At 42.6% G+C, this 128,447-nt stretch overlaps 7 protein-coding genes and 1 long non-coding RNA gene across 10 annotated transcripts; 2 read left to right on the plus strand and 6 right to left on the minus strand.

Annotated features, from left to right (window-relative positions):
* Nucleotides 1-5,497: 5,497 nt before the first annotated feature.
* Nucleotides 5,498-21,003, minus strand: LOC311125184 (DNA replication licensing factor mcm2). Its single transcript, XM_084199237.1, has 16 exons — nt 20,936-21,003; nt 19,768-19,961; nt 19,424-19,587; nt 19,132-19,256; nt 18,824-18,962; nt 16,941-17,160; nt 16,475-16,682; nt 15,939-16,073; nt 15,475-15,666; nt 12,155-12,248; nt 11,700-11,950; nt 11,077-11,316; nt 10,696-10,938; nt 10,306-10,488; nt 9,814-9,969; nt 5,498-6,974 (listed from the first exon to the last, which is right to left on the minus strand). Exons 1-16 carry the CDS (start codon nt 20,939-20,941, stop codon nt 6,864-6,866), a joined length of 2,661 nt encoding a protein of 886 aa, XP_084055363.1. The 5' UTR covers nt 20,942-21,003; the 3' UTR covers nt 5,498-6,863.
* LOC311125185 (mitochondrial potassium channel-like) lies at nt 20,762-24,260 on the minus strand. 2 transcript variants are annotated; one of them, XM_084199239.1, is made up of 4 exons: nt 24,170-24,260; nt 23,145-23,579; nt 22,659-22,823; nt 20,762-22,432 (listed from the first exon to the last, which is right to left on the minus strand). In XM_084199239.1, the coding sequence occupies exons 2-4, from the start codon at nt 23,517-23,519 to the stop codon at nt 21,611-21,613; spliced, it is 1,362 nt and encodes a 453-aa protein (XP_084055365.1). In that variant the 5' UTR covers nt 23,520-23,579; nt 24,170-24,260; the 3' UTR covers nt 20,762-21,610. The 2 variants fall into 2 exon arrangements, with proteins under 2 accessions (XP_084055365.1, XP_084055364.1); XM_084199238.1 differs by lacking the exon at nt 24,170-24,260 and adding an exon at nt 23,761-23,829.
* Nucleotides 24,261-27,621: 3,361 nt separating this feature from the next.
* On the plus strand, nt 27,622-56,186 carry LOC311125181 (translation machinery-associated protein 7-like). 2 transcript variants are annotated; one of them, XM_084199235.1, is made up of 5 exons: nt 27,674-27,784; nt 28,250-28,305; nt 28,459-28,546; nt 28,988-29,026; nt 56,144-56,186. In XM_084199235.1, the coding sequence occupies exons 1-4, from the start codon at nt 27,769-27,771 to the stop codon at nt 29,020-29,022; spliced, it is 195 nt and encodes a 64-aa protein (XP_084055361.1). In that variant the 5' UTR covers nt 27,674-27,768; the 3' UTR covers nt 29,023-29,026; nt 56,144-56,186. The 2 variants fall into 2 exon arrangements, with proteins under 2 accessions (XP_084055360.1, XP_084055361.1); XM_084199234.1 differs by lacking the exon at nt 56,144-56,186 and having other exon boundaries at nt 27,622-27,784; nt 28,988-29,844.
* LOC311125183 (deoxyribonuclease gamma-like) lies at nt 29,817-36,355 on the minus strand (the record flags this gene model as incomplete). Its single annotated transcript, XM_084199236.1, has 8 exons — nt 29,817-29,912; nt 30,093-30,189; nt 30,361-30,518; nt 30,736-30,848; nt 33,551-33,663; nt 33,802-33,888; nt 34,207-34,295; nt 36,275-36,355. 8 exons carry the CDS (start codon nt 36,353-36,355, stop codon nt 29,817-29,819), a joined length of 834 nt encoding a protein of 277 aa, XP_084055362.1.
* Nucleotides 56,187-57,400: 1,214 nt separating the features above from the next.
* On the minus strand, nt 57,401-63,775 carry LOC311125173 (deoxyribonuclease gamma-like). The gene is made up of 10 exons (XM_084199228.1): nt 63,706-63,775; nt 60,084-60,169; nt 59,849-59,937; nt 59,517-59,603; nt 59,264-59,376; nt 58,971-59,083; nt 58,567-58,724; nt 58,264-58,360; nt 58,017-58,083; nt 57,401-57,691 (listed from the first exon to the last, which is right to left on the minus strand). Exons 2-10 carry the CDS (start codon nt 60,162-60,164, stop codon nt 57,672-57,674), a joined length of 825 nt encoding a protein of 274 aa, XP_084055354.1. The 5' UTR covers nt 60,165-60,169; nt 63,706-63,775; the 3' UTR covers nt 57,401-57,671.
* Nucleotides 63,776-91,701: 27,926 nt separating this feature from the next.
* LOC311125177 (pre-miRNA 5'-monophosphate methyltransferase-like) lies at nt 91,702-93,063 on the minus strand. Its single transcript, XM_084199232.1, has 2 exons — nt 92,856-93,063; nt 91,702-92,649 (listed from the first exon to the last, which is right to left on the minus strand). Exons 1-2 carry the CDS (start codon nt 93,060-93,062, stop codon nt 92,056-92,058), a joined length of 801 nt encoding a protein of 266 aa, XP_084055358.1. The 5' UTR covers nt 93,063; the 3' UTR covers nt 91,702-92,055.
* A 109-nt stretch (nt 93,064-93,172) lies between these two features.
* On the plus strand, nt 93,173-94,120 carry LOC311125180. Its single transcript, XR_014612848.1, has 2 exons — nt 93,173-93,281; nt 93,582-94,120. It is a non-coding gene; the product is annotated as an uncharacterized lncRNA (long non-coding RNA).
* Nucleotides 94,121-109,684: 15,564 nt separating this feature from the next.
* LOC311125174 (glycerol-3-phosphate dehydrogenase [NAD(+)], cytoplasmic-like) lies at nt 109,685-117,980 on the minus strand. Its single transcript, XM_084199229.1, has 8 exons — nt 117,917-117,980; nt 113,930-114,107; nt 113,506-113,646; nt 113,091-113,229; nt 112,727-112,839; nt 111,798-112,034; nt 110,616-110,722; nt 109,685-109,796 (listed from the first exon to the last, which is right to left on the minus strand). The coding sequence occupies exons 1-8, from the start codon at nt 117,955-117,957 to the stop codon at nt 109,700-109,702; spliced, it is 1,053 nt and encodes a 350-aa protein (XP_084055355.1). The 5' UTR covers nt 117,958-117,980; the 3' UTR covers nt 109,685-109,699.
* Between the last annotated feature and the right edge of the window lie 10,467 nt (nt 117,981-128,447).

Genomic DNA, 128,447 nt, shown 5'->3' on the forward strand with positions numbered 1-128,447 from the left:
TGCAGAGTCTGTAAGTTGATGCTGAAATCTTTTGATATAATAAACCTTTATAATCAAAGTACAGTGTCAGCGGATTTCTCATCAACACATCATCGCTGTTCGGACACCACATGCTCTTTCTACGTTTATAGGCCCCCTTTCTGTTTTTTAAGATCCATGATCTTGGCTGTCTAACCGACGACAGAGTCGGAGCAGGTCTCTTTGCTGATGCCGCGTTTTTAACTTTGAATGTGAGTTTGCGTGACCTCAGCTCAGCCTATCAGAGAACCGGGCCGACCCATCTTGGTAGGAGGGCCGGCCGTTGCCCCCTGATCAGCCAAAGGCTCATTATAGAGGAGTATAACAGAGAAATTGCACCAAAATCTTTAAGAAAAATAAAATGCTAATCATCTGTAGGCTGATAAATTGCATACTTTCTCAAGTCGTAGTGGGAGCACCACACACCATATCATCGTGTGACTCCAAGTTTACTTTGTTATGATGGTTATTATATCAATATTTGGGCATAAAGATGCTTCCACCGTCATTTATTTTGCTTAATACATTTTACCGACACAATAAAAGATCCTACCATGTCGAATAAACAAATTATCTGTCTGCATTTATAAAATTGTACCGAAAGGTCCTGTTTCCATCACAGCTGTTATGATTTTTTTTATATGGTATGACTTTACTCGCACAAAAACTGTGGATGTAAACGTGGTTACAGAATGTCAACAGTGGCACTTCAGAGGGCAACCCTCAGCTGTGATTTAAATGCAGACAGTAGCTAGGTTTCCATCCAATTGGCGACAGATGTTCATGGGAATATTCATAAAAACAATAAGCGCATTTTCCCACCAGGGATGTGTTTCCATCAAATTGACTTGTTGTGGATAAACGTCTGTGTGTGATGAAGTAGTTGACATAAAAAAGATGTTCCTACTCTGAGGTGAGTTCAGTTCGCTTGAACGTTTGCTACATTGCGGAACGGGGTTGTGCTGAACGACACGTTTACCCAAAACGTTCTTGTACATTCTTTAACAGACTTTGAGCTACGTTTGCTCCCATTTGGTGGGTGTGGCTTGAAGCAATGAGTGATGTATTTAAAGGGTAGTGGCCATACTGACAGCGTTCCCCAACCCCCAACCAAACCCCTCCCAGTATTTAATAATATAATAATATAATATGCCATTTAGCAGACGCTTTTATCCAAAGCGACTTAGTCATGCGTGCATACATTTTTGTGTATGGGTGGTCCCGGGGATCGAACCCACTACCTTGGCGTTACAAGCGCCGTGCTCTACCAGCTGAGCTACAGAGGACCACAACTATTTCAACTGGTCGTTCAGTGCAGCACCGTTTCCGTTCAATTGAACGTTCCAGAACATGAACATTTACTGAACGCAGCCCTGGTCTTGGCACGTGCCGTTGTACTCAACTGTGCTGATAGGCTAGTCTACATTAGATTATAGAGCCCCACAGTGGAGGTGTCATAATACCCATGAAACGTAGCGGTCAAACAGGAACTGGTTCCTATTTGCCATATCTTCAATTTAAGCCTACTAGAAAGTGTGTGCCCTCAGGCCTGGAGGGAAGCAAAACTCATTTCGCTACCCAAGAATAGTAAAGCCCCCTTTACTGTCTCAAATAGCAGTCAGATTGTTACCAACCCTTAGTAAACCTCTGGAAAAAATGGTGTTTGACCAGATACAAAGCTATTTTACAGTAAACAAATTGACAACAGACTTTCAGCACGCTTATAGGGAAGGACATCAAATCAAAATCAAATAAAATCAAATGTTATTTGTCACATACACGTGTTTAGCAGATGTTATTGCGGGTGTAGTGAAATGCTTGTGCTTCTAGCTCCGACAGTGCAGTAATATCTAACAAGTAATATCTAACAATTTCACAACATATACCCAATACACACAAAACTAGTAAGGAATGGAATTTAAGGATACATACATATATGGACAAGCAATGACAGAGCGGCATGGACTAAGATACAGTAGAATATTATAGAATAGAATACAGTATACACATATGAGATGAGAAGTGCAAGATATGTAAACATTATTAAAGTGACTGTGAACATTATTAAAGTGACTAGTGTTCCATTTCTTAAAGTGGCCAGTGATTTCAAAAGGAGCAGCAGCCTCTAATGTGCTAGTGATGGCTATTTAACAGTCTGAAGGCCTTTCATTCTCTCGGTCCAAGCTTTGATGCACCTTTTGTCTTGCTGCTTTTTGTTCTATGTTGCTCGGTCTGTATGCTACGTCTTGCTTGTCCTATGTTGCTATGTCTGTATGCTATGTCTTGTTCTATGTTGTTATTGTCTATATTGTAATTGTTTTTAATAACCTGCCCAGGGACTGCGGTTGAAAATTAGCCGGCTGGCTAAAACCGGCACTTTTACTGAAACGTTGATTAATGTGCACTGTCCCTGTAAAAATAAACTCAAACTCAAACTCAAACTCAACCTGTACTGACCTTGCCTTCTGGATGATAGCGGGGTGAACAGGCAGTGGCTCAGGTGGTTGATGTCCTTGATGATCTTTTTGTCCTTCCTTTGACATCGGGTGCTGTATGTGTTTTGGAGGGCGGGTAGTTTGCCCTCGATAATGAGTTCGGCAGACCGCACCACCCTCTGGAGAGCCCTGCGGTTGCGGGCGGTGCAGTTGCCGTACCAGGAGGTGATACAGCCCGACAGGATGCTCTCAGTTGTGCATCTGTAGAGGTTTGTGATGGTTTTAGGTGTCAAGATGAATTTCTTCAGCCTCCTGAGGTTGAAGAGGCTCTGTTGCGCCTTCTTCACCACACTGTCTGCGTGGGTGGACAATTTCAGTTTGTCGTTGATGTGTACGCCAAGGAACTTGAAGCTTTCCACCTTCTCCACTGAGGTCCCGTCGATGTGGATAGGGGGTGCACCCTCTGCTGTTTCCTGAAGTCCACAAGTGAGAGGTTATTTTCCTGGCACCACACTCCCAGAGCCCTCACCTCCTCCCTGTAGGCTGTCTCGTCATTGTTGGTAATCAAGCCTACTACTGTTGTGTCGTCTGCAAACTTGATGATTGAGTTGGAGGCGTGCTTGGCCACGCAGTCATGGGTGAACAAGGAGTACAGGAGGAGCCTGAGCACGCACCCTTGTGGGGCCCCAGTGTTGAGGATCAGCGAAGTGGAGATGTTGTTTCCTAACTTCACCATCTGGGGGCGGCTCGTCAGGAAGTCCAGGACCCAGTTGCACAGGGCGGGGTTCAGACCCAGGGCCTCGAGCTTAATGATGAGCTTGGAGGAGACTATGGTGTTGAATGCTGAGCTATAGTCAATGAACAGCATTCTGACATAGGTATTCCTCTTGTCCAGATGGGATAGTGCAGTGTGCAGTGTGATGGCGATTGCATCGTCTGTGGATCTACTGGGGCGGTGCAAATTGAAGTGGGTCTATGGTGACAAGTAAGGTAGAGGTGATATGATCCTTAACTAGCCTCTCAAAGCACTTCATGATGACAGAGGTGAGTGCTACGGGGCAATAGTCATTTAGTTCAGTTACCTTTGCCTTCTTGGGTACAGGAACAATGGTGGCCATCTTGAAGCATGTGGGAACAGCAGACTGGGAAAGGGAGAGATTGAATATGTCCATAAACACACCAGCCAGCTGGTCTGCGCATGCTCTGAGGACGGGGCTAGGGATGCCGTCTGGGCCGGCAGCCTTGTGAGGGTTAACATGCTTAAATGTCTTACTCACGTTGGCTACAGAGAAGGAGAGGCCACAGTCCTTGGTAGTGGGCCGCGTCGGTGGCACTGTGTTATCCTCAAAGCGGGCGAAGAGGTGTTTAGCTTGTCTGGAAGCGAGACGTCGGTGTCGGCGACGTGGCTGGTTTTCCTTTTGTAGTCCGTGATTGTCTGTAGACCCTGCCACATACGTCCCGTGTCTGAGCCGTTGAATTGCGACTCCACTTTGTCTCTATACTGATGTTTTGCCAGTTTAATTGCCTTGCAGAGTGAGTAGCTACACTGTTTGTATTCTGCCATATTCCCAGTCACCTTGACATTCAACACGCACAGCACTTACACAAATGACTGATGATTGGCTGAGAGAAATTGATGATAAAAAGATTGTATGGGCTGTTTTGTTAGACTTCAGTGCGGCTTTTGACATTATCGATCATAGTCTGCTGCTGGAAAAACTTGTGTTATGGCTTTACACCCCCTGCTATATTGTGGATGAAGAGTTACCTGTCTAACAGAACACAGAGGGTGTTCTTTAATGGAAGCCTCTCCAACATAATCCAGGTAGAATCAGGAATTCCCCAGGGCAGCTGTTTAGGCCCCTTACTTTTTTTAATCTTTACTAACGACATGCCACTGGCTTTGAGTAAAGCCAGTGTGTCTATGTATGCGGATGACTCAACACTATACACGTCAGCTACCACAGCGAGTGAAATGACTGCAACACTTAACATAGAGCTGCAGGTAGTTTCAGAATGGGGTGGCAAGGAATAAGTTAGTCCTAAATAGAGAGATTGACTTCATCACTACTTGTTTTTGTAAGAAGTGTTGAAGAGCTGAATGCAACGAGCTGTCTCATTAAACTACTGGCACACAGCTCGGACACCCATGCATACCCCACAAGACATGCCACCAGAGGTCTCTTCACAGTCCCCAAGTCCAGAACAGACTATGGGAGGCGCACAGTACTACATAGAGCCATGACTAAATGGAACTCTATTCCACATCAGGTAACTGATGCAAGCAGTAGAATCAGATTTAAAAAAAACAGGTAAAAATACACCTTATGGAACAACGGGGACTGTGAAGAGACACACACACAGGTACAGACACACGCATACGCACACAAACGCTAGAACAAGCACTCTACACACACATACATTGTAATATTGTTGTATGGTGGTATTATACATTTTGTATTGTAGATATGTAGTGGTGTAATAATTTTAATTTTAGAAACACTTAAAATATATTGATAAAAGTTTCCTTGTCCTAGAGAGATTTTCATGGTTATAAAACGTCACACCAGGGTAAGCCTACACGAAACACAGCCCTTATTTTAAGTGTTTCTAAAATCCCGCAAGGTTTTATGGGTATTATGACTCATACTGTGGTAATCTATTATGGATATTTTTATTTTGTCAAATGGCAGTCAAGCGTCAATCATCATGTCACCAGCATAAGAAGCTCGATATTTATTGGAAAGGAGCATCAAGCTGGTTATAGTGATAGCAAGGGTGCAGTGATTTTTAACCAGAAGAAACCGCCTTTATAAATTCTACCAATTGCGAGACTCTAGGCTATAACAATGTGTATTTCTATGTCGCCCACACATTTTTACTGGCTGATAGAAGAGCTGTTGAGACACGCAGCAGGCCACTACGACTACGGATGTTGATCCTTGCAGTGGCAGCAGGTGACACACCGTCCGCAAAGGACATTTGGGTCCTCCTAAGTACACTTTCTGACCATGTCTTCAGTACACATTCAGGATGACAAGCTTCAACAAAATGTCATTTATTATCAAAAAAATTCTCCCATAATTCTACAGTCACAGACCAGAACTGGAAACCATGAAGATCAGCACAAACTCATTGGTACTAATGAAGACTATATTACAAGACGACTGATAGTCCAACCTGAAATCACAACACCTTCTCTCACGGACAGACTATGTAAATATATACTGAACAAAAATATAAACGCAACAAGATTTTACTAAATTAGTTCATAGAAGGAAATCAGTCAACTGAAATAAATTCATTAGGCCCTAATCTATGGATTTCACATGACTGGGCAGTGGTGCAGCCATGGATGGGCATAGGCCCACCCAATCAGAATGAGTTGTTTCCCCACAAAGGGCTTTATTACAGACAGAAATACTCCTCAGCCTCCCCCCCACCAATGATCCCAAAGGTGAAGAAGCCAGATGTGGAGGTCCTGGGCTGGTTACACGTGGTCTGCAGTTGGACATACTACCAAATCTCAAAAACAACATTGGAAGCAGTTTATGGTAGAGACATTAACATTACATTCTCTGGCAATATCTCTGGTGGACATTCCTGCAGTCAGCATGCCAATTGCATGCTCCCTCAAAACTTGAGACATCAGTAGCATTGTGTTGTGGACAAAACGGCACATTTTAAAGTGGCCTTTTATTGTCCCCAGCACAAGGTGCACATGTGTAATTATCATGCTGTTTAATCAGCTTCTTGATAATCCATCTACCTGACAGGTGTGGTCTATCTTGGCAAAGGAGAAATGCTCACTAACAGGGATAAACAAATTTGTGCACAAAATTTGATACAAATAAGCTTTTTGTGCGTATGGAAAATATAAGGGATTTTTTTATTTCAGCTCATGAAACCTGGGACCAACACTTTACATGTTGCGTTTATATTTTTGTTCAGTGTAAATGGTACAGTCATCAATTATGCAAGACTTTAGTTCTGGGTTAACCGAGATGAATCCACAACCATTGTAGGTCAACTTTCAAAACATGAATACAGCTCAACCATAAGATTACAAAAACACTTCATTTTTTGATAACACACAAGCTATGTTCCAAGATGAAAAAGTAGAAAAGTTGGTCATGAAGAAATATATAGGTTACATTCACACACGTCGTACATGAATCCAGACAAATTGTAACATTGATAAGAAATTGGGCTATTTTAGGACTTAGAATTCTTCCTTCTTCCAACAACAGGGTGACAAACATTTACAAGTATTTACACATCCAGACAGAAACTGTCCCAAATGGCACCCTATGGGCCCTGGTCAAAAGTAGTGCACTACGTAGGGTACAGGGTGCCATTTAGAACGCAGAGGGTAGTCTTTTTACTCCAGGCAACAGCAGATAGACAGATTTAGAACTGCTGCAGGATCAATTTCTTCTTCATGTCGTGAGAGAACTTGTTGGATCGGAACGCCTCGCTGTCATAGAATGCTGACAGGTTGTGAATGCTGATCTGTCTGGCCTGGGGAAGGAGAGAACAGAACAATTCAACTATACTGAACAAAAAAAAAAAAAAAAAAAACACGCAAAATGCACCAATTTCAAAGATTTTACCGAGTTACTGTTCATATGAGGAAATCAGTCAATTGAAATAAATTCATTTGGCCCTAATCTATGGATTTCACATGACTGTGAATACAGATATGCATCTGTTGGTCACAGATAAACAACCCCCCCCAAAAAGGGCCTCAATGGGTGTCAGGATCTCGTCACGATATTTTCAACCTCTCCCTGACCGAGTCTGTAATACCTACATGTTTCAAGCAGACCACCATAGCCCCTGTGCCCAAGGAAGCGAAGGTAACCTGCCTAAATGATTACTGCCCCTAGCACTCATGTCGGTATCCATGAAGTGCTTTGAAAGGCTGGTCATGGCTCACATAAACACCATCATCCCGGAAACCCTAGACCCACTCCAATTCGCATACCGCCCCAACAGATACACAGATGACGCAATCTTAAATCGCACTCCACACTGCCCTTTCCCACCTGGACTAGAGGAACACCTATGTGAGAATGCTGTTCATTGACTACAGCTCAGCGTTCGACACCATAGTGCCCTCAAAGCTAAGAACTCTGGGACTAAACACCTCCCTCTGAAACTGGATCCTGGACTTCCTGACGGGCCGCCCCCAGGTGGTAAGTGTAGGCAACAACACATCTGCCACGCTACTTCTCAACACTGGGGCCCCTCAGGGGTGCGTGCTTAGTCCCCTCCTGTACTCCCTGTTCACCCACGACTGTGTGGTCAAACACGACTCCAACACCATCATTAAGTTCGCTGACGACACAACAGTGGTAGGCCTGATCACCGATAACGATGAGACGGCCTATAGGGAGGAGGTCAGAGACCTGGCAGTGTGGTGCCAGGACAACAACCTCTCCCTCAATGTGAGCAAGACAAAGGAGCTGATCATGGATTACAGGAAAAGGCGGGCCGAACAGGCCCCCATTAACATTGACGGGGCTGTAGTGGAGCGGGTCGAGAGTTTCAAGTTCCTTGGTGTCCACATCACCAACAAACTATCATGGTCCAAACACACCAAGACAGTCGTGAAGAGGGCACGACAACACCTTTTCCCCCCTCAGGAGACTGAAAGGATATGGCATGGGTCCTCAGATCCTCAAAACGTTCTACAGCTGCACGATTGAGAGGATTCTGACCGGTTGCATCCCCGCCTGGTATAGCACCTGCTCGGCATCTGACCGTAAGGCGCTACAGAGGGTAACGCGTACGGCCCAGTACAACACTGGGGCAAAGCTTCCTGCCATCCAGGACCTATATACTAGGCGGTGTCAGGAAGGCCCAGAAATGTTTTTGTCAAATACTCCAGGTCATCCAAGTCATAGACTGTTCTCTCTGCTACCGCACAGCAAGCGGTACCGGAGCGCCAAGTCTAGGACCAAAAGGCTCCTTAACAGCTTCTACCCCCAAGCCATAAGACTGCTGAACAATTAATCAAATGGCCACCCGGACTATTTACATTGAGCCCCCCTCCATTTGTTTTTACACTGCTGCTACTCGCTGTTTATTATCTATGCAGTCACTTTACCCCTACCTACAAATTACCTCGACTAACCTGTACCGCCGCACATTGACTCGGTACCCTGTGTATATAGCCTCGTATTTGTTATTTTATTGTGTTACTTTTTATTTACTTTAGTCTATTTAGATAATATTTTCTCTATTTCTTGAACGGCATTGTTGGTTACGGGCTTGTAAGTAAGCATTTCACAGTAAGGTCTACCTGTTGTATTTCGGCACATGTGACAAACTCAATTTGATTTAATTTGAGGCTGAAATCGCTGCCAAAGGTGCTTCAACAAAGTACTGAGTAAAGGGTATGAATACCTTAGTAAATGTGATATTTCCAGGTTTATTATACATTTGCGAAAAAAAATTTGAAAAACTGTTTTAGCCTTGTCATTCTGGGGTACATTGTGTATAGATTGATGAGGGGAAAACAATGTAATCCTTTTTAGAACAAGGCTGTAACGTAACAAAATGTGGAAAAAGTCAAGGGGTCTGAATACCTTCAGAATGCACTGTACATGGGGGAAACTATTGAACTTCACAAAAGGTCCCAAATTATTTTTAATGCACTCAAGACATAGAATGTTGCATTTATATTTTTGTTCATTGTATATTTTACATTTACATTTTTTGTCATTTAGCAGACGCTCTTATCCAGAGCGACTTACAGGAGCAATTAGGGTTAAGTGCCTTGCTCAAGGGCACATCGACAGATTTTTCACCTAGTCAGCTCGGGGATTAGAACCAGCGACCTTTCGGTTACTGGCACAACGCTCTTAACCACTAAGCTACCTGCCGAAACATGATTATTCCCCAAGGGGAAGAACAGAAATAGAAAACAACTTCACACGATTGAGATTATGCCAACAGTTAGCATCTCGCTAGAGTGCAGATGAGGGAAAATCATCTCAGATTGAGATTATGCCAACGGTTAGCATCTCGCTAGAGTGCAGATGAGGGAAAACCATCTCAGATTGAGATTATGCCAACGGTTAGCATCTCGCTAGAGTGCAGATGAGGGAAAACCATCTCAGATTGAGATTATGCCAACGGTTAGCATCTCGCTAGAGTGCAGATGAGGGAAAACCATCTCAGATTGAGATTATGCCAACGGTTAGCATCTCGCTAGAGTGCAGATGAGGGAAAACCATCTCAGATTATTGAGATTGCACCATGGTTACCAGCTTGGTATAGTACATTAGAGGAAATTAAAAGGAAGACACCATTCATTGAGACACCACCATCATGACTAGCAGCTCATCATTACCTTGTCCACCAGGTCTTTCTCTGGGATCTCGATGGTGTCCTGCTGGGCTCCATATCGGTTCCTCTGATACGCCACCTGCTCTGACACCAGCTGCTTCAGGATGAACAGCAGCAACTCATTGTTGTCTTTTCTGAACGCCAGGTAACGGGCAAACGTCTAGAGAGAAGAGGAACCGAGGGATAAATGAGTTTCAGAATAAAAAGCAGCAGCTTGTCGTCTCGTCTGAACGCCAGGTAACGTCTAGAGGACCAGGAATCAGTGTTTCAGACATACTGTATTCACCTTGTTCTGACAGACAGTCCAATCCTAATTTAGTAATAGTGTATGACCACTAAGGGGAGACAAATCTATGTTGGGCTTTTTCACTCCTGCACAATCTTACCCTTTACAGAACTGTGTTTTCATCCATGCAAATGAACTAGAACACATATGACCCCTTTCCCATTGCAAAACGTTTTGCTACAGTTTGCTCTAGCGAACATCCCCGCCCACCTTCCGCATGCTCCTCATGACGCTGAACTTCTGCGTGTCGATGAAGCTCTCCAGCATGACTCTGATGGCCATGTTGACGTCATCCTCCACCACGTAGTCTCGGAGGTGCATCCTGGCGTGGGCCTCCGCCATGCGGATCATAGACTCGATGTGACGCACCGTGATGGGGATGCTGCCTGTCGCCTACACAGACACAACACATGAAGCTATTGAATCAATATTGACAGTACACAGTTTGGATATATGATGGGTCACGACGCCCCTCAAGCATTATACACACACAAAATCGACCCATGCCAGCTATGGACTTGCATTAGCTCCCCAGGCATTAGCTCAGCTAGCTTACAGTCTTATTGGAAGAGGGTTCGAATCACCGGTTGTAACACTCACCATGGACTCTTTGCGTAGGTCGCTGTAGATGCGAGCCACCTTATCCTGGTCCATCTGGTTGAGTTTGGGCCGGACCCTTTCCTTGGAGTACATGATGTATTTCCTCAGCAGCTCCTGGGGGATAGGAGGCACGTCTGTGGTGTTGGGCAGAACCACCTCCTCCAAGCCAGCCATGCCACCCTCCTTGTTGCTGGGATGGTGCTTGATGTGGCTGCCCACCACGAAACGAGCCAGCATCTCATCCTATAATGGTGGACAAAGACAAGTGCCTATTCATTCAGCCAACTAACAAAACATCCGGTCATGTCATTACAGGGATGAGGTAACAAACGTGAACAATTTGAATAATAGAAATCTGAGAAGTTGGCCAATAGTCTTTACCTGCACTGGGTCCACAGTATCTCTGACCACACACAGGACGTCAAAACGAGACACGATGGGCTCAGTCAGATCCACGTTCTCAGAGAAGGTCAGAGACGGGTCGTAGCGACCACCAATAGGGTTGGCAGCAGCGATGATAGTGCAGCGTGCCTGGAGCGAGGTGACGATGCCAGCCTTGGAGATGGAGATGCTCTGCTGTTCCATGGCCTCGTGGATACTGGTCCTGTCTGCGTCGTTCATCTGGAGAGGAGAGACATGTTGAGCACTGCAGTCCACAGGAGTGTCATGGCCAGGAAACACTCTAGACTTCTTATTCCATGTTATTGTTAGGAGCTTTTCCTGCCATGACCTGACCAGAAAATACTCCTGGCCCTGCACGAGGCACTGACATTTTTTTTAAACAAACAAATTCTTTACTTTGAATGTTGCTGGGAATATACTATACTTAAGTCTCCCTAGTCTAACCCACATCCTCAAACCCTTTCCCCCACACCTTCACAAGCCCTTTACCCCACACCTTCAAAGTCGATGACACAGACCCCTCTGTCCGCTAACACCAGGGCTCCAGCCTCTAGAGTCCACTCCCTTAGTCTAACTAACCCAAATCCCTTTCTCCCTCTCACCTTATCAAACTCGTCGATAAGACAGACCCCTCTGTCCGCTAACACCAGAGCTCCAGCCTCCAGGGTCCACTCCCTGGTGACCGGGTGTCTCTGTACGTAGGCGGTCAGGCCCACAGCGGAAGCTCCCTGGCCTGTGGTGAACACCGCTCTGCTGGCCACCTTCTCCACGTACTTCAGGAACTGGGACTTGGCCGTACCAGGGTCACCGCACAGGAGCACGTTGAGGTCACCACGCACCTTGTGCTTCCCACCTGGAGAAGAGAGGGTAAGAGGAAGGATAGAGGATATATCATAACCGAGGATTGAGTAGCCAACCAGGGTGGCCCTCATCCAAGAGAGCTACTGGAAATGCAGGTTTTTGCTCCAGCCCTGATCAAAACAACCAACTCTGTTTGAAGGAAGGTTGTTCTCCAGAAGGAAGGCTGGCTACCGCTGATGTTGAATGGTCCACCAACCTGGGTTCTTGGGCTCTCCACCAAACAGAGCCAGAGCCAAGCCTCTCTTGATGTCTTCATGGCCGTAGATAGAGGGGCCTATACTGGCAAAGATCTGCAGAGACAGGAGACAGAGCAGGGGATGAATAGGGTATACCAGTAGGCATGATATGACGAAAGAAAACACGACCAGAAAGGAGTTACTAAAAGCCCATCCATCTACGGATATTGACAATTAACATTTGCTATATACACTGACCAGGGGAAAGCTATGATCCCTTAGTGATGTCATCTGTTAAATCCACTTCAATCAGTGTAGATGAAGGGGAGGAGACAGGTTAAAGAAGGATTTTTAAGTCTTGAGACAATTGAGACATGGATTGAGTATGTGTGCCATTCAGAGGGTGAATGGGCAAGACAAAATATTTAAGTGCCTTTGAACGGGGTATGGTAGTAGGTGCCAGGCACTCCGGTTTGTGACAAGAGCTGCAACACTGCAGGGGTTTTCACGCTCAACAGTTTCCCGTGTGTATCAAGAATGGTCCACCACCCAAAGGACATCCAGCCAACTTCACACAACTGTGGGAAGCATTGGCGTCAACATGGGCCAGCATCCCTGTGGAACGCTTTCACGCACCTTGTAGAGTCCATGCCCCGATAAACTGAGGCTGTTCAGACGGCAAAAGGAGGGGGGTGCAATTTAATATTAGGAAGGTGTTCCTAATGTTTTGTGCACTCACTGTATATTGTGCTGCAAGCCATTAATAATGGTTTCCACAGTATGTCAATGGCCTTGTATCTGTTGCTATTAAATAAACCATACATAAATAAGAGGGAAGACTTGTGACTACAGGGTCCTCCTTGTTAAGTTCATGTATCCCTATATTTCTGTTATTACGGTGTAGGGGTCTCACTGTAGATGGATCTGGCCTGAGACTAGGTACTGTGGTAATACGGTGAGGTAAACGTTGTTCAACTGGAACCTAGTCGTTGTGTCATTTTGAGTTAACACTCCTAACTCAGCCTGTCTCTGTTGGGCTCGTGGTCTGACATCGTCCCAGCAGAGTCCCTCCTAACTCAGCCTGTCTCTGTTGGGCTCGTGGTCTGACATCGTCCCAGCAGAGTCCCTCCTAACTCAGCCTGTCTCTGTTGGGCTCGTGGTCTGACATCGTCCCAGCAGAGTCCCTCCTAACTCAGCCTGTCTCTGTTGGGCTCGTGGTCTGACATCGTCCCAGCAGAGTCCCTCCTAACTCAGCCTGTCTCTGTTGGGCTCGTGGTCTGACATCGTCCCAGCAGAGTCCCTCCTAACTCAGCCTGTCTCTGTTGGGCTCGTGGTCTGACATCGTACCAGCAGAGTCCCTCCTAACTCAGCCTGTCTCTGTTGGGCTCGTGGTCTGACATCGTACCAGCAGAGTCCCTCCTAACTCAGCCTGTCTCTGTTGGGCTCGTGGTCTGACATCGTCCCAGCAGAGTCCCTGCTAACTCAGCCTGTCTCTGTTGGGCTCGTGGTCTGACATCGTCCCAGCAGAGTCCCTCCTAACTCAGCCTGTCTCTGTTGGGCTCGTGGTCTGACATCGTCCCAGCAGAGTCCCTGCTAACTCAGCCTGTCTCTGTTGGGCTCGTGGTCTGACATCGTCCCAGCAGAGTCCCTCCTAACTCAGCCTGTCTCTGTTGGGCTCGTGGTCTGACATCGTCCCAGCAGAGTCCCTCCTAACTCAGCCTGTCTCTGTTGGGCTCGTGGTCTGACATCGTCCCAGCAGAGTCCCTGCTAACTCAGCCTGTCTCTGTTGGGCTCGTGGTCTGACATCGTCCCAGCAGAGTCCCTGCTAACTCAGCCTGTCTCTGTTGGGCTCGTGGTCTGACATCGTCCCAGCAGAGTCCCTGCTAACTCAGCCTGTCTCTGTTGGGCTCGTGGTCTGACATCGTCCCAGCAGAGTCCCTGCTAACTCAGCCTGTCTCTGTTGGGCTCGTGGTCTGACATCGTACCAGCAGAGTCCCTCCTAACTCAGCCTGTCTCTGTTGGGCTCGTGGTCTGACATCGTCCCAGCAGAGTCCCTCCTAACTCAGCCTGTCTCTGTTGGGCTCGTGGTCTGACATCGTCCCAGCAGAGTCCCTCCTAACTCAGCCTGTCTCTGTTGGGCTCGTGGTCTGACATCGTCCCAGCAGAGTCCCTCCTAACTCAGCCTGTCTCTGTTGGGCTCGTGGTCTGACATCGTCCCAGCAGAGTCCCTCCTAACTCAGCCTGTCTCTGTTGGGCTCGTGGTCTGACATCGTCCCAGCAGAGTCCCTCCTAACTCAGCCTGTCTCTGTTGGGCTCGTGGTCTGACATCGTCCCAGCAGAGTCCCTCCTAACTCAGCCTGTCTCTGTTGGGCTCGTGGTCTGACATCGTCCCAGCAGAGTCCCTCCTAACTCAGCCTGTCTCTGTTGGGCTCGTGGTCTGACATCGTACCAGCAGAGTCCCTCCTAACTCAGCCTGTCTCTGTTGGGCTCGTGGTCTGACATCGTACCAGCAGAGTCCCTCCTAACTCAGCCTGTCTCTGTTGGGCTCGTGGTCTGACATCGTACCAGCAGAGTCCCTCCTAACTCAGCCTGTCTCTGTTGGGCTCGTGGTCTGACATCGTACCAGCAGAGTCCCTCCTAACTCAGCCTGTCTCTGTTGGGCTCGTGGTCTGACATCGTCCCAGCAGAGTCCCTCCTAACTCAGCCTGTCTCTGTTGGGCTCGTGGTCTGACATCGTCCCAGCAGAGTCCCTCCTAACTCAGCCTGTCTCTGTTGGGCTCGTGGTCTGACATCGTACCAGCAGAGTCCCTCCTAACTCAGCCTGTCTCTGTTGGGCTCGTGGTCTGACATCGTCCCAGCAGAGTCCCTCCTAACTCAGCCTGTCTCTGTTGGGCTCGTGGTCTGACATCGTCCCAGCAGAGTCCCTCCTAACTCAGCCTGTCTCTGTTGGGCTCGTGGTCTGACATCGTCCCAGCAGAGTCCCTCCTAACTCAGCCTGTCTCTGTTGGGCTCGTGGTCTGACATCGTCCCAGCAGAGTCCCTCCTAACTCAGCCTGTCTCTGTTGGGCTCGTGGTCTGACATCGTACCAGCAGAGTCCCTCCTAACTCAGCCTGTCTCTGTTGGGCTCGTGGTCTGACATCGTCCCAGCAGAGTCCCTCCTAACTCAGCCTCTCTCTGTTGGGCTCGTGGTCTGACATCGTACCAGCAGAGTCCCTCCTAACTCAGCCTGTCTCTGTTGGGCTTGTGGTCTGACATCGTCCCAGCAGAGTCCCTCCTAACTCAGCCTGTCTCAGATGTGCTCACGTTCTGACATTTTACCAGTAGGTGCTACCAACTTACCCTCTCTCCGATGCGCTCGTCCTTGGACAGCGCCACGATGGCCTTGATGTCCTCGTCAGTGAGCTCAGCCACGGCCACTTTGTTGTCTCTACAAGCGATATGATTGGCCATGATGACCGTAGCGAATACTGGGAAGCCGTTGGCCATGTTCAGAGAACCGTCATAGTTGTTGTTGTAGATCCCAGTCAGTTCCTGGAGGAAAATAGTTATTTATTACCTTCATTTAACCAGTCAACATTGTGACATTGTCTTTTACAATAATATGATCTAGAATGTTAACTGGGATAAGAAAACAAAACAAGTTAAAAAACACGGATGTTCAGAACGGGCTACTAAAATCATACTTGATGCAATGACATTTGTCTTTCGTCTCCCAACCCTGTACATCACACTAGCAGATAATGTTACAGTGCCCTACAGTGTTGAGAATTAGAGAGGTCAGTTCTGTTAGGAGTCAGACTCACTATTTCGTCTCCAGGTTTGCATTGGTCCACCAGGTCAGCCAACAGGATGGCATCTTTGGAGCGTGGGAGGCGGCCAGCGGCGATCTTCCCGGGGCTCTCCTGGATGGTGATTCGCTGGTAGTTCTGGTACACAGTCTGACAAAAAAAAGAAGAAAATAAAAAAATCTGTCTTATTTATTTTTTCCAATGCCTAGTCTTCATCTGTTAGCCAGCCCCTCACTCAGCCTTCACACACTGGTGAAGAATTAGCAATTAGCCCTGAGATTAGTGAGCCCAACTGTCGATCTCGGACCTTCAAAATATCCTCTTGGTCTAATGGTTAAGACGTTGAGTTGGCAAGCGTGAGACCCAGGTTTGATTCCCAACATTTAACCATTTGGTCCCTGGACTGATTGGTCCAGTGAATCACCTCCATGTTGATGACTGAGGGACTGGCTTCACTTCCTGGTTCCAACCTTATTAGATACTCTATTTTTATTGGTCTACTCATGTTTCTAACCCTTTTTAAGAGTATTTCTATTGGTCGACTGACTCACCAACTCCATATTAATGTCAAAGGGGCCGAAAGACTGGCACTCAGGGCAGGACCCTGGCTTCACTTCCTGGTTCTGGGACTGGAAGAAGGGCCCCATGATGAAGTTACACTTGTTACAGTTGTACTTGACCATGCCCAGCTGGGGTAGAACACCTGTACAGCAGGTCACCACTCCACTGGTACGGATCAACTGGTTCAGGTGGAGTTGTCTGAAGACGAGAACAGGAAAATAAAGGAACATGTATTGGAAAGAGGCAAAGCAATCATATTAGTCCTATAGAGAGTGATGCCTGTGTGCATGGGAGTTCCCTTCACTCTACTGCTCCATCCCTGTTACAACTGTAGGACATTAGCCTCTCGCCCTGCTGTTGTTGCAAAAGTTGGCCAGATCTACTAAAATGTGTATCGCCGAGTCTACTTTTAAAATCATTGAAGACATGTGATCATCATTTCCTGTCAGTATTTACCTGAGGGATCTCAGCTCCTCGACCAGGGGCAGGTTGCAGATCCTGACGTGGATCTCGTGGGCGATGCGGTCGTATTTGGGGTACATGGTCAGGACCACCTCCTTGGCTGCCTCGTCAAATATCTTCAGCATCTCAGTAGGCGCCTCAGGCAGGAAGTAGGCCAGGACATGCTCCCTGGCTGCTAGGTCCTCGTAGTTCACCACCAGACTCTCTTTGTTCTCTGGATGGGGTTGGTTCAAATACATCAGTAATGTAGTCTTCAAGACTGTGAACCTTTAGACATAGTCAAGGTCAACCCATTTCAAGATTCAGTTAAGAGTAAAGCCAGGTGCAGAATCCCTAATGTAGTAGTTATCTTATCGTTTGTTCTCCAACCTCTTTTTAAATAGTGAGCCAACGTGTTTTCAGCACTTCCCGGACTGATCAAAACTAGTTCTCATGGCTCTCTCGTCTCTCTGCAGCAGATGTATAGTGAGCAATGTTAGGAATATCAAACCGCAATATCGAGTCGCAATACATATCGTATCAGCATCTACGTATCGTGAGGTCCCTGGCAATTCCCAGCACTACTATAGATGCAAGGTGATTTGTAAATTTTCAGTGATTCTCTGCAGTCCGACTCAATCTCAATCATGTGACTTCAGAACAGACCTAACAACAAAGTGCCATATGCGTGATCTTCAAATACACTACGACCAAAAGTATGTGGACGCCTGCTCGTCGAACATCTCATTCCAAAATCATTGGCATTAATATGGAGTTGGTTCCCCCCCTTTACTGCTATAAAAGCCTCCACTCTTCTGGGAAGGCTTTCCACTAGGTGTCGGAACATTGCTTCCATTCAGCCACAAGAGCATTCGTGAGGTCGGGCACTGATGTTGAGCGATTAGGCCTGGCTCGCAGTCGGCGTTCCAATTCATCCCAAAGGTGTTCGATGGGGTTGAGGTCAGGGCTCTGTGCAGGCCGGTCAAGTTCTTTCACACCCATCTCGACAAACCATTTTTGTATGGACCTCGCTTTGTGCACAGGGGCATTGTCATGCTGAAACAGGAAAGGGCCTTCCCCAAACTGTTGCCACAAAGTTGGAAGCACAGAATCTTCTAGAATGTTATTGTATTTCCCTTCACTGGAACTAAGGGGCCTAGCCCGAACCATAAAAAACAGACCAAGACCATTATTCCTCCTCAACCAAACTTTACAGTTGGCACTATGCATTTGGGCAGGTAGCGTTCTCCTGCCATCCGCCAAACCCAGATTCGTCCGTCAGACTGCCAGATGGTGAAGCGTGATTCATCACTCCAGAGAACGCGTTTCCACTGCTCCAGAGTCTAATGGCGGTGAGCTTTACACCACTCCAGCCATTGCACATGGTGATCTTAGGCTTGTGTGCGGCTGCTTGTCCATGGAAACCCATTTCATGAAGCTCCCGACGAACCATTCTTGTGCCGACGTTGCCTCCAGAGGCAGTTTGGAACTCAGTAGTGAGTGTTGCAAGCAAGGACAGATGATTTTTACACGCTACGCGCTTCAGCACTCAACAGTTCCGTTCTGTGAGCTTGTGTGGACTACCACTTTGCGGCTGAGCCGTTGTTGCTCCTAGACGTTTCCACTTCACAATAACAGCACTTACAGATGACCGGGGGCAGCTCTAGCAGGGAAGAGATTTGACTAACTGACTTGTTGGAAAGGTGGCATCCTATGATGGTGCCACGTTGAAAGTCACTAAGCTCTTCAGTACGGCCCATTCTACTGCCATTGTTTGTCTATGGAGATTGCAGGGCTGTGTGCTCAATTTTATACACCGGTCAGCAACGGGTGTGACTGAAATAGCCCAATCCACTAATTTGAAGAGGTGTCCACATACTTTTGTATATATAGTGTACCTTTGCACATGTCGCTGATCTTCTCCTTGAAGACGTTGTGCCCGTTCTCATCTACGTGGGTGCGCAGGAAGTTCTTGAAGCGGTGGTAGATCTCCAGACGTGGCGCGGCCATGACCACCCACTCCCTGACAGAGTGGCCCTGCAAGCAATCCAGCCATCAATACATCCATCCACCAATTAATCAATCCATCAACCAACCAATGAATTCATCCATCCATTGTTTGTATAGCACATGTTGTACAAGGTAAAAATACAATGCGCTTCACAGTTGAATAAATCAATAATATGAATAAATATTTGATTATTACCTTCATGTCCTCCAGGTTCTCGATGCTCTCGATCATCTCCTCGTCTTCTGCCCCAGTGCCCTCTGCAGCCCGCTCCGCCAGGCGACGCCTCCGGGCTGGGCGCTCTTCATCCTCATCCTCACTGTCTGTTAGGAGGAAGAGGAAGGTGATGAGGAGGTGGAGAGTTGAAAGGTGATGAGGAGTTTCTTAAGTTGACCATTGAGTGTCGTTTCAATCCCCCAGTCTAAGATTAGAACAACTAATCTTATGGTCAGAAAATATATAACAGACTATGAAAAAGAGAAGTCCTCACCATACAGCAGTCCTCTCCTCAGCCTGCCTCCCTGCTCCCTGTCTCTCCTCCTCATGGCGTCCTCGGCAGCAGCCCTGGCTCCAGGAGACAGCTCTGACAGCTCCTCATCAAGATCCAGACCCTCCACCTCATACCTGTCCAGCTCAGGGATGGCTCGATAGTCTCTGCATGGGAAGAGGGAGAACGTATAAGCAAATATGATTGTATAAACCTATACAATTTGTGGTATAAGTCCTTAGTAAACATGCTATAACATAGTTATAACCTGAAAACACTACATGTAAAGCACTATAGTATAAGACTACAGGGACTGAACACCTCCTGCGCTCCTCTCCCTTGCTCACCTCTCCATTGCATCTCCAATCAGTTCCTCCCCGTCTCCCTCCTCCTCCTCCTCCCCAGGCAGAGGTCCTTCACCCAGGAGCCCCTCCGACTCATCCTCGAAGGGGGGAAGGTCTCTCCCAGGGCTGGAGGTCAGGTCCCCCCGCCTGGAGCCTCTGCTGGGGCTGGTTGCCATGTGATATGACTCAGATGAATCCTGACAATGGAAAAAAAAAACGTCAGTCAAATCAGATGTATTTTGCATGTTACATTTGCATTTGATATATTCTAGAGTCCATCTATTGTCTTAACACATATAGTTTAGTGCTAGATAGCTTGCTAGCTAAGACTAATATGCCTATTCCTTAAACATGGTTAACAAAGGCTCAAACTGTGGTAAACAGAGTTTACTAGCCGGCTAGCTAACGTTAACTACGTAAGTCATTTATTGATACATTAACATTTTAGTCATTTAGCAGACGTTTTTATCCAGAGCGATTTATAGGAGCAATTAGGGTTAAGTGCCTTGCCCAAGGGCACACGTCAGATTTTTCACCTAGTCGGCTCCGGGATTCGAACCAGCGATATTTCGGTTACTGGCCCAACGCTCTTAGCAGCCAACTTTCATAGTGACAATGGGGTGCCAATGACATGCAAATATGTGCCTAACTATGATGGCTGACAAACTGGCAATCTCTAGCTAGCTAACAATAGAACCCATGCAGATCAAATGTTTTGCGTAACTTAGTTAGCCAACTACATGGCGAGGAACACTTAGTTACCTATATAATATAAACGATTAACTACAGATTTTAGATCAGTTTGATGTCTAACTAGCTAGCGAACTAATGAACATTAATCAAATTATGGATGTAATGTTAACCAGCACATGATTTGTCTGTCCCAGATAACGTGGGTCGATTCCTGACACTTTCTTTCTCAACTTTGACTGGCGAACAAAAGACATCACGATCAACAGAAATTCTCGGCTAATTTATCAAGGAACATACACAACTATTCAATTCAATGGGCTTTATTGGCATGGGAAACATAGGTTTACATTGCCAAAGCAAGTGAAATAGATAAACGTGAAATAAACAATCAAAAACAACAATCACCTATCTGTCAAATAAGAAATATGTTGAAACATCATATGTGAATATATTGTTGATTTTGACAATAATCACTCACCGCCATTATTTCGTGCTTGCTTCTCTATTGCTTCCACGCAAATGTTTTTTTTACATTTGTTTTACCACACTTACTTTTCGCGCGAAATCGTCACGTGATATAGAAAGCGCGCGAAATGTCATGAATATGTAATATTAGAACCAAAGAGCAGCATTATGATTGGTCGGAGTACTCTGTGAAAGGCCAATCTAATGTAATGCCGGATGTACCTTTGGATACACTCGATTTGTTTCACCCAGCAAGCCGGGTAACTGATTTTCAGTTGTTTTACTGAAGACGTGAGAAATAGAATTGTGCCGTGTTCTCACATATTGACCATATTTTCTTTATGAAATACACATGACATATTACGCTAATTTTTACTGTACATGAGAAATTATTTTTGCAATAATGTATAGAACAATCTACATTAAAAACATGACTAAATATTTGACAATGTATAATAGATAGTACTCTAATTCAAATATTTTACAATGTATTACATTTGATTTTCATATAGATACAGCACTCTAATTATTTTTATTTTAAGTAATTGATTTCACATCAGTGCATGGTTCATTTTGCCTGTAGTAAAAACATGAACAGCAATCACAATATTAATTTGTAATCATTTCATTGTAAATCAAGATGGACCTTGTAAGATTAATATCACTCTCTTACAGTACATAACATTAGTTAAACACCTCTAAAGAGGATATACAGTGCAGGAACAGTGACAGCAAGCGCACCGTATGCCAGAACAGTGTTGTACATGGTAGTCTGGCCTATTGAGGCTTCAAGTCTTTTCTCCGTCTGGTCAAGACCTTGCATAACGCTCTTAGTGTCGCAAACAAACATCTGTGAATCTTGCTGACTTATAACTACTGACTGCTTTTCTTCCCTATGATAAGTCTCAATCAAATTTTGAACAGCCAGAAGTTCCAATTCCACCTTCCCAACACTCTGTTCAAGCTGTCCTAGCTGTGGCTGGATGCCTTCTAGAAGACTCTGTGCTTTCTGACTATAGAGCAATATCTCTTTCAGAACTGTCTCGGAGGCACTCGGAGAAGGCTGGGGTGGAGGTGGAACCACGATGTGTTCCGGAACCGGAACAGGAGCTGCCACTGGCTTCTTCACATCCTCCTTCTCAGCCACCACCTGAGCTGCTCTATGCTGAAGTGTCACCCTCAGGGTGTCTATAAGGCCTCTCAGCTCCTGTTGTTGTGTCTTATGCATACCGGCCTGGACTTTTATAGCCTCCTGTAGACTAACAGGTCCTTTCTGAGCCTCCAGTAGCAAGGTCTTCAGCTCCTGTAGGCGTACTCTGTTGATATAGGTTGACCCCATGACCCCTATCAAAGCTCCGAGCACTGAGCCTATCACGGACCAGTTCTTTGTGCGCTCCGCCCGAGTCCGCTCTTTTTCGTGGCTCGCACGCACACCAGCTGAGAATAAGGCAAACTTCTCTCGTTCTGCACTCTCTGCGTTCTCGTAGGCTGTCCGCAGGCGACGCTCCTCCTACAAAAATTGTAAAAATGTTTTATTTTCTTTATAAAAACGTGTACAACAAGTGCATAACTAAAGTCCCCCAGTGTGAGTCTCTTCAACTCAAGCACAACAAAACTGCTTTGCAGCTGAGACTGTGTGTGTGTGTTTTCATGGGATTGGGCAATGTGACAGCAAAAATATACATTCCTATTCAACAATCGATCGTAAATCTGATTATGTCTCTTGACAGTATTACCTGCAGCAGCTTGTGCTCCAGCGTGGCCAGCTCCAGGTAGTGGGCCTCCTCTCGTGAGACCCGATCCAGTCGGTCTCTCACCTCCTTCAGCCTAACCTGTAGGGCCTCCAGGCTGCCATGGGCCTCACGCACCATCCCTCTGGCCACCATGAAGGCCCTCTCTGCCTAAATATACAGATGATTAGAAGTTTAGGGAAAGTATATGATCTGACCAGGAAAACCTCTGAGGCCTTAAGTTATAAGCTATGGGTCTTGAGCTGTTCAGATTACAAGTTTAGGAAACTGTGATGAATAGAGATGGGAGTTTTTCCTGACCACCTGACCTGAGCAGGAAGAACTCTGGGCACTAGTTATAGGCCTCCAGATATAACCTATAGACAGGACCCAGAGTTTTCCCCTTGTTAGGTATGTGGTCAGGAAAAACTAAGACTCAAGTGACACAACCTCCTGTTTCGTATGCCTGACTTGCCTTCTATACTGACTTACCTCTGTGACTTGAGACTGAGCATCTCGGACTTCATTCAGGCCGACAAACTCCTCGTACCTCTCCCACCAGTAGTTAACTGTGTTTGAGGCAGTGGTCATAGACTTCTGCCCCCACTGTGACGCTGTGCTCACAGATTTCTGTCCCCACTGCTTCCCCAAGTCAGTCAGATTCTGTATTGTAGCCACGGCACGCTCTTGAATAGGAACAACAGGTTTGTCTGCTATGTCATCTTTTGGACGTGATGGCGGATGTTGTTGTGTGCTGTAGGTCCTGCTGAAATACACTGTCCCTCTAACCGTTCCAGTGATGTTGAAACGGTAGAGACATGATGTTCCATGGCACCATGGTATGAGCTGTTTACCTCTGTACCTCATTGACAAGTCAGTGGTTTATATTCACTATGCTGCTAAAGCACAAGACATTGGAGCTGCCACCTGTAAAAAACAAAAACAGTACAGTCAAAGCCTGTATCAAAGTACATCGGCTGTTGAGGTATCAATTAATGTTTATCAATGTTTTATATTGTTTCGACATAGCTATAAAAAATGATATAATAACTGTAGCACAGTTCAGTTCGCTAGATCTTCCAAAACGCCACTGTCTTGGTTACTGTACTTTGTATCCCTCAGGCATTTCCTGTATCCTTGTATCACCCCTGCTTCGGATATGCTGACCTATCTGGAGGATAATATCTACATTTCTGCAACACTGCAGAAGCTCGGTTGACCTCTACAATGCTGATGTTTATGCAATTCATTGAAAATCTATGGCCATTTTGAATGTCATCCATGACGCAGTGGCTGAGACTCCCAATGAATTACCATAGATAGCGGCCTAGCTAGCTAGCATAGCTACCTAGCTAGCTAGCATAGCTAGATGGCTTGTTAGCATAACTATCTAGCTAGCTAGCAGCTGACAGTTTTCAAACTTGCTTTAGGCAACCCAAGGCTAAATACACATCATGTTCTAGTCCTGGCTATTGATCTCTGATTTGTTTTTGTACCCAATAAGTATAATCACGTACCGGTTGTCTTCAAGTATTAAGCAAATTATCAGCTGGCTACAGAACGTACATAGCAATTCTATCATACATTTCTTATGATCAGGCACATCACAGACATCCTGCATCCGGTTTAGAGTGGAAGTAAGGTCCTAACAGCGCCAATTAGAAACAAAGATTGTCTAATATATTGACAAGATAGTCAAGTGACCACTAACAATTAAAATACACTTTCTCAAATACGTAAGCAAAGATTATGGATATACTGACAAGATACACGTCTCTCTGCCCTAACAGTGGGAATCGTTGTCCACAAAGCGGCACGGCAGGCAGTGTAGCTCCCGTCTACCCTTTCTTTGGATTAGTGGACACATCTCATTATTGTCATCTTATTTTTAACATTCGATGAGGGTTGTTGATGTCAACAGCCTGTATTCAATGGAGAGAGACGCTATATTATGAATATGCATAGCAATCTCGAGACAACTCCAATATAAAGTGTTTTTTCTCAAAGTTGCCGGAATGTCATGTGTCCTACTTTTGTCAGTACACTCATAACAACTTAAGCAGTACGAAACTTCTATTCGATCAAATAAACCACGCGTAGAAAATAAGCCATTCATTTTTTGTTGTTGACCAAATTCAACACTCTCATTGACCTCCACACGAAAACCCCTTGATTGGAGAGCGAAACAACGAAAAAACGCAGCCGAGTTGGGCGTCTCTTCCTCTTCTTTTCTGATGTAAAGCATGCGGGAAGAGACCAGATCAAGTGGGAACATTCTAGCCAATGAGAGGGTAGATACGCATGTGACCAACAGGCCATAGAGATAGATAGAGCTAGGCCTCATCTTTGTATCTGTGCCATTATAGCATCTATGACAGCATGGGCAGCGTCATTGAGGCTATCTCCATTTTTAAATAGTCAATTGTATTTTTCTTCATTGGCAGATTGCTCCCAACTCAGGATTCCCAACCCAGTTAACTCCTTTAAAATGGTGGAAGCCCTCAATGGCTAATTACCATGCTAAAACAAGTTATATACATGATGAGTCATCTATCTGTCTCTATAACAACAGGCATAACTCTGATATAAAGTCATTTATTTTTCAAAGTTGTTGAAATGCCACGTGAGTCCACCTATATCAGTGGATTCATAATAACCTAGCTAGCTATTAAGAAACGTATATTCGGTCAAATAAGCCTAACGTGGCAAATTAGCAATTACATTTCTTGTTCACCACATTTGACACAATGACCTCCATACAAACATTGCTCACTTCGTGGGTTTATTTACGTGACCTGAGAAGTGGGTGACGATCGCCGGACAATGGGAGAAGCGGAGCTGGAGCTTGAATCTGATGTGGGAAAGGAAACATCTAGTGTTTGTGGGAGCTCGTTTTATGGGAGGACTGGGGCCTGATCCGTGGACAGTATCCGAAAGATGAAGAAAGCCTTGGGAAAGTACAGTCGGTGAACATCACGAGGAGTGAGCTTGTATTGATTTTGTGCGTTTCTGCTGACCAGAAAAAGGTTGAAAGAATGCCAAGAGTGTGCAAAGCTGTCATCAAGGCAAAGGGTGGCTACTTTGAAGAATCTCAAATATAAAATATATTTTGATTTGTTTAATACTTTTTTGGTTACTACATGATTCCATATATATATACATACACACACATATAGTGCATTCGGAAAGTATTCAGACCCCTTGACTTTTTCCACTTTGTTACGTTACAGCCTTATTCTAAAATTGATTAAATTGTCGTCCCCCCCCCCCCCCCACTCAAGGACATTCAGAAACGTGTCCCTAAGCCACTCCTGCATTGTCTTGGCTGTGTGCTTAGGGTCGCTCTGGAGCAGGTTTTCATCAAGGATCTCTGTACTTTTCTCCGTTCATCTTTCCCTCGTTCCTGACTAGTCTCCCAGTCCCTGCCGGTGAAAAACATCCACACAGCATGATTCTGCCACCACCATGCTTCACCGTAGGGATGGTGCCAGGTTTCCTCCAGACATGACGATTGGCATTCAGGCCAAAGAGTTCCATCTTGGATTCATCAGACCAGGGAATCTTGTTTCTCATGGTTTGAGAGTCCTTTAGGTGGCTTTTGGCAAACTCCAAGCGGGCTGTCATGTGCCTTTTAATGAGGAGTGGCTTCCGTCTGGCCACTCTACCATAAAGGCCTGATTGGTGGAGTGCTGCAGAGATGGTTGTCCTTCTGGAAGGTTCTCCCATCTCCACAGAAGAACTCTGGAGCTCTGTCAGAGTGACCATCGGGTTCTTGGTCACCTCCCTGACCAAGGCCCTTCTCCCCCGATTGCTCAATTTGGCCGGGTGGTCAGCTCTAGGAAGAGTCTTGGTGGTTCCAAACTTCTTCCATTTAAGTATGATGGAGGCCACTGTGTTCATGGGGACCTTCAATGCTGCTGCAGACATTTTTTGATACCCTTCCACAGATCTGTGCCTCGACACAATTGTGTTTCGGAGCTCTACGGACAATTCCTTCGACCTTGGTTTTTGCTCTGACATGCACTGTCAACTGTGGGACCTTACATAGACAGGTTTGTGCCTTTCCAAATCATGTCCAATCAATTGAATTTACCACAGGTGGACTCCAATCAAGTTGTAGAAACATCTCAAGGATGATCAATGGAAACAGGATGCACCTGAGCTCAATTTCGAGTCTCATAGCAAAGGGTCTGAAAACGTATGTAAATAAGGTATTTCAGTTTTTATAAGGTATCACCTGTTTTCGCTTTGTCATTATGGGGTATTGTGTGTAGATTGATGAGGATTTGTATTTATTTAATCAATTTTAGAATAAGACTAACCTAACAAAATGTGGAAAAAGTCAAGAGGTCTGAATACTTTCCGAATGCACTGTATATATAGATCTCTCTCTCTCTCTCTCTCTCTCTCTCTCTCTCTCTCTCTCTCTCTCTCTCTATCTATCTATCTATCTATCTATCTATCTCACAGAAGGTTGGTGGCACCTTAATTGGGGAGAACGGGGTTGTGATAAAGTCTGGAGCAGAATTAGTGGAATGCTATCAAATACATCCACATCCACCATTCCATTTACTCCGTTCCAGCCATCATTATGAGCCGTCCTCCCCTCAGCAGCCTCCACTGATATAGATATATATATACTGAACAAAAATAGCATATTCATTACACAGGTGCAACTTGTGCTGGGGACAATAAAAGGCCACTTTAAAATGTGACGTTTTGTCTGGGCCTGGCTCCCCCAGTGGGTGGGCCTATACCCTCCAAGGCTCACCCATGGCTGCATTTATATTTTTGTTCAGTAGAGATATATATATATATATATTAATACTTTTATATATTTTGTGTGGATTAATGTTAGTTCTATTTTCCCCGTAGTGGAATTACTTTTCTTTAGTTACGTTTTTCACCCCCGTCCAGTTGGTGGGGACAATACTCCTTTTGCGTGTAGTTCGCCAATAAACCCGAAGAAGAAGAAGAAGCAGAAGAAGGCTTATTTTCGTGGACAGTTTTTGTGCGGAGTAAAATCGCTCGTTTAGCCTCTTCATCTCTGTTAGAAAGCAACTGTGAACACGCTAGCGCGGTTGTTTATTTAGATTTTATTGAAAAACTCGCAAATATGTCCGGAAGAGAAGGTGAGATTAACATTTACATATGTGACATACACCTCGGTATTTATTTTCAGGTGAAACTTAATATTGACTCTAACGTACTAGATAGAAAGTTGGCTAGCTACGACTGTCCAGTGTATCTAGCTAGCTGGAATACCTGGCGCCTGGCAAGCCATGCTACTAACTTAGGCTAGAAAGCTGAATCTATTTACAGAATTGGCATTCGTGTGTACCGTATATGCCCATAAATTGCTGATTGCTCAAACCATCTTACTAACTGCTGCTAATTAATAGATATATCGAAGTTATTCTAGATGGTTAGCTGTGTAATGTGTAAAATTGGCCCGCATGTCATGATCAGTTTAGCTAGCTAGCTTCCTACCTTCTGAAGGCTTCTGTGTGTGACGCGCTTATGCGGTATTCATTCATATTTTCATTCATGATACATTGATTCATATTAATTCAATGGGATATATTCTTGTATTATAGGTGGTAAAAAGAAGCCCCTAAAAGCTGCCAAGAAAGCGACCAAGGAGATGGATGATGTAAGTTTGTAATTGTGTTGGCACGATGTTAATATGTAATATAAACTATTCTAATGAGGGAACACTCTGTGTTTTTCTAAATGTTGGAATTAAAATATAGACTACTGTATTTCCATTGGAATCCTGATCACATTCGCTTAATGTCAAATCCAGGATGAAATGGCTTTCAAACTGAAGCAGAAAGAAGACCAGAAAGCCTTGGAGGCATTGAAGACGAAAGCAGCAGGAAAGGGACCATTAAGTAAGAATAATTTATTTGTTTTTGTTGACTATCAGAATCTAATCAGGATTCCTACGTTTTTCTGATTTACTGAACAGCCAAAAGTAATCAAAGGGTGGACTTTCAATTCCCCCCAAATCTACCCAACTGACTCCAGATATACAGAGTATTATTTTCCCTTTCCAATGTTTGTAATTGTTTTATACTGCAGGGGATAACGCCCAATAGCCCAAAGAAAAAGCATCGCAAGCGAGTCAATGCTGAGCTGAGGAGAATAAGCCTAGTGATTCTGATGTCACTAGATGGCAGTGTTAGCATTCTGGGTTTTCTTGCCCTGTCATTCAATGTACTCTGCTTGCCACAGCTGTTTTAGTAGTCCCTCTGTCTACTTTAGTTTTCTAGAAAAAGTGAAACATATTTTGCACGGTTTTCTCATTCTCTTGATTTTTCCTTTTCTTTCAGCTGGTGGAGGAATCAAGAAGTCTGGAAAGAAGTGATTATGCATTTGAAGATCATGGAATCATTTTGTTGCTGAATCACAGCCCATGGTCAAATCCAACCCCTGCTAACCCCTCCCCCTTATCTTTTCACGTGGGTCCATTGTAGAAAGAGGAAAAACATGTAATGACCTTTTTGAATAATTTCCGATGTGTTCTTGTAAAGAAAGTTCTGAAAGAAAGTATTGTAACTACTGCAGTATTTTCACTCAATCTAGATTGAGATTCTGTCAAGAAACACGTCAGTATTAGATCAGTAGCTACACTAGAGATACAAACATGACATACAGTACAAATATGACTAGTATTGTGGTAAGATTTAATCCCAGTTCAATGTAACTTTTCCCAAGCTTGGCCATCTGCATCTTCAGCACCTGTATCTCCAAATTCAGCTTCTCTTGTTGGAGGAGGCTTCTCCAGCTCCATCACCTCTTCACACACTCCCTCTTGTTGGAGGAGGCTTCTCCAGCTCCATCACCTCTTCACACACTCCCTCTTGTTGGAGGAGGCTTCTCCAGCTCCATCACCTCTTCACACACTCCCTCTTGTTGGTGGAGGCTTCTCCAGCTCCATCACCTCTTCACACACTCCCTCTTGTCCATGTACAGGGTTCTATTTCCCAGTCCCCGAACCTGAAAAGGAGTTATTTTTATCTACAATTATTTTGCTGTGTAGATGTCTACACAATATTTTTTGAATGTGCTTGGGAGTGATATGTGCATTTGTGTGTGGAGTGATATGTGTAAAGATGTTGCCGTTTTGACGATTTTCTTTGAAAGGAAAGTTTGGGAGATTCAGAATAAAGAGCAATGATGCTGCTTACTCTGTTCTGTAGGTGTTGATCTTTTCAGCTCTACCTCCACAGGGTAATGGTCGCTCACCTTCAGGGCCTAATAAAGCATGGTAGTTACATGTTGAGACATAAGCCAGAAGGCTCAACTTTTACATGTCCTGTATTTCTAGGACATGTTGTCAAAATGTAGGCTACTAACATGTTCATTTCATCTAGTTATAATATTGTAATCAAACCATCTACCAGGATTGAACTCGTCTGTAACGTGCATACTTACATCTTCTTCAGAAAGACCATATGCAATCTGGAAGTTGAATGGTTTGGCAGAGTTTGGCACCATGGCGTCAAGCATGTCATCTCCATAGATCACAATCCTAGATGTTGATCAGAAGATCAAGTCAGCAGTCATTCCATATTACACACAAGTAATAGTTTTTTTATGAAACCTTATGACATTTTAATGACCATTTATCAATATCAAAAAAATTACATCTCAGGTTTCATGAGGCATTCATAAATGTATTGCACAAATCACAGTGAGCAACCTGTCATAAGTGTTCTCGTTGCCTGTGTTAGCTGTGGTATCCACGTCATCTTTAATCAGCCAGTGGAAATTTTTGTCACTGCGGATACGGAGGACTTTCATGCCCTTTTTAGAAAGGTAGGACCCGTCTGCGTTGAAGTCACCTAGGATCATAACGTTCTGGGACAGAGAGAAACATTCCACAACAAAGTTACTTGTGATCCTGAGAGCAGTTAAATTGATGTTATTCTCATATATAGTCATCTTGAAATCACCATGTGGCTAGTTTTGTATTTTACTTGTCAAAGCCTCATATATTGTAGGATTTGGTGTCAAGTACACTTTCTAAACCCAAGGGTGGTGTTAAGCTCTGTCAATGGTTTAGCTCAGAACTTACATCAGTCTTCCATTTCTTTGTCACTTCCAGGAAGACATCATAAAGCTCATCCAGCTCCTTCTCTGAGTCGTCAGGCTTGGTGTGCACTGGGATCAGTACCAAGTCCTTCAGCACTGAGAAACACAGGAAGAGATTAGAAGTATATATTACAGCTGTTTATTAATGGTATTTTATTCTCTGCTGCAATCTCCAGCTGTCTGTCTGTTTGCCATTCACTTTCATATTATTTGCCAGAGATGGGACCAAGTCACCATTTTGCAAATCCTAAGCAAGTCTCAAGTCTTAACCTTAGAGTCTCGAGGCAAGTCTCAAGTATAGTCCAATGTTCCTCAGCTCAGGTCACAAGTCAAGTCACAAGTCCCTAATTTTGGGTTTTGAGTACCTCAAGTCAATGGTTAAGTGTTTTATGCAAATGTAATTGCAATTGCAATGCATCATTGATTTTGGATCCACATGTTTTACTAACTGCATCCCTTTTCCCCCCATTACCACCTAGTCTTTGCCCTGATGCAGAGGTGGCACCACAGGTCCCAAAGTGGTGGGGCAAATTGTTTTCCCTGGGGCCCGGAGCTTTTCCTCATCTGGGAACCTAAGCAGGTATAAATCAGGAGGGGGGATGCAGAAAAAAGATGCCTGCGCAGAAGATGTCTATATCGGAAGGCCCTGTGAACTACTTTAGTGAAAACATTTAAACTAAATGTATTTGAGTGTTTACCAGCATTTGTAACTTGAGTCTGATAATTATCTGCACAAAACAGTTAATCTGATAATATATTGTGGAATATAAAAAGACTTGCTTGATATGTTTTCCAGTTTTTTGAAATACTTTGTAAATGCAACTTATTTCTATGTGTAAACTGAAATGGTCTATTCATTCCTTTTCCATTTTAGTATCCAGAGCCACTTACGGTAGTGAGTGCATACATTTTCATACTTTGTTGTACTGGTCCACCGTGGGAATCGAACCTACAACCCTAGCATCACAAACCAATTACTGTATTGTGCATTGTTTTTCTTCATGGTGATGGAAAGTCTACAGGTACAAACCTAGATGACCAGCCTATGTACAATACAGTAATTTGGCATGGGTCCTCAGATCCTCAAAAGGTTCTACAGCTGCACCATCGAGAGCATCCTGACTGGTTGCATCACTGCCTGGTATGGCAACTGCTCAGCCTCCAACCGCAAGGCACTACAGAGGGTAGTGCGTACGGCCCAGTACATCACTGGGGCCAAGCTTCCTGCCATCCAGGACCTCTATACCAGGCGGTGTCAGAGGAAGGCCCTAAAAATTGTCAACGACTCCAGCCACCCTAGTCATAGACTGTTCTCTGTGCTTCCGCACGGCAAGCGGTACCGGAGCGCCAAGTCTAGGTCCAAGAGGTTTCTTAACAGCTTCTACCCCCAAGCCATAAGACTCCTGAACATCTAATCAAATGGCTACCTAGACTATTTGCATTGCCCCCCCACCCCTCTTTTATGCTGCTGCTACTCTCTATTTATTATCTATGCATAGTCACTTTAATAACTCTACCTACATGTACATATTACCCCAATTACCTCAACTAACCGGTGCCCCCACACATTGACTCGGTACAGGGACCCCCTGTATATAGCCTCGCTATTGTTATTTTTACTGCTGCTCTTTAATTATTTGTTACTTTTATTTCGTATTATTCTATATTGTAATTTTTGTGATTTTTTTGGGTATTCTTTCTTAAAACTGCATTGTTGGTTAAGGGCTTGTAAGTAAGCATTTCACTGTAAGGTCTACACCTGTTGTATTCGGCGCATGTGACATAACATTTGATTTGATTTGATTTAATGTACATTTACAAGTGGTTTGTAATGATGGTAAATGAATACTGCACAAAAAGTCGTTGTTTTCCATTTTATTTGATCAAGAAAAATATTTTATTTCATGTGGATGTTTTGTGTCTTTGCCCATAACTTTGCAACTTTTGATGTAAATGTTTGAGGATGGGTTTTGTTCTTTTCTGGATTCCATTAGAATCGCAGAGAAAGTGACACGGCAACAACTCGTACAATTCCAACTATTAAATCGTGCAAGATACTGTTCTTAATTATACAACTACCTTTTTTTGCCAAAGCAGAGATGCTGATTATTATAATTTTTGCCTGCGCTACAGACGTCTATATCGGTCCGCTAATACTAGTAAAGGCCGAGTGCACTACTTTAGTGAGAAAAAAAATATATATATATATTTTTCTTATTAACATTTGTTTTTCATTCAGATTTTTCAGGGGGTGCTGCAGCACGCTCAGCATCCCAACTTCCCGCGGGTGTAAGTCGCTCTGGATGAGAGCGTCTGCTTACTGACTAAAATGTCAATGTAAAATCACATTCACATGTTCTCCTAACACAAATAAATGGGCTATAAATAGGCTACATAAAATTACCACGTTTACCCAGAGGGCCAGAGGGCCAGAGGGGACAGGGCGCATTGGCTGTAGCCTATGCAGCTGCAGGCTGTGGTTGTTATCAGTAGCCTAGTTGATGAGACTGAAAAATCATCTAAATGAAAGACAGATAGGTCTACATTGTGCGTGAGATGACAAATCGAGTCTCTCGAGTCATACAGCTCAAGTCCAAGTTGAGTCACGAGTCATAGAAGCTCAAGTCGAAGTCGAGTGGCAAGTGTTTTTTTCTTTTTGCCAAGTCAAGTCTCAAGTAGAACAATTAGTAGTACTCCAGTCCAAGTAATGTGACTTGAGTCACACATCTCTGTTATTTGCTAAATCAAATTGCATTTGGATGGATCACTCTTAATTCTAGTGCTCCTGTGCCCCTTACCAGTGTTGAGACATTTGAAGCGGAGAATGTACGGCTCCCTGGCGAAGGCATCCACATCTCCTGCCTGGTTGTCCTCATATTGCCAGGAGCCGACCAAGTCCACCAAATCATCCCTTTCAGAACAAACAATGCAACACATTTAATAGCATTAGTCCTGCATAAAAAATAAATAATCAGATCACCATGTAAAAAATGAATGGCATCAGATAAAGTTTTATGAAGGTAAAGTTGACCATGGGTTTGAATTGTACCTGTACAGAAACATAAACTGCTCCTTGTATCTGTTTCTTCCCAGACGAGTGCTGATTTTCAGAGTGTAGTGATGTTTCTTATTGGCCCTGTTTGGACAAGAACACAAGATCAATGAGTGATACGTGTATTCCAGGGGTGACAAACTCATTCCATGGAGGGCCTAGGGCCTAGTGTGGGGAGTTCCTAATTAGCGACCTTAATTCATCACTCAAGTACAAGGGAGGAGCAAAAATCCACAGCCACTCAGCCCGTCGTGGAACGAGTTTGACACCTGTGGTGTAGGGCCAGGAGTGTTTCCAGATATATAGTTATAGTGTCTCATGGTCCGGAAAACCATCCGCCTACAGCACCCTGATATGACCATTCAAATCACTGTTATGAAATTACACAGCCTTGAGACTTACTTATTTAATTCCTCCAGGAACTTGTTCACTGAAGTACCGCTCACATCCACCACCTCCAGAATCACTATGATGTCATAGCGAGACACAATCTGATAGGACGAAAGGAAGGAAAATGAGAAAAAGTTCATTAGTTTATCTGTTTATGTATAGGACAACATCCTTGTTTTGAGGATAGTTTGCCAAATGTTTCTGTGAGGGAATTACACTGAACAAAAATATAAATGCAACATGTAAAGTGAAATAAAAGATACCAGACATTTTCCATATGCACAAAAAGCTTATTTCTCTCAAATGTTGTGCACAAATTTGTTTACATCCCTGTTAGTGAGCATTTCTCCTTTGCCAAGATAATCCATCCACCTGACAGGTGTGGCATATCAAGAAGCTGATTAAACAGCATGATCATTACACAGGTGCATCTTGTGCTGGGGACAAAAAAATGCCACTCTAAAATGTGCAGTTTTGTCACACAACACAATGCCACAGATGTCTCAAGTTTTGAGGGAGCATGCAATTGACATGCTGGCTGTAGGAATGTCCACCAGAGCTGTTGCCAGAGAATTGCATGTTAATTTTTCTACGATAAGCCTCCTCCAACGTCATTTTAGAGAACTTGGCAGTACGTCCAACCAGCTTCACAACCGCCAACCACGTGTAACGCCAGCCCAGGACCTCCACATCTGGCTTCTTATATATATATATATATTTTGTTGGTATTTTACCCCCTTTTTCTCCTCAATTTCATGGTATCCAATTGGTAGTTACAGTCTTGTCCCATCGCTGCAACTCCCGTATGGACACGGGAGAGGTGAAGGTCGAGAGTCGTGCGTCCTCCGAAACACAATCCAACCGAGCCGCACTGCTTCTTGACACAGTGCCCGCTTAACCCGGAAGCCAGCCGCACCAATGTGTCGGAGGAAACACCGTACACCTGGCGACCGAGTCAGCGTGCACTGCGCCCGGCCCGCCACAGGAGTCGCTAGTGCGCGATGGGACAAGAACATCCCTGCCGGCCAAACCCTCCCCTACCCTGGACGACGCTGGGCCAATTGTGCGCTGCCTCATGGGTCTCCCGGTCGCGGCCGGCTGCGACAGAGCCTGGACTCAAACCAGGATCTCTAGTGGCACAGCTAGCACTGCGATGCAGTGCCTTAGACCACTGCGCCACTTGGGAGGCCCCACATCCGGCTTCTTAACCTGCGGGATCGTCTGAGACCAGTCACCCAGACAGCAACTGCTCACCTTTGATTGCCACTGGCACGCTGGAGAAGTGTGCTCTTCACAGACGAATCCCGGTTTCAACTGTACCGGGCAGATGGCATCGTGTGGGCGAGTGGTTTGCTGATGTCAACATTGTGAACAGAGTGCCCCATGGTGGTGGTGGGGTTATGGTATGGGCAGGCATAAGCTATGGACAATGAACACAATTGCATTTTATCAATGTCAATTTGAATTCACAGAGATACGGTGACGAGATCCTGAGGCCCATTGTCGTGCCATTCATCCGCCGCCATCACCGCATGTTTCAGCATGATAATGCACAGCCCCATGTCGCAAGGATCTGTACACAATTCCTGGAAGCTGAAAATGTCCCAGTTCTTCCATGGCCTGCATACAAACCTGACATGTCAGCCATTGAGCATGTTTGGGATGCTCTGTATCAATGTGTACAACAGTGTGTCCCAGTTCCCGCCAATATCCAGCAACTTCATACAGCCATTGAAGAGGAGTGGGACAACATTCCAGAGGCCACAATCAACAGCCTGATCAACTCTATACAAAGGAGATGTGTCGTGATGCATGAGGCAAATGGTGGTCACAACAGATACTGACTGGTTTTCTGATCCACGCCCCTAACTTTGTTTTAAAGGTATCTGTGACCAACAGATGGATATCTGTATCCCCAGTAATGTAAAATCCATAGATTATGGCCTAATGCATTTATTTCAATTGACTGATTTCCTTATATGAACTGTAACTCAGTAAAATCTTTGAAATTGTTGCATGTTGCGTTTATATTTTTGTTCAGTGTATAATATCAGGAATACATACAATCATATAACTGTACCTTCACAAGGATAGCAAAGGTCTGTGGGTCTGATAGCTTACGCTTCCCAAATTTCTGGATGTTGAAAGATGCAATCTTCATGACTGCTGCTGGAAAAATAGAAAAATAAAATCACATTCATGTTTTCACATCCATGTCAAACTCATTAACTACTAGTTGATCAAACAAGCAAAGATTCCAGAGAAAGGAAGTCATTACCTAAACCAATAAAAGTTTAATAGCCTACTTGTGTTTACTGCCCTTAATGCACAACAGCAGTGTCTCATAAATGGCTCAACACAAGGAAACATGCTTCAGGACATACATCAGGGATATACTCTGTCCATCTGGCTAGATTCTTGTTATAAAATCCCTGATGCAAAGGTAGGGTTTCTATTGCCACATGCTGAAACTATTTTAGTGAAAGTGTTGGAAAGCATGTCTCTGTGGACACCTATTTAAAACCTTTAAGAAAGGGTTCTTCGGCTTGACCCTGTAGAACCCTTTATGGTTCCACTATTTGGTATCCAGAGTACTTGTCATATCAACGGTCACTCACGGTTGGGTGGAGGTGAAACTAGTTGATCAAGGTAGGATGGAGCTAGATAAACTCGAGCTGAGGCTTTCAAATGCTTCAAGATGAGTGGATCAGTTGACAACAGAATGGAGGGTTATTTCCCTATGAAACATGTTGCAACATCACAGCTCCACAGTCTGTGGTTGCAACTCTAATACAGTAATACAGCTGTGAGCCAGCAGTTGTACCATTATTTTAATTGATCCTTTATTTAACCAGGAAGTGCTGTTAGATGAGAATGTATTTTTGAGGGAGACCTGGCCAAAGCGGCGTTCAATCAAGTGCAAAAAAAGTTAATATTTCCGAACAGTCCTTTCAACAAAGTCGTCAGAGGTGTAGGCTTTGTCACTCCAGATGTGTAATTCCTCACCAGACGTGAAATTCCTGGTTGTGAGGAATTCCACCAAGCAGGACAGATAAGAAAACACATGACATCACTTTAGTCCTACAGTGACTCAGCCTATGGACTGGGAGTAGGTTACTGTAGTAACAGTCTGTTACTTTTTTTTTTTTTTTTTTTTTTTTTTCATCTTTATTTAACCAGGTAAACCAGTTGAGAACAAGTTCTCATTTACAACTGCGACCTGGCCAAGATAAAGCAAAGCAGTGCGATAAAAACAACAACCCAGAGTTACATATGGGGTAAAACAAAACAAAGTCAAAAATACAACAGAAATAAATATATATACAGTGTGTGCAAATGTAGCAAGTTATGGAGGTAAGGCAATAAATAGGCTATAGTGCAAAATAATTACAATTAGTATTAACACTGGAATGATAGATGTGCAAGAGATGATGTGCAAATAGAGATACTGGGGTACAAATGAGCAAAATAAATAACAATATAGGGATGAGGTAGTTGGGCGGGCTAATTTCAGATGGGCTGTGTACAGGTGCAGTGATCGGTAAGGTGTTCTGACAACTGATGCTTAAAGTTAGTGAGGGAGATAAGTGTCTCCAGCTTCAGAGATTTTTGCAATTTGTTCCAGTCATTGGCAGCAGAGAACTGGAAGGAATGGCGGCCAAAGGAGGTGTTGGCTTTGGGGATGACCAGTGAGATATACCTGCTGGAGCGCAGACTACGGGTGGGTGTTGCTATGGTGACCAATGAGCTAAGATAAGGCAGGGATTTGCCTAGCAGTGATTTATAGATGGCCTGGAGCCAGTGGGTTTGGCGACGAATATGTAGTGAGGACCAGCCAACAAGAGCGTACAGGTCACAGTGGTGGGTAGTATATGGGGCTTTGGAGACAAAATGGATGGCACTGTGATAGACTACATCCAATTTGCTGAGTAGAGTGTTGGATATGGGTGTTACTGAGTGTTACTGATGCTAACTTCTATTTGTTTTGCAATGAACAGGGTTTCTTCTCACAGAATAGTAGTTCTGGATGACTTGCTGGAACAGAATTACGAATTCCATGTCATGTAGGTAGCATGCAAAAACAATCCAGCATGTTTCAGGCAAATGAAACCACTTGAGTTGTAAAAGGATGTAACATGATCTCTGTTGACAAGCTCAAGCATGCTCAGACATTGCCTGTGGTATATTGTGTGGGAAGGGGCTTACAAGAATGTTCTATCGGGTTTCTTTCACTGACAAACTTGCAAAACCCAATTATATATTTTACCATAAGTTCAAATACTTCCAAACCCTAATAGCACGATAATAACAGAAGGCTTAGAACAGTGTTTCCCAACTCCAGTCCTCCAGTACCCCAACAGTGGTTCCCAACTCCAGTCCTCCAGTACCCCCAACAGTGTTTCCCAACTCCAGTCCTCCAGTACCCCCAACAGTGTTTCCCAACTCCAGTCCTCCAGTACCCCCAACAGTGGTTCCCAACTCCAGTCCTCCAGTACCCCCAACAGTGTTTCCCAACTCCAGTCCTCCAGTACCCCCAACAGTGTTTCCCAACTCCAGTCCTCCAGTACCCCCAACAGTGTTTCCCAACTCCAGTCCTCCAGTACCCCCAACAGTGGTTCCCAACTCCAGTCCTCCAGTACCCCCAACAGTGTTTCCCAACTCCAGTCCTCCAGTACCCCCAACAGTGTTTCCCAACTCCAGTCCTCCAGTACCCCCAACAGTATGCATTTGTATTGTAGCCCTGGACAAGATCACCTGATTCAACTTGTCAACTAATCAAGTTTTTCCAGGGCTACAACAAAAATGTGTGCTGTTGAGAGTACTCAATCACTGGAGTTGGGAAACACTTGCTTAGAGAGAACTATCTCTGTAGAGTTGGCTACATTTCCAACATTTCACCATTCCCTATTATTTTATTGCGACGCAAAACAATAATCAAGAAGAACATCTAAAATATTCAGAGAGAGTATTCCAAATAGTTTGTGCTGGAGTCTGCATACAAATGAAAGAATACCTGATATCTGTAAATTCCAGTTCGACTTCACTTACCTGAAGGGAGGATAGGCTCTACGATGTTGTGGTGCAGTACAAAATGCAGTATCTAGTTCATCAATGAACAACTGTAACTTTCTCGGGCTTGGCCTTCTTGTAGCGATCACCTGATTGGATGAAACTTGTGTGCCAAGCCCCTGGTTGGTTGGGAGGCCCTATAGTCAGGCCCCAGCTAAACCAGCCAGTACAGGATAACCATAACATCAACACACCAGTCTTCACTGCACACCACAACATTCCTGCCCGCACACTTATCTCCGAGATCCCCCACAACGACATCTGGAAGTGGCTTAGCTTTCTCTTGGAGGATATAGAAGTATTATAAACCTGTTAGTTCGAGCCCTGGATGCTGATTGGCTGAGACAATATACCACAGGTATTATGCAAAAAAAACTTGTTTACTGTTCTATTTACGATAGTCACCTGTTTATAATAGCAATAAGGCACCTCGGGGGTTTGTGGTATATCGTATCAAATTCAAATCTAATTTTATTTGTCACATGCTTAGTAGACAACAGGTGTAGAATAACAGTGAAATGTTTACTTAGGGGTCCATTTCCAACAATGCAGAGTTAAAGATAAGATACAAAATAAATAAAAAATAGAAATAGTGACACAGTGAATAAGGAATAAAAATAACAATTAAAAATAACATGGCTATATATAGGGAGTAGAAAATAACATGGTTATATACAGGGAGTAGAAAATAACATGGCTATATACAGGGAGTAGAAAATAACATGGCTATATACAGGGAGTAGAAAATAACATGGTTATATACAGTTAGTAGAAAATAACATGGCTATATACAGGAAGTAGAAAATAACATGGTTATATACAGGAAGTAGAAAATAACATGGATATATAAAGGGAGTAGAAAATAACATGGATATATAAAGGGAGTAGAAAATAACATGGTTATATACAGGAAGTAGAAAATAACATGGTTATATACAGTTAGTAGAAAATAACATGGCTATATACAGGGAGTAGAAAATAACATGGCTATATACAGGGAGTAGAAAATAACATGGCTATATACAGGGAGTAGAAAATAACATGGATATATACAGTTAGTAGAAAATAACATGGATATATACAGTTAGTAGAAAATAACATGGCTATATACAGGGAGTAGAAAATAACATGGTTAAATAAAGGGAGTAGAAAATAACATGGCTATATACAGGGAGTACCCATTTGAATGCACCAATTTGTGAGTCGCTCTGTTTAAGAGCGTCTGCTAAATGACGTAAATGTGCCCTTGAGCAAGGCACTTAACCCTAATTGCTCCTGTAAGTCGCTCTGGATAAGAGCGTCTGCTAAATGACTAAAATGTAAATGTAAATGGAGTAGAAAATAACATGGCTATATACAGGGAGTAGAAAATAACATGGCTATATATAGGGAGTAGAAAATAACATGGCTATATACAGGGAGTAGAAAATAACATGGATATATACAGTTAGTAGAAAATAACATGGCTATATACAGGAAGTAGAAAATAACATAGCTATATACAGGAAGTAGAAAATAACATGGCTATATACAGGGAGTAGAAAATAACATGGCTATATACAGGAAGTAGAAAATAGCATGGCTATATACAGTTAGTAGAAAATAACATGGTTATATACAGGAAGTAGAAAATAACATGGTTATATACAGGAAGTAGAAAATAACATGGCTATATACAGGAAGTAGAAAATAACATGGCTATATATAGGGAGTAGAAAATAACATGGCTATATACAGGGAGTAGAAAATAACATGGATATATACAGTTAGTAGAAAATAACATGGCTGTATACAGGAAGTAGAAAATAACATAGCTATATACAGGGAGTAGAAAATAACATGGCTATATACAGGGAGTAGAAAATAACATGGCTATATACAGGGAGTAGAAAATAACATGGTTATATACAGTTAGTAGAAAATAACATGGCTATATACAGGAAGTAGAAAATAACATGGTTATATACAGGAAGTAGAAAATAACATGGATATATAAAGGGAGTAGAAAATAACATGGATATATAAAGGGAGTAGAAAATAACATGGTTATATACAGGAAGTAGAAAATAACATGGTTATATACAGTTAGTAGAAAATAACATGGCTATATACAGGGAGTAGAAAATAACATGGCTATATACAGGGAGTAGAAAATAACATGGCTATATACAGGGAGTAGAAAATAACATGGATATATACAGTTAGTAGAAAATAACATGGATATATACAGTTAGTAGAAAATAACATGGCTATATACAGGGAGTAGAAAATAACATGGTTAAATAAAGGGAGTAGAAAATAACATGGCTATATACAGGGAGTACCCATTTGAATGCACCAATTTGTGAGTCGCTCTGTTTAAGAGCGTCTGCTAAATGACGTAAATGTGCCCTTGAGCAAGGCACTTAACCCTAATTGCTCCTGTAAGTCGCTCTGGATAAGAGCGTCTGCTAAATGACTAAAATGTAAATGTAAATGGAGTAGAAAATAACATGGCTATATACAGGGAGTAGAAAATAACATGGCTATATATAGGGAGTAGAAAATAACATGGCTATATACAGGGAGTAGAAAATAACATGGATATATACAGTTAGTAGAAAATAACATGGCTATATACAGGAAGTAGAAAATAACATAGCTATATACAGGAAGTAGAAAATAACATGGCTATATACAGGGAGTAGAAAATAACATGGCTATATACAGGAAGTAGAAAATAGCATGGCTATATACAGTTAGTAGAAAATAACATGGTTATATACAGGAAGTAGAAAATAACATGGTTATATACAGGAAGTAGAAAATAACATGGCTATATACAGGAAGTAGAAAATAACATGGCTATATATAGGGAGTAGAAAATAACATGGCTATATACAGGGAGTAGAAAATAACATGGATATATACAGTTAGTAGAAAATAACATGGCTGTATACAGGAAGTAGAAAATAACATAGCTATATACAGGAAGTAGAAAATAACATGGCTATATACAGTTAGTAGAAAATAACATGGCTATATACAGGAAGTAGAAAATAGCATGGCTATATACAGGAAGTAGAAAATAACATGGCTATATACAGGGAGTAGAAAATAACATGGCTATATACAGGGAGTAGAAAATAACATGGATATATACAGTTAGTAGAAAATAACATGGCTATATACAGGGAGTAGAAAATAACATGGTTATATACAGGGAGTAGAAAATAACATGGCTATATACAGGGAGTAGAAAATAACATGGCTATATACAGGGAGTAGAAAATAACATGGCTATATACAGTTAGTAGAAAATAACATGGCTATATACAGGGAGTAGAAAATAACATGGTTATATACAGGGAGTAGAAAATAACATGGCTATATACAGGGAGTAGAAAATAACATGGTTATATACAGGAAGTAGAAAATAACATGGTTAAATACAGGGAGTAGAAAATAACATGGCTATATACAGGAAGTAGAAAATAACATGGCTATATACAGGAAGTAGAAAATAACATAGCTATATACAGGAAGTAGAAAATAACATGGTTAAATACAGGGAGTAGAAAATAACATGGTTATATACAGGGAGTAGAAAATAACATGGTTATATACATGGTGTACCAGTACCAAGTCAATGTGCAGGTGTACGAGGTAATTGAGGTAGATATGTACATCTAGGTAGGGATAAAGTGACTAGGTAACAGGACAGATTATAAACACTAGCAGCAGCATATGTGGTGTGTGAAAGTGTGTGTGTGTGTGTAAGTGTGGCGTCAGAATGCATGTGTGTGTGCATGTTATGTGTGTGTGGGTGTATGTAGTGTGTCTGGGTGTGTGTGTGTGTGTGTGTGTGTGTGTGTGTGTGTGTGTGTGTGTGTGTGTGTGTGTGTGTGTGTGTTGGGGTGTCAGTATAAGTATGCGTGAGTGTGTGGGTAGAATCCAGTGTGTGTGCATAGAGTCAGTGCAAGAGAGTTAGTGTAAAAAAGGGTCAATGTAAGGTGTAGTGTATTAGCGACACCTAGTGGTGCAATACCAGTGGGTCACTAGGAGACACGTGAGGAACAGAGGGAGGCTAGGCTTGGGGGACCAGGAATAAAGTACAAGTCAATGATTCCCATGAGTCTGAGTCAAGTCGATACATTACAACAAGGTGACATGGTTCTGCTACATCAACCAAAGCAGAACAAGTTGTCAACTACCTTCGAACCAGAGCCATACACCGTCGTGGACAGGAAGGGGAACTCTGTTGTCCTGGAAAGGAATAGCAAGAGGGCCATGCGACATGTTTCTTTTGCGAAACTGTGGATACAACCACAGTCAGGACAATGGACTGCAAGTGACAGAGACACTGACCGGGCAGAGCCTGACACACTGCCTAGACAAGAGGCTGCACCTGACGAGGTCATTCAACCACAGCCTCGACCCCGAAGACCTCAGACAGCAAGCTGTGCATGTAAGAAGAGGAGGGTTGTAGTGTGTTATTACAGCTTGCCCCACTGACATGTCATAACTGTGATTATGATCTAAGCAGCACTATCAAATGCCAGCGAGACAGTGGCTCAACTTGTTAAATACTCGGCTACAGAGACTTTATGCAAGTAATGCAGGACGGAGATGTAAAGCCACAACCAAGCAAGGCAAGGCTAACGCTGCACGATGGCTGGGTTATTACGCCAGTAGTGGAGTATGAACTACAAGCCAATCATTATGGGGAAACATAAAGGTGGAAACCTTGCAAAAGCCTCTCCTTTCAGCAGAAACGTGTGAAAAGCTCAACCTGCTACAGCTCAACCACCAGCATGTCGTTCATCATGTCAGCACCAAAGAAACAACAAAAGGCCCCATCAGACTTGAACACCTCAGAGGCAATACTGAAACAGTTTGAGGATGATTTTGAAGGGATGGGGACTCTGCCAGGTGAGCTCCAACTGGTGGTGGATGAGTCTGTCAGACCAGTTCAACCGCTTCCCCGCCAAATCCCCATTCAACTGAAAGAAAAGATACTAAAGTCTGTTGATTCGATGGAGGAACAGGGTGTGATTACGAAGGTCACCAAACCTACTAAGTGGATAAGCAGCATGGTTGTGGTGGAAAAACTTGTCAAAATAAGAGTCCAAGTGCCCTGAACAAAGCCTTATGTAGGGCACATGACCAAATGCCTACCATTGAAGAGGTACTGCCAAGCCTGGCAAAAGCGAAAATCTTTTCTGTTATGGATGCATAAATGGATTCTGGCAGGTACGTTTAGATGAAGAAGGCAGTTACCTCACCACATTTTGGACCCCCAAGGGGAGATACCGGCGGAAAAGGTTACCTTTTGGAGTGAAACCAGCTGCAGAGGAATATCAGCCAAGGCAACATGATGCACTTCAGGGACTGACAGGAATAAGCGTCCTAGCTGATGACAACACGGCTGTGGTGCCACAATGGAAGAAGCAGTACAGGACCATGACCACAACCTGACTCAGCTCCTACAAAGAGCAAGAGAGATGAATCTAAAGCTGAATAAAGACAAAGTTAATCTCATGCTCACAAGTATTACATACATGGGGCATCTCTTGACAGCTGAAGGCCTGAAAGTAGACCCCAAGAAGGTGAAGGCAGTACAGAAAATGCTGCCACCTACAGACGCAAAAGCAGTGCAGCGACTGCTTGGTTTTGTAAATTACTTAGTCAAATTCCTACCTCATCTATGTGCCTTATGTGAGCCATTGCGTCGGCTGACCAATAAAGATGCTCTGTGGGTGTGGCTTCCTCAACATGATGCTAAATTGGAGCAAATCAAGAAATTGGTAAGCAACCAACCAATACAGAGGTACTATGACCTCTCTGAGGAAGTGACCCTACAATGGGCCGCCCATTGCATTTGCTTCAAGGATATTGACACCCACAGAACAAGGATACGCCCAAATTAAAAAGGAGTGCCTAGCCATAGTGGTCGTCTGTGAACGTTTTGATCAATACCTTCATGGTAGGGACTCTATCACGGTGCACACCGACCACAAGCTGCTTGAGGTTATCTTCAAAAAAACTTTTCTGTCTGCCCCCGAAGAGACTACAAAGGATGATGCTAAAGCTTCAGCGTTATCAACTACAGGTAGTATACAAGAAAGGAATAGAGCTCCACGTTGCAAATTTCTTGTCCAGGTCAGCACCCCCAGCAACTAGTCACCCGCAATATCAGACAAATGAGACTGTATATGCTCTACAGGCTGAGTTTGAAGATGTGAACCATGCTACTGATCAAAACATGTCCCCACTGACACGGGATGCTATCAAAGCTGCCATAACTGACAGTGGTGTAGGTACGGATAATGGGCTCCAGTTCACGAGTCAAGACTTTGCTTTTTTTATTAGCAAAAGCCTGTGAGTTACATCATGTGACCTCCTCACCCTACCACAGTCAGAGTAATGTTAAGGCGGAGTCAGCAGTGAAAATAGCAAAGACCCTCATCACAAAGGCTATGCAGAAAGGCACAGATGTGTGGCAAGCCATTTTGGCGTTGAGAAATACTCCCACAGAGGGCTTCGGCAGCAGTCCTGTACAGCCCTTAATGTCTATTCGCTCTCTGTCGCCAACAACTCCCAAGCTCCTCGCACCAAAGCTCATTAGGGACGTTCAGGCATACAAGCGTGCACGAGATGGCGCTAGTGGGTCACCTATCTAGGATAGATAAACAGGTGCATTTTGAGTGTCGTGACCTCTAACATGTTATACCTGAGTAAAGGATTATGCTTGCATCTTATCTAACTCTCAGACGTGAGTTATTCACATTCACATATGAACAGTAAGTACACAGCAATGAAAAATATAGATGAAAACTCTCTTGGTAGATAGTATGGTCTACATCTTATCATGAGGTATTATAACTCAGGCGTGTTCAGAACGCTGCCGTTCTGTCCTGCCGAGGCAGAGAAAAACCAGCTAGATTTATATTAGGATATTTCAGTTCTTCAGCTTTCTTTCAGATATTACACGTTTCTAATTTTGTCAGAAAGTTGTTTTAATTGCAAGTTAAAGCTTACTGTTAGCTAACTAGCTGACGTTAGGTGGCTGGCTCGCTAGCCAACATTAAGTGTATGATCTTTCATACAAGGAGAATGGTTTCATGCCTCCCATCAAAAAGAGAGCTGGCCCAAGCAAGAACAGAGTCTATCTGTTCATCAGTGGTCACAGAACTCTCTCTTTCAAGTCATTTCAGTTCAAGTCAAATCATGCTGTAGTTGTTCATCCGTGGAACAAGCAGCTAAGGATGGAGTGTCACAACCTATAACCAGAGGAGGCTCTTAACGATCCAAAACATGTTTACAGTAATAGTCTGTGATTATAAAAAATAAGCAAACCTCAGGGAGTGTTAGGAGGATTTGGGGACATTTTCAGAAAATTGGTATGACATTAACCACTTCTTTGAGTCAATAAAAAAGTAAACAATTGTTCACAAAAAAAGGAAAAACATAAGCTACCCCACCCAGCTATCAGGAGATCCAGACACATCCTGGATACCACCAGCACCAGATTTACAATACCTTTAGAGCTATTCATAGGCTACCCATGATGACAGATGACACATACCTATTCCAGATAAGTACTGTTTATGTATCCCTCTCCCGCCCGCACCCACAGCTTTTCATACAGCACCCGCCCACACCCGCTGGCTTTCTGTCCGACTCCCCACCTGCTACCGCAAGAACTGGTCCGAACCCAACCGCAGTCCCGCAATGTTATTTTAGGCGTATGTGACGCAATTCACTTGCCAACCATGGTCCCAGCAATATCAAAATGCACAAAAATAACCCCCCAAAATAGGTTAAATCACCAGAGATTCTCACGTGTCCAATTATATTAGGCTATCGGTATTACTGGGCTATACCAACCAATAGGCTAGACAGACACTGAGTGTACAAAACATTAGGAACACCTTTCCTAATATTAGGTTGCATCCCCTTTTGTCCTCAGAACAGCCTCAATTCGTTAGGGCATGGACTCTGCAAGGTGTCAAAAGCGTTCGTCAGGGATGCTGGCCCATGTTGACTTCAGTGCTTCCCACAGTTGTGTCAAGTTGGCTGGATGTCCTTTGGGTGGTGGACCATTCTTAATACACACAGGAAACTGTTGAGCGTCGAAAACCCAGCAGTGTTGCAGTTCGTTACACACTCAAACCGGTGCGCCTGGTACCTACTACCATACCCCGTTCAAAGGTACTTAAATCTTTTGTCTTGCCCATTCACCCTCTGAATGGCACACACACACAATCCATGTCTCAATTTTCTCAAGGCTTAAAAAGTTGAGGTAGAACCATATACAGGGGGTTCTATGAAGAACCCTACATAAAGGGTTCTAGTGAGAACCCTCTGCAAAGGGTTCGCTCTACTTAGCACCAAAAGGGGTTCCACCTATGGGGACAAACCGAAGAACCATATATGGTTCTCCTTAGCACCATTTTTTCTAGAGTATAGCTTTTAGGAGTGGGAAGATTTTCGGATGGAGAAAAATATGGGTGATCAATATTTATTTAGAGGCAATGTAGTTAACTATAGTCTAATCATATTTAGGACTTACATTTCCATGGAAACATAACTGCCCCGTGCTTCTTCGCCCCTACTCTATTTAATTGAGACCACACGCGTACCTGATCTCACATGTATGGCTACTGAACTTGAAGCAGAAAGAATGATGAGAGCAGACACTTGCACTTTCTCTTAAACCACTAACCCTAACCCTACCTATTAGAATGACGATTTGCAGGCAGAGACAAATAAATGGGTAAAATCTATATTTTTTGAAAAGGTGCAATGCTTGGTTACCATGGTAGCCTATGTGCATGTTGCACCTTTTCCTGTTCAATGATGATCCAATTGTTTTATTGCACCTCGACTCACGTTGGTTGAACGCCCCCCTCCTCTTTCCATTATCAATATTTATTTACAGACACTGTAGTAAACTATAGTCTAATCATATTTTATTTTATTTCCTTGGAATGATAACTGCCACGTGATTCTCCGCCCATGCTACTCTATTTAAATGAGACCACACATATACTGGGCGCAATTAATCAATTAATCTCGCACGCCCAACTAGGATAGGAGAGGTAGGTAGTGGTGGAAAAAGTACCCAACTGTCATACTTTAGTAAAAGTAAAGATACCTTAATAGAAAATTACTCAAATAAAAGTGAAAGTCACCCAGTAAAATCCTGCTTGAGTAAAAGTCTCAAAGTATTTGGTTTTAAATACACTTAAGTATCAAAAGTTAATGTAATTGCTAAAATACACTTAACGGTAAAGTTTTTGGTTTAAAATATACTTAAGTATCAAAAGTAAATGTAATTGCTAAAATACATTTAAGTATCAAAAGTAAAAGTAAAAGTAGAAATTCCTTATATTAAGCAAACCATACCGCACCATGATTTTTTTTTAGGATAGCCAGGGGCACGCACCAAAACTCAGACATCATTTACAAACGAAGCGTGTGTGTTTAGTGAGTCCGCCAGATCAGAGGCAGTAGGGATGACCAGGGATGTTCTCTTGATAAGTGTGTGAATTAGACCATTTTCCTGTCCTGCTAAGCATTCAAAATGTAATGAGTAATTTTGGGTGTCAGGGAAAATGTATGGAGTAAAAAGTACATAATATTCTTTAGGAATATAGTGAAGTAAAAGTAAAAGTAGTCAAAAATATAAATAGTAAAGTAAAGTACAGACACCCCAAAAAACTACTTAAGTAGTACTTTCAAGTATTCTTACTTAAGTACTATACACCACTGGAGGTAGGCTACTTAACTTGAAGCAGTGAATTCTGAGTGTGTGAATAATGTGATTTTAATACAACAGGGAGGCTAACTCATACAGAGCAGAAAGTCTAACGTTTCCAAATAATCTGCAGGACAACAAAAATATTTCCCTCCCAAAGTTGTCTGTTTTCATGACCACTCCCAACCGCAGGATGAAAAATGCCGACCACGCCGCAATTATCTCTTTCCGGACCCGCAGGTCCCGCGGGCAGCCCTCTACCCCAGGGCTATCCTGTCAGTGTTGATATCTCTAAATGCTCAAGGGTCAGGTATGTACTATAGTGTATAGATGGTAAAAGTCAGGATAAGCCTAGATTTTTCCAACACTAACATTACATTAGGGCTTGATGACATAGCTAACATGTCAAGACTTTTGTTGTTTTTATTTGCATGGAATGCCATGGTACCATCCATACCATCCTGGTCATGACATGTTAGAACTTGCCCTGATGAGGGGCCAAAATAAATAGGGGCCCTGTGGAACTCTCAAAATAGGGGCCCTGTGGAACTCTCAAAATAGGGGCCCTTTGGAACTCTCAGGTGTGCCACGAAACTATTCCTAATCTTGAATATTATTTTGAACACTCACTTATAAATGCAACCTGTGGAATGCACATGGAATTTCTACTTGGGAGCACTAGTGGTGGTCAGATAAAATGGCACATGGTTACATCTGGATCACTGTTTCAAGTCCAGGCTGTTGTATCGTTCGATGTGCCCGCATCACCAGGAAAGTCATTTATCGTTTTACTTTGTCTGTAAAAACCATTACCACAGGCAAGTCTGATTAGGCTCAGCCAGTCATTTATTAATTAATATATGGCTCTGGCCTTACCTATTACACAGCCTCTGCCATAGAAACAAACGGAGCATGGCTTTGTGTCCTTGGTTGCGCCTTTACAATGCAGAAAACCGCTCATCTGTAGCCCAAAACCGTTCAAAACGAAAGACGAATTTTACCAGTTACATCGTTATATTTCTGGCCAGGTTCGCTGGAATGCTATTAAATTGGTACACACAAATTAACCATCATGAGTAAGGAACTATCAAATGATTAAAATATTTAAAATACACCCGATTTAATAGATACACTACCAGTCAAAAGTTTGGACACACCTACTCATTCAAGGATTTTTCTTTATTTTTAAAAATTGTTACATTGTAGAATAATAGTGAAGACATCAAAACTATGAAGTAACACATACGGAATCATGTTGTAACCAAAAAAGTGTTAAACAAATGAAAATATATGTTATATTTGAGATTCTTCAAATAGCCACCCTTTGCCTTGATGACAGCTTTGCACACTCTTGGCATTCTCTCAACCAGCTTCATTAGGTAGTCACCTGGAATGCATTTCAATTAACAGGTGTGCCTTTTTAAAAGTTAATTTGTGGAATTTCTTTCCTTCTTAATGCGTTTGAGACAATCAGTTGTGTTGTGACAAGGTAGGGGTGGTATACAGAAGATAGCCCTATTTGGTAAAAGACCAAGTCCATATTATGGCAAGAACAGCTCAAATAAGCAAAGAGAAACAACAGTCCATCATTACTTTAAGACATGAAGATCAGTCAATACGGAACATTTCAAGAAAAAAGTTGCAAAAACCATCAAGCGCTATGATGAAACTGGCTCTCATGAGGACCGCCACAGGAAAGGAAGACCTAGAGTTACCTCTTTTGCAGAGGATACGTTCATTACAGTTACCACCCTCAGAAATTGCAGCCCAAACAAATGCTTCACAGAGTTCAAGTAACAGACACATCTCAACATCAACTGTTCAGAGGGGACTGTGTGAATCAGGCCTTCATGGTCGAATTTCTGCAAAGAAACCACTACTAAAGGACACCATTAAGAAGAAGAGACCTGCTTGGGCCAAGCAACACGAGCAATGGACGTTAGACTGGTGGAAATGTATCCTTTGGTCTGGAGTCCAAATTTGAGATGTTTGGTTCCAACCGCAGTGTCTTTGTGAGACGCGGTGTGGGTGAACGGATGATCTCCGCATGTGTAGTTCCCACCGTAAAGCATGGAGGAGGAGGTGTTATGGTGTGGGGGTGCTTTGCTGGTGACACTGTCTGTGATTTATTTAGAATTCAAGGCACACTTAACCAGCATGGCTACCACAGCATTCTGCAGCGATACGCCATCCCATCTGGTTTGGGCTTAGTGGGACTATCATTTGTTTTTCAACAGGACAATGACCTAACACACATCCAGGCTGTGTAAGGGCTATTTTACCAAGAAGGAGAGTGATGGAGTGCTGCATCAGATGACCTGGCCCCCACAATCACCCGACCTCAACCCAATTAAGATGGTTTGGGATGAGTCGGACCGCAGAGTGAAGGAAAAGCAGCCAACAAGTGCTCAGCATATGTGGGAACTCCTTCAAGACTGTTGGAAAAGCATTCCAGGTGAAGCTGGTTGAGAGAATGCCAAGAGTGTGCAAAGCTGTCATCATGGTAAAGGGTGGCTATTTGAAGATGATCAAATATCAAATATACTTTGATTTGTTTAACACTTTATTGCTTACTACATGATTTCATATGTGTTATTTCATAGTTTTGATGTCTTCACTATTATTCTACAATGTAGAAAATAGTAAAAATAAAGAAAAACCCTTGAATAAGTAGGAGTGTCAAAACTTTTGACTGGTACTGTATATAACGTTTGTCATAGAAAAATAGATGATTTGCAGTATGGATCAGATGAGATGGAGGTCATTACCACTAACTAAATTAATAGGGACATTTCAGATGTGCTGCAGAATTTTATATCCCATCAATGTGTGCCACGGTTCAAAAAAGGTTGGGAACCACTGGTCTAGTGGTCTAAGCCTCTGCCTCTGCAACATACTGTATATATCATTGGCCTGCTGCAGCATGGGGTTTGAATCCGGCCCACTGCTATTTTAGCACACTCTCCTATCTTTCCTCTCTTTTTCTATCCTGTCCAAATAACATGACAAAATATGGAAAGAGTGGGAATGCCCCACTACTTAATAAAGAATAGATAATGGTCCCCTGGATACACCCGGATCAGATGACAGGTCCCCAATCCCAAATGTCTCTCGAGATTCAATAGTAACTTGCCTGGCTACCCAGACTCCTTGCTCCGGCCAAACGCTAGGCCACGCCCACGGACGTTAGTTTCTTCTCCTCAATGAGTCTAGATCTAAGTACCTCCCCAACCCTTCACTGAATGCCAACACATTCTGGGCCATCTGATTGGTTCAGAAACCGATGGGTTGGGCCAGAGCCAGAACAAACATGGGTAAAGCGGTGGTTTGAAAATTCGCAATTGGCTTTGATACCCTGATTGGTTAGAAAAGGTCCAATCGCTGATGACTTTGTTTTGTAGTGCCCCTTGTCACCACAAAGGACTTCAGTGATGGCACTCAGACTAAAGCATGTAGCGAACGACAGAGCAAGGACTTCAGTGATGGCAGTCTCAGACTAAAGCATGTAGCGAATGACAGAGCAAGGACTTCAGTTATGGCAGTCTCAGACTAAAGCATGTAGCGAACGACAGAGCAAGGACTTCAGTGATGGCAGTCTCAGACTAAAGCATGTAGCGAATGACAGAGCAAGGACTTCAGTTATGGCAGTCTCAGACTAAAGCATGTAGCGAATGACAGAGCAAGGACTTCAGTTATGGCAGTCTCAGACTAAAGCATGTAGCGAACAACAGAGCAAACGAAATAATTTAGTGTGAGGCAAAATAATATCATGTTCACCATCTCAAATACTTTTTTGGTGCTCGGTCTCAAAGTAACTATGTACTATATTTACATATTTAACAACCAAGCGTTTAGGAAGAAAGTGGGCTGTCTGAGTGAAAGACAGCACAGCACAGTGTGCAAAGTGATACAAATGTCACTGTGCTAAATTGTTGGAAATGGAAAGAAAATATGAAAAACACAGATAATGTCCAAACCCACAAACTGTTCTTCAGATACAGGAAGTGCTATCTGATAAAGTTTTAGCCACCACCGCGGTATAGAGATGGTTACACCGCGGTGGTGGCTAAAGGCACCAGAGCATCCTTCCTGGGTACATCATCATAACACGGTAAGGACTTGGAATAAAGACAAAGTTATGGTGTTCAAATAGAGACTAAATAAAGAAGTTAAGACAACTGTTATCAATCAACTTTACTCATTTTCTTTGAGTTAATGTCTTTATCTTGGCCAGGTCGCAGTTGTAAATGAGAACTTGTTCTCAACTGGCTTACCTGGTTAAATAAAGGTTAAATAAATAAAATAAAAATAAATAAATACAAAATTGTTTACAATATAATTATTTTGTACCAAAAAAAACGGAGCAAAAGAGATATTTCATGTGAGAAACAGCTGAGAGTCTGCACAGTAACTAACTGTATGGCTGTTTTAGATGTTTAGTGGTTTCCACTCTTCTTGAGGTAAGGCTGGTGTTCTGTTTTCTGTTTTTAAAGCCTTTTAGTCTTTAGTACTGATATCTATTGACAATTTACAGCTGAACTGGATGACCAGGACTGAACCGGACTTCGATGAACACTTGGGGAGACTATAACAGAAAATTATTTTTACCAGATCATTTCTACCATAAAACGTCAGGAAGTCTAACATCTTCTTGTATGGTAAGAGAATGGAAACATATACTGCACTAAAACAATGTTTGTTTATGTTAAAATGTATGTGAAATATCAGGTTTAACAAGTCATCTTGACAAACATGTTACATCCAAATACAAGCATTGTGGATACAGATTGTATAAAGACTACACTTTATGCCTACTAAGGCATGTGTAATAAATCCTATATTACCGTCCTACAGGAATCATGAAGGTGGCATCCTTCAACGTCAGAAGATTGGGCACAAGCAAAGTGGCCGATAAGAATGTCCTGAAATATCTCATCAAGGTAATTATTCTCTCATTCTCCAGAAAATGCAAATATATCAACATGATCTATTCAACATATTATTCTGTTCCATCCCATGTGTTCAGATTGTTCATATGATCTATTCAACGTATTGTAAGACGGCTTATAAGACACTATTTATTTAAGTACTATTTTTCTAGCATTTATTTTATTTAACCGTACTATGGTGCCTGATCTATTCAATTTTCTTCATGCCATTTTAATCCAAATTTGTGCTGACTGATCAACAGTGTCAAGTTACTTTTCAGCATGTTACCAAAAATCTCAACACAGTAAGCAAAATTATGTTTAAAAGACGTATTTTCCAGACGTTGAAGTTAGGTTCTGAATAGATCAATTACGTTAGCGAAAAATGCTCTCCTAACCCGCTACGAATAGTCACTTGTTTCGAAGTGACGTGTTTATAGGGAGTCCAGTCTGTGGATATTGAAATAAAGGCCAGTCCAGACAGGACCAAAAAAAAGATGGCCAAAAGATGTCAGCGTAGGTCCCCTTGGTGGAAAGTCGCCATTAACAAGTTTATTTTTTTAACTGAAGGGGGTTCTGGGGGACCTCCCCTGGATTTTGAGGTGAATTTCTTTCCAAATGCTCACTCTTATTCTGTACTTTGAGAGTCACTTACAGGAACTGGTTTGATGTTAATGTGAAGCAGCTGTTGATATTCACCCCCCCCTCCCCTCTTTAAAGGGAGAATCCATACGTTTTGCATAAATGCAAATAGCCATGTCTATGAAGTAATAGCCAGGGCCCGGTTTCCCATAGCGATGGAACTTAAGCTTACGATGCATCGTTTCTATAACGGCCAAAGAAGTCACATGCCTTTCCCAAAACACCACGTCGGGAGAACTTTCAATAAGAGCGTTGTGAGAGCATTTGTCTATACTGACAGAATCGAAAGAAAGGCATCGCTGATCTCGGATCAACATACTCCATTCAAATCTTACCATAACATTAGATACTGACTATGGATTTACATTTACATTTACGTCCTTTAGCAGACGCTCTTATCCAGAGCGACTCACAAATTGGTGCGTTCAACTTATGATAGCCAGTGGGACAATGGATCAGCTCCTGGAGAGAAATGATCACCTATGGCTGCAAATATTGAGGCGGCTTATTCTAATGCTTAGGCTATGCAATAAATCGAATATTTGGCACATCATTGCGCACATGTTGTGAAATTGAGGAATTTTTTTTTACAGACAGCGGCCTACAATTAGCAAAATATAACTATTATTTTAATGAGGTCATCTCTGTTTTCATTTAAAGCATTTTTCTACCCTTTGCTTGTTCATAACAATTGCAAAAGACATTGGCAACTATCATTTTGTATAATCACCTTCCGGTGTGAAGACCATGAAAATGTAAAACTAAAAACAATGTTTTAAGTGAGAAGTAGGGATTTGGTCTGAAGCCAGAAAAGAACACAATGACATTTTTTTTTATACTGGCCCCCCATGGGAATCGAACCCACAACCCTGGCGTTGCAAACACCATGCTCTATCAACTGAGCTACATCCCTGCCGGCCATTCCCTCCCCTACCCTGGGCGACGCACAATTGGCCCAGCGTCGTCCAGGGTAGGGGAGGGAATGGCCGGCAGGGATGTAGCTCAGTTGATAGAGCATGGTGTTTGCAACGCCAGGGTTGTGGGTTCGATTCCCATGGGGGGCCAGTATAAAAAAAAATGTATTCACTAACTGTAAGTCGCTCTGGATAAGAGCGTCTGCTAAATGACTAAAAATGTAAAATGTAAATGTAATGTGTAAAATTGTCCCGCGTGACTTAGCTAGCCACCTTCTGACGGCTTCAGTATGTGACGCTCTTATGCAGTAGTCATTAATTCACAATACATTGATACATATTAATTCAATGGGATATGTTCTTGTCTTATAGGTGCTAAAAAAGAAGCCCCTAAATGCTGCCAAGAAAGCGACTAAGGAGATGGATGATGTAAGTTTGTCATTGTGTTGCACAATGTTATATGTTGCGTATATCATGTAATGTAAACTATTCTGATGAGGGAACACTCATTATCTTTCTAAATTATTTTATGTTGGAATTAAAATATAGACTACTGTATTTCCATTGTAATCCTGATCACATTTGCTTAATGTCAAATCCAGGATGAAATGGCTTTCAAACTGAAGCAGAAAGAAGACCAGAAAGCCTTGGAGGCATTGAAGACGAAAGCAGCAGGAAAGGGACCATTAAGTAAGAATAATTTATTTGTTTTTGTTGACTATCAGAATCTAATCAGGATTCCTAAGTTTTTCTGATTTACTGAACAGCCAAAAGTAATCAAAGGGTGGACTTTCAATTCCCCCCAAATCTACCCCCAACTGACTCCAGATATACAGAGTATTATTTTCCCTTGCCAATGTTTGTAATTGTTTTATACTGCAAGGGGATAACGCCCAATAGCCCAAAGAAAAAGCATAGCTGAGTTGACGTTGGGAGGAGAATAGGCCTAGTGATTCTGATGTCACTAGACGTCAGTGTTAGCTTTCAGATGTCACTAGACGTCAGTGTTAGCTTTCAGATGTCACTAGACGTCAGTGTTAGCTTTCTGATGTCACTAGACGTCAGTGTTAACTTTCTGATGTCACTAGACGTCAGTGTTAGCTTTCAGATGTCACTAGACGTCAGTGTTAGCTTTCTGATGTCACTAGACGTTGTGTTAGCTTTCTGATGTCACTAGACGTCAGTGTTAGCTTTCTGATGTCACTAGACGTCAGTGTTAGCTTTCTGATGTCACTAGACGTTGTGTTAGCTTTCTGATGTCACTAGACGTCAGTGTTAGCTTTCTGATGTCACTAGACGTCAGTGTTAGCTTTCTGATGTCACTAGACGTCAGTGTTAACTTTCTGGTGTCACTAGACGACAGTGTTAGCTTTCTGATGTCACTAGACATCAGTGTTAGCTTTCTGATGTCACTAGACGTCAGCGTTAGCTTTCTGATGTCACTAGACGTCAGTGTTAGCTTTCTGATGTCACTAGACGTCAGTGTTAGCTTTCTGATGTCACTAGACGTCAGTGTTAGCTTGCTGGGTTTTCTTGCCCTGTCATTCCATTTACTCAACTTGCCACAACTGTTTTAGTTGTTTGAGTCTATATAGTAGTCCCTCTGTCTACTTGAGTCTTGTAGAAAAAGTGGAACATATTTAGCATGGTTTTATCAATGTCTTGATTTTTCCTTTTTTTTCAGCTGGTGGAGGAATCAAGAAGTCTGGAAAGAAGGGATTTGGCAATTGAAGACCATGCACTCATTTGTTGCTGAATCACAGCACCCTGTGAAATCCAACCCCTCTCCCTCTCTCTCCCTTAGATTTTTCATTTCGGTTAATTGTAGAAAAAGGAAAAACATGAAAATACCTTTTTGAATTATAATTTCCAATGTGGTCTTGTAACGAATAAAGTATTGTAACTACGGCTGTATTTTCACTCCATCGTCTTTATTTGAGATTCTGTCAAGAAACACGTCAGTATTAGATCAGTAGATACACTAGAGATACAAATATGACATACAGTACAAATATGACTAGTATTGTGGTAAGATTTAATCACAGTTCAATGTAACTTTTCCCAAGCTTGGCCATCTGCATCTTCAGCACCTGTATCTCCAAATTCAGCTTCTCTTGTTGGAGGAGGCTTCTCCAGCTCCATCACCTCTTCACACACTCCCTCTTGTCCATGTACAGGGTTCTATTTCCCAGTCGCAGAGCCTGAAAATCAGATGTATTTTGTTATATCTACAATAAATAAATAAATTTACATACGATTTTTGAGTGTGTAGAGTGAAATGTACACGTGTGTGTGGAGTGATATGTGCACGTGTGTGTGGAGTGATATGTGTGTGTGGAGTGATATGTGCATGTGTGTGTGGAGTGATGTGTGCACGTGTGTGTGGAGTGATGTGTGAATGTGTGTGTGGAGTGATATGTGCGTAAAGATGATGCTGTTTTGTTCTTTGTCTTTACCCCATTTTGACAATTTTCTATAAAAGGAAAGTTTGGGAGATACAGAATAAAGAGCAATGATGCTGCTTACTCTGTTCTGTAGGTGTTGATCTTTTCAGCTCTACCTCCACAGGGTAATGGTCGCTCACCTTCAGGGCCTAATAAAGCATGGTAGTTACATGTTGAGACGTAAGCCAGAGGGCTCAACTTTTACATGTCCTGTATTTCTAGGACAGGTTGTCAAAATGTAGGCTACTAACATGTTCATTTCATCTAGTTATAATATTGTAATCAAACCATCTACCAGGATTGAACTCGTCTGTAACGTGCATACTTACATCTTCTTCAGAAAGACCATATGCAATCTGGAAGTTGAATGGTTTGGCAGAGTTTGGCACCATGGCGTCAAGCATGTCATCCCCATAGATCACAATCCTAGATGTTGATCAGAAAATGAAGTCAGCAGTCATTCCATATTACACACAAGTAAATGTGTTTTATAATAGCTCTCATTACAGCTCTTATGACATTTTAACCTACTTTTATCAATACCAAAGAAATGTCAAATTAACTCCATAGGTGATTATCTGTTTCAAACATGAGTCGTTCATTAATTAATTTCACAAATCACAGTGAGCCACCTGTCATAAGTGTTCTCGTTGCCTGTGTTTGCTGTGGTATCCACGTCATCGTTAATCAGCCAGTGGAAATTTTTGTCACTGCGGATACGGATAGCTTTCATGCCCTTCTTAGAAACGTAGGACCCGTCTGCGTTGAAATCACCTAGGATCATAACATTCTGGTACAGAGAGAAACATTCCACAACAAAGTTACTTACTTGTCATCCAGAATAAGGACACTGTTTTTAGGAGAGCAGTTTGTTCTTGAATCCATGTTATTCTCATACATAGTTATCTTGAAATCACCATGTGGCTGGTTTTGTATTTTACTTGTCAAAGGCTCATAAATAGGATTTGGTGTCAAGTACACTTTCTAAACCCAAGGGTGGTGTTAAGCTCTGTCAATGGTTTAGCTCAGAACTTACATCAGTCTTCCATTTCTTTGTCACTTCCAGGAAGACATCATGAAGCTCATCCAGCTCCTTCACTGAGTCGTCAGGCTTGGTGTGCACTGGGATCAGTACCAAGTCCTTCAGCACTGAGAAACACAGGAAGAGATTAGAAGTATATATTACAGCTGTTTATTAATTGTCTTTTATTCTCTGCTGCAATCTCCAGCTGTCTGTCTGTTTGCCTGCCATTCACTTTCATATTATTTGCTAAATCAAATGCCATATGGATGGATCACGCTTAATTCTAGTGCTCCTGTGCCCCTTACCAGTGTTGAGACATTCAAAGCGGAGAATGTACGGCTCCCTGGCGAAGGCATCCTCATCTCCAGCCTGGTTGTCCTCATATTGCCAGGAGCCGACCAAGCGCACCAAATCATCCCTTTCAGAACAAACAATGCAACACATGTAATAGCATTAGTCCTGCATTAGATGTTTATTTTATCCGATCACAATTAAAAAAATGACTGGCATCAGATAAAGGTTTATGAAGGTAAAGTTGACCATGGGTTTGAATTGTACCTGTACAGAAACATAAACTGCTCCTTGTATCTGCCTCTTCCCAGACGAGTGCTGATTTTCAGAGTGTAGCGCTGCTTCTTATTGGTCCTGTTTGGACAAGAACACAAGATCAAATGGCACACCTGTAATGAGTGATACTTATCGTGTAGGGCCAGGAGTTTTCCCAGTTGTATATTTATAGCGTGAGGGAAATCACTTGGCTGGAGTATTCCTAGATATATAGTTATAGTGTCTCAAGGTTCGGAAAGAACATCCGGCTACAGCACCCTGATATGACCATTCAAATCACTGTTATGAAATTATACAGCCTTGAGGGAAATCACTTGACTTACTTATTTAATTCCTCCAGGAACTTGTTCACTGAAGTGGTTTTCTCATCCACCACCTCCAGAATCACTATGATGTCATAGCGAGACACAATCTGATAGGACGAAAGGAAGGAAAAGGGAGAAAAAATTAATTAGTTTATCTGTTTATGTATAGGACAATGTCCTTGTTTTGAGGATAGTTTGCCAAATGTTTCTCTGAGGGAATTATAAGATCACGAATACAATCATATAACTGTACCTTCACAAGGATAGCAAGAATCTTTGGATCTGATAGCTTACGCTTCCCAAATTTCTGGATGTTGAAAGATGCAACCTTCATGACTGCTGCTGGAAAAATATAAAACAATTCACATTCATGTTTTTACATCCATGTAAAACTATCATGAACTACTATTTGATTAAATAAGCAAGGATTCTGGAGAAAGGAAGTCATTACTTAAACCAATAAAAGTTTATTAGCCTACTTGTGTTTACTGCCCTCTGCGTGGGTTTTAATAATAATGCACAACAGCAGTGTCTCATAAATGGCTCAACACAAGGAAACATGCTTCAGGACATACATCAGGATATACTCTGTCCATCTGGCTAGATTCTTGTTATATCAATTCCTGATGCGAAGGTAGGGTTTCTATTTTCATGGCCACATGCTCAAACTACTGTATTTTAATGAAAGTGTTGGAAATCATGTCTCTGAGTACACTTACAGTGAGGGAAAAAAGTATTTGATCCCCTGATGAGTTTGCCCACTGACAAAGAAATGATCAGTCTATAATTTTAATGGTAGGTTTATTTGACAGAATAACAACAACAAAAATCCAGAAAAACGCATGTAAAAAATGTAATAAATTGATTTCCATTTTAATGAGGGAAATAAGTATTTGACCCCCTCTCAATCAGAAAGATTTCTTGCTCCCAGGTGTCTTTTATACAGGTAACGAGCTGAGATTAGGAGCACACTCTTAAAGGGAGTGCTCCTAATCTCAGCTTGTTACCTGTATAAAAGACACCTGTCCACAGAAGCAATCAATCAATCAGATTCCAAACTCTCCACCATGGCCAAGACCAAAGAGCTCTCCAAGGATGTCAGGGACAAGACTGTAGACCTACACAAGGCTGGAATGGGCTACAAGACCATCGCCAAGCAGCTTGGTGAGAAGGTGACAACAGTTGATGCGATTATTCGCAAATGGAAGAAACACAAAAGAACTGTCAATCTCCCTCAGCCTGGGTCTCCATGCAAGATCTCACCTCGTGGAGTTGCAATGATCATGAGAATGGTGAGGAATAAGCCCAGAACTATACGGGAGGATCTTGTCAATGATCTCAAGGCAGCTGGGACCATAGTCACCAAGAAAATAATTGGTAACACACTACGCCGTGAAGGACTGAAATCCTGCAGCGCCCGCAAGGTCCTCCTGCTCAAGAAAGCACATATACAGGCCCGTCTGAAGTTTGCCAATGAACATCTGAATGATTCAGAGGAGAACTGGGTGAAAGTGTTCTGGTCAGATGAGACCAAAATGGAGCTCTTTGGCATCAACTCAACTCGCCGTGTTTGGAGGAGGAGGAATGCTGCCTATGACCCTAAGAACACCATCCCCACCGTCAAACATGGAGGTGGAAACATTATGCTTTGGGGGTGTTTTTCTGCTAAAGGGACAGGACAACTTCACCGCATCAAAGGGACGATGGCCAGGGCCATGTACCGTCAAATCTTGGGTGAGAACCTCCTTCCCTCAGCCAGGGCATTGAAAATGGGTCGTGGATGGGTATTCCAGCATGACAATGACCCAAAACACACGGCCAAGGCAACAAAGGAGTGGCTCAAGATTAGGCACATTAAGGTCCTGGAGTGGCCTAGCCAGTCTCCAGACCTTAATCCCATAGAAAATCTGTGGAGGGAGCTGAAGGTTCGAGTTGCCATACGTCAGCCTCGAAAGCTTAATGACTTGGAGAAGATCTGCAAAGAGGAGTGGGACAAAATCCCTCCTGAAATTTGTGCAAACCTGGTGGCCAACTACAAGAAACGTCTGACCTCTGTGATTGCCAACAAGGGTTTTTCCACCAAGTACTAAGTCATGTTTTGCAGAGGGGTCAAATACTTATTTCCCTCAATAAAATGCAAATCCATTTATAAAAATGTTGACATGCGTTTTTCTGCATTTTTTGTTGTTGTTATTCTGTCTCTCACTGTTCAAACAAACCTACCATTAAAATTATAGATTGATCATTTCTTTGTCAGTGGGCAAACGTACAAAATCAGCAAGGGATCAAATACTTTTTTTCCTCACTGTATTTAGAACCTTTAAAAACGGTCATTTTGGCCAGTAGAACCCTTTATGGTTCCAGAACCTTTTCACCCAACAAATAACCCATTTAGAGCCCTTTATTCTGTAGAGAAGGTCCCTGTAAATAGAACTTGCTCTGTGGCCCTTTGAGATCCATAACAACCCTCCATTGTCTTCAATGGCAGAAGATCTCCTCATGGTGTGAAATAACATGACTATTACAGCGCTACACATGAAGCTGCCAGAGGACATATTAGTAGTTTACAAACGATGTAATATGATGGTCATTACATTGTAAATTGAATACAGCAAATCTAATTTGGACCAGTCTCCCTCAAAAAAATCAATTATTTATGTCAAGGGACTAAGCTAAAATGTCCCTTCATTGTGTTAGGTTAAATGTCCACTATTATGATTTGGTATCCAGAGTACTTGTCATATCAACGGTCACTCACGGTTGGGTGGAGGTGAAACTAGTTGATCAAGGTAGGATGGAGCTAGATAAACTGGAGCTGAGGCTTTCAAATGCAAATGCTTCAAGATGAGTGGATCAGTTGACAACAGAATGGAGGGTTAGTGTAGGCTTTGTAACTCCATATGTGTAATTCCTCACCAGACGTGAAATTCCTGGTTGTGAGGAATTCCACCAAGCAGGACAGATAAAAAAAACACATGACATCACTTTAGTCCTACAGTGACTCAGCCTTTGGACTGGGAGTAGGTTACTGTAGCAACAGTCTGTGACTGATACTGACGTTTTGCAATGAACAGGGTTTCTTCTCACAGAATAGTAGTTCTGGATGACTGGCTGGAACAGAATTACGAATTCCATGTCATGTAGGTAGCATGCAAAAACAATCCAGCATGTTTCAGGCAAATGAAACCACTTGAGTTGTAAAAGGATGTAACATGATCTCTGTTGACAAGCTCAAACATGCTCAGACATTACCTGTGGTATATTGTGTGGGAAGGGGCTTACAAGAATGTTCTATCTGGTTTCTTTCACTGACAAACTTGCAAAACCAAATGATATATTTTACCATAAGTTCAAATACTTCCAAATCCTAATAGCACGATAATAACAGAAGGCTTAGAACAGTGTTTCCCAACTCCAGTCCTCCAGTACCCCCAACAGTGTTTCCCAACTCCAGTCCTCCAGTACCCCAACAGTGGTTCCCAACTCCAGTCCTCCAGTACCCCAACAGTGGTTCCCAACTCCAGTCCTCCAGTACCCCCAACAGTATGCATTTGTATTGTAGCCCTGGACAAGATCACCTGATTTAACTTGTCAACTAATCATCAACTTTTTCCAGGGCTTCAACAAAAATGTGTGCCCCTTGGGGTACTGGAGGACTGGAGTTGGGAAACACTTGCTTAGAGAGAATTATCTCTGTAGAGTTGGCTACATTTCCAACATTTCACAATTCCCTAGCCTTTTATTGCAAAGCAAAACAATAATCAAGAAGAACATCTAAAATATTCAGAGAGAGTATTCCAAATAGTTTGTGCTGGAGTCTGCATACAAATGAAGCAATACCTCATATCTGTACATTCCAGTTCGACTTCACTTACCTGAAGGGTTGATAGGCTCTACGATGTTGTGGTGCAGTAGAAGATGTGGTATCTTGTTTAGCAATGAAACAACTGTACCTCTCTGACAGGGGCTTGGCCTTCGTATAGCGAGCACCTGTCACTTGATTGGCTGAAACTTGTGTGTGAGCCAATCCCCTGGTTGATTGGGAGGCCCTATAGAGAGGCCCCAGCTGAACCAGCCAGTACATGATAACCATAACATTAACATCCTGCCCACATACTATTCTCACAGATCTCCTGCAACTATATCAGGCTTATCTCCTCTTGAAAGGAGGATATTGAAGTAATATACATTAGAAACACTCCTACACTTGTTTAATAGTAATATATATTAGAAACACTCCAACACTGGTTTAAGAGAGGTAGGCTTATGTGCTATCTATAGATACAGTAGCAATGTATTTCTGTATGTAATGCTTTTGCATACAGAATGAAAACTTCAGTCTCAGAGAGAGTCCAGAGTCCTGAATAGAGGGCACTCTCTGTTCAAGTCAAGTCATGCTGTAGATGTTTATCAGTGGAACAAGCAGCTAGGGATGAAGCGTCACAACCTATAACCAGAGGAGGAGGCTCTTAGCAACCCAAAACATGTTTACAGTAATAGTCTGTGATTATAAAAATAAGCATACCCCAGGGGGTGTTAGGAGGATTTGGGGACATTTTCAGAAAATTGGTATGACATTAACCACTTCTTTGAGTCAATAAAAAAAAGGAAAAACATAAGCTACAGTGGGGGAAAAAAGTATTTAGTCAGCCACCAATTGTGCAAGTTCTCCCACTTAAAAAGATGAGAGAGGCCTGTAATTTTCATCATAGGTACACGTCAACTATGACAGACAAAATGAAAAAAACAAATCCTGAAAATCACATTGTAGGATTTTTAATGAATTTATTTGCAAATTATGGTGGAAAATAAGCATTAAGTTAACATGAGAAATGTTTGTGTAATATTTCATGTTCATGTTCGTGTGAGAAACCGCTGCGTCTGGCCGCACAGGAAGCAACGACTGGCTGCACAGGAAGTAACTCCATTGTATGCATGTCAGATGTTTTGAGGCTTCCGCTCTTTTTGAGGTACGACAGTCTGCAAGGCTAGTGTTCTGCTTTTTGTGCGTCAGACACAGGAGGTTAGTGGCATCCCAATTGGGGAGGATGGGCTCATGGTAATGGCTGGAGTGGAATGAGTGGAATGGTATGAAATACATCAAACACGTTGTTTCTAAGTGTTTGATGCCATCCCATTCCAGCCATTATTATGAGCCGTTCTCCCCTCAGCAGCCTCCACTTATGTTAGAAATGGGAAAAGTCAGGTTATTTTGTGCTGCCTTCAGGAAAGGATGAACGACAACCAGGCATGATTCACAATGAACAATACTTTATTAGGAAAAGGTAGGAAGTGTCTCATAAAAATGGTGGTACAAAAATGTGCAATGTCTCTTTCAAAGTCTCTCCTCAAAAATAGCAATTCCTTTTCAAACACAAACATGACATACAGTACTAATATGACTAGTATTTTCGTAAGATTGAATCACAGTTCGTTGTCACTTTTCCCAAGCTTGGCCATCTGCATCTTCAGAAGAAGGTTCCTTCTCTTCAGTGACATCACCTTTTCACACACTCCCTCTGTCCTTTTGTCTGTGCCCCCATGTACAGGGTACTGGTTCCCAACCCCATTATCTGAAAATAAGTTATTTTTGTTTTATCTACAGTACAATTCCTTTTTTTAAATGTTGTTGCAGATTTCTACACAAGATGTTGAATGTGTGTGTGCAGTGATATGTGAATGTGTGTGTGGAGTGATATGTGAATGTGTGTGTGGAGTGATATGTGAATGTGTGTGTGGAGTGATATGTGAATGTGTGTGTGGAGTGATATGTTAATGTATGTGTGGAGTGATATGTGAATGTGTGTGTGGAGATATACAGTATGTGAATGTTACTCAGTTCTGTAGGTGTTGATCTTTTCAGCTCTACCTCCACAGGGTAATGGTCGCTCACCTTCAGGGCCTAATAAAGCATGGTAGTTACATGTTGAGACATAAGCCAGAGGGCTCAACTTTTACATGTCCTGTATTTACATGTCCCTTGGTCAAGGCACTTAACCCTAATTGCTCCTGTAAGTCGCTCTGGATAAGAGCGTCTGCTAAATGACTAAAATGTAAATGTAAGTTAGTGTACTGTTAGCTAGCTGGCTGGCTAGCTAGCTAATGTTACATGTATGATCTGTGTAGTAATATTATTCGTATCTCAGAGCCATTTGCATTGCTAGTTATAGCCTAATGTTAGCTAGCTTACATTGAACATGGTTGGTTAGCTACCTGCAGATTCATGCAGGATAGTAACGTTATGAGTTGGCATTATGGTTCATTGTTTCGCTAGCTACATGTCTAAACAAAAGACTCCACTATGCAAGTAACAATTTCAATAGAACGTTCATGATGTCACTGCGACAACTGTCGATAGACGTAGCTGGTCAATTCGCTCTGGCCATCTACTCCAATTTCAGAGCACTCGTCTGAGTGTGCCAGAGCGCAGAATAACTGATGAATTTATGAACGCTCAACAACCGTTGAATATGGCCGTGTCAGTAAACGTTGGCAAAAAAGCGTAATTAAATTGTTGCCAGTAGCACAGTTGCAGTCACCAAATCTCTGGATAACATAAAAACAGCCTAACCAGCTCTGTTAGGGCGAGTCAAATGGTCGAGTGAGCTGTTCTCTCATTTGTGTCTGGAAGTAGCTAGCAAGCTAGCCAACATTAGCCAGTTAGCTTGAGTGCTTGACTGCTGTTGTTAGGACAGAACGCTCGGATCAACCCTACTTTTCGGCCAGAGCGTCCAGTGTGCGTTCTGAACGCTCAGAGAGCGAAACGCTCAGAATTTAAGAATGACCAATCCGACAACGCTCTGAGTTTACAAACGCCCAGAGCACACTATGAGCACACTCTGGCACTCCAGATTAAATTAAAGAACGCACCCATAGTATAAACCAGCCTTTAGTCTTGAAGTCTTTTTTTGTTTAGTAAATGGCCTCACATGTGAATCCTTAAAGAGATAGGTGGGGCTGAAGCTTAAAGGGTGTGAACGATGCTGAATGGGTGTAGACCAAGAAGAGCTCTCCAGTAGGTACCAAAACATTCAAGGGCATTTTCTCAAAAGTGAGGTTACAATTTATCAACTTTCAAAGCAGAATTACTTTCCCATTGTTCCTCAACTGTGGTGTATGATATGCAATCTAGCTCTGAGTCTCTACTTTTATCCAAAGTAAAAAACACAATTTCAAATGATGTCCTTTTTGGAAAGGTAGGACCCGTCTGCTTGGAAGTCACCCAGAATCAAAATTAGAAACGTGTAATATCTGAAAATGTAACATCAACTGTTCAGAGGAGACTGCGTGAATCAGGCCTTCATGGTTGAATTACTGCAAAAAAACACTACTAAGGGACACCAATAATAAGAAGAGACTTGCTTGGGCCAAGAAACACGGGCAATGGACATTAGACCGGTGGAAATCTGTCCTTTTGTCTGATGAGTCCAAATTTGAGATTTTTGGTTCCAACCGCCATGTCTTTGTGAGATGCAGAGTAGGTGAATGGATGATCTCCGCATGTGTGGTTCCCACCATGAAGCATGGAGGAGGAAGTGTGATGGTGTGGGGGTGCTTTGCTGGTGACACTGTCTGTGATTTATTTAGAATTCAAGGCACACTTAGCCAGCATGGCTACCACAGCATTCTGCAGCAATACGCCATCCCATCTGGTTTGCACTTAGTGGGACTATCATTTGTTTTTCAACAGGACAATGAACCAACACACCTTCAGGCTGTGTAAGGGCTATTTGACCAAGAAGGAGAGTGATGGAGTGCTACATCAGATGACCTGGCCTCCACAATCACCTGACCTCAACCTAATTGAGATGGTTTGGGATGAGTTGGACCGCAGAGTGAAGGAAAAGCAGCCAACAAGTGCTCAGCATATGTTGGAACTCCTTCAAGACTGTTGGAAAAGCATTCCAGGTGAAGCTGGTTGATAGAATGCCAAGAGTGTGCAAAGCTGTCATCAAGGCAAAGGGTGGCTACTTTGAAGAATCTAAAATAGAAAATATATTTCGATTTGTTTAAGACTTATTTGGTTACTACGTAATTCCATATGGGTTATTTCGTAGTTTTGATGTCTTCACTACTATTCTAGGGGGTGCTGCAGCAAAAGCTTCCAGAATGTTTTAGGCAAATGTCAACAGATCTGGTTACATCCTTTTACAAGCTCAGACATGCTCAGGATTACCTGAGTTACTGTAGGTATCGGTACAGAATATTGTAAGGAGAAGAGGTTTACAGTAGTAGAATGTTTTCTGTGATTCTTGCACTGATGCCTAACTTCCAGTTAACACATTTATTTTTCCATTCTGTTCTGTCACGCCCTGGCTCTGGGGACTCTTAAAAGGGTGTGGACTTGTTATGTTTAGTTGTCTATGGATGTTCTAGATTGTGTGTATTTATGTTGGCCAGGGTGGTTCCCAATCAGAGACAGCTGTGGCTCGTTGTCTCTGATTGGGACCATACTTAGGCAGCCTGTTTTGCACTGTTTATTGTGGGATCTTGTTCCGTATGGTTTGTTGTATTACCTAGGACTTCACGTATCGTTTTGTTGTTTTTGTTCATGTGTACACTTCAATAAGAGTATGTACGCCTATCACACTGCGCCTTGGTCCGCTTCTCATAACGATCGTGACAGTTCAAATACTTCCAAAACCTCTTAGCATGATCATTTGAACAGAAGGCTTAGAGAGAATTATCTCTGGAGAGTTGGCTACATTTCCCAAAATTCTTTATCCCCTAGCCTTTTAATGAAAAGCAAAACAAGAATCAATACAAGTATTTCAAAGAGCAGAGAGTTTTGGAATCATCAACATACACATGATGGAATACCTAATAAATGTCAATAGACTTCACTTACACATGAAGAGATGATAGGCTCTATGATGTTGTGATGCAGTAAAAAAAAAAAAAGTGGTACCTTGTTTCACAATGAACAAGGACTTATAATGACCACCTGTCACCTGATTGGCTGAAACTTGTGTGTGAGCCAAGCTGCCAAGCACAGCCCCTGGTTATTTGTGAGGCCCTACAACAAGGATCATCAACTAGATTCAGCCGCGGGTCGATTCTATCTTGAGCGGATGGTCGGGGGGGCCGGAACATAATTACAAATAATTTGTAGATTGCAAATTGACCGCAAGAAGCCCAAACAGATATAATATTTGACTAAAACATAATCATTTCAAACCTTGCTTTCACGTGTCTCTCTATTATGGGAAAACTTGGGAACAAATTTCCCAAATTAAAATCACTTGGAGCTGATATCCTTTTGTTTTTACAGTTTTTATGTCCAACTATGAAAATAAAAATAGAAATAAAGATTTTTTTTTTTTTTTTTTTTTTGCTCAGAAAACTTGTGAAAGAAAACCGGGCCCTATAGGCCCAGCTGAACCAGCCAGTACATGATAACCATAACATCAACACCAGTCCTACCACAATGTCCCTGCCCACATACCTTTCTCACTGATCTCCTGCAACTACAGGAGCTACAGTGCCAAGAGTATTCATCCCCCTTGGCGTTTGTCCTATTTTGTTGCATTACAACCTGTAATTTAAATGGATTTTTATTTGGATTTCATGTAATGGACATACACAAAATAGTCCAAATTGGTGAAGTGAAAAGAAAAAAATAACTTGTTTCAAAAAATTCGAAAAAAATTAATTACGGAAAAGTGGTACGTGCATATCTATGAAGCCCCTAAATAAGATCTGGTGCAACCAATTACCTTCAGAAGTCACGTAATTAGTTAAATAAAGTCCACCTGTGTGCAATCTAAGTGTCACATGATCTCAGTATATATACACCTGTTCTGAAAGGCCCCAGAGTCTGCAACACCACTAAGCAAGGGGCACCACCAAGCAAGCGGCACCATGAAGAGCTCTCCAAACAAGTCAGGGACAAAGTTGTTGAGAAGTACAGATCAGGGTTGGGTTATAAAAAAATATCAAAAACGTTGAACATCCCACAGAGCACCACAACAAACCTGCCAAGTCCATATGTCTGACGCAAACCCAACACCTCTCATCACCCCGAGAACACCATCCCCACAGTGAAGCATGGTGGTGGCAGCATCATGCTGTGGGGATGTTTTTCATCGGCAGGGACTGGGAAACTGGTCAGAATTGAAGGAATGATGGATGGTGCTAAATACAGGGAAATTCTTGAGGGAAACCTTGTTTCAGTCTTCCAGAGATTTGAGACTGGGACGGAGGTTCCAGCAGGACAATGACCCTAAGCATACTGCTAAAGCAACACTCGAGTCTCCCGAGTGGCGCAGTGGTCTAAGGCACTGCATCGCAGTGCTAGCTGTGCCACTAGAGATCCTGGTTCATATCCAGGCTCTGTCGTAGCCGGCCGCGACCGGGAGACCCATGGGGTGGCGCACAATTGGTCCAGCGTCGTCCAGAGTAGGGGAGGGAATGGCCGGCAGGGATGTAGCTCAGTTGGTAGAGCATGGCGTTTGCAACGCCAGGGTTGTGGGTTCGATTCCCACGGGGGGCCAGTATATAAAAATAAAATAATGTATGCACTCACTAACTGTAAGTCGCTCTGGATAAGAGTGTCTGCTAAATTACTAAAATGTAAATTAGTGGTTTAAGGGGAAACATTTAAATGTCTTGGAATGGCCTAGTCAAAGCCCAGACCTCAATCCAATTGAGAATCTGTGGTATGACTTAACGATTGTTGTACACCAGCGGAACCCATCCAACTTGAAGGAGCTGGAGCAGTTTTTCCTTGAAGAATGGGAAAAAATCCCAGTGGCTAGATGTGCCAAGCTTATAGAGACATACCCCAAGAGACTTGCAGCTGTAATTGCTGCAAAAGTTGGCTCTACAAAGTATTGACTTTGGGGGGTGAATAGTTATGCACGCTCAAGTTTTCTGTTTTTTTTGGTCTTATTTCTTGTTTGTTTCACAAAACAAAATATTTTGCATCTTCAAAGTGGTAGGCATGTTGTGTAAATCAAATGATACAAACCCCCAAAAAATCCATTTTAATTCCAGGTTGTAAGGCAACAAAATAGGAAAAATCCCAGGGGGGTGAATACTTTCGCAAGCCACTGTATAGACCGTAAAGGTCAGGATAAACCTCGAGATTATTCCTACTCTAACGTTACAAAATAATCCTCTTGTTCAGGGCCTGTTGCTAACATGTCAACAGTGTTGGGGAAGCTAGTCTGAAAATATAGTTTACCAAGCTACCAATTACTTCACACTGGAAGAAGTTAAGCTACAATTAAAGTTAACTTTTTATGAAAAATATAGTTTACTTAACTAAAGTTACTTTGAAAAAATAGTTCACTACATCCAAACTACTTCCTGATTTTAAAAAAAAATCTAAATCTGAAATGTCATAGACTACAAATCGCTAGAACAGATCACTCTGGAGTGTAATTTTAATTTTAATTTGAAATGTAACCTTTATTTAACTACGCAAGTCAGTTAAGTTAACAAATTGTTATTTACAATGACGGCCTACAAAGAGACAAAAGGCCTCCTGCGGGGACGGGGGCTGGGATTAAAAATAAAAATGTAGGACAAAACACACATCACGACAAGAGAAACACCCCAACAGTACATAAAGAGAGACCTAAGACAACAACCCAGCATAGCAGCAACACATGACAACACAACATGGTAGCAACACAACATGACAACAACATGGTAGCAACACAACATGGCAGCAGCACAACATGGTAGCAGCACAAGACATGGTACAGACATTATTGGGCACAGACAACAGCACATAGGGCAAGAAGGTAGAGACAACAATACATCACGCGAAGCAGCCACAAGTGTCAGTAAGAGTGTCCATGACTGAGTCTTTGAATTAGGAGATGGAGATAAAACTGTTCAGTTTTAGTGTTTTTTGCAGCTCGTTCCAGTCGCTAGCTGCAGCAAACTGAAAAGAGGATCGAACCAGGACTGTGTGTGCTTTGGGGACATTTAACAGAATGTGACTGGCAGAACGGGTGTTGTATGTGGAGGATGAGGGCTGCAGTATGTATCTCAGATAGGGGGGAGTGAGGCCTAAGAGGGTTTTATAAATAAGCAAATTTAGCAATTTAGCCTAGTAAACACAAAAACTATGTTTCAAGTGAGAATTAGGCAGGTCTGATTCCGAAAAATAAAGGAAATTCTTACCTATTTCACCCATATTTTATTTTATTTTTGTAAAAAACTAAATAATGTGTAGTTCCAGTAGTTAGCAACATCGCTACATGGCGAAAAAGTAATTAACTACTGAAAACACTACCAAGAGTTGAATTTAGCTCAACTATCACCAAGCTACTGAACAATGTAAACTATATGTAGTTCACTACTCCCCAACACTGCATGTCCACACATGTATTGTTTTTATTTACATGGAATGCCATCCCAGTCATGGCATGTTGGAACTTGCCCTGATGATCAGAGGGGGCCAAAAGAAACAGGGGCCCAGTAGCCTAGGTTGGTCTAGTGGTCTAAGCCTCTGCAACACATACAGTGAGGGAAAAAAAAGTATTTGATCCCCTGCTGATTTTGCAGGGGATCAAAAACTTTTTTTCCCTCACTGTATACCACTGGCCTGCTGGAGCGTGGGGTTTGAATCCAGCCCACTGCTATTTCAGCACACTCTCCTCTCTTTCTATCCTGTCCAATAAACAGGAACAAAATATATATGGAAGGAGTGGGACTGCCCCAGTCCTTAAAGGCCTAGTGCAGTCAAAAAACTAGATTTTCCTGTGTTATATACAGGTACAGCTCAATAAATTAGAATATTGTGGAAAAGTTAAGTAATTTCAATAATTCAATTGACAAAGTGAAACTCATATATATCGTGGATTAATTACACAAAAAGTGAAATAGTTCAAGCCTGTATTTGTTTTAATCTTGATGATTACGGCTTACAGCTCATGAAAACCCCAAATTCAATATCTCAGAAAATAAGAATATGACATAAGACCAGTGAAAAAAGGAAATGTAATACAGACGTCGGCCTTCTGAAAAGTATGTTCTTGTACATGCAGTCAGTACTTGGTTGGGGCTCCTTTTGCATGAATCACTGCATCTAAGCAGCGTGGCATGGAGTCGATCAGCCTGTGGCACTGCTGAGGTGTTATGGAAGCCCAGGTTGCTTCGATAGCGGCCTTCAGCTCGTCTGCATTGTTGGGTCTCGTGTCTCTCATCTTCCTCTTGACAATACCCCATAAATTCTCTATGGAGTTCAGATCAGGCGAGTTTGCTGGCCGATCAAGCACAGTAATCCAATGGTCATTGAACCAGGTATTGGTACCTTTGGCAGTGTGGGCAGGTGCCAAGTCCTGCTGGAAAATGAAATCAGCATCTCCATAATGCTTGTCAGCAGAAGGAAGCATGAAGTGCTCTAACATTTCCTGGTAGACGACTGAGTTGACATTGGACTTGATGAAACACAGTGGACCTACACCTCAGAAGATGACATGGCTTCCCAAATCCTCACTGACTGTGGAAACTTCACACTGGACTTCAAGCAACTTGAATTCTGTGCCTCTCCACTCTTCCTCCAGACTCTGGGACCTTGATTGCCAAATGAAATGCAAAATGTACTTTCATCTGAAAAGAGGACTTTGGACCACTGAGTGACAGACCAGTTATTTTTCTCCTTAGCCCAGGTAAGACGCTTCTGACGTTGCCTCTGGTTCAGGAGTGGCTTGACACGAGGAATGCGACAGTTGTATCCCATTTCCTGGATACGTCTCTGCGTGGTGGCTCTTGATGCACTGACTCCTGCCTCAGTCCACTCCTTGGTCTGTGCGTGGTGGCTCTTGATGCACTGACTCCTGCCTCAGTCCACTCCTTGGTCTGTGCGTGGTGGCTCTTGATGCACTGACTCCTGCCTCAGTCCACTTCTTGGTCTCTGCGTGGTGGCTCTTGATGCACTGACTCCTGCCTCAAACTCCTTGGTCTGTGCGTGGTGGCTCTTGATGCACTGACTCCTGCCTCAGTCCACTCCTTGGTCTGTGCGTGGTGGCTCTTGATGCACTGACTCCTGCCTCAGTCCACTTCTTGTGAAGCTCCCCCACATTTTTGAATGGCCTTTGCTTGACAATCCTCTCAAGGCTCCAATTATCCCTGTTGCTTGTGCACCTTTTCCTACCACACTTCTTCCTTCCACTCGACTTTCCATGAATATGGAATGCCATCCCAGTCATGGCATGTTGGAACTTGCCCTGATGATCAGAGGGGGCCAAAAGAAACAGGGGCCCAGTAGCCTAGGTTGGTCTAGTGGTCTAAGCCTCTGCAACACATACAGTGAGGGAAAAAAAGTATTTGATCCCCTGCTGATTTTGCAGGGGATCAAAAACTTTTTTCCCTCACTGTATACCACTGGCCTGCTGGAGCGTGGGGTTTGAATCCAGCCCACTGCTATTTCAGCACACTCTCCTCTCTTTCTATCCTGTCCAATAAACATTAACAAAATATATATGGAAGGAGTGGGATTGCCCCAGTCCTTAAAGGCCTAGTGCGGTCAAAAATGAGATTTTCCTGTGTTATATATATACTGTATTTCCACACTATGAGGTTGGAATAATACTGTGAAATTGTTAAAATTATGGTAAATACTTTTTTTGTGTAAGAGCTGTTTGAAAAGACCGCCTGAAATATTTCAGCCTGTTTTGGTGGGACGGAGTTTTGGCCTTCCATGGTGACATCACCATGCGGTAAATGTGTTAATAGACCAATAAGAAAGAGAGTTCCAAACCTCTTTACCAATAACAGCTAGTTATTAGTTTCCCCTCCACACTCAGAGCACTCCCAGACAGCTATACTTGTTTCATTCCGAACCATTTTCATTTAAAACAATCCCAGTGAGCTACTTAATAGTTAACCAGAAATGTGATATTAAGATTGAAGAAAAAAAAACGTTAATAAGAAGGCCTTAGATACACCGGGACCAGATGGCAGGTCCCCAAGACTAATGGTCACTCTGGATCCAATAATAACACCTTCACTAACTCAAATACTTTTTTGGTGCACTATACACACGACAGTCTATACCTGGTCTCTAAGGGGCCCGATTCCGACCCGAGTTAAGCCTGGGTAAATGGCACGGAATTCCCTTTCTACGCACTTTTCTCTCTACCTTTATTCTGACCCTGGAACTGAAGCATGAGAATAGCATGTTTTTCACCCGCTAGTCATTTTGGGTGGACACCAAATAAATAAAGGGTGTGGCGGAGGTGTGTCTACAGATACACCGTATTCTGGCTTAATTCCCCTCATAATTCCACCATCTTTACGCGCGATGAAATGATGAATAAGGTCGAGCAACCTGTCGGTTCCAAGTGGAACAAAAATCTACTTTCTTCTTTTCCAATAGAAATAACATCAATCTCCATGCACTGTAATTTACAACTTGATAAGAGCTATCGATAAGAGCTAGGTAAATGAGTGATCTGTTTGGATAAGGGGATTATACATATAAATTACACTTATTTTAGATCTATTTCACCTTATAATCACTGGAGACAAATGTGAAACCAGTCACATGGTAGCAAACTGAAGCATATCAACATATTAACCTTACCACAGTAAAGTTAATGAAATGCCGGCCTTGATAACTTGCGGATATGAAATGTGGAGACAGCACAGTATCTGTGTCAAAGTGACACAAATGTAGATGCAGAAAGTGCTATCTGATAAAGTTTTAGCCACCACCGAGGTATAGAGGAAGAGAGAGGGTTATACACTGAGTGTACAAAACATTAAGAATACCTGCTCTTTCCATGATATAGACTGACCAGGGGAATCCAGGTGAAAGCTATGATCCCTTATTGATGTCACATGTTAAATCCACTTCAATCAGTGTAGATGAAGGGGGGGGAGACAGGTTAAAGAAGGATTTTTAAGTCTTGAAACAATTGAGACATGGATTGTGTACATGTGCCATTTAGACAGGGAATGGGCAAGACAAAAGATTTAAGTGTCTTTGAATTGGGTATGGTAGTAGGTGCCAGGCGCACTGTTTGTGTCAAGAACTGCAACGTTGCTGGGTTTTTCACGCTCAAACGTTTCCCGTGTGTATCAAGAATGGTCCACCACTCAAAGGACATCCAGCCAACTTGACACAACTGTGGAAAGCATTGGAGTCAACATGGGCCAGCATCCCTGTGGAATTCTTTCAACACCTTGTAGAGTCCATGCCCCGACGAATTGAGGCTGTTCTGAGGGCGAAATGGGAAGGTGTTCCTAATGTTTGGTATACTCAGTGTATAGGGCAGTTCAGGTCAGACAAGGGACTCTCTGAAGCGGATTTCTGCTGTTTACTAAAGGCACATTTACATTTACATTTACGTCATTTAGCAGACGCTCTTATCCAGAGCGACTTACAAATTGGGGCATTCACCCTATAGCCAGTGGGATAACCACTTTACAAATTGTTTTTTTTTTTTTTTTTTTTGGGGGGGGGGGGGGGGGGGGGGGTAGAAGGATTACTTTATCCTATCCCAGGTATTCCTTAAAGAGGTGGGGTTTCAAATGTCTCCGGAAGGTGGTGAGTGACTCCTCTGTCCTGGCGTCGTGAGGGAGCTTGTTCCACCATTGGGGTGCCAGAGCAGCGAATAGTTTTGACTGGGCTGAGCGGGAACTATGCTTCCGCAGAGGAAGGGGAGCCAGCAGGCCAGAGGTGGATGAACGCAATGCCCTCGTTTGGGTGTAGGGACTGATCAGAGCCTGAAGGTACGGAGGTGCCGTTCCCCTCACAGCTCCATAGGCAAGCACCATGGTCTTGTAACAGATGCGAGCTTCAACTGGAAGCCAGTGGAGTGTGCGGAGGAGCGGGGTGACGTGAGAGAACTTGGGAAGGTTGAACACCAGACGGGCTGCGGCATTCTGGATGAGTTGTAGGGGTTTAATGGCACAGGCAGGGAGCCCAGCCAACAGCGAGTTGCAGTAATCCAGACGGGAGATGACAAGTGCCTGGATTAGGACCTGTGCCGCTTCCTGTGTAAGGCAGGGTCGTACTCTCCGAATGTTGTAGAGCATGAACCTACAGGATCGGGTCACCGCCTTGATGTTAGCGGAGAACGACAGGGTGTTGTCCAGGGTCACGCCAAGGCTCTTCGCACTCTGGGAGGAGGACACAACGGAGTTGTCAACCGTGATGGCGAGATCATGGAACGGGCAGTCCTTCCCCGGGAGGAAGAGCAGCTCCGTCTTGCCAAGGTTCAGCTTGAGGTGGTGATCCGTCATCCATACTGATATGTCTGCCAGACATGCAGAGATGCGATTCGCCACCTGGTTATCAGAAGGGGGAAAGGAGAAGATTAGTTGTGTATCGTCAGCGTAGCAATGATAGGAGAGGCCACGTGAGGATATGACAGAGCCAAGTGACTTGGTGTATAGCGAGAATAGGAGAGGGCCTAGAACTGAGCCCTGGGGGACACCAGTGGTGAGAGCACGTGGTGCGGAGACAGCTTCTCGCCACGCCACTTGGTAGGAGCGACCGGTCAGGTAGGACGCAATCCAAGAGTGAGCCGCGCCGGAGATGCCCAGCTCGGAGAGGGTGGAGAGGAGGATCTGATGGTTCACAGTATCAAAGGCAGCAGACAGGTCTAGAAGGACAAGAGCAGAGGAGAGAGAGTTAGCTTTAGCAGTGCGGAGAGCCTCCGTGACACAGAGAAGAGCAGTCTCAGTTGAATGACCAGTCCTGAACCAGAGCATCCTTTGGCTCCTGGGTACAACATCATAACACGGTAAGGACTTGGAATACAGATATACGGTTCAAATTGACTAAATAGAGAAGTTAAGAAAACTATTATCATTGAATCTTATTTGAGTTAATGTCATTTAAAAATAGTTAACAATATAATTGTTTTGTACCAAAAAAACAAGAGACCTGAGAAACATTGTATGATATTTCATGTTGATGTTCTTTGTGTGAGAAACATTTGTATGACATTTCATGTTGATATTCTTTGTGTGAGAAACAGCTGTGAGACTGCACAGGAAGTAATTGTATGCATGTGTTCAACGTTTTGAGGCTTCCACTCTTCTTGAGGTCAGACAGTCTGTAAGGCTGGTGGTCTGCGTTCTGTCTTTAAAGCCTTTTAGTCTGTACTGGTGTCTATTGACAATTTACTGTTGAATTAAATGACCAGGACTGAACCCAACTCCAATGAACACTTTGTGGGGACTATAATAGCAAATTATTTCTACCAGATCATTTCTGCCATAAAACTTCAGGAAGTCTAGCCTCTTTTTGTATGGTAAGAGAATGGAAACATATACTGCACTAAAACAATGTTTGTTTAAGTAAAACTTAGTGTGAAATATCAGGTTTAACAAGTCATCTTGACAAACATGTTACATCCAAATACAAGCATTGTGAACACAGACTGTATAAAGACTAGACTCTATACTTACTACTAACATGTATAACAACTGTTATATTACCTGAAGAAATCAGGAAGCTGGCATCATTTAACTTCAGAAGATTGGGCACAAGCAACGTGGCCAATAAGAATGTCCTGAAATATCTCATCAAGGTGATCATTCTCTCATTCTCCAGAAAATGCAAATGTATTAACATGATCTATTCAACATATTATTCTGTTCCATCCCATGTGTTCAGATTGTTCAACGTGTTATAAAACGGCTTATAAGACACTATTTATTTAAGTACTATTTTTCTAGCATTTATTTACCACGTAACCTGATAAAGGAAAACTCTGAGGCCTAGTTATAGCATTTAACTCTAGCAGATAGATTTATGAGGTCAGGAACAACTCCTAACCGTACTATGGTGCCTGCTTCTGCTCCAGACTGCTCACAGTAGACCTGGTCTTGGGTCCTAGACATTACATACAGGATATTACACATTGTCCTGCTCCACACTGCTCACAGTAGACCTGGTCTTGGATCCTAGACATTACATACAGGATATTACACATTGTCCTGCTCCACACTGCTCACAGTAGACCTGGTCTTGGATCCTAGACATTACATACAGGATATTACACATTGTCCTGCTCCACACTGCTCACAGTAGACCTGGTCTTGGGTCCTAGACATTACATACAGGATATTACACATTGTCCTGCTCCACACTGCTCACAGTAGACCTGGTCTTGGGTCCTAAACATTACATACAGGACATTACATGATCGCTTAATATCCTATAGTGCTGAAAGACCTGGCGTTCATCCCGGTGCACACCAAGCCTGAAGACACAGTGAAGCAGCTGGATGAGCTGTACGACGTCGTCAACGTAGTGAAGAAGAAATGGAAGCCCTGCCTCACCTGTCTCGATACAGGTAGTATTATTATAGTAATGTAGGTTTACTAACTAGTGCCGACCTGGATACAGACACGTCTTATTTTAAAGGTTAAAGTTCAGTCACACTTTATTTTAAGGGACAGCACATATTAGCCACTCATTTGTAGTTTTTAAAGTTTGTATATACAGTTGAAGTCGGAAGTTTACCTACACCTTAGCCAAATACATTTAAACTCAGTTTTTCACAATTCCTGACATTTAATCCTAGTAAAGATTCCCTGTCTTAAGTCAGCTAGGATCACCACTTTATTTTAAGAATGTGAAATGTCAGAATAATAGTAGAGAGAATGATTTATTTCAGCTTTTATTTCTTTCATCACATTCCCAGTGGGTCAGAATTTACATACACTCAATTAGTATTTGGTAGCATTGCCTTTAAATTGTTTAACTTGGGTCAAACGTTTCGGGTAGCCTTCCACAAGTTTCCCACAATAAGTTGGGTGAATTTTGGCCCATTCCTCCTGACAGAGCTGGTGTAACTGAGTCAGGTTTGTAGGCCTCCTTGCTTGCACATGCTTTTTCAGTTCTGCCACACATTTTCTATAGGATTGAGGTCAGGGCTTTGTGATGGCTTTGTGATGGCCTTGACTTTGTTGTCCTTAAGCCATTTTGCCACAACTTTGGAAGTATGCTTGGGGTCATTGTCCATTTGGAAGACCCATTTGCGACCAAGCTTTAACTTCCTGACTGATGTCTTGAGATGTTGCTTCAATATATCCACATAATTTTCCTTCCTCATGATGCCATCTATTTTGTGAAGTGCACCAGTCCCTCCTGCAGCAAAGCACCCCCACAGCATGATGCTGCCATCCCCGTGCTTCACGGTTGGGATGGTGTTCTTCGGCTTGCAAGCATACCCCTTTTTCCTCCAAACATAACAATGATCATTATGGCCAAACAGTTCTATTTTTGTTTCATCAGACCAGTGGACATTTCTCCAAGAAGTACGATCTTTGTCCCCATGTGCAGTTGCAAACCATAGTCTGGCTTTTTTATGGCAGTTTTGGAGCAGTGGCTTCTTCCTTGCTGAGCGGCCTTTCAGGTTATGTCGATATAGGACTCATTTTACTGTGGATATAGATACTTTTGTACCTGTTTCCTCCAGTATCTTCACAAGGTCCTTTGCTGTTGTTCTGGGATTGATTTGCACTTTTCTCACCAAAGTACGTTCATCTCTAGGAGACAGAATGCGTCTCCTTCCTGAGCAGTATGACGGCTGCGTGGTCCCATGGTGTTTATACAGTACTTGCGTACTATTATTTGTACAGATGAACATGGTACCTTCAGGCGTTTGGAAATTGATCCCACGGATGAACCAGACTTGTGGGGGTCTACCATTTTTTTTCCTGACGTCTTGGCTGATTTGTTTTGATTTTCCCATGATGTCAAGCAAAGAGGCACTGAGTTTGAAGGTAGGCCTTGACATTCATCCACAGGTACACCTCCAAATGACTCAAATGATGTCAATTAGCCTATCAGAAGCTTCTAAAGCCATGACATCATTTTCTGGAATTTTCCAAGCTGTTTAAAGGCACAGTCAACTTAGTGTATGTAAACTTCTGACCCACTGGAATTGTGATACAGTGAATTATAAGTGAAATAATCTGTCTGTAAACAATTGTTGGAAAAATGACTTGTGTCATGCACAAAGTAGATGTCCTAACCGACTTGCCAAAACTATAGTTTGTTAACAAGAAATGTGTGGAGTGGTTGAAAAACGAGTTTTAATGACTCCAACCTAAGTGTATGTAACCTTCCGACATCAACTGTAAGTAGCTTTGTTATGTCTTATTAGACATATATTAGATCTTAATTAAGTGTTTTCTCATTCAAACAGTGTAAGTCATGTGTTACTGCCCAATTCTTAATAACCTCATTGTTAGCCATAATAAAGACATATTAGTATTTAATAAAGAGCAAGTTACACAAGATACAGGCTCTTAGTCAGCTGTCTCAATGTGGGACATAGTCCCTTAAAATGTGTTCCCTATTCTGAAGAGTAACCATATTTTTACTTGCAGAAATATTACACTGAAATGACCTGATTGGACAGAAAGGGGCACATCACATCTCCCCACAACCACGAGCAAAAGCATATAATGTTTGCCTGAAATTAAGGATTTGTGTAGTTTCATTAATATGTGAAAATGATTCATATTATATCATATACGCCACACAATCCAACATTCAAGTAAACATTTTACCTAAACAATTAACAACTAAACTTCCATAGTGTATCTTCAAATCACAATTACCACTTTTAGGACATCTGTGACCATAAAGGACTTATTGGTAATCATAACTTGTCATATCATTGTTGTCACATTGATGTTCCCAGGAAATGAGTTTACATAAGGTGTACAAACACATATAACGAAGCAAAATCTACAAGAGCAAACTCTCCGTCACTGATTCACAGGCTAATCAAATACAAAGGAAACATTTTAGCATCACTGTCCAAATACATATAGAGAGCACTGTATACCAGTTGCAGGTAGCCTAGCAGTTAGAGCGTTGGGACAGTAACTGAAAGGTTGGTGGTTCGAATCCCCGAGCCGACAAGGCTCTATCGACGTGCCCTAGAGCAAAAGGCACTTAATCATAATTGCTCTTGTAAGTCGCTATGGATAAGAGCGTCTCCTAAAATGTCCTAATACATAGCGGTCGTTCTTATTTATATACACTATGGAAGTTCATTATTTCATGAAACTACAAAATCCTTCATTTCAGGTTAACATTATATGCTTTTGCTCACGAGTGTGGGGAGATGTGATGTGCCCCTTTATGTACAATGAGGTAATTTTGGGACAATATTTCTGCAAGTAAGAATAAGATAACACTTTAGAATAGGGAACACTCTGTAGCTCAGCTGGTAGAGCACAGCGCTTGTAACGCCAAGGTAGTGGGTTCGATCCCTGGGACCACCCATACACAAAAATGTATGCACGCATGACTGTAAGTCGCTTTGGATAAAAGCGTCTGCTAAATGGCATATTATTATTAACACATATTGAGGTACTATGTAGAGCAGGGATCATCAACTAGATTCAGCCTCGGGCCAATGTTTTCTTGAGAGGATGGTCAGGGGGCCGGAACAGCAAATTTGAAGACGAGAAGCTGAAACAGATAAAACATAGTCATTTCAAAACTTGCTTACTGTAAAATATTTTCTCTCTATTATGTGTGTGAATACGGAATAATTTGGAACAGATTTCCAAAATTAAAATCACTTGTAGCGATTTCCTGGAGTTTTACGTTTTACAGTCTTTTATGTCCAACAAAAAAAAGCAAGTTTTTTTTTTTTTGCGCAGAAAACTTGGGGGCCAAAAATAATCACCAGCGGGCACAATTCGGCTAGTTGGGGAACCCAGATGTAGGGTGTTCAACCAAAAACGCATATTTTGACCAAAGGGTAAAATAATATGTTAATTGTGCACATTATCCTCTTAGAAAACCAATTGTCCAAACCTCATGTCTCTATAATAATCCGTTAAAAGGTTATTGGAGTTGTTACCCTTGTAGGATACCTGACAGGCTCACTTTCCCGTTGAACTCGTCATATTTCTTCTCCAATCCGCAGGACATAAAACAATATAGACGTAAGATAGATATCGATTTTGAGACATGACATGTAGTATTTTTTCACATTTTAGCATACGCTTTACAACTTTGAAGACGACCACCACAACATGTAAAATCGTCAAAAGCTACTGCAAGAAAGCTGCGCCACTCTGTCAACAGAGCTTGATGCTTATTATTGGATGACCCCACTGAATGATTCTGAACATGAATAATTATATTTTTCTTGGTAAAATGTATTTTATAACGTAAGGAAGTGAAATTTAATCACCAAAGCACATTTTCACCCACTCTGGGCAGAGTAGGTGGACACACTATACTATGTCCTTATTAATCCCACACTGAGACAGCTGACTAAGAGTCTGCATCTTGTGTAACTTGTTCTTTATTCAATACTAATATGTCTTTGTTATGGCTAACAATTAGGTTATTAAGAATTGGCCAGTAACACGTCACTTATACTGTTTGAATAAGAAAACCCTTAATTAAGGCCTAATGTACGGCTAATAAGAGATAATAAATGCCTTATTAGATACTTATATACAGACTTATAAATTACAAAATGTTACCCACTTTTTTTATCACAACATTATATCATTGTTGAGCGCATTAGGCTTGAAATAAAGAGAATATAGAAGTACTTGATTTAGTGTGGTATCACTGCCTGTGTCTCTGGCAGAACATCATGATCTTGGGCGATTTCAACGAGGACTGAAGTTACGTCACCAAGAGATGCATGACAGATATCCATATCCGTAGTGACAGGAAGTTCCACTGGGTGATTGGAGATGATGTGGACACCACGGCCAACACAGGGAATGATCACACCAACGACAGGTAGGCCTACTCCAAACAGGCTATAGACTCATGATGTAAGACAAAAAGGTAATGAATTTCATCAAATAAATAAAATACAGTACAATATAGTCCTTTCTCAATTTCTCATAATCCTTTCTCAAAAAGGTTATCCAAAATAACCCTATGGAACTAATGAAAATGGTTAACTCTTAAGCAAAGTTTTTAAAACATATATTCAGTATTGCAAACAGGTCTCTGAAGACACATACAGTGGGGAGAACAAGTATTTGATACACTGCCGATTTTGCAGGTTTTCCTACTTACAAAGCATGTAGAGGTCTGTCATTTTTATCATAGGTACACTTCAACTGTGAGAGACGGAATCTAAAACAAAAATCCAGAAAATCACATTGTATGATTTTTAAGTAATTAATTTGCATTTTATTGCATGACATAGGTATTTGATACATCAGAAAAGCAGAACTTAATATTTGGTACAGAAACCTTTGTTTGCAATTACAGATATCATACGTTTCCTGTAGGTCTTGACAAGGTTTGCACACACTGCACCAGGGATTTTGGCCCATTCCTCCATACAGACCTTCTCCAGATCCTTCAGGTTTCGGGGCTGTCGCTGGGCAATACGGACTTTCAGCTCCCTCCAAAGATTTTCTATTGGGTTCAGGTCTGGAGTCTGGAGACTGGCTAGGCCACTCCAGGACCTTGAGATGCTTCTTACGGAGCCACTCCTTAGTTGCCCTGGCTGTGTGTTTCGGGTCGCATAAACCACAGAAGAAGACTGTCTCCACAGCCTGCATCCTATAAACCACAGAAGAAGACTGTCTCCACAGACTGTCTCCCAGCATAATCCACAGAAGAAGAAAAGACAGGGGAGAAAGCCATACCAAAACATGATCTATAAATCTGTTTCAAATGCTTTCAAATGTTTCAAATGCTTCATTTAACAAAGACCTGCATGCAATAATTTACAGTAAACATTCCTAAGTAAACCAGTCCAAGTTGTCTTCATTGAAAAATCAATGGGGTGAGGTGAGAGAGAGAGAGACTTGAGAGAGAGACTTGAGAGAGAGACTTGAGAGAGAGACAGAGAGAGAGACAGAGACAGAGAGAGAGAGAGAGAGAGAGAGAGAGAGAGAGAGAGAGAGAGAGAGAGAGAGAGAGAGAGAGTGTGAGGCCAGGGAGAGAAGAAAGGGAAGGGGTGAGTGAATAAGGCATCTAACTGATTCTGCAGCCAGAGAATTACAGAACTAGAGAACCACCTCCACCCTGAGGGAGGGGAGTTTAAAAGGAGGGCTGAGGCCTGAGACACCTCACTGAGGTCAGACAGCCCAACTGCTATTCTGTCCTGGCTTGTCCTGGAGCATCACTCTGATTCTCACACCTCTCCATCTCCCCTCTGATTCTCACTCCTCTCCATCTCTCCCTCTCTGATTCTCACTCCTCTCCATCTCTCCATCTCTGATTCTCAATCCTCTCCATCTCTCCCTCTCTACCTCTCTGTCTACAAATCTCCCTCCACCTCTCCCCTCTCCTTCTTCCCTTCCACCATAAGCCTGAGGTCCAAGCATATCTCCAGCTCCAGTGGCCACCACAGCAGCCCTCTCCACTCTGCCTCAGTCAACATGAGCCTGAGGTCCAAGCATATCTCCAGCTCCAGTGGCCACCACAGCAGCCCTCTCCACTCTGTCTCAGTCAACATGAGCCTGAGGTCCAAGCATATCTCCAGCTCCAGTGGCCACCACAGCAGCCCTCTCCACTCTGTCTCAGTCAACATTAGCCTGAGGTCCAAGCATATCTCCAGCTCCAGTGGACACCACAGCAGCCCTCTCCACTCTGTCTCAGTCAACATGAGCCTGTGGTCCAAGCATATCTCCAGCTCCAGTGGCCACCACAGCAGCCCTCTCCACTCTGTCTCAGTCAACATTAGCCTGAGGTCCAAGCATATCTCCAGCTCCAGTGGCCACCACAGCAGCCCTCTCCACTCTGTCTCAGTCAACATGAGCCTGAGGTCCAAGCATATCTCCAGCTCCAGTGGCCACCACAGCAGCCCTCTCCACTCTGTCTCAGTCAACATTAGCCTGAGGTCCAAGCATATCTCCAGCTCCAGTGGCCACCACAGCAGCCCTCTCCACTCTGTCTCAGTCAACATGAGCCTGAGGTCCAAGCATATCTCCAGCTCCAGTGGCCACCACAGCAGCCCTCTCCACTCTGTCTCAGTCAACATGAGCCTGAGGTCCAAGCATATCTCCAGCTCCAGTGGCCACCACAGCAGCCCTCTCCACTCTGTCTCAGTCAACATGAGCCTGAGGTCCAAGCATATCTCCAGCTCCAGTGGCCACCACAGCAGCCCTCTCCACTCTGTCTCAGTCAACATGAGCCTGAGGTCCAAGCATATCTCCAGCTCCAGTGGCCACCACAGCAGCCCTCTCCACTCTGTCTCAGTCAACATGAGCCTGAGGTCCAAGCATATCTCCAGCTCCAGTGGCCTCCACAGCAGCCCTCTCCACTCTGTCTCAGTCATCATGAGCCTGCTGGCCCCTCTCAACCTGGAGATCGACCCCAACCTGCAGGTCACCCGCATCCATGAGAAGGACCAGATCAAGGGCCTCAACAACCGCGTCGCCTCCTTCATCGACAAGGTCTGTGTGGTTGTTACTTAATCAGGATAGTCCACACAGTAGCAATAATTGAACTGTTTTCCAGGGAGTCTTATGTCTATAATGGTTTTCCTCTGTCTGAATGAGCTACAAAAGGACTGAAAGCCAACTTGGTTTAGCCATTGATTGGAAAAAGGCAGAACAAACAGTGATTGCCATCTGTTTATTTTTTCATTACCACATTAAAGTAACAGTCTATGACAAATCAAATTCAAATGTATTTAATAAAGCAATTTTTTACATCAACAGTTGTCACAAAGAGCTTATACAGATACCCAGCCTAAAACCCCAAACAGCAAGCAATGCAGATGTGGAAGCACAGTGGCTAGGAAAAACTCCCCAGAAAGGCAGGAACCTAGGAAGAAACCTAGAGATGAACCAGACTCTGAGGGGTGGCCAGTCCCCTTCTGGCTATGCCGGGTGGAGATTATAAGTGTACATGGCCATTAAGGCCAGATCGTTCTTCAAGATGTTCAAACGTTCATAGATGACCAGCAGGGTCAAAGGATAATCACAGTGGTTATAGAGGGTGCAACAGGTCAGCACCTCAGGAGCAAAGATGATGAAAGTAAAGGATTTTTTGATTGTTTGTTGTTCTGTACTTCGTTTGACTTTGACTTCGTATATCAGTTGGACTCGTGCTAACCCATGAAAACAAAGTCACCTGCTCTTTCACAGCCGTGGTCAACGATACACCACTTAGCTTACATCATATCTGACGTTTCTCACGGAATGGCTAACAGAGTCACAATAGAGGCTTTGTGCCTGTTCTACTCTACGGATCACCAGGCTAGTGCACAGCCCTAAGCTTCCTGCAATAACAAACTCCTATTCGTCTCAGGAGTTAACCTGAACCCTAGACATTTTGAGACAAACCATGCCCTATTGGTGCAGGGGATTTGGGATGCGAAGCCCATTTAAAGATGTCTAATAACAAGTAAAATATATTTAAAGCACCATCCCATGTCCCATTTCTCTCAGGTCATTCAGCTCGCTGGTAACCTAATGAAAACAGGTCAGACGTGGTGTGGTCATGCAAGACCGGAAAATTCCCTAGTGTTTAGGGAGGGAGCTTTTGTGTTGATTGCAGACAAACAATGAGAAGAAAATACAGCAGCCTTGGGCATGAAATAGAACCTTGAGGATCTCAGTAGGGCTGACTGACTAGCCATTACAACCACAATAACCTCATTACTGTAGTATCTACTGTTATCTACTATGTAACTACTGTTATCTATGGAGTATCCACTGTTATCTACTATGTAACTACTGTTATCTATGGAGTATCCACTGTTATCTACTATGTAACTACTGTTATCTATGGAGTATCCACTGTTATCTACTATGTAACTACTGTTATCTATGGAGTATCCACTGTTATCTATGGAGTATCTACTGTTATCTATGGAGTATCCACTGTTATCTATGGAGTATCCACTGTTATCTATGGAGTATCCACTGTTATCTACTATGTAACTACTGTTATCTATGGAGTATCCACTGTTATCTACTATGTAACTACTGTTATCTATGGAGTATCTACTGTTATCTACTATGTAACTACTGTTATCTATGGAGTATCCACTGTTATCTACTATGTAACTACTGTTATCTATGGAGTATCCACTGTTATCTACGGAGTATCCACTGTTATCTATGGAGTATCCACTGTTATCTACGGAGTATCCACTGTTATCTATGGAGTATCCACTGTTATCTACGGAGTATCCACTGTTATCTACGGAGTATCCACTGTTATCTATGGAGTATCTACTGTTATCTATGGAGTATCTACTGTTATCTATGGAGTATCCACTGTTATCTACGGAGTATCCACTGTTATCTATGGAGTATCCACTGTTATCTATGGAGTATCTACTGTTATCTATGGAGTAACTACTGTTATCTATGGAGTATCCACTGTTATCTACGGAGTATCCACTGTTATCTATGGAGTATCTATTGTTATATATGGAGTATCTACTGTTACAGTGCATTCAGAAAGTAATCAGACCCCTTCACTTTTTCCACATTTTGTTATCTTACAGCCTTACTCTAAAATGGATTAAATAAATAAAAATTATCATCAATCTACACACAATACCCCATTGTGACAAAGCAAAAACAGGTTTTTAGACATTTTTACTAATGTATTAAAAATAAAAAACAGAAATACCTTATTTACTTAAGTATTCAGACCCTTTGCTATGAGACTCGAAATTGAGCTCAGGTGTGTTCTGTTTCCATTGATCATCCTTGAGATGTTTCTACAACTTAATTGAAGTCCACCTGTGGTAAATTCAATTGATTGGACATGATTTGGAAAGGCACACACCTGTGTATATAAGGTCCCACAGTTGACAGTGCATGTCAGAGCAAAAACCAAACCATGAGGTCGAAGGAATTGTCCGTAGAGCTCCGAGACAGGATTGTGTCGAGGCACAGATCTGGGGAAGGGTACCAAAAAACGTCTGCAGCATTGAAGGTCCCCAAGAACACAGTGGCCTCAGTCATTCTTAAATGGAAGAATTTGGAACCACCAAGACTCTTCCTAGAGCTGGCCGCCCGGACAAACTGAGCACTCAGGGGAGAAGGGCCTTGGTCAGGGAGGTGACCAAGAACCGATGGTCACTCTGACAGCGCTCCAGAGTTCCTCTGTGGAGATGGGAGAACCTTCCAGAAGACAACCATCTCTGCAGTACTCCACCAATCAGGCCTTTATGGTAGAGTGGCCAGACAGAAGCCACTCCTCAGTAAAAGGCACATGACAGCCCGCTTGGAGTTTGCCAAAAGGCACCTAAAGGACTCTCAGACTATGAGAAACAAGAATCTCTCCACATCTGGAAGAAAACCTGCCACCATCCCTACGGTGAAGCATGGTGGTGGCAGCATCATGCTGTGGGGATGTTTTTCAGCGGCAGGGACTTGGAGACTAGTCAGAGAAAATCCACCGTGACCAAAATGTGGTATCTTTGAATCAAAGAGAAAGGCCTCTCTTCACGGCCAATGAAGACCCTGCATTACCACGCGCTATTTCCTCAACTATCTGCTCCTCTTTTCTCCCTGTAGGTGCGTTTCCTGGAGCAACACAATAAGATGTTAGAGACTAAGTCTGACCTGCTGCACGGTAAGCAGACGGGCCGCTCCAACATCGAGCCGCTGTTCGAGGCCTACATGGCCAACCTCCGCCGCCAGATGGACGTGGTCAGCAACAACAAGACCAAGCTGGACGGAGAGCTGAGGAACATGCAAGGTCTGGTGGAGGACTTCAAACACAAGTAGGAGTCTGTCTGTTCTGTTTCTCTGTCTGTCTGTGTCTGTCTGTCTGTCTGTCTGGACGGAGAGCTGAGGAACATGCAAGGTATGGTGGAGGACTTCAAACACAAGTAGGAGTCTGTATCTATCTGTCTATCTATCTGTATGTCTATCTATCTGTCTGTCTGTCTGTTTGTCTCTCTCTGTCTGGACTGAGAGCTGAGGAACATGCAGTTTGTGGTGGAAGACTTCAAACACAAGTAGGAGCACCTCTAGTTATTTTACCAGGAACGTTGGTTGAGTTCTATTCGTTCTCTTTTTATCTGGCAATGACCTGGGGAAGAGTTGCCAGCGAGAGGGGTTTAGTCTGCAGTTTCATGGAGAAACTCCTGGCCCGGATTATGACTCATTTATTATCTGGTGTCATTTTAACACTGACTAATAACAAAGTGTGACAGAAGATGATCAAAGCCAGAACCTTTCTGACCACAGCCAGTCTCGTGTCGTTCTGGTCTTACCTAGACACCAAGATGAGATCAACAAGAGACACAATATGGAGAACGAATTTGTAAATCTGAAAAAGGTGAGAACATCACATTTCTCCAGTGACACCTGAATTGTGTTTTAATGGTGCAGTCTCTGAAATATAACATTGATGCCTTTGGACTCCTTTATGGACACAATATCATTCTATGACATCAACTCGATGTTGTATTCAGCGATACAGTGCTGCACCATGAGAGTGAGGTTAAGTTAGACAAACACTGCAGATGAAAGGGCACAGAGAGACAGAGACAACAATATGACCAAACCTGCCCCACCTTCTGCGAGATGAAAAAAACATAAGCTCATAGGTATCATATCACCACTGAAAAACGAAAGAACTGGACATGGTGTGTGTCGGGGGGTCAAAGAACATGTCAAACCACCATGTAAAACGGGTGTGTCGGGGGGTCAGAGAACATGTCAAACCACCATGTAAAACGGGTGTGTCGGGGGGTCAGAGAACATGTCAAACCACCATGTAAAACGGGTGTGTCGGGGGGTCAAAGAACATGTCAAACCACCATGTAAAATGGGTGTGTCGGGGGGTCAGAGAACATGTCAAACCACCATGTAAAACGGTGTGTCGGGGGGTCAGAGAACATGTCAAACCACCATGTAAAAAGGGTGTGTCGGGGGGTCAAAGAACATGTATTCACTAACTGCTAAATGACTAAAATGTAAATGTATAAGTCCTATCATCAACTGATTTCAGCCAGTGTATGGCTGTGGATTGACTGCATTGTTGGAATGGAATGTTGGCATATTGGCAGTTAATTTGAAAAATCATTCCTCTAAAACTGACTGGCTAGCTAATAAAAATAAAGTGCAGATAAATTCATTATTTTACATAATATCTTATCACAGCAGTAGCAAACCATGGTTGACCAACTCCCTGACCTTTATACCGTCATAAGAAGGTTCATGTCCATTCTAGTATTCTAATTCCTAATTCTATGCTCTAACCATTAGACTGCCAATGGTGTGTTCTATTCAGGTTCTAAAAGTAGCAGTAACAAATCCCACAGCAGCTTCAGCTCCCCAACACCCAAGCTGCTGCTTAAAACGACTGAACAAAGAGACAACTCCAGATTCAGCTCTCACTGAAGAACCCTCAGATCCTTCTGGCTGAGGATGAAGAACCGTTACCGGTATATGAGAGTTTATATCAGATCAATTTCACATGTATTGCTCCTTTTGTTTATCTACATTCTGTAATGAGCATGGAGAGTATACCATAAGATTATGATTCACCATCTAATAGTTTTGATTTTGTAGCTAGTTGTTTGTAGCTAGTTGTTTGTAGCTACAAACTTTTGATCGTTCTTTCTGTAAAGAAAACACAAATTGTATGACAAACTTGACAAAGATGTTTTTTCCTCACCACAGTTTCAACTGGTCATTTCATGTCAATGTCAAATATTTTTTACATTACAATTAACACAGCTCGTGCTACTTGCTGTAACACATGGGATGCTGTAGAAGTTTTTAAATAAAGAACAAGAGAGTACTCAATGGCTATAATGTAAATAAAAAAGCTTCATCCTCAGGCAGAGAGAGAATGGTTCTTTTCTAATAATTTAATATGAACTTTGAGAGAGATCCCTGAAGGAAGGGGGTCATGTTATTTGAAGAGATATCATGCTTTGGAGTAGTAAATTCATGTTTTTTTACATCCCAAAAAATAAAAGATCAAATTAATTTCTCAGAGAGACATACACACATATATATATATATATATATATATATTCACACATTGTTGATTAATAACTGTTAGCCAAAACATACCCACTATGAAGAAGAAAATAGAGCAAGATCAGTTAAATGTATAGCTGAAAGCATGCACTAGGTATGGTGGTATTACAAGTAGTAACAAAATAGTATTATTGCCTTCTAGTGTTCAATCGAAATACTGGTTCTTCACTGTGCTTAAAGACTCAGAATCTGGAGTTCCTTCCCTGCACATACACATTTCCTGAGGACCTTGTCACTTCATTGTCAAGGAAGACATTTTCAAAGGTTTTCAGATTACTCCTTTATGACAATCATTATAACAGATACTACAAGTCCAGTCACTTTATCTACTGGGATAGATGTAGGTCTACCGTCTCGCTTCTCCTGAAGAGCAGCAATCTACGATCCCAGCTGGTACTACCAAAACACTGCATCAGTGCCATCCCACAGTGTTTCTCTAAGTGTTCCCTGGCTTGTTCTGCCACATCTCCTCTGATTTTTAACTCCTTGAAGTGGTCAAAGTCAGACCGCCCTAGCTTCCTCAGCCTCCTGGCAGCTGAGCGGTAGCACTTCCAGGGCTGGGCCTCCAGGAGAAGGTGTTGGCTGACGGATGCCAGCCGGGAGAGGAGCCCCAGCAGGGCCGCGTCTCCATGGTTCAGGTGGACCCACATGGTAACAGCCAGGCACAGGGAGAGGTGGAAGCGGAAGCAGCCATGTTGTCTCAGGTAGTCCTGTAGCTGGGTCTGGCTAGCAGCATCCTCAGTGATGTCTAAGGGAATGAACGAGATGCTCTGGGGGAAAGGGTTGGTCTGTTGGGCACGGAGGATCAGGGTTTCGTCCAGGTCGAAGCCAAGGAGCTGGAGATCACTGTCGGGTGGTGTTGTAGCGTCTTCAGATAGGACCCTCTGTTGGAGGTGTCTGTACAATGCCACTGTCAGGTCCTGTTATATATTACACATGGTTAGATGAGAAAAATACTTCATTAGTGTCAGACAACTGACTCAAAGTATTCAATGACCGATGATGAAACTCAGTGATTGTTCTCTTAACTTGTGTGGGTGGTAGATCAATTTGTAAAGGATGGCTAACATGATTAAATCTTTCTGTGGCTAACGTTAGCTGGCTAACTTAGCTAGCTTTAGCTTACCCCTGAATTGCAGCCGACATCCAGCATCAATATGGTTTCACTGCTGTCTTTGCCATACCCCAAATCCTGAATAAGTGTGGTCGGAATGAGGCTTAGACGGTTCTCTGGTGGGTTGAATGTGTAATAGTTTATAAAATTGCCGTAAGGCGCTGCACCGGGATCATCTTTTTCATCCAGAACTTCACTCTCTGCTCCACATGTTGCCATCGTTCTTCTCACGTGTGCAGCATCAAAATACGTCCGACTTAGGAAACATGCACAGAACGTCTATACGGCTCCTCCCACTACTGATTACTCAAGAACCGAATGACTTTTGACCCTCGCAAGACTCCATTGCTTTCAGTTACGGAAAAAGTTAGCTAGCTAGGTGTGTTGACATTGAGAGGGGTATCATTAATCTGACTATCGTTCTCTTTTACAAGAAAGGTAAGCAACAATGCAATTTACATAGCAATAATCTGAAACTGGAAATTCATAGAATGTTGATGTCATTTGTTGATAATAGCTTGCTAACCTTGATAGCTAGCCAATTGTTAGCTAGCTAACCTAGCTGGCTAGCTAAATTCCATCAGATACCCTGTGTCTTTAACTAACATCTGATAGTGTTATAATTGTTTGTTGAAATGTAAACAGGGAGATGTATGTAGCCAGCTACTCTTCGTTGTACTACAACTTGTAGTTGCTGGATAACCTCCTCAGAGACCCACATGTATTTGGTTCCGCCAGGAACACCATCACCATGTTGACCACCGCAAAGCGTCTCGCCGACTTCGGATACCGGGGGTTTTCTGCCTCGATGATGCTGTTGACACTCTACGGGGGATACCTGTGTACCATGCGGGGATACCGCTACATGAACAAGCAAAAAGAGCTGCAGGTAGCGGCAGAAAACCAAGACGTGGAGGCCCTCAAGCCATAGAGGACTGGAACTGGATAGTTTGTCCACAAAATCATGGACATTTCTGTTCCTCCCATGGGACTTTTATGTGATAACTGTATTTGGGTGTGGAAATTTTGTGTGCCCAGAAGAGTAAAGGAGAATCTACTCTTCATTTGCTGTCAACTTCATCCTTTGTCTGCTAAAAGGAGAGTGGGCAGAGGACTGGAGTTGACTGAAAAATGAGTTGACCCCTTCCAGCTTAAACTAAATGTCAAATCTGTCTCCTATCATAACTCTCGCAGGACACCCTGAATCACGGTTTGTGTGGTGGGATATTCAAAGTTATGTTACAACCATTAATATGAATAAAAACATCTTACACAAAAACATATTTTGGTCTCTGTACTCAACACACCAATGGATGATCTCCACTGAAGAGGATTGTGTTGGCTTCTTCACATTAAATTCATATGCATTTTTACCAATTACATTGAGGCAACGACATTTTAAAACATTAAACATTCATAACAATTCAATAAACATTGGTCTCATATTAATAATATAGAAACAGTCTAAACAGAACAGAAACAAACAAACAAAGTAACTGAACAATTAATTCTTAAAATATACAGTAGTAACTCAAGTCCACCTGACCAATAAAACAGGGAGAGAAGAGAAACTGCAGCATCACATAAAAAAAATGGGACTACTAACAAACAGTCTATGTACATAAGGTACTGCAAATATCTACAGATCTACTTGACATCAGGAAATGCAAATATTTGTTTAATCAGTTTTGATTCTCTGGGTCACAGTGTGTCTACTCATCCATTGTCTGTTGTCATAGTTACCGATCTTCTTAAATGTACTATGATCATTGTCAGTTCTGAAGAAGAAAAATTAAAAAGAGTCAGGTGAATGAAGAAACTGAGTCTTAAACTGTCCAGGGAACTGGATGAGGCTGGAAAAGCGCTTCAAGATGTAATCTAGGATAGGATGAACTAGTAGTGGAAAGGCCTTACAGATATGCCTGATTCTCACTATAGGGCTGACCTGAACAGGACTGGCTCATATATTGTCCTTTCCAGCACAGTTCCAACAAATAGTGGATGCGCAGCGTAACCAGGCCAGACATATTTGACCTGGCTCGGCTCGGCCCTATAGTGTGAATCAGACAGCAGACTCCTCTCTATCACCTGCTGCTGCTGTGTTTCTGTGGCCAGCTTTTAGTGGTGACGGTGTGGCCGTTGGTGCCGTTCTCTGCCTTAGGAGAGAAAGCCATTTTAACCCCCCTGTCGTTGGTCCCGTTGGTGTCAGCCTCCTCTGAGACACCTCTCATCCTTAGACACCTGACAGACAGAGAAATACAATGTTACAATTCAAAGTGAATGACGTGCTTCACATCCTGGAAACATGGTTGCCAGGTCAGAACGAATAAGGCACCTTATTTTCATAGGTAATTACACATAAATTAATAACAGAATCTCTTCATATGTAACCCATTGCCAGTCAAAATGTCACAGACTGCCTTTGTGAATTCTGACTCAAACTGCACATGCTGGAGTTTACCACATTGTTTGGAGGGGAAAGTATATGAAGGCATAAATAAAAGACTTACTGAAGAGAATATATAGTCGTCAGTTAGACAGGGCAAGCAAGCAAAAGAGAAGTGGAGGAGGAAGACTCAGCCGAGAAAGAGAGATGGAAAGATAGGAGGATCCCTCTCACCCCAGAGAGAAAAGAAAGGAGCCATCTCTGCAGAGAGAAAGAGAAGGAAAGGTATGAAGCAATATATAACGTGTTATTCCGTAGTCCTTCCATAGCCTCCAACATGCAACAGGTGTTGTTATTTATAGCCTGAGCTGAGGTCTGACATGATGGAACTTCCACTCCTGAGGTTCTCAAGTCTGGGCCTGTATTCACAACAGTCTCCGAGTAACATTGCTGATATAGCATCAGTTGTGTCTTTTAGATCATAATGAATAAGATTATACGAACAGGAAGGACCTGATCCTAGATCAGCACTTCTACTCTTGAGACGCTTTCTTAATACAGGCCCTGTCCTCATACAGGCTCCGACTAGAACCCAGAGTTGTGTCCCTAATCTGGAGAAGTCAGAGCTGTACTACAACTCCCACTCACCTTTCTACATCTGACCTGTACTAGTCCTACATCCCACTCACCTTTCCTCGGACCAAGGCCTTCCCGGCTATGAGGTAGGACCAGATGACGTAAAATAAAATAACAGAAGGGAGGCTGTATAAAGGGGCGTACCGGTACAGAGTCAATGTGCGGGGGCACCGGCTAGTCGAGGTAATATGTACATGTGGATAGAGTTAAAGTGACTATGCATAAATAATAAACAGAGTATCAGCAGCGTAAAAGATGGGGTGGGGGGGGCAGTGCAAATAGTCCGGGTAGCCATGATTAGCTGTTCAGGAGTCTTATGGCTTGGGGGTAGAAGCTGTTGAGAAGCCTTTTGGACCTAGACTTGGCGCTCCGGTACCGCTTGCTGTGTGGTAGCAGAGAGAACAGTCTATGACTAGGGTGGCTGGAGTCTTTGACAATTTTGAGGGCCTTCCTCTGACACCGCCTGGTATAGAGGTCCTGGATGGCAGGAAGCTTGGCCCCAGTGATGTACTGGGCTGTACGCACTACCCTCTGTAGTGCCTTGCAGTCGGAGGCCGAGCAGTTGCCATACCAGGCGGTGATGCAACCAGTCAGGATGCTCTCGATGGTGCAGCTGTAGAACATTTTGAGGATCTGAGGACCCATGCCAAATCTTTTCAGTCTCCTGAGGGGGAATAGGCTTTGTCGTGCCCTCTTCACGACTGGTGTGTTTGGACCATGATAGTTTGTTGGTGATGTGGACACCAAGGAACTTGAAGCTCTCAACCTGTTCCACTACAGCCCCGTCGATGAGAATGGGGGCGTGCTCAGTCCTCTTTTTTTCCCTGTAGTCCACAATCATCTCCTTTGTCTTGGTCATGTTGAGGGAGAGGTTGTATACCTGGCACCACACGGCCAGACCTCTGACCTCCTCCCTATAGGCTGTCTCATCGTTGTCGGTGATCAGGTCAACCACTGTTGTGTCGTCGGCAAACTTAATGATGGTGTTGGAGTCATGCCTGGCCATGCAGTCATGTGTGAACAGGGAATACAGGAGGGGACTGAGCATACACCCCTGAGGGGCCCCTGTGTTTAGGATCAGCGTGGCAGATGTGTTGTTACCTACCCTCACCACCTGGGGGCGGCCCGTCAGGAAGTCCAGGATCCAGTTGCACAGGGAGGTGTTTAGTCCCAGGATCCTTAGCTTAGTGATGAGCTTTGAGGGCACTATGGTGTTGAATGCTGAGCTGTAGTCAATTAATAGCATTCTCACGTAGGTGTTCGTATTGTCCAGGTGGGAAAGGGCAGTGTGGAGTGCAATAGAGATAGCATAATCTGTGGATCTGTTGGGGCGATATGCAAATTGGAGTGGGTCTAGGGTTTCTGGGATAATGGTGTTGATGTGAGCCATGACCAGACTTTCAAAGCACTTCATGGCCACAGACGTCAGTGCTACGGGTCGGTAGTCATTTAGGCAGGTTATCTTAGTGTCCTTGGGCACGGGGACTATGGTGGTCTGCTTGAAACATGTTGGTATTACAGACTCAGTCAGGGACATGTTGAAAATGTTGGTGAAGACACTTGCCAGTTGGTCAGCACATGCTTGGAGTACACGTCCTGGTAATCCGTCTGGCCCTGCGGCCTTGTGAATCTTGACCTGCTTAAAAGTCTTACTCACATCTGCTACGGAGAGCGTGATCACATAGTCATCCGGAACAGCTGGTGCTCTCATGCATGCTTCAGTGTTGCTTGCCTCGAAGCGAGCATAGAAATGGTTTAGCTCGTCTGGTGGGCTTGTGTCACTGGGCAGCTCGCGGCTGTGCTTCCCTTTGTAGTCTGTAATAGTTTTCAAGCCCTGCCACATCCGACGAGCGTCAGAGCCGGTTTAGTACGATTCAATCTTAGTCCTGTATTGACTCTTTGCCTGTTTGATGGTTCGTCTGAGGTTATAGCGGGATTTCTTATAAGCGTCCGGGTTAGAGTCCCGCTCCTTGAAAGCGGCAGCTCTACCCTTTAGCTCAGTGCGGATGTTGCCTGTAATCCATGGCTTCTGGTTGGGGTATGTACGTACGGTCACTTTGGGGACGACATCATCGATGCAGTTATTGATGAAGCCAGTGACTGATGTGGTGTACTCCTCAATGCTATCTGAAGAATCCCAGAACATGTTCCAGTCTGTGCCTAGCAAAACAGTCCTGTAGCTTAGCATCTGCGTCATCTGACCACTTTTTTATTAACCGAGTCACTGGTGCTTCCTGCTTTAGTTTTTGCTTATAAGCAGGAATCAGGAGGATAGAGTTATGGTCAGATTTGCCAAATGGAGGGCGAGGGAGAGCTTTGTATGCGTCTCTGTGTGTGGAGTAAAGGTGGTCTAGAGTTTTTTTCCTCTGGTTGCATATTTAACATGCGGGTAGAAATTAGGTAGAACGGATTTAAGTTTCCCTGCATTAAAGTCCCCGGCCACTAGGAGCGCTGCCTCTGGATGAGCGTTTTCCTGTTTAGTTATGGCCTTATACAGCTCATTGAGTGCAATCTTAATGCCAGCATTGGTTTGTGGTGGTAAATAGACAGCTATGAAAAATATAGATGAAAACTCTCTTGGTAAATAGTGTGGTCTACAGCTTATCATAAGGTACTCTACCTCAGGCGAGCAAAACCTCGAGACTTCCTTAGTATTTGATTTTGTGCACCAGCTGTTGTTTCCAAATATACACAGACCGCCACCCCTTGTCTTACCGGAGTCAGCCGTTCTATCCTGCCGATGTAGCGTATAGCCCGCTAGCTGTATGTTGTCCATGTCGTTGTTCAGCCACGACTCGGTGAAACATAAGATATTACAGTTTTTAATGTCCCGTTGGTAGGATAATCGTAGGTAATCTAATTTATTTTCCAATGATTAAAGATTGGCTAATAGGATTGATGGAAGAGGCCTGTGTGTGTGTGTCCGTCCGTCCATACCCACTCACCTCCAGTAGGAAGTCTGATGCATCGTGGACACACATCACCAGGCTCCCGACACGCAGCATGTTGTTAGCGTAGGAGAAACTGATCAGGCTCACTGTTGCTAGGTGATGGATGAACATGATGGGGAAGTCCTGTAATTCAACAACGAACCAGGAGGAGATTATCACAGCAACTGGGTCATTACAGACCAGTTACAGGGCAATTCTAGAATACTGTTAGATATTGTATGCAGATATGCATTTATATGTTGCGTTAAAATGGCAGATTTCATTTATAGGAACTTCCCATAATAACTCTGCTCAATAATCTATGACTTCCTAGTTTATCTCCTATGAACCTCGATTTACGATTTTCTCACGTTCGATCAGAAAATTATACTTGGAAGTGTGTCAACTCAAGACTACTCTCCTTTCAATGTGTGCAAGTGTTTGTGCCTTTGTAGGGAAAACTAGGAGTTGTGTACTCTCACATGATCTACTCTTCTACAGTAGCAGTAAGACATGATCTACTCTTCTACAGTAGCAGTAAGACTCCAGGCATATTCCCTGCTCCTGCTGACTCCATGCTGTTTGGGTGTGTTATTCTGTAAAAAGGTGTGTAGGACGGAGTCAGGCGCAGGAGGTGTGAATCAAAGAATATGGTGTATTTGTCCAATACAGCAGTCCGCAGCAATGCGTAAACCAAATACAGTGCGACTTAAATGCGTACTGGGAAAACAAAATACACGGGTGAATATCCCGGCGATAAAAGTAACATAATGCTCAACACGAGCTAGCGACACCTCCACATGGAACAATAACACACAAAGACTTGGGGGAGCAGAGGGAATAATTATACAGAGACTGATGAGGGGATACAGTTGAAGTCAGAAGTCTACATACACCTTAACCAAATACATTTAAACTCAGTTTTTCACAATTCCTGACATTTAATCCTAGTAAAAATCCCCTGTTTTAGGTCAGTTAGGATCACCACTTTATTTTAAGAATGTGAAATGTCAGAATAATAGCAGAGAGAATGATTTATTTCAGCTTTTATTTCTTTCATCACATTCCCAGTGGGTTGCCTTTAAATTGTTTAACTTGGGTCAAACATTTCGGGTAGCCTTCCACAAGCTTCCCACAATAAGTTGGGTGAATTCTGGCCTATTCCTCCTGACAGAGCTGGTGTAACTGAGGCAGGTTTGTAGGCCTCCTTGCTCGCACACGCTTTTTCAGTTCTGCCCACAAATGTTCTATAGGATTGAGGTCAGGGCTTTGTGATGGCCACTCCAATACCTTGACTTTGTTGTCCTTAAGCCATTTTGGCACAACTTTGGAAGTATGCTTGGGGTCATTGTCCATTTGGAAGACCCATTTGCGACCAAGCTTTAACTTCCTGACTGATGTCTTGAGATTAAGCTGGTTGAGAGAATGCCAAGAGTGTGGAAAGCTGTCATCAAGGCAAAGGGTGGCTATTTGAATAATCTCAAATATAAAATATATTTTGATTTGTTTAACACTTTTTCAGTTACTACATGACTCCATATGTGTTATTTCATAGTTCTGATGTCTTCACTATTATTCTACAATGTAGAAAATAGTAAAAATAAAGAAAAACCCTTGAATGAGTAGGTGTTCTAAAACTTCTGACCGGTAGTGTATTTATTATCTTGAGAGGTGAGGAAGGATAGAGGTGAGGAAGGATAAAGTTCCCTTACATCCAGAAACAAACCCATATTCTCCTGAGACGTGAGGAAGGATAAAGTTCCCTTACATCCAGAAACAAACCTGTATTCTCCTGAGACGTGAGGAAGGATAAAGTTCCCTTACATCCAGAAACAAACCTGTATTCTCCTGAGACGTGAGGAAGGATTAAGTTCCTTTACATCCAGAAACAAACCCCTTGCCCTTGGGCTGCCCATCTCCTTTGCATTGGTGAAGATCTGGGGCGGTATCAAGCATCTCAGAGTAGATCTAATCTAGGATCAGGTCCCCCCTGCCCATTTAATCAACCTGGACTCAGGGGTAGACGTAACATAGTAAATGAACATCTGGGACCCTCCAATTAGTATGATATATTACGTTTCATATGGTATGTATCAATTTGTGGATGTCCATCATGCATTTTGTATGATGTGTTACAAATTATAATTCGTATGATATGTTACAAATTGCAATTCATACAATATGTTACGAATTGCAATTGTACAATTTGTTACGAATATGCAAACGCGTGATATGTTAAGAATTCAAATTTGTTGTGGCTAACGTTAGGTAGGCTAGGGGTTAAGGTTAGGTTAAAGGGTTAATGTTAAGGGAAGGGTTAGCTAACATATTAAGTAGTTGCAAAGTAGCTAAAACGTAGTTGCAACGTTGCTAATTAGCTGAAAAGCTAAAGTTGTCCGTGATGAGATTTGAACATGCAACCTATGGGTTGCTAGACATTCGCTTTATACGCCCACCCATCCAACCATAACCTTCTGTCTTATGTAACCATACAAAGTGTAACATATCATACTAATTTGAATCTCCCGGATTTACGTTTACTATGTTACGTTTAGTCTATGAGACCAGGCTGATGTTATCTTCAAAATGTAGGCCTATCCTAAAACATCACTCCTACTCTGAGACACTATGAATAAGGACACTAAAAGTATGACCGACGTGGTGAAAATGCACACAATGTCCAGAGCCACAATGAAAAGCCTACAATTTCACTCTTCAGCGTCACAAGACTGTGCCTATGATTTCAACCTAACTAAGCCCTAAAACTCTCAAAAGTGAAACAGGCAACTGTTTCGATGCTGTGTCAGTTTCTCCGTTACAAGGGTCTGTTATAACCAGCTTATAAATGTTCACTCTCTCCAGCAGTTTTAAAGCTATAATTGACGGGCGTGATTTGAATTGCAGGCCCCACCTCCCGCCCGCTATTCACAGAGGTATTTTTTTATTGTATTTTTTATTTCACCTTTATTTAACCAGGTAAGCCAGTTGAGAACAAGTTCTCATTTACAACTGCGACCTGGCCAAGATAAAGCAAAGCAGTGCGAATGTAGGTATCATTGATGGAATCCTGTTAATTTGGCAGCCCGCAGCCACCTAGCTAGCTAGCTAGCGTTCTTGTCAAAAGAGAAGATAATCAATAATGAACAGTGATTAAAATCGTGTGCTCAAGATCAGTGGCGGCTCCTGAAAAAATTCTCAGGAGGGGCAATTTTTCTGATGATTTAGGTGACCTACACACATTTTAAAAAAGATATGTCCAGCAACAACATGAAGACAGGGGCAGCATATAAGTCAATACCAGAAGCATTTATTGACTGATCTGGGGAGATGGATTCCAGTTTCTGTGACAGATTATAAATAATCTCTGATGCCTTTGTTATATTAGCTTTTGGTTGAATGTACTGTCGTAGTAAATATATAATGTTATAGCTTGGTCTGACTAAAATCTTGTGCATGACCCATTTTGTGTTGGGCGTTTGTTTTCAATCAATGCTGTTCCTATCCTATAACAATGGACAAAAGAGTCCTATCTTGTCAGCCTTGTCAGCAGGTGGCCAAGGACAACACCCACGCCATAGGTCTCTCAGTTCTTCCAACTCACGAGTTCTTGCTCTGAGGACACACACACACACACACACACACACACACATCATCACTGATAACACACACACACACACACATCATCACTGTTAAACACACACACACACACACACAAAAATCCCCTCTCTTTAGGCTGAACATTTGAAGACAGAGAACCCGACTCAGAGCCAATGCAACAGTGGAGGGGACCTCGCCCAACTCATCAGGACCAATCAGAAGATCAGAACTACTAGATTCAACCTACATCATTTATTGTATAAAATGTCTGCACACAATGTTTTCGGGGCTCTCTTCAGATAGCTCCCTAAGAGTTTGACGAACGAGTCCGTGCACGCGATTCCAGATATCTTTACCTCTGAATAAACTGCCTTTATTATACCATATCCACCCTGTCCAAAGTCTCTACTTGGTCTCAGTTCTCCAGTAAACTTGTGATTATCAACAGTACACAACGGTAACAAACAATTGGGGGAACTCACGGGGCAGATAGTAAGGTCGCAGTGACACAGAAAGCAGTTCAATGTCGGGGGTACAGAGTCGCTCTCTTACCAGGATCGATTTTCCCTGTGACTGTCAGATCGCGGTCCGCTCTGACCAGGGTGAAGCCGGCCGGCTCCACTTCTCTGTCCGGGACTCTGTCATCCAGCCAAGTCTCCCAGCTGTATTGGATTCCGCTGCCAGCAGCGTTTTCATTATTTAGTCCGTTCGTAGCGGGTATGTACACGATCAACAAGATCAGTCCAAAACCCACCACTGGAAATCCATGGTTGGCAGAATGTTTGTAAACTAAGTGTACAAATTAAAAACATAAAATAACGCCACTAAGTGTACAAATTAAAAACATAAGATAACGCCACACTGCAGGTCGCAACAGAGACGCTGCTAGCCGCTATTTTCTTAGTTACGTTCATGGTTACGTCACGTATGACGAAAGCGCGTAAGTGCAAGCCCACAGACACCCATAGAGATTGTATTGAAAGCTTTGAAATTTGAAAAAAATAGATTTTACATGGGAGTCTATGACAGACTTCTGGGCGATTTTCAACATGACTGAAATCGCCCCAAAAACGGGCGGGGCCATTTGAAGCACGACTTTAGCCTGATTTGACATTTAGTGGCAGTCAGATCAGATTAGAACACTGATAACTACTGTTGCCGTGATATAATTGATTAGAAAAAAAATCCCTTCCTTTTCCCGTTTGGCAGTGCGTCGCCCATATCGCCCTATTGAACACACCGCCCCTGCTCAAGATAGGTTGAATGTAAGGTAGTAGGGGGTAACTAGCCCCCCCCCCCCCCCCCCCTTGTAATTAACATAAAGACCACAAGATGTCACCAAATTATTTTGCTGAACAAAAAATGTCCTCTGTGTCATCACAACTTTTGGAGATATTTCAACAAAACCATTTTGTGGTAAATTTATCTAATTTTTTAAAATTTTGAAAAAGTTGTAGATATAATCCAATGAAGTTAGATCTATAAACATTGTTTTATATACAAGTAGAAAGGCCTTAAAATAAATAATCCACTTGTTTAGAGAGAAAAATGTAGATACTTTTTTAGTAAAGTAGTAATATGTTGGATGAGTGTGTTGGGGGCAACTTGCCCCCCCCCCCCCCCCCCCTCCCCTACTAGGGGGTAACTGGCCCCTGGTGGGTAGTTACCCCTTTATGGTTATGAACGTGTTTCTACCTGTCATTTAGACAATGACTAGCCCAGTTAGTGCTAGTTTATGCTAACTTGCTAGCTAGCAACTTCACTAGCAGTAAATGCTAGCCAGCTAGTTAGCATAAGCTGCTAGGAGTACTAGCTAGATCGTCTGAGGTAAAATACATTTGATAACGTAACTTAATTTCAGTTGTAAATGTTTCCACTAGTGACTGATAGCTTTACACTTAATGCAACTTTATAGCCTTTTAGCTATTTTACACCGCATTTTATGTCATATAGCTAGATAGCTATCTACGTTTTTAAGAGAGAGCTTTTCAATTGGCATCTCTTCCCCAGTTTTCAGTCACAGGTGGGGACTGGATTAGGTGTGAGCAGTGCAGGAGGTGGACTCCAATTTGACTGGGGATAGCTTTATTTGTGACCTACAGGTACAAATTAGAATTGTGCAATAGCAGAGCATAAGAGAGTTGTCACATCAATGCTACACTGAGTTAATTAGTTAAGTTATTGTTATTAAATGTTATATTCTAATGTTATTTAATGTTATTATTTATATTCCATTCCAATATTATATTCCAAAGATTTTTGTAATGAATTAAAAACAACTATTGAAAACCCTTTGCTCCTGAATGTAATTTTAAAGACTGCTGGGATTTAAAATCTTGCATTATTCAAATCATATTTAGTGCAATTGTACATCATGGATTGTATAGAAAAGGAACAACAAAGAAAGAACAAAGAAAATGTATGTGAAGGTGAGTTAAAAAGAGGGACTTTGCATCAAATCTCCTCTTAGTGCGGATATTAATGGTGACATGTGCAACACCATTTCCCCCACATATTTTGTTTAAATCATTAAAATAAGACAACTAGCTTTTAAGTATTACTTACTAAATAATTTCGAGATAAAACTGATTAAATGGATTTTAACACACTTGTGTGAAACCCTATGCCATAATCTTCTACCGGGGTAACTGCCACTGAAAAAGTGTAAACTGTAGCCATTTATTTCCCTTTATAGTTTATTCGCCTAAGCATGACCTTCATCCACATACCATTTTTTTTTCAAAATGTTGCTTTTTTTTGGTCAGCAATTAGACATTGTCCTTAGGGGGGGGCTAGTTACCCCCTAGTATCCTATAATGTATGTAAAAAATGGTCTTGCCCCAGAGAGTTGACTTTACAAGGCGGCAGGGCGGCAGGTAGCTTAGTGGTTAAGAGCGTTGTGCCAGTAACCGAAAGGTCGCTGGTTCTAATCCCCAAGCCGACTAGGTGAAAAATCTGTCGATGTGCCCTTGAGCAAGGCACTTAACCCTAATTGCTCCTGTAAGTCGCTCTGGATAAGAGCGTCTGCTAAATAACCAATTATTTATTAATTATTACAAGCTGAACAAGATGATGGCACCACCAAGCGGCCATCCATAGTATTACAAGGGAGACGTTCTGAAATGTCATGATATTATCCCCCATTTCGATCAACCGACACAAAGAGTTCCATAAAGCGCCATCTCACACCACGTGTGAATTAATTGTCACGTGTGCGTACCATGATCATCTAATGTAATTGTCCACTGACTTCAAAATAAATGTTTGCCGACAATTGTTCTCATCAGCAGCCTACGCTTTAGCAGCCTACAGAGGCTCCTTACATTCAGGATCCTCTGTATCTCAATAGACCATGGCGCTTGTAAGGCCAAGGTAGTGGGTTCGATCCCCAGGACCACCCCATACGTAAAAATGTATGCGCACATGACTGTAAGTCGTTTGGATAAAAGAGTCTGCTAAATAGCTTATTATTATTAGCCTAATGCACCAAATGATTACCATATCTTAAGGACATTATCAACATAAATATTTAACTTATTGTCTGTTATCAACATTATATGGGTATAATAGGCATTTATCTAAGAAAATTTCCGAACAAATTTACAATTTTCATTCGCTATAGAAATACATGTAGGCCTAAAAACGTAAATGCTGAGGATATGGCTTTTGCACGCGCCAACATTCCTCTCGAAAAAGTTGACAATCCCCAAATGCATGTGCATTCATTAACATACGTAAAGAACGGAGGCGCAGTCTGGTAAAAATAATCATCTGAAAGCGTCTCCATAATAATGGACGAATCAACTGACACACAATACCAATATGTTCTTCATATTTTGTGGGAGAGCTAGATTAAGAATATGTTAAAATTGTTCTGGCTGATACAGGCAGGGAACTATTCAGGCAGTGAACTATTCAACATTGTTCCGTGTACCTGCGCTGTGTGGAGGCGGAAAAGCGTAACTCTCCAAATACTGCGGTCTTTACCAAGTTGGAGAAGTTGTTGGGTTTTTATTTCTATAGCTAATGAAAATAGGCTAGCCATTTATGTTCTGAAAATAGTCTACATTTCCCACTCTACATTTGCTGATATAAAAATGCCAATCATACCCATATGTATAATAATCTAATGCTAAATTGCAGATTTTGCAGAATATATTGTTGTTTGCAAAGAGTGTCCCGGCTAGTTATTGGCGCGCTCTTTTTTCGAGCAATATTCTGATTTTGAATGTTTTATATTTTCTGCTTGGATTCATAGTCTCTCCCCTTTAACTGTCCTAAATGCTCCATGTTTATAACCTCCGATGATCAGGGATTGAGTCTGTTGGAGAGGATCCGTTTGAGTGTAACTGGTGTGGCTAGCTAGTTAGCGGTGCGCGCTAGTAGCGTTTCAATCGGTGACGTCAGTCGCTCTGAGACCTTGAAGTAGTCGTTTCCCTTGCTCTGGAAGGGCCGCGGCTTTAGTGGAGCGACGGGTAACGGTGCTTCGAGGGTGACTGGTTCGAGCCCAGGTAGGGGCGAGGAGAGGGACGGAAACAACACTGCTACATGAGAAAAGTGAGGTGTAGAATCACTGATCTACAGTAGGCCTACGCCACTCCTGGTTTAGGAGATGGTTATGACCGTGTTATGACGCTGGGTGTCAAGTAAAGTTTTACCAAAAATGGAAAATACTGTGATTGAAGAATTATTATTTAAGTTCATTATCATTTCTACACACGTTCTACTTGGTTTATGTTCAGACTGGAGTATTTTTTCATTTAAATTATTATTATTTTTACTCTTGACACCCATTCAAAACCTCCCCCAACTCAAATTTGGGACACGACCCATCAGTTGAAAAACGCTGAAAGAGAACGTCCTAGGACTTTCTGCCTGCTGCAAACCCAGTGGATAATGCTGGAAATACTGGTCAAAGAAAAAACCTACAAAGAACATCCAGAACGCCTGGCCCTAGTCATGATACAGTATGACGATAATAGCACAATAACTGTGTAATATATGTCTTACATCTAAACAATCACACCCATTGGGTTAGGCTACTCCATGGACCAGTACAATTAATTTGTGGATTTACTGGAAAAAATGGAGGAAGAAAACATAAACAGATTATTCTATGAGACTTTATATTAATTTGTCTGGCTGTATGTTCCCATGGGGGAATCCCAGTCCTACATAAAGTATCTGATTGGGCAGTTGATGTTGTGATGGGCATTTTAGTAGTTTCTCCCTGGTCCACAGCAATCTACACTGAGCCTTACTAAATATAGTTCACCTTCCACCTTTGCCCGATGGAGAGTAGTGCTATTATTAGGAGATCTCATATAGGGTAGCTGATTTAATAACTATGCAAACCATGTCAATTTGGGAATCTAGTAATGATATTACATAACACCAGCTCCTTATCAACTGTTTTGGAGGGAAAAACTACAACGTTTGTTGATCAAAGCCTATATACTGTATTACGAAACAAGTTAGTAATTTGTCCACAAACCTATATGCAAGACTACTTTTGAAATCACATCCTTATTTTGGCATAATGGAACCCTCAGAAATCTGAAAAGAGAAAATGAAATATTTAATTGGCTAATTATTCAGCAAGATTCAATACACACACTTATTCCCTTGCTCCAAAACAAGATATAATCACGTGTTCTGATTATATTAAATTGGCCCCATGCATTTCCTCCAATCGTTTCAGACGAGAGTACTGAGAAATCTACATCTCAGCAGAACAGAAAGGTTGCAGTCGTCCCTCTAGAAAATGGTAAAGGTGAAGAGTTTAGGGCAGCAGACTAGTCAGATTGAGATCACATTTCACGGAGCGGTGCTGAGAGCACAGCATGTGTGGGAAGGTCCTCTGCACTTTACACGGTAGCATCGCACAGGTCAAACCATTGAAGCAGTCCAAAACATTAGGGGGGAATTACTTGAACAATTTATTCAAAAATAAATGTCATCCATTCATATAAGCAAGGCAAGCCATAAGCTACTTCAGTAAAAAGAGGACATCATGAAGGCTGTAACCAGGGATAAGCAGTGAACAACGGTTGTTTAGTCAAGTCCTTTTTTTTAAACATCGCAAGTTAACAGAAACTGTTTGCAAGCAGTCTGTCACGACTTCGGCCGAGGCTGCCTCCCCTCCTTGTTCGGGAAGGCTTCGGCGTTGGTCGTCACCGGAGCACTAACCCAATCATCATCACAATTGTCTTGTCAATCACACACACCTGGTTCTGATCCCCTAATTAGTCTGTGTATAAGTGTTCCCTCTGCCCCATTGTCCTTGTGGGTGATTGTTAATTGTGAGAGTCTGTAGCTCGGTGGAGCTACTCATAACATTGTGTTGCCAGGGTAGATTTTCCCCGTGTCCCTATGTATTATTGGATTCCGTTACAGTGTAATTGCCAGGGATGTTTGTTTCCCCTGTGCCTGTTTCGTTGATCGCTATTGGAGCGCATTTGTGTGTCAACAAAGGAATAAACTCTGTATTCGGTGATTACCCTCCTGCGCCTCACTCCTTTCACCACACAGTCAATAACGGTTGTTTAGTCAAGTTCTTTTTTTAAACATAACAAGTTAACAGAAACTGTTTGCAAGACTAATATTAACCAGTGACTGGGTGAAAAGGCATGTCAAGGCACTTCTTTCATGTGTTTTTGTGTGGGATTGCCAGACTATGTAAAATGCAACTTCCACAAGATAGCTGCCATTCTCATGTTGACAATGGAAACTCTTTAAGACAATTTGAAGTTTTACTTCCAAAGCACATCCATTCACTTCCCCTCCCAGAAGAAAATTCACCTGTTAAAGACTAAGGGATATGGGCATTCTAAACAAAATGTCTTTCTGACTATTTCTAAACAGCACTGACACATTACTGAAACATTGCCTAGTGACAACGTCACCAATAATAGATGAATAATCAGTTGGAACAGAACAGGGGGTTATGAGTTGTTTGAATATTCCAGCAGCCCAGGAAGGAACTGAGGTTTCCTCTCCCTTTTCTTAGGATTCATTTCAAACAGAGGTGAGTTAGATGCAGCGCAATCATCATCCAACCTGCTTCCCCCCTCCCTCCCTCCCTCCCTCCCTTCCTCCCTCCCTCCCTTCCTTCCTTCCTTCCTTCCTTCCTTCCTTCCTTCCTTCCTTCCTTCCTTCCTTCCTTCCTTCCTTCCTTCCTTCCTTCCTTCCTTCCTTCCTTCCTTCCTCCCTCCCTCCCTCCCTCCCTCCCTTCCTTTCTCCCTCCCTTCCTTCCTCCAGCTGTTTCCAACATTTAAAGCATCCTAGTAGCAGCATCCTTCAGTTAGTTACATGTGTTCAGGGTGGTTCTGCAAACAGCTGATGAACTCTTTGACGGGGTGTCCGTGGAAACAGATCTGGTTGACAGCGTTGAACAAGGGGAACCTGGAGGGAGGAAAGATGGGATAACGGTTTTACTGTTAAAATGCCTGATCCACACTATAGGGCCTACCCGAACCCTAGGTTGAAGATACCCAGGTTAGGACAAGTTATGATTCTATGCGGAAGCTTTTAGAAAATGAACAGATTCATGGGACCACCTGTTGCTAACTAGCATGGCTGGTCCCATTGTTTAGAATGCTTCCTCATTTATGCAAAGAATTATGGGATATTAGAATCCTTGTCTTAACCTGTCATCTTCAACCTTGTCCGAACCGGACTGTCCTGGCTCATATATCGCCTTTCACATGGTTCTTTCCAGCACAGTTCCAGCAACTATGGCTTGGCTCGGTTCGGCTCAGTAGTGTGAAAAGGTTATAAGTTTGGTTTATACATGTAATTCGGATGTTCAATTAAGAACATTCTTACGAATTCCCTACCGGTGACTCTTATCAGCACCTCGCAACCCTTTCAATCTGCACACTCCACTTCCCATCCCCCAGGAGTGGTGCCTGAGAGTCTAGGGGGTACCATAAACCAGCCTCTCAAACTCTCTGTGACCTGTGGACCTGGGCCCTGATTGGTTGCTTAGGGGCACATTGTCAGGGGCCATGACACCTGACAGCTCTTCTCACTGTGCAGGTCAGTGTCTCCTCACTTGTGGGATGGAGTGTTACTTGTGTGTTTACTATTTACTGTTGGTAGTAGTTACTGATAGTTGCAGGCCTATCTAGCATAAAAACAAAACTCGTTCTCAGAAGATTCTGAAGCCAAACTCATCCACTATATGAATGTTAACATTAATATACTGTAATTGTAACTCACTTGTCCACCAGGCCCTTCTTCTTCAGAATGTGGTTGACTTCAGCTGCGGTTGCTGGACCCTGGAGCTTCTGACCATTCAACATCTCCTTCTCCAACTCCTCAATTGTCTACAAATTGTGTACATTAGCTTTTTTTATTGAGAAAAGAGAGAGGGAGGGGGGGAGGGTGCGAGAGAAAAAAGAGAGCGAACGACAGAGAGAGAGATAGAGAGAGAAAACAACAGAGAGAGAGAACAACAGAGAGAGAGAGAGAACAACAGAGAGAGAGAGAACAACAGAGAAAGAGAACAACACAGAGAGAGAACAACAGAGAGAGAACAACAGAGAGAGAATAACAGAGAGAGAGAACAACAGAGAGAGAACAACAGAGAGAGAGAACAACAGAGAGAGAGAGAACAACAGAGAGAGAGAGAGAACAACAGAGAAAGAGAACAACACAGAGAGAGAACAACAGAGAGAGAGAGAACAACAGAGAAAGAGAACAACAGAGAGAGAGAGAACAACAGAGAGAGACAACAACAGAGAGAGAACAACAGAGAGAGAGAACAACAGAGAGAGAGAACAACAGAGAGAGAACAACAGAGAGAGAGAGAACAACAGAGAGAGAGAACAACAGAGAGAGGGAGAGAACAACAGAGAGAGAGAGAACAACAGAGAGAGAGAGAGAGAACAACAGAGAGAGAGAGAGAACAACAGAGAAAGAGAACAACACAGAGAGAGAACAACAGAGAGAGAGAACAACAGAGAGATAACAACAGAGAGAGAGAACAACAGAGAGAGAGAACAACAGAGAGAGAGAGAACAACAGAGAGAGAGAGAACAACAGAGAGAGAGAACAGAGCGAGAGAACAACAGAGAGAGAACAACAGAGAGAGAACAACAGAGAGAGAGAGAACAACAGAGAGAGAGAGAACAACAGAGAGAGAACAACAGAGAGAGAACAACAGAGAGAGAGAAAAAACAGAGAGAGAGAGAACAACAGAGAGAGAGAGAACAACAGAGAGAGAGAACAACAGAGAGAGAGAACAACAGAGAGAGAAAAAACAGAGAGAGAGAGAACAACAGAGAGAGAGAGAACAACAGAGAGAGAGAACAACAGAGAGAGAGAACAACAGAGAGAGAGAGAGAATCTCAGAATATCTACAATGCCCCTTGTATTCCTCTCGCTTTCCACATTCTTCACCTTTCCTGTTTTTGCAAAGGCCTCTGCGATCTTGCGGTTACGTCCGCCGTAGCAGGTGGTGATGAGGTCGGCGACGCCACAGCTCTCCAGGAATGTGACGGGGGAGACGGGTCCAGCGGTGCAGAATATCCGGGCGAAGGAGATCATCTCCATCAGCCCCAGTCTGATCACCGCTGCCTTGGTGTTATCACCGAAGCCCAGGCCGTCACAGAACCCTGCTCCCACCGCCACTATGTTCTGGGGAGGGATACCTGTTCTTTACTCTGTGTAGATCTAGATTCAAATGGCTACCCCCCCCCCCCCCCCCCCCCCCCCTCCTCTTTTACGCTGCTGCTACTCTCTGTTTATTATCTATGCATAGTCACTTTAATAACTCTACCTACATGTACATATTCCCTCAATTACCTTGACTAACCGGTGCCCCCGCACATTGTCTCGGTACTGGTACCCCCTGTATATAGCCTCGCTATTGTTATTTTATTTGACTGCTGCTCTTTAATTATTTGTTACTTTTATTTATTATTTCTTTTTAGGTATTCTTCCAAAAAACGGCATTGTTGGTTAAGGGCTTGTAAGTAAGCATTTCACTGTAAGGTCTACACCTGTTGTATTCGGCGCATGTGACAAATACGATTTGATTTGATTTGATTTGATTCCACATGTCTTATAGGTGAAGATCTCCCAGAAGACCACAGGAGACATTTGTGGATAATCTGCCAAGACACTGGTCAGAAAAGAGGACTTTGTAGCTTCCATGAAAAACAGAAAGCTATGGCATGCCATCATTAGGCGCATTGTACTACCGCTATAAGAAATTAAGCAAGCGATTACTATATCATAATTTCATACTGACAGTGGTGTTTGACTGTGAAGTTAATCTCACCAGAAAGAGATCAATGTAAAAGCATTTTATGAGAAAAAAAGCAGACCTTGAGAGCTCCACAGATCTCTACGACATCGGCCTCCACCACCACAGTGACTCTAAAGTTAATGGTCTGCATCAGTTCCTTCAGGATGGGGCCCCAGTCCTGGTTCTTACAGCCTGGGGGAAGAATACAAACATTATTACACATGAAATATCCCAAATACCATCATATCATAAAATGCATCGATATTTACTACTGTAACACAAAAGCATCGGCATGGGCTCTTTTAATGGAAGAGATGTACTGGGTTCTATTTTCCAAAGCAACCAAATACACCTTGATTATACTTCATACGCATCAAATATACAGATGCAGGGCATAGCTTTGCACACACACACACACACACACACACACACACACTCCTTACCGATTGTGGTCTCGCAGAATTTCTCCTCTGCGACTTCGTTGGCAATGTTGGCCCCCATCAGTACTGTCATGGTGATGCCCAGCTTCTCTCTGATGACATCGGAAATCAGCTTCAACCCCTCGGGACCCTCATCCACACCCTGAAACGTACATCCCCATGGATACATCTATTAGTATTATCACCCTCATCCACACCCTGAAACACCAGAACACTAGGAATGTAGATCTGCCTCACACCTCTTCACCCTTTGGGACTGAGAACACATTCTATTTACAGCAACAAGCAACAATTAGAAGCAGCAGTATTCAATTCTGTACATTAAATCAGAAGTTCGCCCTTCAAAAAGGCAATTGTTTGCTGCTGAATTGAACATCTGACCTTATTCAAACAGGCCCTGAAAGCAAAAGCCACTCACCTTGATAAGAGACATGCCCACAGCATCCTTCTTGATGTGTTCTCTGATGGTGTCACAGATTCTGTTGATGAACTGGTGTGGAATAACGAAGATCAGGATGTCTGCTCCCTTCACAGCATCCGTCACCTCTGGAATAGCCACCTACATGGGGATGACATTAATCGGATTAAGTGTGGCAGACTTAAATTTAAAAGTTGGTAATAATAAATTATTACGTAATGATTAGTTAATAATCAGGTAATCATTTTTTTTAAATGTATTGAACCAAAAAGGTGATACATGCGTTGTTTTGATTTCGATCGTGACAAACTGTAAACAGAAATGTTAGCTGCACGAGAGATTTGGTTCTGGGTTACTTCAAAAATTATGAATACACATATTCTTTTTCAGAGCATTTTGAAAACCTGAAATGAATTAGTCTTACGATGTTGGGAGGCAGCTTGTGTCCAGGCAGGTACTTGACGTTCTCATGGTCTGTATTGATGATCTCTGTGAGTTTGCGTCCGTTCACCGTCTCCTCAAACACCCACATGTTCACTGTCGTGTCGAATATGTCAAGCTTTCCTGCGTTGGTGCCCACAATCTTGGCAATGGCAGAACCCCTGTAGATGTGAAACAAAAGTGTCAATTTCAAACAATCCCATTGTTTCATTCCTGTTCTCCACATTTTCGGAGCTGAGGAGATTACTTCCAATTGAATGGATGATAGACTTCACATAGTATTAGAGCAGGGTGCAAAACCCAGTGAGGTATTCCCACGTTGAGAGATAAACAGGCTAGAAGTGAGATGCTTGAATGTTGAATGTCCCCATTGGACCGAACCAATCAGTCTTGCAATTGAATTTGGTTAATGAAGCTTGTCTCTCACTGCTGCCAATCAGTTAAGCTTTCTAGCACCAAATATTATGCAACAAATGCTGGGAGAGGAAAATAATGGTGTAATTTGTCAAAAGTGGACTCGTAAATTATTATTATGACAAGAATTAATGTTGCTCATACACCGTTTACAATGAATATACACCACACATAATTAGTATAATGACAGTAGTAGTGATTACTCAAACAAGGCCTTATTTTACGCCAAACAATGAGGCAAGAGTGATATTTTAAAGATCAGACAACTCAATATTGATTCAGCAACTTCCCCCCGATTGTTCTAGTAACCTACACAACAAAACACTACACAACACAACCCAACAAAACAATCCAACCTCAGAGAACATAAGAGCATTCCTGAGGAAGACCCTGCAGTGCAGCAGTTCTAAGCGTTTGTTGTCATAGCAGCATGGCCTGGTCTCAGACTAGACGTAACATAGTAAATGTAAATCCGGGACACTCAAATTGGTATGATATGTTACATTTGGTCTGGTTACATAAGACAGAAGGTTACTTAAGGCAAAAACAAAAGTTCAGTGGTTGGTCGGGCGTATAATGTGAACTTCTAGCAACCCAAAGTTGCGTGTTCAAATCGCATCATGGACAAATTTACAATTTTAGCAACTTTGCAACTACTTACTACTTTTTAGCTATTTGCAACTACTTAGCATGTTAGATAACCCTTCCCCTTTAACCTAACTCCTAATCCTAACCTTAACCCCTAACCCTAACCCAGCTAACATTAGCCACCTAGCTAACATTAGCGTTAGCCACCTAGCCAACATTAGCATTAGCCACCTAGCCAGCTAGCAAACATTAGTTACAACAAATTGGAATTCGTAACATATCATACGTTTTGCAAATTCATAACATACTGTACGAATTTCAATTCGTAACATATTGTACGAATTGCAATTTTTAACATATAATACGAATAGTAATTCATACGAAATGGATGATGGACATCAACAAATTAATACATACCATACGAAACATAACATATTATACTAATTGGAGATCCTGGATTTACGTTTACTACAGTTGAAGTCGGAAGTTTACATACACTTAGGTTGGAGTCATTAAAACTCATTTTTCAACCACTCCACAAATGTCTTGTTAACATTTACATTTACATTTACGTCATTTAGCAGACGCTCTTATCCAGAGCGACTTACAAATAGGTGCATTCACATTATAGCCAGTGGGATCACCACTTTACAATGTTTTTTTTTTTTTTTTTTTGGGTTGGGGTAAGGGGGGGGGGGGGGGGGGTAGAAGGATTACTTTATCCTATCCCAGGTATTCCTTAAAGAGGTGGGGTTTCAAATTATAGTGCCTTTAAACAGCTTGGAAAATTCCAGAAAATGATGTCATGGCTTTAGAAGCTTCTGATAGGCTAATTGACATAATTTGAGTCAATTGGAGGTGTACCTGTGGATGTATTTCAAGGCCTACCTTCAAACTCAGTGCCTCTTTGCTTGACATCATGGGAAAATCAAAATAAATCAGCCAGAAAAAATTGTAGACCTCCACAAGTATGGTTCATCCTTGGGAGCAATTTCCAAACGCCTGAAGGTACGACGTTCATCTGTACAAACAATGGTACGCAAGTATTAACACCATGGGACCACGCAGCCGTCATACCGCTCAGGAAGGAGACGCGTTCTGTATCCTAGAGGTGCAAAAAGTGCAAATCCATCCCAGAACAACAGCAAAGGACCTTGTGAAGATGCTGGAGGACACAGGTACAAAAGTATCTATATCCACAGTAAAACGAGTCCTATATCGACATAACCTGAAAGGACGCTCAGCAAGGAAGAAGCCACTTCTCCAAAACTGCCATAAAAAACCTAGACTACGGTTTGCAACTGCACATGGGGACAAAGATCGTACTTTTTGGAGAAATGTCCTCTGGTCTGATTAAACAAAAATAGAACTGTTTGGCCATAATGACCATCGTTATGTTTGGAGGAAAAAGGGGTCGGCTTGCAAGCCGAAGAACACCATCCCAACCGTGAAGCACGGGGGTGGCAGCATCATGCTGTGGGGGTGCTTTGCTGCAGGAGGGACTGGTGCACTTCACAAAATAGATGGCATCATGAGGAAGGAAAATTATGTGGATATATTGAAGCAACATCTCAAGACATCAGACAGGAAGTTAAAGCATGGTCACAAATGGGTCTGCCAAATGGACAATGACCCTAAGCATACTTCCAAAGTTGTGGCAAAATGGCTTATGGACAACAAAGTAAAGGTATTGGAGTGGCCATCACAAAGCCCTGACCTCAATCCTATAGAAAATATGTGGGCAGAACTGAAAAAGCGTGTGCGAGCAAGGAGGCCTACAAACCTGACTCAGTTACACCAGCTCTGTCAGGAGGAATGGGCCAAAATTCACCCAACTTATTGTGGAAAGCTTGTGGAAGGCTACCCGAAACATTTGACCCAAGTTAAACAATTTAAAGGCAATGCTACCAAATACTAATTGAGTGTATGTAAACTTCAGACCCACTGGGAATGCAATGAAAGAAATAAAAGCTTAAATAAATAATTCTCTCTACTATTATTCTGACATTTCAGATTCTTAAAATAAGGTGGTGATCCTAACTGACCTAAGACAGGGACTTTTTACTAGGATTAAATGTCAGGAATTGTGAGTATAAATGTATTTGGCTAAGGTGTATATTAACTTCCGACTTCAACTGTATGTTACGTCTACCCCTGAGTCCAGGTTGGTTGGACATACCACCCTTCAACTTCATCATATAATACGGTTAATATGAGCTAATCACCACTTTGTAAATGGTGGTTTGTGTATCATGAAGAATCATAGTGTCGTTTTATCACAGAGGTTTAAAGCCTGTAGGTTAGAGTTTAGACTTTGGTATTCCCATCCCCTCATCACCGACAGAAACATATAATCAGAAACATTTTATTTAGTCATTACCTGATCTCATGCATACAGTGAATTGGAGGAAGCCTGTGTTTGTGCATGTGTGTGTGTGTTTGTGTGTTTAAAACTATAAGGAGTAGAACTGTATTATGCAAACATCCAGTGCTGTCACAAGCTAAAACTAAAATAATCCAGCAATTCCAGTAGATGCAATAAAATTCTGATATTTGCCCCAGTTATGTTGCATTGTTACCACCTAATCGAGACAATAAAATTATTATTATCATTATTATTAATATTAGTCTGATAAGGCAAACAAAGAAAGCTGGGGAAAGCAAACAGCAACAGTGCTCTACACAGTCATTTTCAAACAGTCATCTGTTTCTAGTGAGATCACTCGATCCACTCTTCTCAAACACCTTCTATAACCTACAACCTGATACACAACCGACTCAAAGGTTGACAGTATTATTACCAACTCAAATTACAGTCCGGTAAGTGAAAGGCATTTGAAAACCACTGACATTGAAAAACAGCTGTCTCTTGTACAGTACAGTAAGATAATTCTGCATCATCAGTTCAGAAAGACTTCATCAAATAGCCTAAACATTTTAGAACAAATCAATATAAAAAGGTATCTACCAGTTGCCAGAGCCAATGATGCATACTTTCTTGGGTGCCATGATGTACAGTGCGACCGTCCACGGTGTCTATCGCTCCTCCTGAAGTGATTGCTGAGAGAACGCGTCTGAAGCCGAGACTAAATGTATTTATATCTGGCACGTGGGACAGCAGTCTGGGTCACGCCCTCTTGTATTTACTGGTTAACGCGCTCAGGTCCAGACAGGCTCCAAAAGGAACATTTTTTTAGTTTTTTAGTTTTCTAGCGCATAGAATTAAAAAGGTATTGTCAGACATTATTCATTCTAATCAGACAGGTTTTTTTTACATGGACGATACATTGGAGATACAGTGAGGGAAAAAAGTATTTGATCCCCTGCTGATTTTGTACGTTTGCCCACTGACAAAGAAATGATCAGTCTATAATTTTAATGGTAGGTTTATTTGAACAGTGAGAAACAGAATAACAACAAAAAAATCCAGAAAAATGCATGTCAAAAATGTTATAAATTGATTTGCATTTTAATGAGGGAAATACGTTTTTGACCCCTCTGCAAAACATGATTTAGTACTTGGTGGCAAAACCCTTGTTGGCAATCACAGAGGTCAGACGTTTCTTGTAGTTGGCCACCAGGTTTGCACACATCTCAGGAGGGATTTTGTCCCACTCCTCTTTGCAGATCTTCTCCAAGTCATTAAGGTTTCGAGCCTGACGTTTGGCAACTCGAACCTTCAGCTCCCTCCACAGATTTTCTATGGGATTAAGGTCTGGAGACTGGCTAGGCCACTCCAGGACCTTAATGTGCTTCTTCTTGAGCCACTCCTTTGTTGCCTTGGCCGTGTGTTTTGGGTCATTATCACGGACGCATGCCCATTTTCAATGCCCTGGCTGAGGGAAGGAGATTTGACGGTACATGACACCGTCCATCGTCCCTTTGATGCGGTGAAGTTGTCCTGTCCCCTTAGCAGAAAAACACCCCCAAAGCATAATTTTTCCACCTCCATGTTTGACGGTGGGGATGGTGTTCTTGGGGTCATAGGCAGCATTCCTCCTCCTCCAAACACGGCGAGTTGAGTTGATGCCAGAGAGCTCAATTTTGGTCTCATCTGACCACAACACTTTCACCCAGTTCTCATCTGAATCATTCAGATGTTCATTGGCAAACTTCAGACGGCCCTGTATATGTGCTTTCTTGAGCAGGGGGACCTTGCGGGCGCTGCAGGTTTTCAGTCCTTCACGGCGTAGTGTGTTACCAATTGTTTTCTTGGTGACTATGGTCCCAGCTGCCTTGAGATCATTGACAAGATCCTCCCATGTAGTTCTGGGCTGATTCCTCACCGTTCTCATGATCATTGCAACTCCACGAGGTGAGATCTTGCATGGAGACCCAGGCTGAGGGAGATTGACAGTTATTTTGTGTTTCTTCCATTTGCAAATAATCGCACCAACTGTTGTCACCTTCTCACAAAGCTGCTTGACGATGGTCTTATTGCCCATTCCAGCCTTGTGTAGGTCTACAATCTTGTCCCTGACATCCTTGGAGAGCTCTTTGGTCTTGGCCATGGTGGAGAGTTTGGAATCTGATTGATTGATTGCTTCTGTGGACAGGTGTCTTTTATACAGGTAACAAGCTGAGATTAGGAGCACTCCCTTTAAGAGTGTGCTCCTAATCTCAGCTCGTTATCTGTATAAAAGACACCTGGGAGCCAGAAATCTTTCTGATTGAGAGGGGGTCAAATACTTATTTCCCTCATTAAAATGCAAATCAATTTATAACATTTTTGACATGCGTTTTTCTGGATTTTTTTGTTGTTATTCTGTCTCTCACTGTTCAAATAAACCTACCATTAAAAATATAGACTGATCATTTCTTTGTCAGTGGGCAAACGTACAAAATCAGCAGGGGATCAAATACTTTTTTCCCTCACTGTAATATAAGGCAAGTACTGGAAACAATAGAACATTATGAAACATCTGGGAAACCAGGCCTGCTATTCATAGCAGACTTTGAAAAGGCATTTGATAAAGTACAACTGGAGTTTATATATAAATGCCTGCAGCATTTCAATTTTGGAGAATCTCCTATAAAATGGGTTAAAATCATGTATAGTAACCCTAGGTGTAAAATAGTAAATAATGGCTATTTCTCTGAAAGTTTTAAACTGTCAAGAGGAGTAAAACAAGGTTGTCAACTATCGGCATATCTATTTATCATGGCCATCGAAATACAGTGGGGAAAAAAAGTATTTAGTCAGACACCAATTGTGCAAGTTCTCCCACTTAAAAAGATGAGAGAGGCCTGTAATTTTCATCATAGGTACACGTCAACTATGACAGACAAATTGAGGGGAAAAAATCCAGAAAATCACATTGTAGGATTTTTTATGAATTTATTTGCAAATTATGGTGGAAAATAAGTATTTGGTCACCTACAAACAAGCAAGATTTCTGGCTCTCACAGACCTGTAACTTCTTATTTAAGAGGCTCCTCTGTCCTCCACTCATTACCTGTATTAATGGCACCTGTTTGAACTTGTTATCAGTATAAAAGACACCTGTCCACAACCTCAAACAGTCACACTCCAAACTCCACTATGGCCAAGACCAAAGAGCTGTCAAAGGACACCAGAAACAAAATTGTAGACCTGCACCAGGCTGGGAAGACTGAATATGCAATAAGTAAGCAGCTTGGTTTGAAGAAATCAACTGTGGGAGCAATTATTAGGACATGGAAGACATACAAGACCACTGATAATCTCCCTCGATCTGGGGCTCCACGCAAGATCTCACCCCGTGGGGTCAAAATGATCACAAGAACAGTGAGCAAAAATCCCAGAATCACACGGGGGGACCTAGTGAATGACCTGCAGAGAGCTGGGACCAAAGTAACAAAGCCTACCATCAGTAACACACTACGCCACCAGGGACTCAAATCCTGCAGTGCCAAACGTGTCCCCCTGCTTAAGCCAGTACATGTCCAGGCCCATCTGAAGTTTGCTAGAGTGCATTTGGATGATCCAGAAGAGGATTGGGAGAATGTCATATGGTCAGATGAAACCAAAATATAACTTTTTGGTCAAAACTCAACTCGTCGTGTTTGGAGGACAAAGAATGCTGAGTTGCATCCAAAGAACACCATACCTACTGTGAAGCATGGGGGTGGAAACATCAAGCTTTGGGGCTGTTTTTCTGCAAAGGGACCAGGACGACTGATCCGTGTAAAGGAAAGAATGAATGGGGCCATGTATCGTGAGATTTTGAGTGAAAACCTCCTTCCATCAGCAAGGGCAGTGAAGATGAAACGTGGCTGGGTCTTTCAGCATGACAATGATCCCAAACACACCGCCCGGGCAACGAAGGAGTGGCTTCGTAAGAAGCATTTCAAGGTCCTGGAGTGGCCTAGCCAGTCTCCAGATCTCAACCCCATAGAAAATCTTTGGAGGGAGTTGAAAGTCCGTGTTGCCCAGCGACAGCCCCAAAACATCACTGCTCTAGAGGAGATCTGAATGGAGGAATGGGCCAAAATAGCAGCAACAGTGTGTGAAAACCTTGTGAAGACTTACAGAAAACGTTTGACCTGTGTCATTGCCAACAAAGGGTATATAACAAAGTATTGAGAAACTTTTGTTATTGACCAAATACTTATTTTCCACCATAATTTGCAAATAAATTCATTAAAAAAATCCTACAATGTGATTTTCTGGATATTTTTTTCTCATTTTGTCTGTCATAGTTGACGTGTACCTACAGTGAGGAAAAAAAGTATTTAGTCAGCCACCAATTGTGCAAGTTCTCCCACTTAAAAAGATGAGAGAGGCCTGTCATTTTCATCATATGTACATGTCAACTATGACAGACAAAATGAGAAAAAAAAATCCAGAAAATCACATTGTAGGATTTTTTATGAATTTATTTGCAAATTATGGTGGAAAATAAGTATTTGGTCACCTACAAACAAGCAAGAGTTCTGGCTCTCACAGACCTGTAACTTCTTCTTTAAGAGTCTCCTCTGTCCTCCACTCGTTACCTGTATTAATGGCACCTGTTTGAACTTGTTTTCAGTATAAAATAAACCTGTCCACAACCTCAAACAGTCACATTCCAAACTCCACTATGGCCAAGACCAAAGAGCTGTCAAAGGACACCAGAAACAACATTGTAGACCTGCACCAGGATGGGAAGACTGAATCTGCAATAGGTAAGCAGCTTGGTTTGAAGAAATCAACTGTGGGAGCAATTATTAGGACATGGAAGACATACAAGACCACTGATAATCTCCCTCGATCTGGGGCTCCACGCAAGATCTCACCCTGTGGGGTCAAAATGATCACAAGAACGGTGAGCAAAAATCCCAGAACCACACGGGGGGACCTAGTGAATGACCTGCAGAGAGCTGGGACCAAAGTAATAAAGCCTACCATCAGTAACACACTACGCCGCCAGGGACTCAAATCCTGCAGTGCCAGACGTGTCCCCCTGCTTAAGCCAGTGCATGTCCAGGCCCGTCTGAAATTTGCTAGAGTGCATTTGGATGATCCAGAAGAGGATTGGGAGAATGTCATATGGTCAGATGAAACCAAAATATAACTTTTTGGTAAAAACTCAACTCGTCGTGTTTGGAGGACAAAGAATGCTGAGTTGCATCCAAAGAACACCATACCTACTGTGAAGCATGGGGGTGGAAACATCATGCTTTGGGGCTGTTTTTCTGCAAAGGGACCAGGACGACTGATCCGTGTAAAGGAAAGAATGAATGGGGCCATGTATCGTGAGATTTTGAGTGAAAACCTCCTTCCATCAGCAAGGGCATTGAAGATGAAACGTGGCTGGGTCTTTCAGCATGACAATGATCCCAAACACACCACCCGGGCAACGAAGGAGTGGCTTCGTAAGAAGCATTTCAAGGTCCTGGAGTGGCCTAGCCAGTCTCCAGATCTCAACCCCATAGAAGATCTTTGGAGGGAGTTGAAAGTCCGTGTTGCCCAGCGACAGCCCCAAAACATCACTGCTCTAGAGGAGATCTGCATGGAGGAATGGGCCAAAATACCAGCAAGTGTGTGAAAACCTTGTGAAGACTTACAGAAAACATTTGACCTGTGTCATTGCCAACAAAGGGTATATAACAAAGTATTGAGAAACTGTTGTTATTGACCAAATACTTATTTTCCACCATAATTTGCAAATAAATTCATAAAAAATCCTACAATGTGATTTTCTGGATTTTTTTTCTCATTTTGTCTGTCATAGTTGACGTGTACCTATGATGAAAATTACAGGCCTCTCTCATCTTTTTAAGTGGGAGAACTTGCACAATTGGTGGCTGACTAAATACTTTTTCCCCCCACTGTAGCTGTTAAAATCAGATCCAACAATAATATCAAGGGATTAGAAATCCAGGGCTTAAAAACAAAGGTGTCATTGTACGCTGATAATTTATGTTTTCTTTTAAATCCACAACTTGAATCCCTTCACAGCCTCATAGAAGATCTACATTTTCTAACCTCTCTGGATTACAACCAAATTATGATAAATGTACTATATTACGTATTGGATCACTAAAAAATACAAAATGTACATTACCATGTAGTTTACCAATAAAATGGTGTGATGGTGTTGTGGATATACTCGGAATACATATTCCAAATGAAATAAATGATCTCACTCCAACACATTTTAATAGAAAGTTAGCAAAAATAGATAAGATCTTGCTACCATGGAAAGGTAAATACCTGTCTATTTGTGGAAAAAATCACCCTGATTAACTCTTTAGTATTATCCCAGTTTACCTATTTTCTTATGGTCTTGCCTACGCCTAGCGAACAGTTTTTTAAATTATATGAGAAAAAAAGATTCAATTTTATTTGGAACGGCAAGCCAGACAAAATTAAACGGGACTATTTATATAATGAACAGTGGCGGCTGGTGAAAAATATTCTCGGTGGGGCTGTGCCATACTTTTTTTTTCCTGTAACCATCGCGATATATTTTAACACAAACTGCAGGACAGCAGTGCTCAGTGAAACATTCAGTAATTATTTAATGCCAATATTAAAAAGTTGAGGCATTCTTACACAAAAACATATTACACAAACCCAAGCCTTTCATTTGCATTTAAAGTGAACTTTTCACCATTGGTAGTAAACAGGCAACGCAACAGGCATGCTGTCAGAACAGAGTGGAAAGTGGACAATAACATGAAATTATTATAAAGTTTATAGGAAATCTTACACTGTATAAAAGGATGTATAATATAGAAATGGATATCAAGTGGATGAACTCTAACCTTTGACTGGAAGAATAGCATACAGTATTTTATGATCATACTAAATGTGACTAATTGTTAATGTGCTCCAGAACTGCAACAATTCATTGATACAAAACAACATATATACAGTAATATTAGCAAAGACACTATTAAGACTTTCTAGAGTACCATATATAACTGGATTTTTTATGCTAAGGTCAACTATATACAAAGAAACATGCGGCCAGAGCTGCTCTGTGTGTGTGTGTCTGTCATCTTATTTGTACAGGAATTTTGCCCGTCTGTCCTTCTGAGTGGCAAACCTCTCAATGACCCTTTGATTAAAGTCAGGAATGTCCCTGACAAGTTTCTTCTCCATGGAGAGCATGGCCAGAGCGTTCAGGCGATCCTGTGTCATGCTGTTTCTCAGGAAGGTCTTGATCCTTTTCAGTGTAGAGAAGCACCTTTCTGACTCAGCAGTTGTCATGGGTGTGGTGATGAGGATCTTGAGGAGGCTGGCAGTCTCTGTGAAAGTGCTCTGAAGGTTGTTCTCCATGAAGAACTGGTACAGGGGCACTGCACCACTACAAGCCTTGAACTCACTGTTCTCATAGATGAGGGACAGTTCGGTTTTGAGCTTGGCCTTGTTCAACATGGGGTACGCCTCCACGGTTGTTTCAAGCGCTGTATCGGGGAACTTCACACTGTGTTGTGGGAACAACTCTCCGTGCAATAGTGTTGCGCTGATGAGGTGCTGGGTGAAGGAGAACCTCTCTTTGGCATGACTCAGGATGGTATCACATACCTGTAAAAGATACATCATCAGCTTTAATTTGCAATTAAGCTATTTTGATGCAAGTGATCCTGACTGACACATGCCTATGTCCAACTCAAGTATATGATTACCAAGGTGCTGATTGTTCAGGGTTTTGGCTACATACTACCAGGCCTGAAAAAAGTTCTAGGGGGAAACACTGACAATTACATCACAACTTACCTCTATAGCCAACCTCTGTTGTTCTCCTGGTCCCAGCATCCTCCGTCGCTTGATGGGCTGTTGCTGCTCGTCAGATGCGCTGTCCCCACACAAAGAGGGAATTGAGGCCCTGGGTCCAAAAAATAAAGTTTAATTTGATAACTTGCAATCAGACTTCTTAACTCACTGTAATTCCCCCTCAACACACAACCGTGACTTTTATATATATATATATATATATATATATATATATATATATATATATATATATATATATATATATATATATATATATATATATATATATATAGACAGACAGACAGACAGACAGACAGACAGACAGATAGTGTGTATATACACACAAACTATGTCTAGTAACTGCTTTTAACCTGTGATGTACATAATTAACTGATGTTATTACGTTTTAAAGCCTTTTTCTATTACATTTGTGAGAGGGATGCAACATCATTTTGTTCTGCTGTGCACTTAGCAATAAAGTTAATCTTCAATAACAACTAGGCCTCTTCTAGAAATTGACCTGGTGGACACCTGAATAATTATTACAAACTGTGTAGTACTTTCCTGCATTATTATCAACGTCTGATTGTGTCTTCTCTTTCCTTTTAAAATACTAAAACAAATATAATTGTGACGGCTCTATGATAATCACTCACTTTGATGACCAGACACATTTAGGCTTTTAAACTGTTGTAAGTGAACTATTCATCTTTCTAACAACATCTTTATCAGCCAATAGTAAATATAGTTATTTACCTGATTGTTAGCATGCTGTCTGTGAACCTCTGGACAAGTGCTTTAATGAAGACAGGGTCGATGTTCCTCTTCTGCAGCTGGCTGAAAAGCATGTCCACATTTGGCATGATCTTGTGGAACAGTGCCAGGAAAAAACAGAAAGCCTCGTCTTCGAGCATCCTCACAAAGCCCCCAGCCTCTCTGACAGTCGGGGCATCAAAGTTCCCAGAGTCTCTGATGGTCTGGAAACACGTTAGGAGGTCATCCCTGTACTCGTACACAGTGTTTACAGCGCGACTGTGGAAGTTCCACCGTGTTGTAGAGGCTCTGGGGAGTCTATGCGCAACCACTTCGTCAAGCACGGTGGTTCGCTTTGGAGACCTGGAGAAGAAAGCAGAAAATCCTGCAAGGTCGGAAAAGAAAGTGCCGATCCTGGGGATGCGTGAAGTAGCCTGCTGCATGATGAGGTTCAGCTGATGTGCATAGCAGTGGACGTAGTGCGCATTTTCGTACACATCCACTATTTTACGCTGCACTCCGCCGGTGGCTCCCCTCATCACACTTGCTCCGTCGTAAGCCTGGGCAATAAGTTTGGCCTTTTGTCCATGTGAGAGTATGGTGCTGAGCCTCTCCAGCAGCGCTGTAGCGATGGTGTCGGCGGTTGCGTTCTCGATCAAAATGAACTCGAAAAAACGCTCTTGGACGTTACTTTTAGCATCGATGTAGCGTATCACAAGCACCAACTGGCAGTGGGTGGAAACGTCAGTCGTCTCGTCAGCTTGAATGGCGATAAAATCAGCACTCTTTACTTCCTCCAGGATGTAATCCTTAAGCACTGACAGCATACAGTCCAACAGCTCGTTCTGTATCGTCTTTGACGTGCCCTTAAAAACGGTAGCTGTCTTCAGGTGCTCCTCCAGCACACAAATCCACTAAGCCCCGGAAAATGCCGGGGTTGTCCGAGGAGTCAGTCTCCTCGTGCCCACGCAAGGCCAACTCAAAAGCCCCACAGAACTTCACACAATCGATAATTTTGGATAGAATGTGCCTGTTTTTATCCACCTCCTCATTGTGTTTCCTCACCGCAATCCTGTGGCCGTCATCCAGCTGCGTAGCAATGTTCACCCTTCCTAATACAGCTAGCTTTACAGAGTTGTCCATGTGTGCCCTGGTGTTCTCATGTTTCTTTACCTTCTCTGACAGGTGCTTCATATCCCTCACTCCGGTACCTGTCCATGCTGAATCTGACCCTGTCGTTTTAAAAAGCAAGCACGGAAAGCAAAATAAAGCATTAGCATCAGTGCACCCAGCTAGCCAAGCCTTCCTGGTGTACCAGCTACGGGAGAAGCCGCGCATATACTGCTTCCCTTTCTCGCTAGCCTGCTGTCTGATTGAGAGGTCAGGTTGATCTGGGCCCAGCTCTTTCACCCGAACTTTCTCTGACAAAGTTCTCCTCTCAAACGGATCTTGGAGGAGAGATTTCACCGAGTTAGGGTTGGGTCTTGGAGGAGTAACGTTTGCGCTCGCCATTGTCGTCTAGTAAAAATGGCGCCACTGGAGCCCGGTCCTTATTTTATCAGGGGCGAGCTTGGGGCGATAAAATAATCGCCCTCCTTGGATTCGATTTAAGATCGCTGATTGGCTACATTTTATGTCATACATTCATATCTTAAATTAGCAATTGGCTTAACTGCTACGTAGACCCGCCTCCTCGGGGCACTTTCTGTATCGCCCAGAGCTGACGAGGCGTTTGACAGGCAGAGGAAAGGTTGCGAATATGATTTTCTATCATATCTTACACATATTACTGTGTGCATTCCATATTTCAAACACACAAATATTGACATACTGATGTTTTTATTATTATTATTATTATTTATTTTTTATTTTATTTTTTTAAATAATTTTATTTAAGGGGGCGGCGCCCTAGCGCCCTCTATCGGCCAGCCGCCACTGATAATGAATATGAATTCGGAGGACAGAAATGATTAAATATTAAAGCATTAGACCTATCACTAAAAGCTTCAGTCATACAAATTTTATACTTAAATCCGAACTGGTTCTCTAGCAAATTAGTAAAATAGTCTCACCCCATGTTCAAGAATGGCCTTTTTCCCTTTATTCAGATTACAACCTCTCACTTTCAGTTATTTGAAAAGGAAATCATCTCCCAAATATCGCTATTTCTAAAACAAGCCATAGAAAGTTGGTTGCAATTTCAATTTAATCCTCCCGAAACGACAGAACAAATAATGCAACAAATATTGTGGTTAAACTCAAATATACTAATTGATAAGAAACCATTCTTTTTTTGAGAAAATGTTTAAAAAAGGTATAATCTTCGTAAATGATATCATAGGTAGGACTGGTGGAGTTATGTCGCACATGCAGCTAACAAAAACATATAGAAATGTCTGCTCTACCCAAAGTTACAACCAAATAATTGCAGCATTACCGCAAAAATGGAAGAGGAAAGTGGAAGGGGGAAAAAGTAAGGAACTTGTCTGTTGGCCCTGGATTACATAACAAAATTGGTTAAAGAAAATTGTGATAAATAAAAAAGTATACCAGTTTCATT

This window comes from Coregonus lavaretus, assembly GCF_964263955.1.
Source record: "Coregonus lavaretus genome assembly, contig: HAP1_SCAFFOLD_396, whole genome shotgun sequence".
NCBI lineage: Eukaryota > Metazoa > Chordata > Actinopteri > Salmoniformes > Salmonidae > Coregonus > Coregonus lavaretus.

What these genes read in the sequence shown, in the direction of transcription:
- LOC311125184 (XM_084199237.1), bottom strand. An exon ending in GAGGAGCTGAGATCCCTCAG is followed by an intron (nt 16,683 to 16,940) that starts GTAAATACTGAC and finishes TCTCGTCTTCAG; the next exon opens with ACAACTCCACCTGAACCAGT. An exon ending in ACGAGCGCATCGGAGAGAGG is followed by an intron (nt 12,249 to 15,474) that starts GTAAGTTGGTAG and finishes CTGTCTCTGCAG; the next exon opens with ATCTTTGCCAGTATAGGCCC.
- LOC311125185 (XM_084199239.1), bottom strand. Translation starts at nt 23,519, where the DNA reads ATGAGGTACAGAGGTAAACAGCTCATACCATGGTGCCATGGAACATCA. An exon ending in CTCAGTCTCAAGTCACAGAG is followed by an intron (nt 22,824 to 23,144) that starts GTAAGTCAGTAT and finishes CTGTATATTTAG; the next exon opens with GCAGAGAGGGCCTTCATGGT. An exon ending in TGGAGCACAAGCTGCTGCAG is followed by an intron (nt 22,433 to 22,658) that starts GTAATACTGTCA and finishes CAATTTTTGTAG; the next exon opens with GAGGAGCGTCGCCTGCGGAC.
- LOC311125181 (XM_084199234.1), top strand. An exon ending in CGACCAAGGAGATGGATGAT is followed by an intron (nt 28,306 to 28,458) that starts GTAAGTTTGTAA and finishes TGTCAAATCCAG; the next exon opens with GATGAAATGGCTTTCAAACT. An exon ending in AGCAGGAAAGGGACCATTAA is followed by an intron (nt 28,547 to 28,987) that starts GTAAGAATAATT and finishes CTTTTCTTTCAG; the next exon opens with CTGGTGGAGGAATCAAGAAG.
- LOC311125173 (XM_084199228.1), bottom strand. Translation starts at nt 60,164, where the DNA reads ATGAAGGTTGCATCTTTCAACATCCAGAAATTTGGGAAGCGTAAGCTA. An exon ending in CAGTTTATGTTTCTGTACAG is followed by an intron (nt 59,377 to 59,516) that starts GTACAATTCAAA and finishes TTGTTCTGAAAG; the next exon opens with GGATGATTTGGTGCGCTTGG. An exon ending in AACGAGAACACTTATGACAG is followed by an intron (nt 58,361 to 58,566) that starts GTGGCTCACTGT and finishes ATCAACATCTAG; the next exon opens with GATTGTGATCTATGGGGATG.
- LOC311125177 (XM_084199232.1), bottom strand. Translation starts at nt 93,062, where the DNA reads ATGGCAACATGTGGAGCAGAGAGTGAAGTTCTGGATGAAAAAGATGAT. An exon ending in ATGTCGGCTGCAATTCAGGG is followed by an intron (nt 92,650 to 92,855) that starts GTAAGCTAAAGC and finishes AATATATAACAG; the next exon opens with GACCTGACAGTGGCATTGTA.
- LOC311125174 (XM_084199229.1), bottom strand. Translation starts at nt 117,957, where the DNA reads ATGGCACCCAAGAAAGTATGCATCATTGGCTCTGGCAACTG. An exon ending in ATCATTGGCTCTGGCAACTG is followed by an intron (nt 114,108 to 117,916) that starts GTAGATACCTTT and finishes TCACATCTACAG; the next exon opens with GGGTTCTGCCATTGCCAAGA. An exon ending in ATTCTGCGAGACCACAATCG is followed by an intron (nt 112,840 to 113,090) that starts GTAAGGAGTGTG and finishes TTCTTCCCCCAG; the next exon opens with GCTGTAAGAACCAGGACTGG.